Raw genomic sequence first — 144,179 nt, 5'->3', positions numbered from 1 at the left:
AGCTCAAAGATCAGCCATGATCTTATTGAATGGTGGAGCAGGCTCGAAGGGCCGTATGGCCTACTCTTGCGCCTAATTCTTGAGTTCTTGCATTTTACTACATTAAAGGTGCTAAATGCATGCAAGTTGTTGTTGTTGTTTAATACCTGCTTCGCAAACAATACTTTTGACTTTTTTATTTTAAGGTAATTGTCTGTGTCTGAGCTACTTGAAGACAGACTGGAGTTTTTTTTTTAAATTCTGGAGACAATAGCTACCCTCTTCAATTCTGGTTCATAACATCTTACGATAGCCAGAAATACCAGGTGAGCACACATACTATGCAGCCAGTTCAGACCAGAGCCATCATTAAGCGGGATGCCTATAATATGAAGAAGTGCTTCCAATCCCTGGGCAGAGCAGGAGGCGCATTACAGTGCAGTCTCAACAAGATCATCATTATCTGCTGCATGCTACATAACCTTCCCATCCCAGAGGCTTAACTATTCAGCAAATGGAGGATCCAAGGCACAGAGGATACTGAATGACCCTTGAAATTTCAAACACCATTGCAGACAGCAATTCATACATCAAGCTATCATAGACAGGAAAATAAAAGTAAAATATTGCGGATGCTGAAAATCTGAATTAAAAACAGAAAATGCTGGAAACACTCAGCAAGCCGGGCAGTATCCATGGAAAGAGGAACAGAGTTAATGTTTCAGGTCAATGACCTTTCATCAGAACGTTTTATGATAGACAGGACTTGCTAAGTGCTTAAGGCACCCACTGGCACTAGAAGTTGTGTGCAATGCAATGGGACAATATAACTTCACCAATATTGTTATCTGCACAAACTCAATTACCATCGTTGATCTGCTTCTGCCTTATTCTGCAGCATCAGAAAATAAAATTCTGGATAGAGTAGAAATAAAGTGCAATCAAGTTTAATACTGTAAAAGTTGCACATATATATTCAAACTTAGTGCTGTGCTCTGTGTGTGGTGTGTATCTTACGGAATTTATCCCAGTGCTCTTTATAGGTGCAGCTCCTGTTGCAGAAATAGGTGAGGTGGCTGGCGGCTGGAAATGAGACGACTGTGTACTTCCTTGTGCTGGATGATGAGATGATCTTGCAAATGGTACCACCGCAAATGCTGAAGTGGACTGCTATTCCTGACTGTTTCCTGGAAGATCTTTGGTCAGTTCAAGGAAGGCGGGGCGGAGGGGCAGAGAAAAAAATGAAGGCTGGATGCGACATTGTTTGAAGAGGCAGCTGCCTTATCTGCTATTTGCTCCAGCCTAAACCACCCCAATTTCAGCTATGCTCCTCAACACTCGCTCACCATGTCCATTGCACAGCAGCACACCTCTAGCAGCAATGAGATTTGTGAAGCCCTCCATATTGAAGCTGGTCACGAGAGCCTGTTGTATATTTGAGCCCAAGACCTCCATACCAGTACTGTAAGCATTCCACTATGAAAAGCACCTTGATCCTGATGGCATTCGCTGCAGATGCTCTTGGGAGTTGTGCAGTTGCAACAAGCTGTTTTGTGGAACTATGTAGATGTTGGTAGCTGACTGTTTCACAGGATGCCATTAAGCTTTGTAGAATGCGTTGGATGAACCCATATGACTGCAGATAACATTTGCGCTCAGATAGCAATCTTTTATGTGCAGGCTATGAGGGCTGAATCCCAGAGTTCTTCAGCTGAGGAAGGACAAGAGCTGTTCCTCCAATCAACAGGGAATTATAGACCGGTCAGCCTGACATCGGTAGTGGGTAAAATGATGGAATCAATTATTAAGGATGTCATAGCAGTGCATTTGCAAAGAGGTAATATGATAGGTCCAAGTCAGCATGGATTTGTGAAAGGGAAATCATGCTTGACAAATCTTCTGGAATTTTTTGAGGATGTTTCCAGTAGAGTGGACAAGGGAGAACCAGTTGATGTGGTATATTTGGACTTTCAGAAGGCTTTCAACAAGGTCCCACACAAGAGATTAATGTGCAAAGTTAAAGCATATGGGATTGGGGGTAGTGTGCTGACATGGATTGAGAACTGGTTGTCAGACAGGAAGCAAAGAGTAGGAGTAAATGGGGACTTTCCAGAATGACTAGTGGGATACCGCAAGGTTCTGTGCTGGGGCCCCAGCTGTTTACACTGTACATTAATGATTTAGATGAGGGGATTAAATGTAGTATCTCCAAATTTGCGGATGACACTAAGTTGGGTGGCAGTGTGAGCTGCGAGGAGGATGCTATGAGGCTGCAGAGCGACTTGGATAGGTTAGGTGAGTGGGCAAATGCATGGCAGATGAAGTATAATGTGGATAAATGTGAGGTTATCCACTTTGGTGGTAAAAACAGAGAGACAGACTATTATCTGAATGGTGACAGATTAGGAAAAGGGGAGGTGCAAAGAGACCTGGGTGTCATGGTACATCAGTCATTGAAGGTTGGCATGCAGGTACAGCAGGCGGTTAAGAAAGCAAATGGCATGTTGGCCTTCATAGCGAGGGGATTTGAGTACAGGGGCAGGGAGGTGTTGCTACAATTGTACAGGGCCTTGGTGAGGCCACACCTGGAGTATTGTGTACAGTTTTGGTCTCCTAACCTGAGGAAGGACATTCTTGCTATTGAGGGAGTGCAGCGAAGGTTCACCAGACTGATTCCCAGGATGGCGGGACTGACCTATCAAGAAAGACTGGATCAGCTGGGCTTATATTCACTGGAGTTCAGAAAAATGAGAGGGGACCTCATAGAAACGTTTAAAATTCTGACGGGGTTAGACAGGTTAGATGCAGGAAGAATGTTCCCAATGTTGGGGAAGTCCAGAACCATGGGACACAGTCTAAGGATAAGGGGGAAGCCATTTAGGACCGAGATGAGGAGGAATTTCTTCACCCAGAGAGTGGTGAACCTGTGGAATTCTCTACCACAGAAAGTTGTTGAGGCCAATTCACTAAATATATTCAAAAAGGAGTTAGATGAAGTCCTTACTACTAGGGGAATCAAGGGGTATGGTGAGAAAGCAGGAATGGGGTACTGAAGTTGCATGTTCAGCCATGAACTCATTGAATGGCGGTGCAGGCTAGAAGGGCCGAATGGCCTACTCCTGCACCTATTTTCTATGTTTCTATGTTTCTACTCCTCCACTGCCACAAAGACATGCTGCTGTTCACTCGTGCTCTCTGTTTCCTCCTCAAACTGGCTATTTAAATGCCCTGGGGTGGATATAACTGTGCCAGTGCTTGCAACAGGTGAAATGAGTGACAGTGAGTTCTGTGAGTGTTGCCTTCCTCTGATCACTGGGAGCCCAGCCAGAATCTTGGGGACTCCTATAAAAATGGAAGAGGAACATATGTCAGAAAACTGGCTGCAAAATACTGTTAACAAGGTTTTATACAGTATGCGGTTTTATACAGTACATGGCGATAGAACAGGTGGACATGACATTAGATTGCATCCATGCATTTTAAAAGAATCTAGGGAAGAGATAGCAGAGGCATTACTACACATATTTAATAATTCATTAGAAAAAGATGTCGTGCCAGATGACTGACAGATAGCTAACGAAACGGGCCGAAAATTCCGGCCTTACCGGATCCTTACGAAGTGTGCACGGACCCAGTGAGGCCTTGCAAAAGCAGGTTTTCGGGGCGCGATTCACATGTGGCGAGAATCAGCTTTTCTGATCTGTCAAAATTTCTCTAGACAGATCCTCCATATCCCCGGGAGGATATCCGTGTGGGAGAGACTGGGCTATTTGCCCAAATCATGCCCAGCAAATGTCCTACAAACTTTTACATCGGGTAAAAGCAGGCACATAGCTTACTTTTACCAGCGTAACATTTGTAAAACATATAAAAATTAAATTTAAACACTCATTTTTATAATAAAAACCCTTTCCATTAAGTTTATTTTTAACCCTATTAAAATATATTTTAAAAAATTCCCCCCAATTTTTTTTTCTAACACATTTAATTACATTTAATTTCAATAAATTTTAAATATGTGAGGTGTTTTATTTATTTATTATGCTGTGTTTCAGTGTTTTAGGTGGTTATTCTCATTGATAGTAATGGGAACTCATACAAATAGAGTTCCCATTACTATCAATGAGAATATTGCATAGTGATTGGTGGTCCAGGCCCACGTGACTCCAGCATGTACATGAAAGACATCTCCCCGTGCGCTGCGCGGTAAATCTAGGCCTCCGATCGGAATCCTACCTTCCTCCGGGACCACCACGTACTTTCGTAGATTTTTTTCGGGTTGGATGTATACGTATGAAGGAAGCCTCTGACTGTAATTTTCCCCCCAATACATATATTTAAGAAAGGGATAGAACATGTCCAGGGAATTATAGACCAGTCAGCTTAACACTACTGGTTGGAATAATAATGGAATCCCTACTAAAGGAGAAAATAGAAGAACATCTAGAAACCAAAAATATAGTAATGAATAGTCAGCATGGATTTCAAAAGAGAAGGTCTTGCTTGAGCAACCTCATTGAATTCTTTGGAGAGATAAAAGAGAGAGTCTACAAAGGTAATGCAGTTGATGTAATTATCTAGATTTTGGAAAGGCCTTCGATAAGGTACTCCATAATAGATTGATGAACAAGGTCAGAGAATGCAGGGTCAGGGGACAAGTAGCAGAATGGATAGCTAGCTGGCTTCAAGACAGAAAGCAGAGAGTAGGGGTAAAGGCTACCTATTCACAGTGGCCGAAGGTGGGTAGTGGTGTTCCACAAGAATCAGTGCTGGGACTACTGTTATTCACAATTTATATTAACCATTTAGAATTTGGAATCAAAAACACAATTTCTAAATTTGCGGATGACACCAAATTAGGGGGAGGGGATAGTGAATATTGAGGAGGACTGCAACAAATTACAGGAGGACATCAATAAACTTGCAGAATGGGCAAATGAAGTTCAACACTGATAAATGTGAGGTATTACATTTTGGGAGGAAGAATAGGGACGTCACTTATTACCTGGAGGGTGCAAGTCTAGGTGAGGTAGAGGAACAAAGGGAACTCAGAGTACAAATACACAAATCACTAAAAGTTGCGACACAGGTTAGCAAGGCCATAAAAAAACCAAACCAAGCACTAGGGTTTATTTCTAGAGGTATAGAATTGAAAACTAGGGAAGTTGTGCTACACCTGTATTAGACTTTGGTTAGACCACACTCGGAGCACTGCGTGCAGTTCTGGTCGCCATATTATAAAAAGGATATAGAGGCACTGGAGAGGGTACAGAGAAGATTTACAAGGATGATATCAGAAATGCGAGGGCATACATATCAGGAAAGGATGAACATACTGGGTCTCTTTTCTCTTAAAAAAAGGCGGCTGAGGAGTAACCCAATAGAAGTCATTAAAATTATGAAATGTTTTGATAGAGTGGATAGAGAGAGCAGGTTTCCACTTGTGGAGGAGAGCATTACTAGAGGCCATCAATATAATATAGTCACTAAGAAATCCGATAGGGAATTCAAAAGAAACTTCTTTACCCAAAGAGTGGTGAGAATGTGGAACTCGCTACCACAAGGAATGGTTGAAGTGAATAGTATAGATGCATTTAAGGGGAGGCTAGACAAGCATATGAGGGAGAAGGGAATAGAGGGTTATGCTGATAGATTTAGATGTGAAAAGACGAGAGGAGGCTCAAATGGAGCATAAACGCCGGCATGGACTGGTTGTGCCAAATAGCCTGTTTCTGTGCCGTATATCCTATGTAATCCTATGTACTGTGCTTTAGAGTATGTCTGCAAGATCGAGTGAGTGAGTGAGTGAGTGAGTGAATGAGTGAGTGAGTGAGTGAGTGAGTGAATAACAGGAAAAGGATGATACTAGCACTGAGCTTAAGGTGAGAGCTCCAACTTCATTCTGCACGATTCCCTCGATAACATGAAGCCACAGTGTGGCCTTGTCAATAGCAGTTTGCTCCCTCTTGTTGGGTGTTGCCTGACCCTGCCAGATTTAGAGATGCTGGAAGGTTGAAGAGCACATACCGTGACACTCAATGCCCATGTGAGTAAGTGAACATCTGTTGTGCGGCTACGCTTTGTTGGAAGCTAATTTTGTGGGCTCACTTTTACAGCTGCTATTTGCCGATAGTTCTCGTTTCAAGCTATAGCTAGAAAGTTTGCCCTGTGGCAGTATGGGCTTCATGAACTGTAAGGGTGGCTGAGTGCTTTTGCATGCAGCTAGTTGAGAGGAAATTGTGCTGAATGTGTACTTTGTACAGGGAAATACAGGGTAGCCTTGGCTGAGTTTTTGAGGCTGTCAAGTTTCTTCCCCATCTGCTGCCAGGTCCTCTGAATGTAGGACACTACAAAAGGCCCAGCGGCAGCGAGAGGCGGCGGCAGGCAGAGGCGGGACTTCGTGGCGTTGGTGAGGCCTATAAAGGCCCAGCGGCAGCGAGAGGCTCAGCTTGTGCAGCTCCAGCCGGGAGAAAAAGCAAAAAAGAAGTAGAAAGCAATCAAAAGGTGACGTCACAGCCAAGGCCACAGTCACAGTGATTGGCTGGTGATTGATGAGTAGCTTCTCTTTTTCTTTTTTATATCAGTAAGTAACCTGTTAACATTGTTGTCTTTTTCTTTTTTATATCAGTAAGTAACCTGTTAACATTATTGTCGCCAAACTAAGTGTATCTAAGGGTTAAGTCATGGCAGGAGAGCTCGGACACGTGATATGCTCCTCCTGTACCATGTGGGAACTCAGGGACACTTCCGGTGTCCCTGACGACTACGTGTGCGAGAAGTGTATCCGCCTCCAGCTCCTGACGGACCGCGTTGCGGAATTGGAGCTGAGGGTGGATTCACTCTGGAGCATCCACGATGCTGAGAATGACGTGATTAGCACATGTAGCGAGTTGGTCTTACCGCAGGTAAAGGGTCCACAGCCAGATAGGGAATGGAAGACCAACAGGAAGAGCAGTGCAAGGAAGGTAGTGCAGGGGTCCCCTGCGGTCATCCTCCTGCAAAACAGATACACCGCTTTGAGTACTGTTGAGGGGGATGACTCATCAGGGGAGGGCAGCAGCAGCCAAGTTCATGCACCGTGGATGGCTCTGCTGCACAGGAGGGCAGGAAAAAGAGTGGGAGAGCGATAGTGATAGGGGATTCGATTGTAAGGGGAATAGATAGGCATTTCTGCGGCCGCAACCGAGACTCCAGGATGGTATGTTGCCTCCCTGGTGCAAGGGTCAAGGATGTCTCGGAGCGGGTGCAGGATATTCTGAAAAGGGAGGGTAAACAGCCAGTTGTTGTGGTGCACATTGGTACCAACGATATAGGTAAAAAACGGGATGAGGTCCTAAGAGACGAATTTAAGGAGCTAGGAGCTAAATTAAAAAATAGGACTTCAAAAGTAGTAATCTCGGGATTGCTACCAGTGCCACGTGCTAGTCACAGTAGGAATCGCAGGATAGCTCAGATGAATATGTGGCTTGAGCAGTGGTGCAGCAGGGAGGGATTCAAATTCCTGGGGCATTGGAACAGGTTCTGGGGGATGTGGGACCAGTACAAACCGGACAGTCTGCACCTAGGCAGGACCGGAACCAATGTCCTAGGGGGAACGTTTGCTAATGCCGTTGGGGAGCAGTTGAACTAATATGGCAGGGGGATGGAAACCAATGCAGGGAGATAGAGGGAAGCAAAATGGACAGAAAGGAGATGAGTAAAAGTGGAGGGCAGAGAAACCCAAGACAAAAAATAAAAAGGGCCACTTTACATCAAAATTCTAAAGGGTCAAAGTGTAAAAAAGTCAAGCCTGAAGGCTCTGTGCCTGAATGCGAGGAGTATTCGGAATAAGGTGGACAAATTAACTGTGCAGATAGCAGTTAATGGATATGATGTAATTGGCATCACGGAGACATGTCTCCAGGGTGACCAAGGCTGGGAACTCAACATCCAAGGTATTCAACATTTAGGAAGGATAGACAGAAAGGAAAAGGAGGCGAGGTGGCGTTGCTGGTTAAGGAGGAAATTAATGCAATAGTAAGGAGAGACATTAGCTTGGATGATGTGGAATCTATATGGGTGGAGCTATGGAATACCAAAGGGCAGAAAACACTAGTGGGAGTTGTGTACAGACCTCCAAACAGTAGTAGTGATGTTGGGGAGGGCATCCACCAGGAAATTAGGGGTGCATGCAATAAAGGTGCAGCAGTTATCATGGGTGACTTTAATATGCATATAGATTTGGCTAACCAAACTGGAAACAATACGGTAGAGGAGGATTTCCTGGAGTGCATAAGGGATAGTTTTCTAGACCAATATGTTGAGGAACCAACTAAGGGGGAGGCCATCTTAGGCTGGGTGTTGTGTAATGAGAAAGGATTAATTAGCAATCTCGTTGTGTGAGGCTCTTGGGGAAGAGTGACCATAATATGTGGAATTCTACATTAGGATGGAGAAGGAAACAGTTAATTCAGAGACCATAAAGAAGGGTAACTTTGAAGGTATGAGGCGTGAATTGGCTAGGATAGATTGGCGAATGATACTTAAGGGATTGACAGTGGATGGGCAATGGCAGACATTTAGAGACCGCATGGATGAACATCCCTGTCTGGCGTAAATATAAAAAAGGGAAGGTGGCTCAACTGTGGCTATCAAGGGAAATCAGGGATAGTATTAAAGCCAAGGAAGTGGCATACAAATTTGCCAGATATAGCAGCGAACCTGGGGACTGGGAGAAATTTAGAACTCAGCAGAGGAGGACAAAGGGTTTGATTAGGGCAGGGAAAATAGAGTACGAGAGGAAGCTTGCAGGGAACATTAAAATGGACTGCAAAAGCTTTTATAGATATGTAAAGAGAAAAAGGTTAGTAAAGACAAACGTAGGTCCCCTGCAGTCAGAATCAGGGAAAGTCATAACTGGGAACAAAGAAATGGCAGACCAATTGAACAAGTACTTTGGTTCAGTATTCACTAAGGAGGACACAAACAACCGTCCGGATATAAAAGGGGTCAGAGGGTCTAGTAAGAAGGAGGAACTGAGGGAAATCCTTATTAGTCAGAAAATTGTGTTGGGGAAATTGATGGGATTGAAGGCCGATAAATCCCCAGGGCCTGATGGTCTGCATCCCAGAGTACTTAAGGAGCTGGCCTTGGAAATAGCAGATGCATTGACAGTCATTTTCCAACATTCCATAGACTCTGGATCAGTTCCTATGGAGTGGAGGGTAGCCAATATAACCCCACTTTTTAAAAAAGGAGGGAGCGAGAAAACAGGGAATTATAGACCGGTCAGCCTGACATCGGTAGTGGATAAAATAATGGAATCAATTATTAAGGATGTCATAGCATTTGGAAAGAGGTGACATGATAGGTCCAAGTCAACATGGATTTGTGAAAGGGAAATCATGCTTGACAAATCTTCTGGAATTTTTTGAGGATGTTTCCAGTAGAGTAGACAAGGGAGAACCAGTTGATGTGGTGTATTTGGACTTTAGAAGGCTTTCGACAAGGTCCCACACAAGAGATTAATGTGCAAAGTTAAAGCACATGGGATCGGGGGTAGTATGCTGACATGGATTGAGAACTGGTTGTCAGACAGGAAGCAAAGAGTAGGAGTAAATGGGTACTTTTCAGAATGGCAGGCAGTGACTAGTGGGGTACCGCAAGGTTCTGTGCTGGGGTCCCAGCTGTTTACATTGTACATTAATGATTTAGATGAGAGGATTAAATGTAGTATCTCCAAATTTGCGGATGACACTAAGTTGGGTGGCAGTGTGAGCTGCGAAGAGGATGCTATGAGGCTGCAGAGTGACTTAGATAGGTTAGGTGAGTGGGCAAATGCATGGCAGATGAAGTATAATGTGGATAAATGTGAAGTTATCCACTTTGGTTGTAAAAACAGAGAGACAGACTATTATCTGAATGGTGACAGATTAGGAAAAGGGGAGGTGCAATGAGACCTGGGTGTCATGGTACATCAGTCATTGAAGGTTGGCATGCAGGTACAGCAGGCGGTTAAGAAGGCAAATGGCATGTTGGCCTTCATAGCGAGGGGATTTGAGTACAGGGGCAGGGAGGTGTTACTACAGTTGTACAGGGCCTTGGTGAGGCCACACTTGGAGTATTGTGTACAGTTTTGGTCTCCTAACTTGAGGAAGGACATTCTTGCTATTGAGGGAGTGCAGCGAAGGTTCACCCGACTGATTCCTGGGATGGCAGGACTGACATATCAAAAAAGACTGGATCAACTGGGCTTGTATTCACTGGAGTTCAGAAGAATGAGAAGGGATCTCATAGAAACGTTTAAAGTTCTGACAGGTTTAGACAGGTTAGGCAGGAAGAATGTTCCCAATGTTGGGGAAGTCCAGAACCAGGGATCACAGTCTAAGGATAAGGGGTAAGCCATTTAGGACCGAGATGAGGAGAAACTTCTTCACCCAGAGAGTGGTGAACCTGTGGAATTCTCTACCACAGAAAGTTGTTGAGGCCAATTCACTAAATATATTCAAAAAGGAGTTAGATGAAGTCCTTACTACTTGGGGATCAAGGGGTATGGCGAGAAAGCAGGAATGGGGTACTGAAGTTGCATGTTCAGCCATGAACTCATTGAATGGCGGTGCAGGCTCGAAGGGCCGAATGGCCTACTCCTGCACCTATTTTCTATGTTTCTATGACTCTTTGTGTCACCTTATCCCTTGAAGTAGGATGGATCTACTGTGGGGATGTTGCCATTTCATGACCACCAGTGTCCCAAAGTGCGTTCCAGCCAATGAAATACTTTTTGAAGTGTAGTCACTGTTTTAATGTGACAGCAACCAATTTTCACAATTGGTGATGTTGGTTGAGGGATAAATGTTTATCAGGACACTGGGGATAACTCCCCTGCTCTTGTTCGAATAGTGCCATGGGATATTTTACATCCACCTGAGAATACAGACGGGGCCTCGGGTCAACGTCTCATCCAAAATCAGCACCTCTGACAGTGCAGCACTCCCTCAGCACTGCACTGGAGTGTCAGCCTCGATTTTTGTGCTCGAGCCTCTGGAGTGGGACTTGAAGCCACAACCTTCTGTTGCAGAGGCGAGGGTGCTACCCACTGAGCCATGACTGAGGGGTTTGTAATGTACACTTCTGTAATCACTGTTCTATTTAAAAGGTAGATCTCTCCAAAATTCAGTTTAGAACGGAAAAAAAAAATGAAACTTACTGAGGGGAAATGAGGCCAACTCTGGCAAGAAAAAGTTCTTTGATTTATCTCGCGCCTTTCGTGACCTCACGCTGTCCCACAGCCAATGAAATACTTCAAAAAATATATCGTCACTGTTGTACTGCAGGATACACAGCAGTCAAATTTGAACACAGCAAGATCCCACAAAAGGCAACAAAACAAATGATCAAATCATCTGGTGTTAGCTGACAAGTAAATATTGGCGAGGACACCAGAACTCCCCGGCCATGAGATCTTTTACATCTGCCTGAGAAGACAGAAGGAGCATTAGTTTAATATCTCATCCAAAGGACGGCACCTCCAAAAGTTCATCACTCCTTCAGTACTGCACTGAAATGTTAGCCCAGATTATGTGCTGAAGACCCTGGAGTGAGATGAACCGACTACCTTGTGACTCAGAGGTGAAAATGATACCACTCAGCCAGTGGGAAAGATTCAGTGGGGATCAGCACTCCCAGCTTATGAAGTACAAAGCTTACAGTGCCAAAATCGCTTTTAAAAACTAATACAAACACTGAAGACCAACAGCATCTTCATTTGGTGTCCATGTAAGGGTTGACTACTTTTGTTTGAATGTGCACGCTGGTGGCATAATTAGGTGATGCCGAGCCCCATTATGGGAGGAAGAATAGGGAGGTCACTTATTACTTGGATGGTGCGAGTCTAAATGGGATAGAGGGACAAAGAGATCTCAGAATACTCAAATCACTAAAAGTTGCGACACACAATAGCGAGGCCATAAAAAAAGCAAACTAAGCACTCGGGTTTATTTCTAGAGATATAGAATTGAAAAGTAGGGACGTTATGCTACACCTGTATTAAACTTTGGTTCGATCACACTTAAGAGTACCGCATACATAACTCATGCAAGTGATAAAATATCAAAGAATTGACAAAAAATAGACATAGCAAAGATGTTGTAATGTTCATCACCATTCTTTGTGAATATTTGTTTGTTTAAAGAAGTCCTGGTGGCAGGAACTCCTCCTTTAAACTCCCTACAGAATCAGAAGGAGGCCATTTGGTCCATCGTGCCTGTGCCAGAGCGATCCAATTAGTTTCACCCTCCTGCTCTTCCCCCCCCCTCCTGAAATGTTCTCCCTTCAAGTATTTATCGAATTCCCTTTTGAAAGTTACTATTGAATGTGCTTCCACCGCCCTTTCGGGCAATGCATTTAGATCATAATAACTTGTAATTATTTCTCCATACTTTTCTATTTCTCCCTACTTTGTGCTTTTCCTCTGTTTTCTCTCTCTCTCTCTCTCTCTCTCTCCAACCTCGCAGTGTGCTCCGATACACAGAGCTGTCCTCAAGCAGCTTATTGATGGCTTCATCAAGCTGCCTTCTCCAGAGGGGCAGCGGCCAGGCAGCCAGTGAGTGCCGAGCCATGTCGAAGCCACACGTCGCTGCCCTTCCAGTTGACTGCACAGGTTGCACTTTCTGCTCTCGGACCACATCTGGCGAACTTGGTGCTGGAGTGAAGTGACAGCATAGGGCGTTTCGGATGTTATTGTTGTGCTGAACGGCGGAGGTAACGGTGCTCATCAGCCCAAGGAAGAAACTTGTGACTGTTCGCTCACTTGTGTGTGCCCCGTGTATCGAAAGAAGGTAAGGGGACAGAATCGTACAGCAATTCTTAGTAGCGAAACCGTACTTTTAATCCTCAACTGCGGGGTGAGTTTTTAAGGAACCGTTCCCAGAATTAACACCGATTGTACCGGATTAATAAACCAACATTAACTGCACGCTGCTGTTTTCATTTTAACAATAATCTAATGATGTGATAAACTGCATTGTCCTCATTTGCTGTCTTGTACAAACATCAGCAATCGAATTTTCAAGATCGAGTCTTTTCCGGAGTCGATGAAATGGGTAAATGTGAGTGCATGCTTTCCATCACTACCCGTGCCAACAGGTTGTTCAACAAAGACTGGTTGACCAAGTGAGGAAGCAAACGGATTCAAATGGAGTCTGAGGATTGAATTTGGGTTTAGTATTTAACATTGTACCCGATACGCTGCTCATGCAGCCGACAAGTACCCCCTGATTATTGTATACATCAATCCATCCAATTTATGTCCATTTCACCTATATGTTGATGATTTGTGCCAAGTAATTCCACAGCCTTCAGCCTTGGCAGCCTTGAACATCCAGTGTTAGCCTATAAAACCTTATGAAGAGAACGGGACCGATTTTGCTGGAGTGGGGCATCTGGTGGCGTGTCCTGTTAGTTAGACTTGTTCATGCACTTTGGATTTTTTTAATAGCTCACAAAGTTTTCTGAAGTACAAGCTAATAACAACACAGGGAGGGCAACGGGGCATCTAGGACCTTGGTGAGTAATGGGACCAATAGTGGATAAACAATCGGATTTAAGAATTGAGAAATAAACAGAGGAAGGACTGAGAAGGAGGGTGAATTAGAGTGGGTGAATTCAATGTCAAATCAGATACAGAAAGAGAAATAGAGAGGGAAAAAAATGACTGGATTAAGAGAAAAAAGAAAGAAAAAGTCTGAAAACAAATTTTAAATTTTAAATTTGACATTTTTTAAATCTCCAAAAACAATTCACAATCTGAATGAATGAGACTCCACACTTATAATTGTTCATTTTCTGGGCAAGCGAGGTTGATCGGCAGGCATTAACAATTATCATGTTGTTAAAAGGATTCTTATGCTATTACTTACTGGATTTGCCTTATGTGACGAGGTTAATAGGCAATTAATGTGCAAAAGCAGCAACTTCATGAAACTCACAGGGAGGTTAAGAGCGAGATGCCGTTTTCGTGAAGCTAACAGCGGAGCAGCGCAGATCAGCCCGCAACTTCTGGTGATTCGCAATTCATGGGGTAGCTCTCCTTTGCCACAACTTCTGGCTGATTTGTACGGTAATAACGGCCTGTGTCGTTCGGACACCGTTATTTTTTTCAGCAAAATTTGGCCCATTATGTTTGACACTTTTTGTACTTGATATTATTGAGAAAGCAAAGTAAATAGGGACCAAGTAATTTGCTCTCCCCCACCCCCCCACCGGAAAGTAGTGGAGAATGTAGAAGGGTGAGCTTAGAGACTGTGGCAAGTGTTAACGTTAATCTTGATGAAGTGCAGCAGAGCAGAAGTAACACTGATATGTCAAATGCGTTCCCACTCGAAGCAGAAAAGCAAAAAGCTTAAGAGAGAATTACTAACGAGAAAAGAACAGGCTAAGAGAGTGTGCCAGAAGTTTCATGATGTCTGCAATGAGACAGATGAGAAACTGGCAGCAAATGAAAGACCACGTTAAATAGTTTAAGTCGTGCAGTTACATATCATTATTCATGAGCCTCTCAAGACTTTGAATCAGGCCCCTTCTTCACTCCACTGAGAACAGATTGTGTGTAGTCTCTCCTCCAAATTTATACCCTGTTTCTGCTGTAAATTGTAGATTGGAATGGTCCAAATTGCCTGCACAATCTGGTTTGCAAATGATCGTAAATATGCTATCAAATTACAGAAAGCAAAATGAGTATTCTTCCAGGCTTCTATCGTGAAGTGTTCTACAGCCGTATTATGAAGAAACTGGATTCAGTGAAATTGCTGGTCACTTTCTGCACATTGGGTTGTGACCCATAATTCTTTACATGTTAAAGCAGGTTTTCTCTCTTTCTCCCCCTCCAAACATTGTTGGATGTTCACATTAAATATCAATTGATTAGGCACTGCATTGCTCAGAGTTTTGTTTTGGAGCACTGCAATGTCAAAGCTGTGATGTGTTTATGAAATCACAGCATGTAGTCTAGGTTTGTACCAGCAAAACCAACTCTATGTGGAACCATAAAAGTTTACAGCCAAAAAGCCCATCCTGTCCGTGACGTGCCTTTGCAAGTTAATCTAAAACCAATCCTGCTGTCCTGCTTTCTTCCCGTAGCCCTGTGCCTTCTTCTGTTTAAAATATTTCTCCAATTTTCCCTTACAAGATGCAATGGTCTCTGTGTCAAACCCCATCATCATAGGCAGTGCCTTGAAATGAGGATGACTTGCTTCCATGCCAAAAAAGGATAAGTTCACAGGTGTTCCAATGAAGGACCTAATATTCCAGGTCCTGAACTACATCCTGAACGGTGGAAGATGCCAGTGCGTGGATTTTTTTAACGTGTGGTGGCTGTTGCACACCAGCCACCACACGGGCTTGACAAAGCTTAGTCTTGGTCCAGTGACAAGGATTACCCAGGGCGACTGGAGACCTGCTGTGCTGCACGGACCTAGTGCGCACACATATCACAGTGTGGGCTGGCCCGTGCTGCCCCTGGGCCCCTGGCCCCGAACTCACGCCTCCCTTGGACCCCGATCACGTCCCTCCACAATCTCAAACCACTGCCTGTAGCAAAGCACCTCCATGCTGCAGCACTTCCTGTGCAGAGATTACTCCCAACAACTCTCCTCACTATCACTGATCATTTAATAACCAATAAAACAGAAAATGCTGGAAATACTCAGCAGGTTAGGCAGCATCAGGAGAGAAAAGCAGAGATAATGTTTCAGGTCGATGACCTTTCATTAGAACAGGAAAAAGCTAGAGATGTGACAGGTTTTAAGCAAGTATAGAGGTGGGGAAAGAGGGGAGGGGAGGAAAGAACAAAAGGGAAGGTCTGTGATAGGGTGGAAGGCAGGAGAGATTAGAGAGACAAAAGGGATGATGATGTGATGCAAAAGGAGATGGTAATGGGACATATAAGGAAACAAAAGATGGGTCTCGAGGAGGTGTAAATGGGAATAGCAGAATCATTAACAGCTGCCATGTGAAAAAATGAGGTGGGGGGGGGGGGGGAGGCACGGGTTATGATCTGAAATTGTTGAACTCAGTGTTGAGTCCAGAAGGCTGTAAAGTGCCTACTTGAAAGATGAGGTGCTGTTCCTCGAACTTATGTAATGCTTCATTAGAACAGTGTAGGAGACCGAGGACAGAGAGGTCAGAGTGGGAGTAGGGCAGAGAATTATAGTGACAGGCGACCGGAAACTCGGGGTCATGCTTAAGAACATAAGTACATAAGAAATAGGAGCAGGAGTAGGCCCAATGGCCCCTTGAGCCTGCTCCGCCATTCAATGAGATCATGGCCATCAAACTCCACTCCACTTTCCCACCCAACTTCCATATCCATATCTAGGGGAACAAAGATTCCCCATGACTCCAAAATCTATCTGTCTCAACCTTGAATATATTCAGAGACTCAGCATCCACAGCCCTCTGGGGCAGGGAATTCCAAAGATTCAGAACCCTCTAAGTGAAGAAATTCCTCCTCATCTCTGTCTTAAATGGCCTACCCCTTATCCTGAGACTTTGGCCCCTAGTTCTAGACACTCCAGCCAGAGGAAACAACCTCTCGGCATCTACCCTGTCAATCCCCTTCAGAATCTTTTATGTTTCAATGAGATCACCTCTCATTTTTCTAAACTCCAGAGAGTATAGTCCCATTCTACACAATCGCTCATCATAAGACAGTCCTCTCGTCCCAGGAATCAATCTTGTGAACCTCCATTGCATCACCTCCAAGGCAAGTATATCCTTCCTTAGATAAGGAGACCAAAACTGTGCACAGTATTCCAAGAGTGGTCTCACCAGGGCCCTGTACAATTGTAGCAAGACTTCCTTTTTCTTATACTCCAACTCCTCTGCAATAAAGGACAACATGCCATTTGCCTTCCTTATTGCTTGCTGTACCTGCATGCTAGCTTTCTGTGTTTCTTGCACAAGGACACCTAAATCTCACTGAACACCAACATTTAAAAGTTTCTCACCATTTAAAAAAATATTATGTTTTCCTATTCTTCCTACCAAAGTGAATAACCTCACATTTCCCCACATTATGATCCATCTGCCTCCTCACTGCCCACTCATTTAGTCTATCTATATCCCTTTGCAGACACTTTGTGTTCTCCTCACAGCTTACTGTCCCACCTAACTTTGTATCATCAGCAAATTTATAGATTGTAAATAGCTGATGCCCCAGCACTGACCTGCGGCACCCCACTAGTTACAGCCTGCCAACCTGAAAAAGATTTGTTTTCCTTCTGTTAACCAATCCTCTATCCATGCTAATACATTACCTCCAATCCCATGAGCCCTTATCTTGTGTAATAATCTTTTATGTCATCATCATCATCATCATAGGCAGTCCCTCGAACCGAGGATGACTTGCTCCCACGTCAAAAAGTTCACAGGTGTTTCAATGATGGACCTAAAATTCCAGGTCCGAACTAAATCTTGAAGGGTGGAAGATGCCTGTGCTTGGAATTTTTAACGTATGGCGACCGTTGCACACCAGCCACCACACGGGCTTGACAGAGATAGGTCCTGGTCCAGTGACAAGGATTAACAAAGATGACTGGTGACCTGCTCTGCTGCATGGACCTGGTGTGCAAACATATCGCAGTGTGGGCTGGCTCGTGCTGCCCCTGGGCCCTTGCCTCTTCTGGGCCCCGAACTCGCGCCTCTCCTGGACCCCAATCACATACCTCTACAATCTCTCGCCGCTCCTTCGCCCCAATCTCGCCGCTCCTGATGTACCTGCCCATGCTCCAATCACCGATCTGGACCTTGGTGACGTCCCTTTTCACTGCCATTGTTCTCCTGCTCCAGCACGTGCTGCTCCCTGGAGTGGTATGCCGCCAGGCTGCTCCTTCCGCTCCCTGGCCTGCACCAATGGTGCTCACAAGCTGGAAGCTGCACAGTGTTGTAGCTCTTCCTCTCCTCCTCTCTCTCAAGTTGTTGAGTCAGCAGGCCTGTTCCTCCTCTCCTGGAGACTCACATCCTCTCTGGTTGCAGCACCTTATCGAATGCCTTTTGGAAATCCAAGTATACTACATCCACTGTTTGCCCTTTATCTACCCTGCTAGTTACATCCTCAAAAAACTCTAATAAATTTATCAAACACAATATCGCTTTCATGAAACCATGTTGACAATGCCTAATCATGTTGTAATTATCTGAGTGCTCTGATAACACTTCCTTAACAATGGATTCCAGCATTTGTCCGACGACTGATGTCAGGCTAACTGGCCTGTAGTTCCCTGTTTTCTCGCTCCCTCCTTTCTTGAATAGGGCCTGTTTGTATCAACTGTAAGTGATTAGATAGAGACAGTTACTCATTCTATTAGCTCTGGAATGTGATGTAATGAATGTTAAAATTGTCCAAAACACCTCCATTGATTAATGGACAGATTTTTCAGATCTTTGTTTGGGCTCTGTTGTATTTATGTTTGTATTACCTGTCCATGTATTTTTTTATATTAAATTTCACAGAGCTTCATTGATTTATCAAAACTCTAATTTCTAAGTTAAATTTAAGAATTAATTCCCAAATAATTTTGTAGGTGGGTCTGTTTGTGTCTGTGAGAGAGAGAAAGAGAGAAGGTCATTTTGGAACTATTTATTCTTCTAGTCTTTATAATTATTCTGAAAATAAATCGGGTGAAATGCAATATAAAGAACGTTACCAGTATTGGAGGTAGACACTTTCCCTTTGATGTACTGATTGGAGCACGAGACCAACGTGATCCCATGTACACTTCCGCACACGCTGCGTCCCTGGGATCCGTGGGCCATTACGCTGCCCTCCAGTACACATTGTCAGAGAGCTAGTTCACAAAGGAGGATCCCCCATCAGGTAGGTTCGTATTCTTTTCGCAGGTCGGCGACATATTCTTTCTGGGCCAGAATTTCCAAACCCTGGCACCATCCTGGTGAATATAATGCTGTATACTCTCTATGGCTTTAATGTCCTTTTTAATAATAGAGTGCCCCACTCTAAATGTGGTCCAATCAATGTTTGTTGGAATTTCTTCTCTCAGAGGGTCGTGAATCTTTTGAATTCTCTACCCCAGAGAGCTCTAGAGGCTGGGTCATTGAATATATTTAAGGTGGAGATAGACATATTTTTGAACGATAAGGGAGTCAAGGGTTATGGGGAGGAGGCAGGGAAGTGGAGTTGAGGCCAAGATCAGGTCAGCCATGAATACATGAATGCGCCTCCTGACCCCACAAAAATCTTCTCACCCACTGCCACCCCGAATTCAATATGGGGAAGTGTGAGTTCATCCACTTTGGATCTGAGAAACATAAATCGGAATATTTTCTTAATGGTGGGAAACTAGGAGCAAAGAGATTTACGTGTTCATGTACACAAATCACTAAAAGCTAGTGCACAGGTACAAAAAGTAATCCAAAGAGTTGTTGGAATTTTGGCCTTATCTCAAGGGGGTTGGGATTCTAAAGTGAGGAAGTGATGCTTCAGTTGTACAGAGCCTTGGTCAGACCCCCATCTGGAGTATTGCGTTCTGTTTTGGACACCGTGCCTCAGGAAGGATATATTGATCTTGGAGGGGGTGCAGCGCAGATACACCAGAGTAATACCAGAGCTAATAAAGGTTAAATTAAAGGGATTTGATAGGCTATATACAGATAACCAATTTCCTCTGGTGGAATTATCCAGAACAAGAGGACATAATCTTACAATTAGACTTAGGCCATTTAGGAGTGAAATGAGAAAACACTTTTCACACAAAGGGTAGTGGAAATCTGGAACTCGCTCCACCCAAAGCTGTGAAATGTGCATTGACTGAGCTTGACAGATTTCTGTTGGGTAAGGTATCAAGGGATATGGAACAAAGGCAGGTAAATGGAGTTGAGGTACAGATCCACCCTGATCCAATTGTACAGTGGGCCAACTCCTGTTCCTATGTTCCAACTCCCCAATTTTGTTTCAATGCTTTGTGAATTCACATACAGACCACCAAATCCTAACTCCAAATATTTGGAGCATTATTGCTTATATTCTTCCCAGTTTTCTCATTCAGTGTTTTGATACCCCTTACCTCTTCTACAGCAGCTCTTTCATTACCTCATAACCTCTTCTCTGATAATATTTTCTCATTACTTATTTCACCTTAGCCTTCTACTTCTATTCTATCAGCTTTATTACTCCTGCTGTTCCTCACTAATCTCAAACTTAAACTCACCCCATCATATTAATTTATATTCTCCCTTGCTGCTCTCCGCAAGGGCACTGGTGCAGTTTTTCATGAGATGGCTACCCCTTCGGAATAGCTTTCCCTCAATCCTTCGAGTTTCTTCAATGCCCGAAGATTGCAAATCCTTTCCTCCTGCACTAGCCCTGCAGCCGTGCCTGACATTCCTAGTCTTCCTCCTCTTAAATTGTCTAGCACATGACACAAGTTGTAATCCAGATATTACCATCCTTGGGATCTTATTTTTCAATCTGCTGCCTAAGCACTTAATCTTCCTCTCTAAGATCACAAACATACTTCCATCAATGCCATTGATTCCAATGTGGACCACAAATTTGGCTGCGCTCCCCAACCTTCCCAGAAGGTTTTCGATCTGTTCTGTCACGTCCGACACCCTGGCACCAATGAGGCAACAAACCATTAGGGACTCTTGGCTAAGACTGCAAAAAGACTGTGTATTCCCCTTAATATAGACCTCTCTCCTCATCATGTCATTTACCTACCTCCCACACCCCCGGATAGTCACTTGCAAGATAACTTATAAGATAATGAGGGGGCTCGACAAGGTAGATGCAGAGAGGATATTTCCACTCAGAGGAAACTATAACTAGGGGGCATAGTCTTAGAATAAGTGGCCGCCCATTTAAAACTGAGATGAGGAGAAATTTCTTCTCTCAGAGGGTTGTAAATCTATGACATTCTCTGCCCCAGAGAGCTGTGGAGGCTGGGCCATTGAATATATCTAAGGTGGAGATAGACAGATTTTTGAGCGATAAGGGAGTAAAGGGTTATGAGGAGCGGGCAGGGAAGTGGAGCTGAGTCCATGATCAGATCAGCCATGATCTTATTGAATGGGGGAGCAGGCTCGACGGGCCAAATGGCCTACTCCTGCTCCTATTTCTTATGTTTCTGAGTCAAAAGATTGTGGGTTCAAATCTGACTTCAGAGACTTCAGCACATAATCTAGGCTAACACTTCAGTGCATTATGGAGGGAGCACTGCACTGTCGGAGCTTTCAGATGAGATGTTAAACCGAGGCCCTAATTGCCATCACAACTGGATGTAAAAGATCCCACGGCACTACTCGAAGAAGAGCCAACATTACTAAACAGATTATCTGGTCATTTATTTCATTGCTGTTTGTGGGACCTTGCTGTGCGCAAATTGGCTGCCACACATACTGCATTACAACAACACTGGGGTGTCCTGAGGTCATAAGAACATAAGAATTAGAAACAGGAGTAGGCCATCTAGCCCCTCGAGCCTGCTCCGCCATTCAACAAGATCATGGCTGATCTGGCCGTGGACTCAGCTCCACTTACCCGCCCACTCCCCGTAACCCTTAATTCCCTTATTGGTTAAAAATCTATCTATCTGTGACTTGAATACATTCAATGAGCTAGCCTCAACTGCTTCCTTGGGCAGAGAATTCCACAGATTCACAACCCTCTGTGAGAAGAAATTCCTTCTCAACTCGGTTTTAAATTGTCTCCCCCATATTTTGAGGCTGTGCCCCCTAGTTCTAGTCTCCCCGACCAGTGGAAACAACCTCTCTGCCTCTATCTTGTCTATCCCTTTCATTATTTTAAATGTTTCGAAAAGATCACCCCTCATCCTTCTGAACTCCAACGAGTAAAGACCCAGTCTACTCAATCTATCATCATAAGGTAACCCCCTCATCTCCGGAATCAGTCTAGTGAATCATCTCTGTACCCCCTCCAAAGCCAGTATATCCTTCCTTAAGTAAGGTGAGCAAAACTGCACGCAGTACTCCAGGTGCGGCCTCACCAATACCCTATACAGTTGCAGCAGGACTTCCCTGCTTTTGTACTCCATCCCTCTCGCAATGAAGGCCAACATTCCATTCACCTTCCTGATTACCTGCTGCACCTGCAAACTAACTTTTTGGGATTCATGCACAAGGACCCCCAGGTCCCTCTGCACTGCAGCATGTTGTAATTTCTTCCCATTCAAATAATATTCTCTTTTACTGTTTTTTTTTCCAAGGTGGATGACCTCACATTTTCCGACATTGTATTCCATCTGCCAAACCTTAGCCCATTTGCTTAACCTATCTAAATCTCTTTGCAGCCTCTCTGTGTCCTCTACGCAACCCGCTTTCCCACTAATCTTTGTGTCATCTGCAAATTTTGTTACACTACACTCTGTCCCCTCTTCCAGGTCATCTATGTATATTGTAAACAGTTGTGGTCCCAGCACCGATCCCTGTGGCACACCACTAACCACCGATTTCCAACTCGAAAAGGACCCATTTATCCCGACTCTCTGCTTTCTGTTAGCCAGCCAATTCTCTATCCATGCTAATACATTTCCTTTGACTCCGCGTTATCTTTATCTTCTGCGGTAACCTTTTGTGTGGCACCTTATCGAATGCCTTTTGGAAATGTAAATACACCACATCCATCGGTACACCTCTATCCAACATGCTCGTTATATCCTCAAAGAATTTCAGGAAATTAGTTACACATGATTTCCCCTTCATGAATCCATGTTACGTCTGCTTGATTGCACTATTCCTATCTAGATGCCCTGCTATTTCTTCCTTAATGATAGCTTCAAACATTTTCCCCACTACAGATGTTAAACTAACCAGCCTATAGTTACCTGCCTTTTGTCTGCCCCCTTTTTTAAACAGAGGCGTTACATTAGCTGCTTTCCAATCCGATGGTATCTCCCCAGACTCCAGAGAATTTTGGTAGATTATAACGAATGCATCTGCTATAACTTCCGCCATCTCTTTTAATACCCTGAGATGCATTTCATCAGGACCAGGGGACTTGTCTACCTTGAGTCCCATTAGCCTGTCCAGCACTATCCCCCTAGTGATAGTGATTGTCTCAAGCTCCTCCCTTCCTACATTCCCGTGACCAGAAATTTTTGGCATGGTTTTTGTGTCTTCCACTGTGAAGACCGAAGCAAAATAATTGTTTAAGGTCTCAGCCATTTCCACATTTCCCAATATTAAATCTCCCTTCTTATCTTCTAAGGGACCAACATTTACTTTAGTCACTCTCTTCCGTTTTATATATCGGTAAAAGCTTTTACTATCTGTTTTTATATTTTGCGCAAGTTTACTTTCGTAATCTATCTTTCCTTTCTTTATTGCTTTCTTAGTCATTCTTTGCTGTCGTTTAAAATTTTCCCAATCTTCTAGTTTCCCACTAACCTTGGCCACCTTATACACATTGGTTTTTAATTTGATACTCTCCTTTATTTCCTTGGTTATCCATGGCTGGTTATCCCTTCTCTTACCGCCCTTCTTTTTCATTGGAATATATTTTTGTTGAGCACTATGAAAGAGCTCCTTAAAAGTCCTCCACTGTTCCTCAATTGTGCCACCATTTAGTCTGTGTTCCCAGTCTACTTTAGCCAATTCTGCCCTCATCCCACTGTAGTCCCCTTTGCTTAAGCATAGTATGCTCGTTTGAGACACTACTTCCTCACCCTCAATCTTTATTACAAATTCAACCATACTGTGATCACTAATTCCGAGAGGAACTTTTACTAGGAGATCGTTTATTATTCCTGTCTCATTACACAGGACCAAATCTAAGATAGCTTGTAGGTTCTGTAACATACTGTTCTAGGAAACAATCCCATATGCATTCTATGAATTCCTCCTCCAGGCTACCCCGTGTGATTTGATTTGACCAATCGATATGTAGGTTAAATTCCTCCATGATTACTGCCATTCCTTTTTCACATGCCTCCATTATTCCCTTGATTATTGTCCGCCCCACCTTGAAGTTATTATTTGGGGGCCTATAAACTACGCCCACCAGTGACTTTTTCTCCTTACTATCTCTAATCTCCACCCACAATGATTCAACATTTTGTTCATTAGAGCCAATATCGTCTCTCACAACTGCCCAGATATCATCCTTTATTAACAGAGCTACCCCACCTCCTTTCCCTTCTTGTCTATCTTTCAGAATTGTCAGATACCTCTGTATGTTTAATTCCCAGTCTTGGCCACCCTGCAACCACGTTTCAGTAATGGCCACCAAATCATACCCATTTGTAATGATTTGTGCCGTCAACTCATTTACTTTGTTTCGAATGCTGCGTGCGTTTAGGTAAAGTGTTTTAATACTCGTTTTTAAACCATGATTTTTAGTTTTGTGGTTTACACTTCATGAATGGTGCTTTTTAAATGCAAGTTTTTTTTAAATTACCTATTATCAGCTCAAAGTAGCCAACATTTATGACACCAATTAAAGAAGTTTAAAGAACTCCTACAATACAAATACTAAAATTAAGTAAATTAAGCTCAAAATTCAACAAAATAACTAAATAGAAATATATGTACTTGGGTGCCACATACTACTCTAACCTTCGCTGCTCAAGATTGATATACATCCACAGTAATAGACAACTTGCTGTGGGTATACCTGGATTCATTCCAGATCCAGAATTAGATGTAATGGGACTTCATAGTTGTTCTTGACACTTTGCCAATGCATCAATGTCCTATTGAAGTTACATGCATAAAACTGCTCACAATATCTGTACTGAAAATGTGTAATTTTATGAATGATTTTTCCAAGGTTAAATTAACCTCCTAAAACGTTTAAATCTGAATGTTCCTAGTACATGCTGGTGTCCCATGATTTTCCTATATATATTCTGGCAGTGGGTGGGATTGTTTATCATTGGTGCACATTTGGAAAATTTACCCCACGCTGCATGTATTCGATCAGCCTTATTGACAGCAGCAGACTTGTCAACGTATCACTCTTTTGGAGTGAGACTTAATCATTTTGATTTAAAAATGACAACTCCATATGTTTAATTAGGTTTGCAATCTGTTTCACTATCACAAATCTCAATCTTAATATTTTCCAAAGTTGGCAGTTCTGCAGCAGTCTCACTAGCATACTCTCATGATAATATGCGTAATATTTCCTGCCTATATCACTTCACATTCTTTGTCTAGATCTCTTTGAATGTAGTCCCTTACAGTGCTCAACTTGGCGACATAGCAGATACCCTAACAATTATGTTTAAAATTAAGCAACAATAATGCATGCAAATACTTGCTCCTATCGTCATTTACTCAGCAACAAGAAGTTGGGGGTAGAGTTTCTGCTAGCCCGAAATCAGCCAAAACAGCACAAAAGATCGGGGAATTTCAAGCGCAAGTTTCGTCCAGTGCAAATGGCATTTTTGCGATCTATTACGCTGTTCGAAAAGCACCGAGCTAGAGATCGGTCCGGCCCACAAAACTGGCCACACCCGCAGATCAAATTAATCAGCATGATGAGTTTCCGCTATTTGCCTCTGTTTCTGGCCCGTTGAGGAGGCTCTTAAAATTACGCTGGTTTTTGTAGGCGCAAGGACACTGACAGGATCCTTTTAAAAGTTTTTAGGTATTAGAAAATATCTAATTTACTACAAAACTGACTACTGTACATCAATGAAAGTAATAAATGGTTCTGCAGAGTTTTTAAAAAGTAATTTTCAGTGATTTAAAATCAGGTTACTCACAGGTGGTGGACTAGACACTCTGACTGACTAAAAATGCTTATTTTTGGGATAAACCCACTTTTAGCTGTATTAATAAAACTGCACCAGGTTACCACCCTTAAATATATCAAGGAATATTTTTAATGAAGGGGAAAAGGCAACTACGTTCTAAAACGCTGCCCGATTGTGCTGGTTCATGGAAGATTTTACATTTGTGATTATGCAAATGAGTATGAGCAGAAAATTGAAACATTAAATCAATTCAGAAAACCAGCACAATTTTGAGTGCAATTTGTGCCCGGATTGCCAATTGTGCCTAAATCAAAGACTCTACCCCATGGTGTTTTGGGGAAAACATCTGAAATATGCAGTCTGAAATACCCACCAGAATCCTACAATGCATGACAAGATTGTGGATTATGCAATATCCCAAAGTTACATTATGCCACAGCATATTAATAAATCTGTCTTACTATCTAGAGACCCTTCAAAATGCTTTGAAGGTTTTCCCAATTATGCTAAGAGGCATTATTGGATTTAAAAGTGGGTTAATCAGCCAAGGCTTTAGACCATGCCCATTTTCAACCATTTGAAAATTAGACTATCTCAAAACTCCTGTATGGGGAAGATTGATTTAGAATATGGGATATGGCAAGTATTAGCCCAATACATGTGATAATGTAATAGCATCACAAATATACCCACATGTTCATTGATTGGAACCTTTCTTACTGCAGGAAGTGAGTGATTTACCTCAAAACTACTAATGAATTCTGTTAACAACCCTCAGAACCATTTGAACATCAGTGTTGGCAAAGCAGATTCGGTCTGCTTGCTACATATCACAGGAAGTCTTGATTGTCCAGGGCTTCAGTTACCTTGGTAATGAAAGTATACATAACAGATTGATGCTTGCTACCAGTTCCACATAACCACCAACGATTGATTACTCATTTAGCAAGAAGTGTATCATTATTTCACACACAACCAAGAAATTGGAGACAATAATCTTGCAACAAAGGATATCTCCTCAATGCCCTTGTTCTCTGCTCAGCAGTCTATAATAGCAGCCCTCAGTTATTCTTCAGTATTTTGAGCCTATCAGATTTTATGCAGCAAGTGCAGACTTCTGCCCAAGTCAGAATGTGACCGACAGTTTTGTGGGGAAAATCACCTTTAGTATATACCAAGCATCGTTACTGATTTCCCATTAATGCGCTTCTGAGGCAAATGCAATTAAAATGAAGTGGAAAATAAAATGAAGTTGCAAACCCAGCATAAATGCAATTTATATTAAAATTGAAAATATATATTCATTGTAAACTTTGGCAATTTCTTATTTTGTTTTATTTTTGTGAAACCTTGCCACATTTCTCAAAGGACTACCAAATCACTTGCATATTATTGTGATGCTTTTTGATGAATAGATAACAAGGTACTTACCATAGCAACACAGCAGGATCGAGAACTGCGTGTACTCTGTGGTAATATATAATCAGGATAAACGTTATTAAACGCAAGGGATTTACTAGCTATGATGAACAGCTTTTCAAATATGTGCCTTCCAAGATCCATTGATCATAAACTGTATTTGATCTAAATATTTATTTCTTGTTTTAACTCTACAGTCATAAGTAAATGAAGAGGTTGGTTCAGAACCTACTTTCTGCTCTTATATGTTAATAGCTAATGTGCTACATACATATAAGGGCCTGTTGTATGAGCCCTGCATCACCAGCAGTGGGCATGCATCACAAAATTAGGTGTCGAACCTTGTGTCCCTGATTCTTGCCATGTCCAGTTGTTCTGATGTGCGATTTTGGGAGCACAGTTTGAAATGAGGCCATTTACCTGGCATGTGTGGCCTTCATTTAAAAGAGTAATATGTTCAAATTTGGTCCCATGCCAAATTTCATGAGTTTAGGTTATGTTCCGCCCTCAACATTGGTCTCACCCACAAAGAACTGGGTGCATGAGTGCTGAGTAGGCAACGCCTGCTTAGTTCTGCTTCTTAAAGGCAGCTTTCTGTTTGATAGGCTACATCTAAAAATAATGGGGTTGAATTTCATCAGCCATTCCACCAGACTCCCATCTTAAATACGGCGGAAGTCAGGAGCAACGGCTTCAAAAATGGCTAGGACCTGGGAACGCCGGGTCCTGATTTAAATTGGGATTTTCCTCTCCGCCCACCCTTTACAAGGCCAGTGCTGAGGAGGGCACAGGGCTTGGATGCTGACACCCTGCACTGGGAGTTCCTGCTTTACTGACCCATAAAGGGCCTAGCACAACAGTGTAAACCAATGCATCCAGTGAGATGAGACATACTGGTCTCCAGAATTGAGCCTGACCAAAAGGTTCAGGCCATGGAAATAGACTGGCCCTGTAAAGATTGAATTTTCAAAATCTGAATTGGCCCCCATGTGTAAGGGGACTGAGGGGGGATACTGTGTGGCATTTCCAGTGAGTGTCTGGGCACCCTCCACCCCATCCACTGGCTACCAGTTTCCAGCAGCATGGGCAGGTAGTCATCCTTGATCGGGGTGGGGGAGGGAGGGGGCGGCACCGCCAGACACACCCTCAAAGCCGACAGCGGATTCAACGGGCAAGTAAAAGACTTGTCTGCACCATGATGCAGCTCCTTAGAAAGTCTAGCTCAAAAGGAAGGATGACGTCAGGGACCACACCTCCAAATTAGCCCTGCAAATGCATTCAACAATTGCTTTGGAAACAGAGCAAGGATTATCTCATTGTGTGGAGTGATTGCAGGACCCCTGCTGGCGTGGTCCTCTGCCATCTGGAAGCAGGTGGTAAAGCATGTCAACGTGGGTCACTGGAGCTGGGAATAGAAGTACAAGAAGCTTCAAGGCATCTGCAGCAGTGCCAAAGTAAGCAGAATCACCTTTCCCATACTTGCTGCCTCTTTCTCCATGGAAGGTATAGCTGTTCTGCCTCCTAAGGGATACAGGATGAAGTGTACACCCTTCCCTTTCCACAGCCCATTTGTATGCAATACAAGGCACAAGACGCATTTCCAGTAGGGAAAAGTAACACCTTTCACTTAGTATTTGCAAGTTCTGCTTCAGTTGAACTCTAGCCCACCATAAAGAGCATGCTTACTCCTTTGCAAAATGTTGGCCCTGGGAGGGGGTTGTTATGGTCACACAGGTATTGTTTGAGATGCTCTAACAGTTCCTCTCATGATCCTCACCATATAATGCTTGCAGGCCAAGGCCAGATCTTGTGACTAGCAGCCAGATACTTTGCAGGTCTGACTCGCTGCACACATTTCATCGGCAAATAAAGTAGTGGACCTTACATTGCAAAATTCAACACTACCTGCCCCCCAATCTATTGGTGCAAGTGCACCTACACCAATCCCCAGTATATCCTGGATCACAAAGTCAGGCCAATCATGAAATTATCTTCAAAGTTTCCTGTGAAGGGCAACTGCTGAGAACTTTAATATCAAACCATTTTGTTCAATCTTGTCTCTCAGCAGGAAAATTACAATTTATAACCTCCCATTACACTAGACATATCATCATAGCACAATTTAAGCATTGTATCTTATTGGTCAGAAACTACTTTGCACAGCTGGAAAAAAATGCTCTGAAACATTTGGAGCACATAACTGTCAGCAGATACAGAGCAAAGCACAAACAATAATCATTCTGTTTCCTTAACAACAATCAATGGCAGAGAAGTGCTTCAAAGTTAAAATCATACAGACTTGTCATTTGATTTATTGGTTGGTAATGGGAGCAATTTTAACCGAATCTGCCTGTTGGGAAAATGACGGGATCGGGTACAACACTGCTTTTACACCCAGCCTGATTTTACTCTCTATTGAAGTCAGTGGAGACTAATATTGGGCGGGGTGTAAAACCGACGTTTTGCCCGATCCCGTGGGTTTCCCGCCCGGCGAGTCAGATTATAATTTCCCCCGGTGGCATCTCTCTTGATACAACAGCTATGTCTTTGTATGGCAGTTTATCTCAGGGCGTTGGTGCAGATTCCTTGTGTACATGCCCTTATGTTGTGAAGGCTCATTTTGTTTTTGTTATTATTCCTGTTGCTCTGTCCTTGCAGTTTGTAAAAGTACACATTTTATAGCTTTAGTTGTGTTGGGGAGAGCATATGGCCAATGGTGTTGGGTGGGGAGGGAGGAGCTGGGGGGGTTGAGCTCGGTCAGTAATATCTGTTGTGGGGAGGGAAGGGTGTGGGCTGCAGTGTTACAATCCTGAAGGGAGTGTGTAATCATTAGTGCTACAGTGTCGAGGAAAGTACAGTCAGTAGTATTACAGTGTTGGAGAATGCTCTAGTCTCTACCTCAATATCACTTGTGTTGAAGCACCCCATGATATAATAGCCCTCATTCAAAAACCTGCCTTCTCCCTTGGCTCTTCCAGTGAGAATCAGTCTTCCTCTCTCCCCACTCCCCCCCCCTCGACCCCAATCCCCCTGACCCCCGGTCTCCCTCTCTTCCCCCGACTCCCCAGCACCCCTACTGTCATCAGAAGTATTCATCCCATCAGTCTTGGCTTGATTTGAGAGCAGGTCCCACAATGCCATGCAGCTCCTAGCACTTTTTTTATCTAAAGGAAACAAATTTTTGAAAGTATCTATCCACTGCCGACCAGCCTATGGTTTCAATTCAATATAATGAATTCACTCGATGAGTTAGCAATATCCGCAACCTCCTTCACCCTATTCTCACATATGGTACACTGTCTTCTGACCAATTAATGCTGCACAGCAGGCTTAGTAAAGTTATGGGTTTCTTTCCGTGAGTTTCAGCCTACAATTATTTGAGTTATCTTAGGGGGCTTACCAGCAAATTCAAAATGTTCAGAAGTAGCCATTCTCTCATTAGTACCCTGTAGTGAGCATGCATAACAAGAAGTCCCTCTTCCTGGAACACACTGTCAACTTGTGCTCCTGACATCAATGTATCAGAATCCTACAGTTCTTACCTCAGGGACTGCTGCCTCGGACTATTCTTCAGTTGGAAGTAAGCGATGCACATAAAGTGTTAGATTGGAAATGTTCTTGAAAATACTAACTGTTTGAAGTGTATTTAGTTTTTAAACATGTTTTACAGCTCTTGCTTGCTGTTGCTAAAAGCTTTTAACCTTTGTTCTTGCTTAAAGTAAGCCACATTTTAGACACTATTATATCTGCTATACTCTGTGATTATGATTTGGGTTTAGTATAATTGGGTACAGTAGTGGGTCTAACACATTGGGCCCAAGTTTCCACATGATTTGCGCCTGATTTTTAGGAGCAACTGGTGGAGAACGGACTATCTTAGAAATCGCAATTCTCCACATTTTTTTTCTGCAGTTCTAGTCAGGTAGAACAGTTCTACTTTGGAACAGAATTTTTTCTTCAAAAGGGGGCGTGTCCGGCCACTGACACCTGATTTCAAAGTTTCCACAATGAAAACGTACTCCAAACTAAGTTAGAATGGAGCAAGTGAAGATTTTTGTAGAACTGAAAAAACCTGTTCTACACATTAAAAAATCAGGTGCAGGTTCCAGAACGAGGTGGGGGGAGGGGGGAGGGGGGGGAAGGGAAGTCATTAAATTCTACAATAAATCCTTATTTATACTTCTACAAATATTATACAAATAAATCCAACCTGAATAAACATTTATAAGCAAAGAAAAGATTAAATAAACCATCTTCCTACCTGTGTGAAGGCACGGAGAATGCTGCAGTCAGCCTGAGGCGCCCGTTCTTCCCGCGGGGGGGGGGGGTAGGAGGCGCCCGTTCTTTCCCGCGGGGGGGAGGAGGCGCCCATTCTTCCCGCGGGGGGGGAGGAGGCGCCTGTTCTTTCCCGCGGGGGGGAGGAGGCGCCCATTCTTCCCGCGGGGGGGGGGGAGGAGGCGCCTGTTCTTTCCCGCGGGGGGGGAGGAGGCGCTCGTTCTTCCCGCGGGGGGGGGGGGAGGAGACAGTGAGAAGGCTGCAAGTGTTGATGTGCTGATGGCAATGTGCTTTTATTAAAAAAATGTTCAAAAATTAAACAGCTACAAAGAACTACAAAAATGGCCGAGTGCCAATGTTTTCTTCACACTGAGCATGCGCGAACGCTCCAACACGCACGCGCAGCGTTGCCGGCAGGAAAAAAATTAATTTAAATAGTACCCGCCCCCTCCCACCTACAAAATTGGCGCGAGTGTAGGCTCCGCCCCCCCTGGGCGCCGCGTCAGGCAGACAAGGAGCTGCAGGGCGCTCCAGAATCGCGAGTTTTTTTTTAGGCGCCGTTTTAGGCGTGAAAAACGGGCGCCCAGCTCGGAGGGGCGTCCGTTTTTTATCGTGTGGAAACTTGGGCCCATTATGTGATTAACTCATACCTGCAGAGAACCAAATATAACCGCCAAGATTGCTTCAACTCCATTGAGAAAAAATTTAATATCAATGTATGATTTTAATAATCCCATCTACCATGCTAGGTAATGAAAAAGGCATTATGCCAGTCTATAAATTAAACCAATAATAAAGGATGAATGCTAGGTCTTTGCAATCTGTCCAAGAACACAGCGATGATATTATGTAAATGTAGACATTAAAGTCAACTGATGGATTGGATAAACTAATGTGAATGATTCACTTATCTATGCTGTTTATATGTATCGCCCAGTTTATTGAATAATTTTTGACTCTACGATGGCATCTAATCTCCAATTACTGTCTGATTCAAGTCATTCATGTCATAGGAAACAGAAATTCAAGCACTTAACTGAGCTCTAAATGAGGCTGCAAATATTCAATCAACTTCTGAAAGTATATCTTATGTTATCAGATATGCAGTGTAATGGCTGAATCAATAGATCTTGACCTCTTCAGTGTCCTTCAATAGGCAGTAAATGCTCTTAGTTCTTCCACTGGCAAACACTTTTTTCTTACCCAATGCCTTTTCTTGCCAATTTTCCAGTGATGGCGAAATGGAGCTGTGACCACAATGCTAATAGTGCACTTTTCAAAAATGGCAAATTCAACTCCACTCAGTTGTATGAGATCGGATTACTTATATAACATATGCGAGTGGTTTTTAGCTGCTTGTATAAGTTTGCCAAAGTAAGAGGGAGGATGTGGAAACTCATACAAACCTGCACACATTAAAGGACTGCTGGAAAATTAAAGAGTAGTTGACCTCATATAAAAGTAATAGTTTATGTAGCCATCATAGAATCATAGAAATTTACAGCACGGAAGGAGGCCATTTCAGCCCATCGTGTCCGCACCGGCTGACCAAGAGCTATCCAACCTGATTCCACTTTCTAGCCCTTGGTCCGTAGCCATGTAGGGTACGGCACTTTAAGTGCACATCCAAGTATTTTTTAAATGTGGTGAGGGTTTCTGCCTCTACCAACCTTTCAGACAGTGAGTTTCAGACCCCCATCGCCCTCTGGGTGAAGAAATTTCCCCTCATATCTCCTCTAAACCTCCCCCCAATTATTTTAAATCTATGCCCCCTGGAAGTTGACCCCTCTGCACAGAGAAACAGGTCCTTCCTATCCACTCTATCCAGGCAGTTCATAATTTTATATACCTCAATAAGGTCTCCCTTCAGCTTCCTCCATTCCAAGGAAAACAAACCCAGCATCTCCAAACTTTTCTCATAGCCAAAATTCTCCAGACCATGCAACATTTGTGTAAATCTCCTCTGCACCCTTTCCAGTGCAATCCTATCTTTCCTGTATTGTGAGGACCAGAACTGCACACAGTACTCCAGCTGCAGCCTAACCAGTGTTTTATACAGTTCATGCATAACCTCCTTGCTCTTGTATTCCATGCCTCGACTTATAAAGGCAAGTATTTCATGTGCCTTTTTTAACCACCTTATCTACCTGGCCTGCTACCTTCAGGGATCTGTGGACCTGCATTCTAAGGTCCCTTTGTTCCTCTACACCTTTCAGTGTCGTACCATTTAATGTGTATTCCCTTGCCTTGTTAGATTGATAACCCTTGCCACTGGACGGGACCCAGCTCTGTCAAGCTCGTGTGGTGGCTGGTGTGCAATGGCCACCACACATTAAAAAAATCCACGCATAGGCATCTTCCACCCTCAGGATGTAGTTCAGGACCTGGAATTTTAGGTCCTTCATTGAAACACCTGTGAACTTATCTTTTTCTGGCATGGAAGCAAGTCATCCTCATTTCGAGGGACTGCCTAGAATGATGATGAGACCTCCGCAAATCCATTACCTCACACTAATTCGGATTGAATTCCATTTGCCACTGTTCCGCCCACCTGACCAGTACATTAATATCTTCCTGCAGTCCACAGCTTTCTAATTCATAATCAACCACACAGCCTATTTTAGTGTCATCTGCAAACTTCTTAATCATACCCCCAACATTCAAGTCCAAGTCATTGATATATACCACAAAAAGCGAGGGACCCAGCATTGATCACTGTGGAACCCAACTGGATACAACCTTCCAGTCACAAAAACACCCATCAACCATTACCCTTTGCTTCCTGCCTGTGAGCCAATTTTGGATCCAACTTACCACTTAGCCCTAGATCCCATGGGCTTTTACTTTCATGACCAGTCTGCTATGTGCGACCTTATCTAAAGCTTTGCAAAAATCCATATACACTAGATGTTAAGTCCTGACTCTAATGTACTGACTTACACAAGACACATGCTGAAGTCAAGGTCACTCAGGACCTGCACCTTTAATTCCAGCTCTCCAGTGCTGCACTTGCCTGAGACCTCCCTTTATATACCACAGTGGGACAGGTATGGAGTGTCTCCTGCAAGTGCACCCCTGGTGGTAAGGTATGCTTATTGTTACAGGTCATATCCAGTTACAGTCATGTATAGCATGATAAGATACAGTTATATACAGTAATGTGAGATACATGACACTAGATCATATGCACTGCCCTCATCGACCCTCCTGGTTACCTCCTCGAAAAATTCAATCAAGTTAGTCAGACATGACCTTCCCTTAACATATCCATTCTGACTGTCCTTGATTAATCCATGTCTTTCCCAATGAAGATTTATCCTGACCCTCAGGATTTTTCCCAAAAATTTCCCACCACTGAGGTTAGGCTGACTGACCTGTAATTACTCGGTCTATCCCTTTCTCCCTTTTTAAACAAAGGTACAGCATTAGCAGCCCTGCAGTCCTGCAGGTACAACAGGCGGTTAAGAAAGCAAATGGCATGTTGGCCTTCATAGCGAGGGGATTTGAGTACAGGGGCAGGGAGGTGTTACTACAGTTGTACAGGGCCTTGGTGAGGCTATACCTGGAGTATTGTGTACAGTTTTGGTCTCCTAACTTGAGGAAGGACATTTTTGCTATTGAGGGAGTGCAGCGAAGGTTCACCAGACTGATTCCCGGGATGGCGGGACTGACATATCAAGAAAGGCTGGATCAACTGGGCTTGTATTTACTGGAGTTCAGAAGAATGAGAGGGGATCTCATAGAAACATTTAAAATTCTGACGGGTTTAGACAGATTAGATGCAGGAAGAATGTTCCCAATGTTGGGGAAGACCAGACCCAGGGGTCACAGTCTAAGGATAAGGGGTAAGCCATTTAGGACCGAGTTGAGGAGAAACTTCTTCACCCAGAGAGTGGTGAACCTGTAGAATTCTCTACCACAGAAAGTTGTTGAGGCCAATTCACTAATTATATTCAAAAAGAAGTTAGATGTAGTCCTTACTACTAGGGGGATCAAGGGGTATGGCGAGAAAGCAGGAATGGAGTACTGAAGTTGCATGTTCAGCCATGAACTCATTGAATGGCAGTGCAGGCTCGAAGGGCCGAATGGCCTACTCCTGCACCTACTTTCTATGTTTCTGTGTCCTCTGGCATCACACTGTTGCCAGAGAGTACTGGAAAATGTTGGTCAGAGCCTCTACTATTTCCTCTTTTGCTTCTCTTAAAAACCTGGTATACATTTCATCTGGGCCTGCCAAGTTCTCCTCCAAGTGACATACCATCCTAACTTGGACAAATATCTAAGTTCCCTCAATGATTCTGGATCTATATTCTCTACCTAATACCATTGTGAGAGCACCAGTACCACTAAGACTGTAGCAGTTCAAATGAAGACCCACCACCTTCTCAGGGCAACTAGGGGAATGGGTAATAAATGTGGATTCTCCAGGATTGCCCACAACCTAAGAATAAAACAGCATTTCTGAGGGTACTTAGCACAAAAATATTATTGGCAAAATTAATTTGTAGGCATACAACCAAGTCTGTGGGAAAATAATAGACGGTACAACAGCCAACCCTTTTTTGATGGCCAGCAAAATGGAAATTTACTGTATTAGGTAGGTACAAGGAGGGTTATTCCATTTGCACTGTGGGCACCATATCCAGAGTAGGCATTATAACATGCTTAGCAGACGGTCGCGGCTAGAGTTAATGTTGCATACAGTACCTGCAGAACGCAGAACAGATATAGGAGGAAATATCACACTTTTGTGAATCTGGCACGATATGGCCACCTGATAATTACATGCCACAAAGTATGACCTGTCAACCTGTTTCATATTTACTACTCACTCATGCTAAGCCCTAATACAACATTACAGCTGTTTCATAGCACTGCATGCATACCCATGCTCCAGCAAGACACACTTTCAAGCTACAACTTACAATGAATTCCTTGCCACAGTAACCTTTTACAAGGACTTTAAAATCCAGAGGTTTATTGAGACTTACACTCAGCTATTTTTTTCTTTCCCTATTTTATCGACCTTACCAAGATCACTGCTCCAAAGTTCTATTGTTCCTTCTAAGCTCAGTTTTACATGTTCTCTGCATCCTTACTGTGTTAAAACTCATCACACTGCCCCCCCATTTTATCTTATTCTTTCCTGTAGTCTCAGAGTTCCTTATGTCTCTCGATTGTTCTGTCTTCTTAAAATCTTCATGTTTACCTTATCTCTTTTCAAACCTAATGATGTCCTGCACTACGGGCCTTGAGCTGTGAAGAGCACATTGGTGATTCAAAGGCTGCTCATTATAAGTTGTAATATGATTATTCTTGAGGTTGATGTCATTAATGACTCTGGTACACTTAATCTTGCAACATATCTGCACAATACTCATTTTCCTGGTTCTGCCAGCAAAATTACCACACAAAAGGAAATACTGAAAAGCCATTAGAATCACAGAAGGTTAAAGCACAGAAGGAGGCCATTCGGCCCATCATGCCCATGCCGGCTCTTTTGAAAGAGCTATCCAATTAGTTCCATTCCCCTGCTCTTCCCCCATAGCTCTGCAAATTTAATCTTTTCAAGTACATATCCAGTTCCCTTTTGAAAGTGATTATTGAATCTGCTTCCTTTCAAGCAATGGATTCATAACAGTCATTAAAGTCCGCACAATGAAAATAAACCATAACATTAATAAACAACATATATCATATCATATAATATGTAGTACCAAGCACTGAAAAGTGAGTTCAGTTAGGTGATCAGATACTATTTATAAACTGCCCAAGATCTTCACTGCCTCACCACCCCTCAATAGAATTACTGCCTTATAGCTGATTCTTTGGTGTTTATTACTTTGTCTGTAACAATAGAATCATAGAATCATTAAAATTACCACACAGAAGGAGGCCATTCGGCCCATCATGTCTGTGCCAGTCGAAAAAGAGCTACCCAGCCTAATCCCACCTTCCAGCATTAGGTCCGTAGCCCTGTAGGTTACGGCTCTTTAAGTGCACATTCAAGTACTTTTTAAATGTGATGAGGGTTTCTGCCTCTATCACCCTTTCAGGCAGTGAGTTCCAGACTCCCACCACCCTCTAGGTGAAGAAATTCCTCCTCATCTCCCCTCTAATCCTTCTACCAACTCCTTTAAATCTATCCCCCTGGTTATTGACCCCTCTGCTAAGGGAAATAAGTCCTTCCTATCCATTCTATCTAGGCTCCTCATAATTTTATGAACCTCAATTAAATTTCCCCTCAACTTCCTCTGTTCCAAGCAAAACAACCCAAGTCTTTCCTCATAGCTAAAGTTTTCCAGTCCTGGCAACGTCCTCATAATTTTCCTGTGAACCCTTTCTAGTATAATCACATCTTTCCTGTAATGTGGTGACCAGAACTTCACACAGTACTCAAGCTGTGCCATAACTAGTGTTGTATACAGTTCTAGCATAACTTCCCCGCTCTTGTATTCTATGCCTCGGCTAATAAAGGAAAGCATTCCGTATGTCTTTTTACATTGATACATTCTGATTGTCATAACCTAATTTCTCTGAGATCACTCAGTCTTGTGTCTTGTTGAATACAGAATGCCTATATTTGTGCCAACTTATCAAACTAATTCATGAGCTGAAATGCAGAAGGAAAAGTGATTGCTCAAGCGTTCTCTTACAACTGCTCACACTCCCACAACGTGCTTTCCCAACCTACTTCATTTTCTGTGTGGGAGCTTCCTGGAGAAATATCAAAGGTAAAATAAATACCGCTACACAAATACAGGGATAATGTATGTATGTGTGCACCCATTGTGCCTCAAAAATTAAATAATTCTGGAACTTAAAAAAATTTTTTATCAGTAAAAGTGACCATGAAACTACCTGATTGTCGTAAAAAACAATCTGGTTCACTACTGTCCTTTAGGGAAGGAAATCTGCCCTCCTTACCCGGTCTGGCCTATATGTAACTCGAGACCCACAACAATGTGGTTGACTCTTAACTGCCCTCTGAAATAGCGGCTCACCACCACCTTCTCAAGGGCAATAACTGCTGGGCATTGCCAGCGATGCCCATATCCTGTGAATGAATAAAAAAAAGTTTTTTTAAAAATCAGCCATTTTACCTTTAGTTGTTTAATATTTCTACTATGGGTCGAGAGAAGTTGTTAGCAGTCAACCTCCTTCCTCCTACAGTGCACAACAACACGTTATGAGACACTTCGTAGTAGAGTATATGGAACAGGCTTTATTGATACACAGAACAGGTGATCAGCCTAACTGTCTACAGAGAGTGGCTTTTTAGTTTCTGTATCTTTGGAGCCCTCTGAATTATTATTGAAAACCATGTTCCTTTATACACCATATTTTGATTACATCAAAGGTATAGGTCATAGATAAGACCTCATTACATATCTATTCCCAAATCCGTTGAAAACAGACTATTCATGTAAACATTGTTTACTACAAAGCTACTTCCCCTAAACAAGACTTCCCAAACTAACTGTTCATAAACCCTTTGAAGAAAAAGCTTTACCAACTGTTATATTTCTATAATAGAGCTAATGGATACAACTCACCCATGTTTATTACCCTAGCTATGTTTAATACCTTAAAGCTAAACCTTAACCTTTCATAGGTGACATCACCATTGTCATGTATTTCCTCACACAAGCACGTTTCATATCAGAAGACAAGCCATGCTTTCTTCTCATGACACTTCAAAGTCATCGGGCCCGAAATTGATGAATTCACTGCCCAGCGCCTCCGACTGCCACCCGCTGCCACCGGCATTCCTCTGGAAGATCCGCCCAGTGCCACTTTCGATGTGGGCTGGAGTGTGCGGGAGGGGAGAACCACCAGGAAATGCCCGCTGACGTCAGCGGGCCGCCAAGTGGCACAACTGACCTCCCGCCCTCCAAGATGCCAGATTGGTGCAGGCAGGAGTCAGCAGCAGAATGGGGGTGGACTGCTGGCTGGAGGCTGGTCTGTCCCCAACAGTACGTATAAAGAACCTGAAAAAAAAGGTTAGTAAACTTTTTTTTTTCCACAGCGACTTACCTCATTGGGGTCCCTTGAAGGTCTTCCGATGTTTCTTTTTTCCTGATGATTTTTCTTTGCAGGTGGGCCTGTCTCCATCCTCGGCAGCACTTGGGCGGCAAGCGCTTTTGCCGCCAAGAATGAGGGCTCCTGCCGGCTGCCGCTCAGATTGGCGGCATAAGTCCCTCATTTGCTGCCCGCCGACCTTTAAAGGACCTTCACAATGAATATCCCGCCCAAAGTACCGTCAGGTACCTCGGCGGCCATCGGCGGTCCTTTGGGTGACACTTGGGCAAACGGGGTCCTTCACCAATTTTGGGCCTATCCTGTTTATATTGGAATGCCTGTTGCTCCACAACACAAAGAAGTTTGACTGTTAGCCCTTAACTCCCCAAGATGTCCAACAATTAGAACCAGCGACAGTCATTTTTGAAGCATACAGGTTCAAGTGTTGAGATTAAACACCTATTTTCTGCTCAGGAATCTGAATTGCTGCAGATCTCAAACCTCGGCAGAAATGGATAGGAGCCAACTGAGGCTTGGTCGTTCATAGAACCATAGGATAGAATTCTAGAATAGTATAGCACAGAAGGAGGTCACTTGGCCCATCAAGTCTGTGCCAGCTCTTTCAACGAGCAATCCAGTTAGTCCCACTGCCCCACTTTTTCCCCATGTCCCTGAATTTCTTTCTCCTTCAAGTATTTATCCAATTCCCTTTTGAAAGCTACTACGGAATCTGTTTCCACCATCCTATCAGGCAGTGCATTCCAAAGCCTAACCATTCATTACATAATTTTTTTCCCTGATGTCCGCCTCTGGTTCTTTTGCCAATTACCTTAAATCTGTGCCCTCTAGTTATCGACCCTTCAGCCATTGAAAACAGTTTCTCTTTATTTACTCTGTCTAAACTTTCATGATTTTGAACACCTCTATCAAATCTCCACTTAGCCTTCTCTGCTCCGAGGAAAACAACCCCAGCTTCTCCACTCTATCCACATAACTGAAGTCCCTCATCCCTGGATCCGTTCTAGTAAATCTCTTCTGTGCCCTCTACAAAGTCTTCATGTCCTTCCTGAAGTGCGGTGCCCAGAATTGGACACAATACTCCAGCTGGGGCCGAACAAATGTTTTATAGGTTTAGTATACTCCATGCCTCAATCTATAAAGCCCAGGATCCCATATGGTTTAGTAACTACTTTATTAACCTGTCCTGCTACCTTCAAAGATTTGTGTACGAACATCTCTCTGTTCTTGCACCCCCTTTAAAATTGTACCATTTAGCTTGTATTGTCACTCCGCATTCTTCCCACCAAAATGTATCACCTCACACATTTCAACATTGAATTTCATCTGCCATGTGCCGTCCATTACACAAGCCTGTCTATGTCCTCTTGAAGTCTATTACAATCTTCCTCACTGTTTACTACACTTCTAAGTTCCGTGTCATTTGCAAATTTTGAAATTGTGCCCTGTATCCCCAAGTCCAAGTCCTTAATGTATATCAAAAACAGCAGTGGTCCAAGTACTGACCCCTGGAGAACACCACTATATACCTTCCTCTAGTCCAAAAAACAGCCATTCACCACAACTCACTGTTTTCTATCCCTTAACCAATTTTGTATCCATGCTGCTGCTGCCCTTTTATCCCTTGGGCGTCAATTTTGCTAACAAGGTTATTATGTGGTACTTTATTTCACGTGCAGAGGCGGAATGTCAGTGTGGTAATCCATTGGCAAATTCAGTCTCAACAACAACTTGCATTTATATAGTACCTGTAGCATAATAAAAATTCCCACGGTGCTTCACAGGAGTGTTATCAAACCAAATTTGAAACCGAGCCATATAAGGAGATATTAGATCAGATGAACAAGAACTTGGTCAAAGAGGTAGCGTCTTAAAGTAGGAAAGAGAGGTAGAGAGGTAGAGAGGTTTAAGGAGGGAATTCCAGAGCTTAGGGCCTAGGCAACTGAAGGCACAGACACCAATGGTGAAGTGATTATCATTGCAGATGCACAAGAGGCCAAAATTAGAGGAGTGCAGAGATCTCGGAGGGTTTTAAGGCTGGAGGAGGTTACAGAGATAGGGAGGGGTGAGGCCACAGAGGGATTTGAAAACAAAGATGAGAATTTTAAAATTGACCCATTCCTGGATAGAAAGCTAATATAGGTCAGTGAGCACAGGGATGATGGGTGAACTTGGTACAAGTTAGTATACAGGCAGCAGAGTAGTGGATGAGCTCAAGTTTATGTAGGGTGGATGATGGGAGGCCAGCCAGGAGAGCATTGCAATAGTCACGTCTAGCGGTAATAAAGGAATGGATGGGGTTTTCAGCAGCAGATGCGCTGAGGCAGGGGTGCAGACCGGCGATGTTACGGAGATGGAAGTAGGCGTTTTCAGCGGTGGAGAGTATATGTGGTCGGAAACCCGAGGTTAAATACAACACTAAGGTAACAAATTATTTTGTTCAGTCTCAGACAGTTGCCATGAAGTGGGATAGAATCAGTGGCTAGGCAATGCAATTTATGGTGGGAAACGAAGACAATGGTGTCGGTCTTCCCAATCTTTAGAGGAAATTTCTGCTCATTCAGAACTGGATGTCGGTCAGGCAGCGTGATAAATCAGATAAAGTGGAGGGGTCACAAGGTGGTGAGGTAGAGCTGGATGTCATCAGCTTACATGTGGAACCTGATGTGTTTTCGGATGATATCGCCAAAGGGCAGCATGTAGATGAGAAATAGGAGGGGGCCAAGGATAGATCCTTGGGAGACACAAGAGGTAACGATGTGGGGGTGGGAAGAGAAGCCGTTGCAGGTGATTCTCTGGCTTTGACTGGATAAATAAGAATGGAACCAGGCGAGGGCAGTCCCACCCAGCTGGACAACAGATGAGAGGCGCTGGAGGAGGATGGTGTGGTCAACCGTGTCAAAGGCTGCAGACAGGTCAAGAACGACGAGGAGGGAGAGTTTACCAGTCACATAGGATGTCATTTATGGCTTTGATAAGGGCCGGTTCGATACTGTGGCAGGGACAGAACACTGATTGGAGGGATTCAAACATGGAGTTGTGGGACAGAATTGGGAGACGACAACAAGGACTTTGGAGAGGAAAGGGAGATTGGAGATGGGGCAGTAGTTTTCAAGGACAGAGGGGTTAAGGGTGGGTTTTTGGAGGAGGGGGTGATGATGACGGATTTGATGGGGAGGGAGCAGACCTGAGGAGAGAGAACTGCTAAGAATATCAGCTAACATGGGGCCAGGAAGGGACAATGGGTGGGTAGCAGTTTGGTGGAAATAGGGTCGAAGGAGCAGGAAGTGGGTCTCATGGACAAGGTGAGCTAGGAGGGGGTTTGATGGGAGATGAGCGAGAAACTAGAGAACGATGCGAGTTCAGGGCTCGGGCAAAGGAGAACCTTAGGGAATGTTTGGCCCAGTGGGCATGGAGAAGTGAGGGGAGCAGCAGAGGCAGCTGAACAGATGGTCTTAGTGACAAAGATGTCCATGAGCTCCTCACACTTGTTGTTGGAGGAGAGGTTGTCGGAGATAAGGTAGAGGGGTTTAGGAAGACAGTTTGTAGTGGAAAAGAAAAGCCGGGGTTTATTTTTTTATTCCAGGATATCCTGGAATATTGAGCAGTTTTGGAAGACGGGAGCAGGATCCGAGAATGCTTTTTGTGGTCCAGCCAGCTCTGGCATTGAATGGCTAAACCAGTTGACTGCCAGAAACGTTCACGTCTGCATCCCTTGGACGTAAGGGAGTGGAAATGAGGACCTTACCAGGGGGAATGACCAAGGTGAGTGAGAGCAATGGTTTTAATGGGGACAATTGCATCAAAGGTGGAGGTGAGGGTGTGGAGGTGAGGGTGTAATTGAGCAGATTGGTAACTGTAGAAATGTTGTGGTGAGTGGAGGGCCAAAAGCTGGACAATTGGGAATTTGAAAGTGCAGTTGTAAGTGACTTGGGGAGACAAACGATGCAGACAGAAGGATGAGGAGGGATTGTTTACCGTGGTCACAGTCACATAGATGTCATTTGTGACTTTAATAAGGGCTGTTTCAGTGTTGTTTTATTTTCAGGAGCAGCACAGAAAGAAGTGGGGTTGTACTGTTTCTGATTCTCCAGCTAGCTTCAACACTACACCAAGAAATAAGGCTAAAGGGCAGAGCTTCAGAATCCAAATCCTTTAATAAATGCAATGTAAAACTGTTGGCAAAGAATAAAGACAGATTTAGAGTTCTTGTCATACAACAGTAACAATCGAATAAAAACAGCAATTGAGAAGTTACTTATCTCTTACTGTACATCAAAGATAAAATACAATAATTCCAGAATGATTGGATAAGGAGAAGTTACTTTCATAACTGCACTTCTAGGAAGGTTCACAAATACAGAAGATCCGTTTCTGATTAACAAAAGTTAAAAATTGTTCTAGCTAAAATGGATGTTGTTTCCCTGCTTCACTTTCTCTTTCTGCCTGCCTATGTCCAATCAGAAAACGCCACCTAGTGGTGGGAAAACATTAAGACAGCATATGGTGACCACAAGCTGTCAAAAAGCTCCAACCATTACACTCCCCATCTAAAAATAACGAGGATTGAAATTTTTACTAGTTAGAGTTCAGTTCCTCTTAGTTCATGGGATGACTTCGAGGTGAGCATCGTCTGTATGAGCACGTGTTCAGTCTCGGGTAACTGCAATCCGTGCCATCACTGCAAACCATACCATTCACTTACGTACCCTTCTGGCATCGGTGGGGTAGGACTCGGAGGCACATGCAAGTAGACAGTCATTCCAGGGAAGTTCTTTCTGCTGGAGGAGAATGACATCCTCGACAGAGGTGTCCGGCTTTGTCTTGTTTGTCTTGCATTGAGACTGCCGGCTCTGCAGGTGTTTCTTCTGCCGTCAAATCCGGAGTTGATCTGCAGGTCGTTGGGACCGTTGCAGTTGTTATCGTCCATACAGATCCAGTTGCACCAAGTTGCCAGCCTAGGGGGGCTGAGTTTTCAGAACCACAAGCATGGCAGGAGGACAGTACAGTTGACGGAGGCATGGACTTTCTCATTTGCCCTACTTGGGCAAACCTGTCCAGAAATTGTCCAGCCTAGGTCCGTACATTGTGCCCATGCTGTTCCTCTTGGCCTGTTGCGAGACTTTCTGATCTTGAGGGGCTCAGGGCAGTTTCTTCCAATGAGGAGGATGATGGGTGCATCCTCTCTCGGCTCAGGTATCTTTTTCACCACTGACCTGAGGTGGGGGAACTTCTCGCAGAAATCGGGACGTGGGATCTCGCTTCTGTCTCCGGGGATGTGGGCATTTTCTATGATGGTAGACAGCTGTTCGGTCTTTCCATCTGCTGCTTCAACAACCAGACCACTTGCTTGTCTCCCTTCCACCGTGATTCAGTCTCCATCGCAGGTGGAAAGCTCATAGAGGAAAGCCGGGCCTGGGAGGTCTAGAGCGTCGAAGATTATGGGGTTTCCGAAACAGCCATTAGATTGGTCATCCAGCACCGTATAGCCAAGGATACGTTTCGAGGGATGATCCTGTGGTAAATTCAATATAGAATGATCTTACAACAAGATCGTGTGGCAGGGCACGCCAGGTATCTGGTGCACTTTGCGTTGGCCTGTATGACCTGAGGCTCGTCTGTTGGCCTCTCGCGGCGGATCTCCCCAACGTGGGTCTCCCCGCCATTTTGTCTCGGCTTGAGGATGATGTTCTTGAGCTCCTTGTCGAGTGTCCCAACTGTCTGCTGACACTTGACTTGACGCTTGACCGTGATTCCAGGGACTCGGTGTGGAGCCGTTCCGTCACGTGGGCGATGGCGCTGTTCGTGAGATGACAGTTCTCTAGGAAGATCGATTCAGTTTGTTGAGCATCTTCCTTGAATGCTTCCATTTTATTTTGTGTGTAGAGGTCACTGAGCGCAGATCATAGCTCCTCGTACAGCTGGAGGGCTGAGCGAGCCTCAGCCATGGCTGTTTGGCGTGGTCTCATTGTCTAGGGCACCTTGAAGTTCTTCAAGAATTGATTTGGTTCTCCTCCAGTGACGATGTAGTTTTGTTTTTCCTACTTCCATGTCATTGTTGAGGGCTTTTAGGGTAGGGTACCTCTCTCTCTGTGATCGACTCAGAGGGTCTGGCTCACGGGGAGAGATGTTCTCAAACTCTGGACGTAGAGTTGTCTCCTGGAGGGGATTTGTGCTATTGGAAATGCTTGACATGATGATCTTCTGCCTAGTGACCTGGGTGATTACTCGGGGTAATTCTTAAGTCGTCTTTCACAGTTATTTTTACTGTACTGTTTCTGACAGCTAGTGATAACTCTGATTCTCCAGCTAACTTCAACACTACACCAAGAAATATGGCTAAAGGTCAGAGCTTCAGAATCCAAATTCTTTAATAAATGCAATGTAAAACTGTTGGCAAAGAATAAAGACAGATCTCGAATTCTTGTCATACAACAGTAACAATCGAATAAAAACAGCAATAAAGAGAAGTTACTTATCTCTTTACTGTACATCAAAGACAATATACAATAATCCCAGAATGATTGGATAAGGAGAAGTTACTTACATAAGTGTACTTCTAGGAAGGTTCGCAAATACAGAAGATCCGTTTCTGATTAACAAAAGTTAAAAATTGTTCTAGCTAAAATGGATGTTGTTTCCCTGCTTATCTTTCTCTTTCTGCCTGTCTGTGTCCAATCGGAAAATGCCACCTTTTGGCGGGAAAATGGTAAGACAGCATACAGTGGCCACAAGCTGTCAAAAAGCTCCAACCATTGCAGGGGTTAACAGAATTTGTTCTTAAGACAATTGATTGCATAGAAAATTTATGGGCCCTACATTTCCTTGGGGGTTCTGCCAACGCCTGCCATAACTCCAGTAGAAGTCTGATGGAATTTAGCAGAAAAAGGCAGGTACCCAGATACACTGGCTTCTCGCCAACTCCAAGAGTTCCTGCTCGGCCTTGTAAGGGGCGGAACCACCACCTGCCGAGGGTACAGAGCGAGGGGTGGGGATTCCCTATGCTGATAGTTCCCATTTCCCAAGCCCAGAAGAGACTAAGCATAACAATGGAGGCCAGTATCCTGAGAGAGATTAGGGATACCAATATCCAGGAGAGCACAAATGAGTCCCAGTGGGTGAGGGGAGGGGAGCAGTCAGACCAAGGAAATGGCCTGGAACCCCAAAGAAAGGATTAAAAAAAAAAATTCTGCGTCTGCCTCCTTACTTAGGGACTCGAGGGAGAGCTGCATACGTTCTTGGTGGGGATGCTTGTCACCCCCAATAGTGGGCCGGCAGTGGATTTTCCAACAGCATGGGGCAAGTGAGAGCTGGAGATGTACCTGTAGCAGTGCAGACAGCCAATGGCCCTATGCCAGCTGTGGTTCATTAAGCAGCACTGTTGTCTCTGAGTCAGAAAGTTGCAGGTTCACATCCCATTCCAGGGATTTTGAACAAATATTCTCGGCTGACGCTTCAGTGCAGTACTGAGGGAAAGTTGCACTGCTGGAGGTGCAATCTTTTAAATGAGACGTTCTCAGATGGATGTAAAAGATCCTATGACACTATTTTAAAGAGCAGGGGAGTTCTCCCCGGTGTCCTGACCAACATTTATCCCGTAACCAAGATCACTACAACAACAACAACAACTTGTATTTATATAGCACCTTTAATGTAGTAAAATGTCCCAAGGCGTTCCACAGGAGTATTATAACACAAAACAATTTGACACCGAGCCACCTACAGAGAAATTAGGGCAGGTTCCCAAAAGCTTGGTCAAAGATGTAGGTTTTAAGGAGCGGCTTAAAGGAGGAAAGAGAGGTAAAGAGGTGGCGAGGTTTAGGTCGAAAATTCCAGAGTTTAGGGCCCAGGCAACTGAAGGCACGGCCACCGATGGTTGAGCGATTATAATCAGGGATGCTCCAGAGGGCAGAATTAGAAGAGTGCCATAGCTCTGGAGTTGTGGGGCTGGAGGAGATTACAGAGATAGGGAGGGGCGAGGCCATGTAGGGATTTGAAAACAGATTATCTGGTCATTATTACATTGCTGTTTAAGGCACCTTGCTGTGAACAATTTGACTGCCACATTTCCTACATTACAACAGTGACTGCACTTCAAAGTACTTTATTGGCTGTAACCACAACAAAAACTTGCATTTATATATTACCTTTAACATAGTAAAATGTTCAAAGTCACTTCATTGGAGCATTATCAATCAAAATTTGTCACCAAGCCACATAAGGATGTCTTAGGACAGATGACCAAAAGCTTGGTGAAAGAGGTAGGAGTGTTCTAAAAGAGGAGCAAGAAGTAGAGAGGTGGAGAGGTTTAGGGAGGGAATTCCAGAGCTTAAGGCCTAGGCATCGAAAGGCACGGCCACCAATGGTGGAGCGATTAACATCGGGGATGCGTTCGAGGCCAGAATTGGAGCACCTTCGTGTGTCATGAGGGCGTGAAAGGTACATATAAAAGCCAGTGCTTTTTAGAGTCCTCCCACTGAGCCTGCCAACTCCAGCAGAGTCAGCCCTGGAGGACATCCACAGATCCGAGCTCTGCACAACAGCCGGGATCACCGTCACGGTCTGTTGTGCTGTAACATGAACAGTTAAGTGAGAACACACTGTAGCTCCCATTCACAATATCCTCATTTGCTCCTTTTCTACCCAGTGGCTTCTTTATTTCTGCTTCACAAAGATGTGTCAGGATACTTATTTAAACATGTGTAGTGATCTCTTGAACCTTAGCAGCTACACAGGACATAATAATCCCAAGTGTTATAACTATTCTGACCTATGCATTGTTAGAATGTTCCTCACAGCATATATTTTGGTATTCAGACAGCTACGTTTCCACACTGTGGCTCCCGGGCATGCACAGTTATAGCCCCATTTACACAACTGCCCCACTTTGTGCAAAAGTCTATTGGGATCCCTGTATTTCTGATTTTTAGAAAATTCTGCTTAGAATTAACTGAGTTACTCTCTCATCACACACGCTTTGTGCTCAGATCCTTTGGCTACTTCTCGGCAGCAGATGTAAAATGGCAGACAGCTCCTCTGCGATATAAATTTAATGATAGCTGCCTGTTTGAGCTGTCAGAAAAAGGTCACATAAGAGACAGGTACCTATATCACTCATGGCCAAAGCAATCAACCACAAAACACAGGGAATGCAAACTAGCTTGGATAAAACTGATGACAAAACTCTATCAAAGACATTTCCAGGTTTAGTTATTAAAGTATAACAAACTCCTCAAGGTATAATTAGAATTATCTCAAGAGATATGTTGAATGCATGCAATATTCAGTTTGTAACAACACTAAGGTGACTATCATAATGCAGCCCCAGATTGCTTGGGCTGTGGATTATGAGCTCACATCACTAACTGAACATTGCTTATAATCTACTAGCTCCTGGGTATATACATTAAGCCTGAATCTAAACAAAATGATGATGTTTCTGTTTGTACCCAGATTCCTGGAATCTATGGTTCCTGATGGCATCCTTCGGGATAGTAGTTAGATTTGTCAACCTTACGGATCCTTTCCTCGGATGGCCTAATTCAACTGATCGTGATCATCCACACAACTACTATGCTCTGTTTTTTTCACTGCTGATCTTTGCCATTATTTTGGGGAATGTACTGGTGTGCCTTGCAGTGCTGAGAGAAAAAACTTTGCAAACGACTACTAACTATCTCGTTGTCAGTTTGGCAGTAGCAGACCTGCTAGTTGCAACCTTGGTGATGCCTTGGGTTGTGTACCTTGAGGTAAGGGCACTTTTTAAAGTTTACATTCAGATATCTATTTATTACTGTATAGTATTCGTGATTTTCCCCCACTGTCCGATGTCGGTATTTTGATTAATAGGCTGGGAGAGTTTGGTTTTGATAAGACTAATGTATACTCAAGTCAGGTATGTCAGTCTGTTGGACCTCAGCTCCATATTCAGTGCAGTTTAACCTCCAACTTCAAAACAGCTTTGTATTCTGAACCTGTAATATATTTATGCTTGGGGTCATCTGACACCAGAGGGCGCCACTGTCGGATGTCATGTAGGTAATACAGCAAGTCAACTCTAATACTTATCTGAAGTGGGAATGAAAGAGATTGGGTACACACCCGAGGCAGTTTACAATAACAGGACTCTTGTGTTATTACATTGGCGACGAGGTAAACTAAGAACTTTCCTATTTACAATGGGCACTATTGGAATTCTGCACGAATTCGTGGATGGCAAGGATTAGGTGGATTTTGTCAACCGCCTGGATCAATATTTTTTTGCCAACAAAATGGAGGGGGAGGCTGAATCAGTCCGCCGCAGGGCGGTTCTCCTCACCATCTGTGGTCAGAAGGTTTAAGGCATTATGAAGAGCCTTCTCTTGCCTTTACGTCCAACTGCCAAGTCTTACGAGGAATTGTGTGATTTGGTGCGTCACCATCTAAAACCAGAGGAAGGAATCATCATCTCACGCTATCGCTTCTACACACATGTCCATGCTGAGGGCCAGGACATGTCGGGATTCATCGCCGACCTACGACATCATGCTGAGTCGTGTAAGTTCGAGAACATGCTGGAAGACATGTTGAGAGACTTTTTCGTGATAGGCATCAATCATCATGTGATTCTTCGGAAGTTATTGGCCGAAGAGAAACTGGACTTGAAAAAGGCCATCGCGTTTGCCTAGGCATGCATGACAACTGATAAGAACTTGAGGAAAATATCATCCAAAGGTCAAAGCTCCACGGCAGGCTTGTCAGGCACTGTAAACAAGATTGTGTCATCTTCTGGCAAAGCTGCTCATGGCAGGGCCAAGTCAACTGCTTACATGAAACCTGCAGCTGCTCGGAACCCAACAACTGGTACGAAGCTGAGTTCACCCTGTTGGCGTTGTGGGGGCAATCATCGGCCTCATCAGTGTCGGTTTAAACAATACTCCTGTAATGGCTGTTCGAAAGTGGGACATCTCCAGAAAATGTGCCCACTACTGAGCAAGCCTGCTGCTGCTGCTGCTCATCGTATTGTTGATGATGACCAGTCCAGTGCTGACATTGATACACAACCAGAGGAGGAAGTGTATGGTTTGTATTCATTCTCGTCAAAGAGCCAGCCGATAACTGTTAATGTGAAGCTGAATGGCGTGCCTCTATCAATGGAGCTGGACACGGGTGCAAGTCAGTCGATCATGAGCCAAGTGACATTTGATAAGCTGTGGGACACTAAGGCTGTGAAGCCTATGCTGAGTCCAGTCAAGGCCAAATTGCGTACTTACATGAAGGAACTCATACCTGTGATTGGCAGTGCAGTAGTCAAGTTGTCGTATGATGGTGTGATCCAAGATCTACCATTATGGATCGTCTCAGGTAATGGTCCAATGCTGTTCGGTCGGAATTGGTTCGAGAACATCAAGCTGAACTGGAGTGATGTCAAAGTATTGTCCTCGGTGGACGGCACTTCTTGTGCTCAAGTGTTGAAGAAGTTTCCTTCTTTGTTTGAGCCTGGCATTCGAAATAAAGTAAATGAGTTGACGGCACAAATTATTACAAATGGGTATGATTTGGTGGCCATTGCAGAAACGTGGTTGCAGGGTGGCCAAGACTGGGAATTAAACATACAGGGATATCTGACAATTCGGAAAGATAGACAAGAAAGGAAAGGAGGTGGGGTAGCTCTGTTAATAAAGGATGATATCAGGGCAGTTGTGAGAGACGATATTGGCTCTAATGAACAAAATGTTGAATCATTGTGGGTGGAGATTAGAGATAGTAAGGGGAAAAAGTCACTGCTGGGTATAGTTTATAGGCCCCCAAATAATAACTTTATGGTGGGGTAGGCAATAATGAAGGGAATAATGGAGGCATATGAAAAAGGAATGGCAGTAATCATGGGGGAATTTAACCTACATATCGATTGGTCAAATCAAATCGCATGGGGTAGCCTGGAGGAGGAATTCATAGAATGTATACGGGATTGTTTCTTAGAACAGTATGTTACAGAACCTACAAGGGAGCAAGCTATCTTAGATCTGGTCCTGTGTAATGAGACAGGAATAATAAACTATCTCCTAGTAAAAGATCCTCTCGGAATGAGTGATCACAGTATGGTTGAATTTGTAATACAGATTGAGGGTGAGGAAGTAGTGTCTCAAACGAGCGTATTATGCTTAAACAAAGGGGACTACAGTGGGATGAGGGCAGAGTTGGCTAAAGTAGACTGGAAACACAGACTAAATGGTGGCACAATTGAGGAACAGTGGAGGACTTTTAAGGAGCTCTTTCATAGTGCTCAACAAAAATATATTCCAGTGAAAAAGAAGGGCGGTAAGAGAAGGGATAACCAGCCGTGGATAACCAAGGAAATAAAGGAGAGTATCAAATTAAAAACCAATGCGTATAAGGTGGCCAAGGAAAATAGAAGATTGGGAAAATTTTAAACGACAGCAAAGAATGAATAAGAAAGCAATAAAGAAGGGAAAGATAAATTACGAAGGTAAACTTGCGCAAAACATAAAAACGGATAGTAAAAGCTTTTACAGATATATAAAATGGAAAAGAGTGACAAAAGTAAATGTTGGTCCCTTAGAAGATGAGAAGGGGGATTTAATAATGGGAAATGTGGAAATGGCTGAGACCTTAAATAATTATTTTGCTTCGGTCTTCACAGTGGAAGACACAAAAACCATGCCAAAAATTGCTGGTCACGGGAATGTGGGAAGGGAGGACCTTGAGACAATCACTATCACTAGGGGGGTAGTGCTGGACAGGCTAATGGGACTCAAGGTAGACAAGTCCTCTGGTCCTGATTAAATGCATCCCAGGGTATTAAAAGAGATGGCGGAAGTTATAGCAGATGCATTCGTTATAATCTACCAAAATTCTCTGGACTCTGGGGAGGTACCGGCGGATTGGAAAGCAGCTAATATAACGCCTCTGTTTAAAAAAGGGGGCAGACAAAAGGCAGGTAACTATAGGCTGGTTAGTTTAACATCTGTAGTGGGGAAAATGCTTGAAACTATCATTAAGGAAGAAATAGCGGGACATCTAGATAGGAATAGTGCAATCAAGCAGACGCAGCATAAATTCATGAAGGGGAAATCATGTTTAACTAATTTACTGGAATTCTTTGAGGATATAACGAGCATGGTGGATAGAGGTGTACCGATGGATGTGGTGTCTTTAGATTTCTAAAAGGCATTCGATAAGGTGCCACACAAAAGGTTACTGCAGAAGATAAAGGTACGCGGAGTCAGAGGAAATGTATTAGCATGGATAGAGAATTGGCTGGCTAACAGAAAGCAGAGAGTCGGAATAAATGGGTCCTTTTTGGGTTGGAAATCGGTGGTTAGTGGTGTGCCACAGGGATCGGTGCTGGGACCACAACTGTTTACAATATACATAGATGACCTGGAAGAGGGGACCGAGTGTAGTGTAACAAAATTTGCAGATGACACAAAGATTAGTGGGAAAGCGGGTTGTGTAGAGGACACAGAGAGGCTGCAAAGAGATTTAGATTGGTTAAGTGAATGGGCTAAGGTTTGGCAGATGGAATACAATGTCGGAAAGTGTGAGATCATCCACCTTGGGGAAAAAAACAGTAAAAGGGAATATTATTTGAATGGGGAGAAATTACAACATGCTGCGGTGCAAAGGGACCTGGGGGTCCTTGTGCATGAATCCCAAAAAGTTAGTTTGCAGGTGCAGCAGGTAATCAGGAAGGTGAATGGAATGTTGGCCTTCATTGCGAGAGGGATGGAGTACAAAAGCAGGGAGGTCCTTCTGCAACTCTATAGGGTATTGGTGAGGCCGCACCTGGAGTACTGCATGCAGTTTTGGTCACCTTACTTAAGGAAGGATATACTAGCTTTGGAGGGGGTACAGAGACGATTCATTAGGCTGATTCCGGAGATGAGGGGGTTACCTTATGATGATAGATTGAGTTGACTGGATCTTTACTCGGAGTTCAGAAGGATGAGGGGTGATCTTATAGAAACATTTAAAATAATGAAAGGAATAGACAAGATAGAGGCAGAGAGGTTGTTTCCACTGGTCGGGGAGACTAGAACTAGGGGGCACAGCCTCAAAATACGGGGGAGCCAATTTAAAACCGAGTTGAGAAAGAATTTCTTCTCCCAGAGGGTTGTGGATCTGTGGAATTCTCTGCCCAAGGAAGCAGTTGAGACGAGCTTATTGATTGTATTCAAGTCACAAATAGATAGATTTTTAACCAATAAGGGAATTAAGGGTTACGGGGAGCGGGCGGGTAAGTGGAGCTGAGTCCACGGCCAGATCAGCCATGATCTTGTTGAATGGCGGAGCAGGCTCGAGGGGCTAGATGGCCTACTCCTGTTCCTAATTCTTATGTTCTTATGTTCTTTAATGGGGCCAAGGTGCAGATTCACCTGGATTTTGATGCAAAACCTATCTATCACAAAGCTCGGTCTGTCCCTTATATGATGAGGGAGAGATTGGGATTGAGATTGGCAGACTCCAACGTGAAGGGGTCATATCACCTTTTGAGTTCAATGTTCTATTGTTCCTGTGTTGAAGAGTGATGGCATTGTCAGGATTTGCGGAGACTACAAGGTTACAATTAACCGATACTCGAAACAGGTTCAGTACCCGTTACTGAAGGCTGATGACCTATTCGCCATGCTAGCTGGTGGAAAGTCGTTCACTAAGCTAGATCTGACGTCAGCCTACCTGACACAGGAGCTCATCAATAATTCAAAGAAACTGACCTGCATCAACGCCCATAAAGGACTGTTTATCTACGACAGGTGTCCTTTCGGAATTCATTTGGCTGTAGCCATATTCCAGAGGAATATGGAAAGTCTACTGAAGTCCGTTCCTAGAACCGTCGTGTTCCAAGATGACATTCTGGTCATAGGTCGCGACACTGCTGAACATCTGAACAATCTTGAAGAAGTCGTACATCGCCTGGACAAAGTGGGACTCGGGCTGAAACGTTAAAAGTGTGCCTTCATGGCACCTGAAGTTGAATTCCTTGGTAGGAAGATTTCTGCTGATGGCATCAGGCCTACTGATTCAAAAACCAAGGCCATCAAAAATGCACCCAAGTCGCCGAATGTGACAGAGCTGCATTCGTTCCTTGGGCTACTCAACTACTTTGGTAATTTCTCACCCAGATTGAGCACTTTATTAGAGCCACTGCATTTGCTCCTCAGAAAAAGTAACAATTGGGTCTGGGGTATGTCTCAAGATGGAGCGTTTGAGGAGGCTAAGAGTCTGCTCTGTTCAAACTAGTTGCTTATTCATTATGATCTGTGTAAGCGTCTTGTATTAGCCTGTGATGTTTCATCATATGGTGTTGGCTGTATACTCCAACAAGCCAATGAGTCGGGTAAGCTACAACCTGTTGCGTATGCTTCGAGAAGTTTATCAAAAGTGTTTCCCCTGCTGAACTACTGATGAAGAGGAATCTCAAGACCAAGCTTTCATTTGTTCATCCTGATTTGAATGATCGTATGGAAAACAGATGTCAAAGTCAGCAATTGTATCATGATCGTACTGCTGTGTCACGAGATAGCTCTGTCAATAATCCAGCGTTTGTACTGAACTATAGTCGAGGTCCAAAATGGATTGCTAGTACTGCTACAGCTAAGGAGGGTAACAGAGTGTTCATTGTTGTGCTCAAGAATGGCCAAACATGCAGAAAACATGTTGACCAGGTAGAACTGTGGCACACAGATGAACTGGAACCATTTAAGGAAGATCCAGTCAGTGACCCACCAACTATCGTTCATTCACCAGAGGCCTCTGTTTTTTTTTTTTCGTTGCCAATCTTTCCAATTCTTTGTCAGATCACAAACACCAGAGGTCACCCTGCACCTGTCAAGGATCACTCTGCGCTAATGCTCTTAACCAAAAGGCCTAGAGCCCAAGCACCGTTCCTGGAAGTACTGCAATACCGGGTTCGTGCCATGGAGGTGGATGGGTCAAGCCCCCCACCCACCTCCTATTTGTCATTCCTGAACCCGGACCTTCAGTCTCTGATGTTGTTATTACCACTCCCACCAGAACTGTTACTCAACCTACAGTCACAATTGACTTAGAACGTTCACGTAGAAGTAATATTGAACTGAGATGATCAACTCATGAGTGGAAAGCCCCAGATCATCTTGTATTGTAAAGTGACTGATACTAAGATCTTGAAAGGAGGATGTTGTAATATATTTATGCTTGGAGTCACCTGACACCAGAGGGTGCCACTGTCAGATGTCATGCAGGTAATACAGGAAGTCAACTCTTGGACTTATCCGAAGTGGGAATAAAAGAGATCGGGTACACACCCGAGGCAGTTTATAATAACAGGACTCTTGTGTTATTATAGAACCCAATTACATTTCACATTTCAGTTGGTTGCACTTTCAATTTGTGCCTATCCAAACTGTTACACACTTACAACCTTTATTTTGCTTTCTTTTCATTTATTAATTATTAGTGTTTTTAGTTCATTTGCTAGCATCCAGAGATTATAAACTGAAGGAGAAATGCTCAAGCTATTTTAATATTAATGTCAGATTACATCGTATTAAGGAAGGTCATGAACTCATACGCACAGTATAAATGTTAAAAACAGGAACCACTCCAATTTTATTCCAGTCTATATTAGAGGATTTAGTTGTCCAGGAATCATTGACAAATAACTTATTTGAAAAACTAAAACAGGATAGGCAAAATTACAGTCACCCCAGCACAACAGGAGGATAGATATTGTTCTCTGCAGCTGTGACAGGGAGTTCCGGAGGTTGTGTTGCCTACCCGTTGCCAGGGTTATAGATATCTCCTCGCGGCTGGAGAAGAACTTTGAGGGGGAGGATCCCATTGTCGTGGTCCTCGAAGGAACCCACGATATAGGTAGAACTAGGAATGAGGTTCGGCTGGGGGAGCTTGAGGGGCTAGGATCTTAATTAAAAAGCAGAACTCAAAGGTAATAAACTCTGGATTGTTACCTGAGCCACGTGCAAATTGGCATCGGAACAAACAAATTAGAGGTTTAAATGCATGGCTCAAAGAGTGGTGTGGGAGAAAGGGGTTTCAGTTCATGGGGCATTGGCCCAAGTGCTGGGGAAAGAGGAGGCTGTTCCATTGGGATGGGTTTCGTTTACGCTGGGCTGGGACCAGTGTCCTGGCAAACCGAATAACTAGGGCTGTAGACAGGACTTTAAACTAATGAAGGGGGGTGGGGTGGAGGGGGGAAGAAGATTCAGGAAAGAGTAAATTTAAAAGTAGCAAGAGAAATGTCAGGGCTCCAGAGCAGAGCAGAGTTTTGGGTAAAAATAAGCAGAGTGGGTCAGGAAGGGACAGAGAGAGTAACAAAGGTAATAAGACATCAGTGACTAAGGTGACATCAGGGAAGAATAAAAATAAGTCAAAGCTAAAGGTACTATATCTGAATGCGTGAAGCATTCGCAACAAAATAGATGAATTAATAGTGCAGATAGAAATGAAAAGGTTTGATTTAATAGCCATTACGAAGATGTGGTGCAACGTTGGGGACTAAATATTCCAATATATTTAAATTTTAGAAGAGATAGGCAAAATAGAAAAGGAGTGGTGGGGGGGTAGCCCTGATAATAAAGGATGGGATAAAAGCAGTAGAGAGAAAGGATCTTGGCTCTGAAAATCAAGAAGTAGAATCAGTCTGAGTGGAGCTAAGAAAGAGCAAGGGGCAGAAAACATTGGTGAAAGTTATTTATAGGCCCCCAAACAGTAGTTGTAATGTAGGGCAGAGTATAAATCAAGAAATTAGAAATGCATGTAATAAGGGTAATACAGTAATCATGGGGGACTTTAATCTATATATAGACTGGGCATACCAAATTGGCAGTAATAGTGTAGAGGACGAATTCATGGAATGTATACAAGATAGTGTTCTAGATCAATATGTTGATGAACCAACTAGGGAACAGGCTATTTTAGATCTACTCTTGTGCAATGAGAAAAGGTTAATTAATAAGCTTGTAGTAAAGGGACCTTTAGTAAAGAGTGACCATAATATGATAGAATTTTATATTGAGTTGGAAAATGATTTAGTTGAATCTGAAACTAGGATCTTAAATCTAAACAAAGCAAACTACGTAGGTATGAGGATGGGTTGACTAAGGTAAATTGGGAAACTGTATTAAAAGGTATGATGGTAGACAAGCAATGGCTAGCATTTAAAGAATTAATACATCATTTAAAACAAATATAAATTCCTTAGCGGCACAACCCCCCACAGGAAAAGTGCCAAATGAACTACTCCTTCTCCAATTTCTTATGTTCTTACGAGATGGTACCACCAACAATCTGGAAGTGGCACAGAGCAAGTAAGTTTCATTATCTTAGCAAAGTGAATCATTCTCAAAACTTGAAAAGGGAAAGTTGGAACTAGGAACCACGAGCCTGCTTTCTCAGGTTTGTTCTTTTAGCAAATGTACAACAGTAGATATTCAGATCTGTAGTTACTCATATCATGTAGAACCACCATGTAGTGGCCTTCTTAAGACAGCACCTGACATTGACCTGAAGTGATAATCAGCTCGCATAATCTGATGCTTCCAGTCATATCAGAAACTGCTTTAGGACATTGGCCCTGATATTGGTGGCCTTACCGCCCACTGCTGACTGCTGCTGAGTTTTGCTGCTGTTTTCCTCTCTTTGCCATTTTCCACTTGGGCTGGAGCGGGTGGGAGGGGAGTATCACCGGGAACCATCCGCTGGTGTCCTCTGACAGCCAAGTAGCGTAAGTGGCCTCCCGCCCGCCGAGCTGCCAGATTAGTGCGGGCGGGAGTCGGCGCTAGCAGGGGGAAGGACCACTACGTGGAGGCTATTCTAACCCCGACGGTAGGTACAAAGAAAGGAAAAAAAGATTCGTGAACAAATTTAAAATTTATTTTTTACAGCGACTTACCTGGATGGGGTCCCCTGAAATGTTCCGGTGTTTTTTTTTTGTTTGCTATGATTTTTCATTTCAGCTCTTCCACCCTCCCTGGGCCTGACTCCATCCTCGGTGGCACTTGGGTGGCAAGAGCCTTTGCCGCCGAGATTGAGAGTTCCCACCCATTGCCGCCAAGATTGATGGCATAAGCCGTTATTTGGCCGTCAGGCAGTACTGCCACCTCTTTTAGAGGAATCTTGCTGGCAAAGTACCGCCCAGTCTCTCGGCGGCCATTGGCGGTCCTTTGGGCTGCACTTGGGGCAGGCCTTGGCCTTCACCAATTTCGGCCCCATTGTCTTTGAACAATATCCTGAAAAATGGAAATGACGTTAAACCAAGAAAAGCCACAACTGAACAAGAAGCTACCTCTCTTCTCAACACCTTGGAGGAATAGACAAAACCAGGCCAGTGAAATGAAATAAGACTCTTCAAAAGCAATATCAGGGTTGCCAGCTACACAACATGGCCTGTGTCACAGACTGAAAAGACCTTGGAATCAGTATCAGATCAGAGAGTATAGCTATGGTTTTCATTTTCAGGGCTTCCAGCTTTTAAAGAATATGATAGCAAAGCATGCAACTATCAACTCAGCAAGTGAAAACAAATAGCATGAAACACAATATGGGTTTTTGACCTTCACTGATATTTTAATTTAATTCCCATGCTTTTTCTCCGTATTTTTGAATATATTTCCTCAAGTGTTTATTTAATTCACTCTTAAATGCTATGGGTTGGCTAAGCTTCAATGGCCATTTGAAATAATGCATTCCATACTCGAATAATTCGTTGCATGAAAAATCTCTTCTCACCTCTCCCTTTATATTTCTCATACTAACTTTAAATTTATGCTGCCTTAATACTGATTAGAAAGTTTTAAGCAAAGAAGGTTAAGGACAGATTTAATAGAGGGGCTTAAAGTGTGAAAGGGTTTAAAAGTTAAATAAGGAAAGCTTATTTCCATTGGTTGGTGAATGAGTAATAAAGCAATATAAATTGGGATTAATATTGGAAGCATAAAGAGGAGGCTAAAAGAGATGTTTGCATGCAGTGAGTATTAGTGTATGGAATGCATTACCACAAGTACCTATTGAAGCTGAGTCAACCATGGAAATTAAGAGGGAATTAGATCAACACTTCAAGAGGAAAAATATTCAAGGATTCGGTGTAAGAACAGGGAATAGGATTAAAATAACGCTGATAGGGAGTCAACAGTGGTACCATAAGAAACAGCCGAATACTGACATTCCCATGATTCTATATTACAGGAGTTCGATTCCACCCTACCCATGTTAAGCTGATTACAACTGAAACTGTGTCACTGTAGTTCTGAAAGTTGAATGTTAAGATGAATATAAGTTGGCAATCGAATTGTCATAATATGATGCAGGTATACTTAAATATGGTAGCTTGTTAGTACAGTGTGTTTTCTGAAGTCCTTATGTGAATAAAGTAAGCTTAAGGTTAATTGATAATTCTCTCTGCTGCAGTGTAATTTAAGAACCACTCCTGTAATCTCATTTGGGTATTTGAGTTGCTTTCGTTGAAGGATTTAAGAGCCAAGGTTACAATTTCACCAAATATAACTCAGTCGAGACACAATTTCTGTATCAATGTTTCCTATACAATCTATCACTGTCATCAATTTTTGTATTATTTATAAAATCCAGGCCCAACTGGTGCCACACAGTCTCAAACATCACAAGATTACAAGAAAAATATATATATGGGAGGTCCATTCATCCAGAGAAATAAGTTTACAGTCCTCCCATACCCATTTAACGGTATCTTAAATGTCTAAGGTTCTCGCCTCCACCCTACCCAAAGACCATTCCAGTATTGATCACTTGTGTGAAGAAGTTCTTTCACGTATCTTCCCTAAATTGTCCTTTTAACCACTTTACCCTATACTGTCTTGTTCGAGTGTCTTGGTTTACCTTGAAATCATGCACCAGATTTACCTTACCTGCAAAGTTTCAAATCTATTCCTTCTCAGTCCTTTCAAGGCTAAAGAACTCCACTTTCTCCAATCTTTCCTCACAATTTGCATTTGGGGGTCCTTGTAGATGAATCACAGAACATTAACATGTAGGTACAGCAAGCAATTAGGAAGGCAAATCGTATGTTGGCCTTCATTGCAAGGGTTTTGGTGTATAAGAGTAAGGAAGTCGCTGCAATTATATCGGCCTTTGGTGAGACCTGGAGTACTGTGTACAGTTTTGGTCTCCTTACCTAAGGAAAGATAAACTTGCCTTAGAGGGGGTGCAATGAAGGTTCACTAAATTGGTTCCAGGGAGGAGAGGGCTCATCCTAAGGAGATATTGAGTAGAATGGGCCTACATTCATTGGAGTTTAGAAGAATAAGAGATGACTTCATTTGAAACATATAAAATCCTTAGAGGGCTTGACAGGGTAGATGCTGAGAGTCTGTGTCCCTTGGCTGGAGAGTCTAGAACTAGGGGTCATAGTATCAGGATAAGGGGTTGGCCATTTAGGACTGAGATGAGGAGAAATGTCTTCACTTTGAGGGTTGTGAATCTTTGGAATTCTCGAGCCAAAGGGCTGTGGATGCTCAGTTAATAAGTATATTCAAGGCTGAGATTGATATTTTGGACACTATGGGAATCAAGGCATATGGGGATAGGGCAGGAAAGTGGAGTTGATATCGGATTTCAACCATGATATTATTGAATGGCGGAGCAGGATCGCTAGACTGTGTGGCCTACTCCTGCTCCTATTTCTTAAGTTCTTAAGTTCTTACAACTCAGTCCTTTGATACTAATAATCAGTCTCGCGACTCCTCTCCACCACCCCAAGGCTTAACTATCAACCTATGCTTAGGTGGCCAAAACTAAACACAAGACCCAAGGTGCAATCTGAATAGAACACTGATCTGTTCTATCATATGAATTCTCTACCACAGAAAGTTGTTGAGGCCAATTCAAAAGTTTAGACATCTGAATCAGATTTTTTAGATATTTTTATATTGAAAGATTGGCATCAATATCAGGCGTATAATAATTCTGCCATCAATGCACTTTTGAATATAAGGGAAGGGGCCTTCTAAATGGCATCAGATAACCCCATGTTTGTGAGTGCCATGAGCTGTCATCAGAGTCTATGCCTCCTGCAGCTCCAAGCTGAACGCACAGAGCCAGTTCTGTGGGCCCAACAGCCTCAGGACCAACTGATTCCCAGACCCCATCTAAGCATGGGTCAGCGTGAGACATATCGTCATTCTGCCATGGTGGTCTACAGTATGCATGTGCTTATTCAAGAAAATCACCTCACAAGAAATTGATTTAGAAGCCAGCCTATGTCTGGCAGCAGATTACAAGGTAAATTTGTTGGACTGGGATACAGAGCTCTTCCAAATAGTATCATGGGATCGAACAAGCAGAGGGTCCTGATTTTAAATTCTCATCCAAAAGGCAGCACATCTGACACTGCAGCACTCCCTCAGGACTATACTAAAATGTTAACTTGGAATCTAGGCTTCAAGTCCTGGAGTGGGCCATAAACCAACTAGAACCTATATTTGTTTCAGAGAATACTGGTGAGTGGAGAAGAGAGTTCTAGCCCTCTGAATACTGGGTTGACATCCAGCGGGATGCTTGCTTCTGATAGGAGTGGAGTGCCCCTCCCCCCACCTCACACCAGAGAGCATGAGATTAGAGATTCTTCGTCTTTGAATAATGGGTTGACATTCAGCAGAATACTTGCATCCAATGAGAGTGGAGTGGTGATCCTCCCCCCAATCGCAGTTAGCCAGTTCTCCTGGCAGGGAGTTAAGAGTCAAAGTAATGAGTTGTCCACGTAAAAAGGGGCTTTGTTATAGAAACAACCCAGAGCACAATCTGCTGGATATAAAAGCAGTGAAACATAGAAATATAGAAACATAGAAAATAGGTGCAGGAGTAGGCCATTCGGCCCTTCTAGCCTGCACCGCCATTCAATGAGTCCATGGCTGAACATGCAACTTCAGTACCCCATTCCTGCTTTCTCGCCATACCCCTTGATCCCCCTAGTAGTAAGGACTTCATCTAACTCCTTCTTGAATATATTTAGTGAATTGGCCTCAACAACTTTCTGTGGTAGAGAATTCCACAGGTTCACCACTCTCTGGGTGAAGAAGTTTGTCCTCATCTCGGTCCTAAATGGCTTACCCCTTATCCTTAGACTGTGTCCCCTGGTTCTGGATTTCCCCAAAATTGGGAACATTCTTCCTGCATCTAACCTGTCGAACCCCATCAGAATTTTAAATGTTTCTATGAGGTCCCCTCTCATTCTTCTGAACTCCAGTGAATACAAGCACAGTTGATCCAGTCTTTCTTGATAGGTCAGTCCCGCCATCCCGGGAATCAGTCTGGTGAACCTTCGCTGCACTCCCTCAATAGCAACAATGTCCTTCCTCAGGTTAGGAGACCAAAACTGTACACAATACTCCAGATGTGGCCTCACCAAGGCCGTATACAACTGTAGCAACACCTCCCTGCCCCTGTACTCAAATCCCTTCGCTATGAAGGGCAATTTGCCATTTGCTTTCTTAACCGCCTGCTGTACCTGCATGCCAACCTTCAATGACTGAGGTACTATGACACCCAGGTCTCTTTCCACCTCCCCTTTTCCTAATCTGTCACCATTCAGATAATAGTCTGTCTCTCTGTTTTTACCACCAAAGTGGATAACCTCACATTTATCCACATTATACTTCATCTGCCATGCATTTGCCCACTCACCTAACCTATCCAAGTCGCACTGCAGCCTCATAGCATCCTCCTCGCAGCTCACACTGCCACTCAACTTAGTGTCATCCGCAAATTTGGAGATACTACATTTAATCCTCTCATCTAAATCATTAATGTACAGTGTAAACAGCTGGGGCCCCAGCACAGAACCTTGCGGTACCCCAATAGTCACTGCCTGCCATTCTGAAAAGTCCCCATTTACTCCTACTCTTTGCTTCCTGTCTGACAACCAGTTCTCAATCCATGTCAGCATACTACCCCCAATCCCATGTGCTTTAACTTTGCACATTAATTTCTTGTGTGGGACCTTGTCGAAAGCCTTCTGAAAGTCCAAATATACCACATCAACTGGTTCTCCCTTGTCCACTCTACTGGAAACATCCTCAAAAAATTCCAGAAGATTTGTCAAGCATGATTTCCCTTTCACAAATCCACGCTGACTTGGACCTATCATGTCACCTCTTTCCAAATGTACTGCTATGACATCCCTAATGATTGATTCCATCATTTTACCCACTACCGATGTCAGGCTGACCGGTCTATAATTCCCTGTTATCTCTCTCCCTCCTTTTTTAAAAAGTGGGGTTACATTGGCTACCCTCCACTCCATAGGAACTGATCCAGAGTCAATGGAATGTTGGAAAATGACTGTCAATGCATCCGCTATTTCCAAGGCCACCTCCTTAAGTACTCTGGGATGCAGTCCATCAGGCCCTCGGGATTTATCGGCCTTCAATCCCATCAATTTCCCCAACACAATTTCCCGACTAATAAGGATTTCCCTCAGTTCCTCCTCCTTACTAGAATCTCTGACCCCTTTTATATCCGGAAGGTTGTTTGTGTCCTCCTTAGTGAATACCGAACCAAAGTACTTGTTCAATTGGTCCGCCATTTCTTTGTTCCCCGTTATTACTTCCCCTGATTCTGATTGCAGGGGACCTACGTTTGTCTTTACTAACCTTTTTCTCTTTACATATCTATAGAAACTTTTGCAATCCATCTTAATGTTCCATGCAAGCTTCTTCTCGTACTCCATTTTCCCTGCCCTAATCAAACCCTTTGTCCTCCTCTGCTGAGTTCTAAATTTCTCCCAGTCCCCGGGTTCGCTGCTATTTCTGGCCAATTTGTATGCCACTTCCTTGGCTTTAATACTATCCCTGATTTCCCTTGATAGCCACGGTTGAGCCACCTTCCCTTTTTTATTTTTACGCCAGACAGGAATGTACAATTGTTGTAGTTCATCCATGCGGTCTCTAAATGTCTGCCATTGCCCATCCACAGTCAACCCCTTAAGTATCATTCGCCAATCTATCCTAGCCAATTCACGCCTTATACCTTCAAAGTTAGCCTTCTTTAAGTTCTGGACCATGGTCTCTGAATTAACTGTTTCATTCTCCATCCTAATGCAGAATTCCACCATATTATGGTCACTCTTCCCCAAGGGGCCTCGCACAACGAGATTGCTAATTAATCCTCTCTCATTACACAACACCCAGTCTAAGATGGCCTCCCCCCTCGTTGGTTCCTCGACATATTGGTCTAAAAACCATCCCTTATGCACTCCAGGAAATCCTCCTCTACTGTATTGCTTCCAGTTTGGTTAGCCCAATTTATGTGCATATTAAAGTCACCCATTATAACTGCTGCACCTTTATTGCATGCACCCCTAATTTCCTGTTTGATGCCCTCCCCAACATCACTACTACTGTTTGGAGGTCTGTACACAACTCCCACTAACGTTTTTTGCCCTTTGGTGTTCTGCAGCTCTACCCATATAGATTCCACATCATCCAAGCGAATGTCTTTCCTAACTATTGCATTAATCTCCTCCTTAACCAGCAATGCTACCCCACCTCCTTTTCCTTTTATTCTATCCTTCCTGAATGTTGAATACCCCTGGATGTTGAGTTCCCAGCCCTGATCATCCTGGAGCCACGTCTCCGTAATCCCAATCACATCATATTTGTTAACATCTATTTGCACAGTTAATTCATCCACCTTATTGCGGATACTCCTTGCATTAAGACACAAAGCCTTCAGGCTTGTTTTTTTAACACCCTTTGTCCTTTTAGAATTTTGCTGTACAATGGCCCTTTTTGTTCTTTGCCTTGGGTTTCTCTGCCCTCCACTTTTCCTCATCTCCTTTTTGTCTTTTGCTTTTGTCTCCTTTTTGTTTCCCTCTGTCTCCCTGCATTGGTTCCCATCCCCCTGCCATATTAGTTTAACTCCTCCACAACAGCACTAGCAAACACTCCCCCTAGGACATTGGTTCCGGTCCTGCCCAGATGCAGACCGTCCGGTTTGTACTGGTCCCACCTCCCCCAGAACCGATTCCAATGCCCCAGGAATTTGAATCCCTCCCTGCTGCACCACTGCTCAAGCCACGTATTCATCTGCGCTATCCTGCGATTCCTACTCTGACTAGCATGTGGCACTGGTAGCAATCCCGAGATTACTACTTTTGAGGTCCTACTTTTTAATTTAGCTCCTAGCTTCTTAAATTCGTTTTGTGGGACCTCATCCCTTTTTTTTACCTATGTCGTTGGTACCAATATGCACCACGACAACTGGCTGATCTCCCTCACTTTTTAGAATGTCCTGCACCCACTCCGAGACATCCTTGACCCTTGCACCAGGGAGCCAACATACCATCCTGGAGTCTCGGTTGCAGCCGCAGAAACGCCTATCTATTCTCCTTACAATTGTATCCCCTATCACTATCGCTCTCCCACTCTTTTTCCTGCCCTCCTGTGCAACAGAGCCAGCCACGGTGCCATGAACTTGGCTGCTACTGTCCTCCCCTGATGAGTCATCCCCCTCAACAGTACCCAAAGCAGTGTCCCTGTTTTGCAGGGGGATGACCACAGAGGACCCCTGCACTACCTTCCTTGCACTGCTCTTCCTGTTGGTCTTCCATTCCCTATCTGGCTGTGGACCCTTTACCTGCGGTACGACCAACTCGCTACATGTGTTACTCACGTCATTCTCAGCATCGTGGATGCTCCAGAGTGAATCCACCCTCAGCTCCACCTCCGCAACGCGGTCCGTCAGGAGCTGGAGGAGGATACACTTCCCGCACACGTCGTCGTCAGGGATACTGGAGTCGTCCCTGAGTTCCCACATGGTATAGGAGGAGCATAACACGTGACTGAGCTGTCCTGCCATGTCTTAACCCTTAGATAGGCAACAACAATGCTAAAGTTTACTCACTGTTATCGAAGAGAAAAAAGAAAAATTACTCACCAATCACCAGCCAATCACTTACCCCCTTGGCTGTGACGTCACCTTTTGATTTCTTTCTACTTCTTTTTTGCCTTCTCTCCCCGCTGTAGCTGCACCGGTACGCCTCTCGCTGCCGCTGAGCCTTTATAGGCCTCACCAACACCAGGAACTCCCGCCTCTCGCTGCCGCTGAGCCTTTATAGGCCTCACCAACGCCAGGAACTCCCACCTCTCGGACTGCCGCCGCCTCTCGCTGCCGCTGAGCCTTTATAGGCCTCACCAACGCCAGGAACTCCCACCTCTCGGACTGCCGCCACCTCTCGCTGCCGCTGGGCCTTTATAGGCCTCACCAACGCCAGGAACTCCCGCCTCTCGAAAAGAAATGGGTTGCCTCATGTTCTAGGCACAGAAGAGAAGAAGAAGAAGATGACTATATCGATGGATTTCAATTATACAGCCCGGTCTTTTGAAGACCATGCTTTTACATATTATTCACAAATAACCAACTCCATTTGAGAAAGGCGGTACAGGAAATCTCTAACGCGGCAATTTTGTGGGGAAACATAGAAACATGGAAACATGGAAACATAGAAACATAGAAAATAGGTATTGGAGCAGGCCATTCGGCCCTTCGAGCCTGCACCACCATTCAATATGATCATGGCTGATCATTCAGTACCCCACTCCCGCCTTCTCTCCATACCCCCTGATCCCCTTAGTGTAAGGGCCACATCTAACTCCCTCTTGAATATAGCTAACTTTCTGTGGTAGAGAATTCCACAGGTTCACCAATCTCTGGATGAAAAAGTTTCTCCTCATCTCGGTCCTATATGGCTTACCCCTTATCCTTAGACTGTGACCTCTGGCTCTGGACTTCCCCAACATCGGGAACATTCTTCCTGCTTCTAGCCTGCCCAGTCCCGTCAGAATTTTATATGTTTCTATGAGATCCCCTCTCATTCTTCTAAATTCCAGTGAGTATAAGCCTAGCCGATCCAATCTTTCTTCATATGTCAGTCCTGTCATCCCGGGAATCAGTCTGGTGAACCTTCGCTGCACTCCCTCAATAGCAAGCACGTCCTTCCTCAGATTAGGAGACCAAAATTGCACACAATACTCAAGGTGTGGTCTCACCAAGGCCCTGTACAACTGCAGTAAGACCTCCCTGCTCCTATACTCAAATCCTCTCGTTATGAAGACCAACATGCCATTTGCTTTCTTTACTGCCTGCTGTACCTGCATGCCTACCTTCAGTGACTGATGTACCATGACACCCAGGTCTCATTGCACCTACACTTTTACTAATCTGTCACCATTCAGATAATAATCTGCCTTCCTGTTTTTGCCACCAAAGTGGATAACCTCACACTTATCCACGTTATACTGCATCTGCCATGCATTTGCCCACTCACCTAACCTGTCCAAGTCACCCTGCAGCCATTTAGCATCCTCCTCACAGCTCACACCGCCACCCAGCTTAGTGTCATCCGCAAACTTGGAGATATTACACTCAATTGGAGATGTTACATTCAAGCATATAAGCATGCCACGTACTTGTACCATTTTATTCACGTTTGTCATCCTTCCATTTCTCTTCAGATGCTTCTTCTCTAACTTTGTTATCTCACCAAAACTTGTGAAAAAATTACAAAATGAACGTTGTTTCCCACAGGTGGTTGGGGATTGGAGGTTCAGTCGAACAAGCTGCAACATTTTTGTGACACTGGATGTTATGATGTGCACCGCAAGTATTTTAAACCTTTGTGCTATCAGTATTGATAGGTAAGTCTGTTCCTAATACATTTTAATATATTTTAAATGTCAGGAATAGTACTAAGGGTGTTGTTCAACATTAAAAATGATAATCTATGTGTTAACTTTTTCTTCAGTCCTGAAGTAAAGTGCAAAATCTTGAGGTCCTGGACCAAACAGTTTTGAACATCATACGTAGATAACCATTGCTGAATATTTAAGAAGTGTACTTGCCAGCCATCTAAAACAAGCGCTCTTCACTGACCCCTGGGCCTCCCGCTCTTCACTGACCTCTGGGCCTCCCGCTCCTCACCGACCCCTGGGCCTCCCACTCCTCACTGACCCCTGGGCCTCCCGCTCCTCACCGACCTCTGGGCCTCCCGCTCCTCACCGAACCCTGGGCCTCCCGCTCCTCACCGACTTCTGGGCCTCCCGCTCCTCACCGACTTCTGGGCCTCCCGCTCCTCACCGAACCCTGGGCCTCCTGCTCCTCACTGACCTCTGGGCCTCCCGCTCCTCGCCGACCCCTGGGCCTCCCGCTCCTCACCAACCCCTGGGCCTCCCGCTCCTCACCGAACCCTGGGCCTCCCGCTCCTCACCGACCCCTGGGCCTCCCACTCCTCACCGAACCCTGGGCCTCCCACTCCTCACCGAACCCTGGGCCTCCCACTCCTCACCGACCCCTGGGCCTCCCACTCCTCACCGACCCCTGGGCCTCCCACTCCTCACCGAACCCTGGGCCTCCCACTCCTCACCGAACCCTGGGCCTCCCGCTCCTCACCGACCCCTGGGCCTCCCGCTCCTCACCGAACCCTGGGCCTCCCGCTCCTCACCGACCCCTGGGCCTCCCGCTCCTCACCGAACCCTGGGCCTCCCGCTCCTCACCGAACCCTGGGCCTCCCGCTCCTCACCGACCCCTGGGCCTCCCGCTCCTCACCGAACCCTGGGCCTCCCGCTCCTCACCGACCCCTGGGCCTCCCGCTCCTCGCCGACCTCTGGGCCTCCCGCTCCTCACCGACCCCTGGGCCTCCCGCTCCTCGCCGACCTCTGGGCCTCCCGCTCCTCACCGAACCCTGGGCCTCCCACTCCTCACCGAACCCTGGGCCTCCCACTCCTCACCGACCCCTGGGCCTCCCGCTCCTCACCGACTTCTGGGCCTCCCGCTCCTCACCGACCCCTGGGCCTCCCGCTCCTCACCGAACCCTGGGCCTCCCGCTCCTCACCGAACCCTGGGCCTCCCGCTCCTCACCGAACCCTGGGCCTCCCGCTCCTCACCGAACCCTGGGCCTCCCACTCCTCACCGAACCCTGGGCCTCCCACTCCTCACCGACCTCTGGGCCTCCCGCTCCTCACCGACCTCTGGGCCTCCCGCTCCTCACCGAACCCTGGGCCTCCCACTCCTCACCGAACCCTGGGCCTCCCACCCCTCACCGAACCCTGGGCCTCCCGCTCCTCACCGACCCCTGGGCCTCCCGCTCCTCACCGAACCCTGGGCCTCCCGCTCCTCACCGACCCCTGGGCCTCCCGCTCCTCACCGACCCCTGGGCCTCCCGCTCCTCACCGACCTCTGGGCCTCCTGCTCCTCACCGAACCCTGGGCCTCCCGCTCCTCACCGACCTCTGGGCCTCCCGCTCCTCACCGAACCCTGGGCCTCCCGCTCCTCACCGACCTCTGGGCCTCCCGCTCCTCACCGAACCCTGGGCCTCCCACCCCTCACCGAACCCTGGGCCTCCCGCTCCTCACCGACCTCTGGGCCTCCCGCTCCTCACCGAACCCTGGGCCTCCCACTCCTCACCGAACCCTGGGCCTCCCACCCCTCACCGAACCCTGGGCCTCCCGCTCCTCACCGACCTCTGGGCCTCCCACCCCTCACTGAACCCTGGGCCTCCCACTCCTTGCCGCCCTCTGGGCCTTCCGCCCCTTGCCAATCTCCGGGCCTCCTGCTCCTTGCCAATCTCCGGGCCTCCACTCCTTGCCGCCCTCTGGGCCTCCCATCCCTTGCCAATCTCCGGGCCTCCTGCTCCTTGCCGACCACTGGGCCTCCTGCTCCTTGCCAATCTCCGGGCCTCCTGCTCCTTGCCAATCTCCGGGCCTCCTGCTCCTTGCCAATCTCCGGGCCTCCTGCTCCTTGCCGACCACTGGGCCTCCTGCTCCTTGCCAATCTCCGGGCCTCCTGCTCCTTGCCAATCTCCGGGCCTCCTGCTCCTTGCCAATCTCCGGGCCTCCTGCTCCTTGCCGACCTCTGGGCGTCCTGCTGCCGAGTGCATTACTCGCCTGCGCGCGCTGATTTTGGATTTGGCTCCAAACTGCACTTTCGACCTCTGCCCGCTCACAGCCCTCATCTGGGCAGGTAAGTGATTGGCTGGTTAATTGATATGTATCTCCCTTTCTCTTTTATAACAGATGCGCCTAATTAGAGGGATGGCAGGGCAGCTCAGTCCCATGGAGTGCATGTCCTGTGGCATTTGGGAAGTCCTGGATGCTTCGCGCAGCCTAGACAACCATGTGTGCAGGAGATGTCTCCAGCTTCAACTACTCGAGCTTTTCGGAGCTTGAGCAGCGGCTGGAGTCAATACGGTGCATCCGTGAGGCTGGGAGCTACGTGGAGCACATGTTTCAGGAGGTGGTCGCCCCGCAGCTTAAAAGCGTTCAGGCAGAAGGGAAGTGGGTGACCACCAAACTGAGGAAAAATGCTAGGCAGGTAGTGCAGAAGTACCCCCCTGAGTCCATCTCGCTTTCCAACCGATATTCTCTTCTGAGCACCGGTAAGTGTGATGGTGTCTCTGGGGAGTGCAGCCAGAGCCAAGTCCAAGGCACCACAGGTGGCTCAGCTGCACAGAGGGGAGGGACAGAGAATAAAAGAGCTTTAATCTTAGGGGATTCAATAGTTAGGGTAATAGAAAGACGTTTCTGCGGCCATAGACTTGACCCCAGGACGGTATGGTGCCTATGTCATTGGTCCCAATATGGACCACGACCTCTGGATGTTCACCCTCTCCCCCCAGAATGCCCTGCATCTACCCTGTGACACCCTTGACCCTGGCACCAGGGAGGCATGGTATGGTCCATATTGGGATCAATGACATAGGTAGAAAGAGGGATGAGGTCCTACAGGCAGAATTTAGGGAGCTAGGAGAAAAATGAAAGGGTAGGACCTCAAAGGTAGCAATCTCCGGGTTACTACCGGTGCCACATGCTAATGAGTACAAGAGTAGAAGGATAGAGAGGATGAACACATGGCTGGAGAGTTGGTGTAGGAGGGAGGGCTTTAAATTCCTGAAGCATTGTGACCACTTCTGGGGGAGATGGGACCTGTACAAACTGGACGGGTTGCACCTCAACAGCGCCGGGACCAATATCCTCGTGGGGAGTTTTGCTAGTGCTGTTGGGGAGAGTTTAAGCTAGCTTGGCAGGGGAATGGGAACCTGAGAACAAATTCAATAGGGAAGGAAGTAAAGCTGAAATTGGAAAGCAAGAATGTAGAAAGTGAATCTGTAAGACAGAGGAAACAAGGGTTAGTAAGTAGTAATCAAGGAGGTCTGCCTGTGCTAAATGGTACATATACTTCAATGCAAGGAGTATAGCGAATAAGGCGGACGGGCTGAGAGCACAAGTAGACACTTGGGAGCAATTATAGCCATTACAGAGACATGGTTGACAGAGGGGCAGGATTGGCAGCTCATTATTCCTGGTTACAGGATTTTTAGACAGGACAGAGAGGGGGTTAAAAAGGATAGGTCACGGTATTGATTAAAGAAACTATTACAGCTGTGAGGAGGGATGATATGTTCGAGGGATCATCAAATGAGGCCATACGGGTTGAACTGAAAAAGAAAAAAAATCACACTGCTGGGCGTGTATTATAGACCCCCAAACAGTGGGTGGGAGATAGAAGAGCAAATATATAGGCAAATTTCTGTGAAGTACAAAAATCATAGGGCAGTAATAGTAGGGGATTTTAACTATCTTAATAGTGATTGGGACAAATATATTGTGAAGGGTGCAGAGGGTGCGGAATTCCTAAAATGCATTCAAGAGAACTTTTTTAGTCAGTATATAGCAAGCCCAACATGGGAGGGGGTGGTTCTGGATTTAGTTTTGGGGAATGAAGCTAGGCAGGTTGAAGGGGTATTAGTGGGAGAGCACTTCGGTGCCAGTGACCATAATTCAGTCAGATTCAAGGTAGTTATGGATAAGGACAAGGATAGACCAGGAATAAAAGTCCCAAATTGTGGAAAAGCTAACTTTGCTAAGTTGAGAAGTAATTTGGCCACAGTGGACTGGAAACAGCTACTTATCGGTAAATCAGTGTCGGAATAGTGGGAGGCATTCAAGGAGGAGATCTGGAGAGCTCAGGCCAAATATGTGCCCTTAAAGAAAAAGGGTGGGAATAACAATTCTAGAGCTCCCTGGATGTTTTACAGAGGAGGATAAAGAAAAAAAGGAAGCTTATGTCATATACTGACAGCTAAATACTGTAGAATCTCTAGAGGAATGTAGAAAGTTCAGAGTTGAAATTAAGAAGGATATTAGGAATGCTACGAGAGAGCATGAAAAGTTTTTGGCAAATAAAATCAAGGAAAACCCAAAGATATTCTATAAATATATTCAGAGCAAGAGGATAACTAAAGCAAGGTTAGGTCCTATTAAACCATGAGGGTAATCTCTGTGTGGAGGTGGAAGATGTGGGTATGGTTCTTAATGAATAGTTTGCGTCTGTTTTCACAAAGGAAAGGGGCAATGCAGATACTGCTATCGAGGAGGAGTGTGAAATTCTGGATGAAATAAACATAGTGAGAGAGGAGGTATTAAAGGGTTTAGCTGCTTTGAAAGTAGATAAGTCCCCAGGCCCGGATGAAATGCATCCCAGGCTGTTGAGCAAAGCAAAAGAGGAAATAGCAGAGGCCTTGACCATCATTTTCCAGTCCTCTTTGGATTTAGGCGTGGTGCCGGAGGACTGGAAAATGATGGTCAAGGCCTCTGTTTGTTTAAGAAGGGAGAAAGGAATAGGCCTAGTAATTACAGGCCTGAGAGCCTAACCTCAGTGGTGGGAAAATTATTGGAAAAAATCCTGAAGGACAGGATAAATCTACATTTAGAAAAGCAAGAATTAATCAGGGACAGTCAGCATGGATTGTTAAGGGAAGATCATGTTTGACTAACCTGATTGAATTTTTCAAGGCGGTAACCAGGAGGGTCGGTGAGGATAGTGCGTATGATGTAGTGTACATGGACTTTAGAAAAGCTTTTGATAAGATCCCACATGGCAGACTGGTCACAAAGGTAAAAGCTTACGGGATCCAGGGCTAAGTGGCAAGTTGGATCCAATATTGGCTTAGAGGTAGGAAGCAAAGGGTAATGGTTGGTGGATGTTTTTGTGACTGGAATGATGTTTCCAGTGGGGTTCTGCAGGTCTCAGTACTGGGTCCCTTGCTTTTTGTGGTATATATCAATGATCTAGATTTGAATATAGGGGGTATGATTAAGAAGTTTGCAGCCAATACTAAAATTGGCTGTGTGAAACATAGAAACATAGAAAATAGGTGCAGGAGTAGGCCATTCAGCCCTTCAAGCCTGCACCACCATTCAATAGATCATGGCTGATCATTCCCTCAGTACCCCTGTCCTGCTTGCTCTCCATACCCCTTGATCCCTTTAGCCGTAAGGGCCATATCTAACTCCCTCTTGAATATATCCAATGAACTGGCATCAACAACTCTCTGTGGCAGGAAATTCCATAGGTTAACAACTCTCTGAGTGAAGAAGTTTCTCCTCATCTCAGTCCTAAATGGCCTGCCCCTTATCCTAAGACTGTGTCCCCTGGTTCTGGACTTCCCCAACATCGGGAACATTCTTCCCGCCTCTAACCTGTCCAGTCCCGTCAGAATCTTATATGTTTCTATGAGATCCCCTCTCATCCTTCTAAACTCCAGTGAATAAAGGCTTAGTCGATCCAGTCTCTCCTCATATGTCAGTCCTGCCATCTCGGGAATCAGTCCGGTAAACCTTCGCTGCACTCCCTCAATAGCAAGAACATCCTTCCTCAGATTAGGAGACCAAAACTGAACACAATATTCCAAATGAGGCCTCCCCAAGGTCCTGTACAACTGCAGTAAGACCTCCCTGCTCCTATACTCAAATCCCCTAGCTATGAAGGCCAACATACCATTTGCCTTCTTCACCGCTGTACCTGTATGCCAACTTTCAATGACTGATGAACCATGACACCCAGGTATCGTTGCACCTCCCCTTTTCCTAATCTGCCGCCATTCAGATAATATTCTGCCTTCGTGTTTTTGCCCCCAATGTGGATAACCTCACATTATCCACATTATACTGCATCTGCCATGTATTTGCCCACTCACCTAACCTGTCCAAGTCACCCTGCAGCCTCTTAGCATCCTCCTCACAGCTCACACCGCCACCCAGCTTAGTGACATCTGCAAACTTGGAGATATTACACTCAATTCCTTCATCTAAATCATTAATATATATTGTAAAGAACTGGGGTCCCAGCACTGAGCCCTGCGGCAACCCACTAGTCACTGCCTGCCATTCTGAAAAAGACCCGTTTATCCCGACTCTCTGCTTCCTGTCTGCCAACCAGTTCTCTGGCCACGTCAGTAGATTACCCCCAATACCATGTGCTTTGATTGATAATGAAGAGGAAAGTCATGGACTGCAGGAGGATATCAATCTACTGGTCAGGTGGGCAGAACAGTGGCAAATAGAATTTAATTTGGAGAAGTGTGAGGGCTTTGGGAGGGCTGATAAAGAAAGGGTATACACATTAACTGGTAGGCCGCTTAGAAGTGTAGATGAACAAAGGGACCTTGAAGTGTTTGTTCACAGAACCCTGAAAGTAGCAGGCCAGGTGGATAAGGTGGTTAAGAAGGCATATGGAATGCTTGCCTTTATTGGCCGAGGCATAGAATACAAGAGCAGAGAGGTTATGCTTAAATTGTATAATACTTTGGTTAGGCCACAGCTGGAATACTGCATGCAGTTCTGGTCACCGTATTACAGGAAGGACGCAATTGCACTGGAGAGGGTGCAGAGGAGGTTTACGAGGATGCTGCCTGGAATGCAGAATCTTAGCTATGAGGACAGATTGGATAGGCTGGGTGTGTTCTCCTTGGAACAGAGGATGGCTGAGGGGAGACCTCATTGAGGTGTATAATATTTTGAGGGCCCTGGATATAGTGTATAGTAAGGGCCTATTTCCCTTGGTGGAGAGGTCAATTACAAGGGGGCATAGGTTTAAGGTGGTTGGTGGAAGGTTTAGAGGGGATTTGAGGGGAAGCTTCTTCACGCAGAGGGTTGTGGGGGTTTAGAACTCACTGCCTGGAAGAGTGGTGGAGGCAGAAACCCTCACCATATTTCAAGGGTGCTTGGATGGGCACTTCAAGAGCCGTAACCCTGCAGGGTTATGGATTTAAAGCTGGTGTGGGATTAGACTGGATAACCTCTTGTTGGCTGGCGCAGACACGATGGTAAGTACATCCTGGAATCTAATATGGCCAGAGTTATCTCCTGGACTAGCTTCGATTGCCTGGATGGGTCGTAGAGGAATTTTCCCAGATTTCTTTTTCCCAATTGGCCTGGGTTTTTATCTCTTTTTGCCTCTCCCAGGAGATCGCATGGCTCCGGGTGGGGTGGAGTGTAAACATAGAAACATAGAAACATAGAAAATAGGTGCAGGAGTCGGCCATTCGGCCCTTCTAGCCTGCACCGCCATTCAATGAGTTCATGGCTGAACATGCAACTTCAGTACCCCATTCCTGCTTTCTCAGCATATCCCTTGATCCCCCTAGTAGTAAGGACTTCATCTAACTCCTTTTTGAATATATTTAGATATATAAATGTTGTGATACATGGGGTATCGCAGTTGTAGGGGGGGAGCTGGTTGGGCCGGATGCTCTTTACCTGTCCACCATTGATCATTGTTCATAGGTTTATATGTAACCTTCAGGGCTCCTGACCGAGGGCCGTGTGGCTCTCTGTCAGCCGGCGCAGACATTGATACGTATGCTTATCACTATAATAAATCACACCTGGCCCATGCTGGAGCTGATCACCTTGTGACCTTTAGATTTAATATAAACTCCAAAAGTGAGCACTGCAGGGAGAGCCTGCTTTATATAGGGAGGCAGCATGAGGTGCAGTAATGTGTGCCTCCCGGGCTTTCCCCATCTGTTGGCTATTACATGTAATTACATGGTACAATGCATGGTACAGAGCATGGCTGCAAATACATCACAACACTTCCCCCCTAAGCCTTAGATGCGGTTTACAGATCAAGCCTGACCGGGGGTCTGCGCTCTCTGGTTGAGCGTCTGAGTTGGACGCTGGATATGGGCGGCCTGACCGGAGTGTCGCTGCCTTGCGGTGCTGGGGCTCTGGTCAGAATGTCCGGTGCGACGGGTTCTGTCTCTTGGCTGGTTCTGTTGCTTGTGGTTGGAAGTCGATGTCACTGTAGTCATCCAGTGGTTCTGGACATCGGTGAATCTCAGTTTGGTTTAAGCGATGTGCTTCTTGCAGGTTTGGCCATTAGTGAGTCTTACCACGAATATCCTACTCCCCTCTTTAGCCTGCGAGCCACTTGGGGCCAGTACCAAAGTTCAGCATGAAAACAGGGTCATCGACATTGATACAACGCGTTACAGAGTTGCGGTCATGATATGTACATTGCTTCAGACGCGGTTTTCGACAATCGCACTTAAAACCGGGTGCACGAGGGACAACCTTGTTTTGAGGGTCCTCTTCATGAGGAGTTCGGCGGGTGGAACCCCTGAGAGTGAGTGGGGTCGCGTCCGATATGCAAACAACACGCGAGACAGACGGGTCTGCAAGGGGCCTTCCGTCACTCGCTGCATGTCCTGCTTTATGATCTGTATGGCCCGTTCAGCTTGGCCATTGGAGGCTGGTTTGAACGGGGCCGACCTGACATACTTTATACCGTTACAGCACATAAATTCGCGAAATTCGGAACTCTTAAAGCATGGTCCATTGTCACTAACAAGGACATTGGGCAGGCCATGGGTCTCTATTGTGGTGGTGGATGTGCAGGACGACATTATAACACATTCGATCCATTTCGAATAAGCATCAATTAGAACCAGGAACATTTTTCCTAGAAAGGGACCCGTGTTGTCTACGTGGATGTGGGACCAGGATTTGGAGGGCCAGGACCACAGGCTCAGGGGGGCTTCCCTGGGTGCGTTGCTGAGTTGTGTGCATGTGTTGCACCAGCGTACGCACGACTCTAAGTCTGCGTCGATGCCGGGCCACCACACGTGCGATCTCGCAAAGGCGTTCATCATTACGATGCCGGGGTGTGTGCTATGGAGGTCCTTGACAAATAAATCTCTGCCCTTCTTGGGCAGGACTACGCGATTTCCCCACAAAATGCAGTCAGCCTGGACGGATAGCTCATCCTTGCGCCGGTGAAACGGCTTAAAATCGTCATGCATCTCGCCATACGTGGTTGCCCAGTTTCTGCTTAATATACAGTTTTTCACCTGGGACAGCAGTGGATCTTGGCTGGTCCAGATTTTTATCTGGCGCGCCGTGACAGGTGACCCTTCGCCCTCAAAGGCTTCCATGGCCATGACCAGTTCTGTGGGCTGCTCCGCTTCACCCTCGGTGATGGTGAGCGGGAGCCGGCTGAGCGCATCTGCGCAGTTATCAGTGCCTGGTCTGTGGCGGATCGTGTAGTCGTAAGCAGACAGCATTAATGCCCACCTCTGAATGCGAGCTGAGGCATTGGTATTAATGCCTTTACTCTCAGAGAATAACGACGTGAGCGGCTTGTGGTCAGTTTCTAGTTCGAACCGCCGGTCAAATAGGTATTGGTGCATCTGTTTTACCGCATACACACAAGCTAAGGCCTCCATTTTGACCATGCTGTACCCCTTTCAGCCTTGGAAAGGCTGCTGATCGCATACACTGCAGGTTGGAGCTTACCCAACACGTTCGCTTGCTGAAGCACACACCCGATCCCGTAGGATGACGCATCACACGCTAAAACAAGATGCCTACAGGGATCATACAGCGCCAGTAGTTTGTTTGAACACAATAAGTTTCTGGCCTTCTCGAAAGCAGTTTCTTGATTTTTATCCCAGACCCAGTCATCACCCTTACGGAGCACTACATGTAATGGTTCAAGCAAAGTGCTCAGCCCAGGCAGAAAATTACCAAAGTAGTTCAGTAGTCCTAGGAACGAGCGCAGCTCCGTCGTGTTGCGTGGTCTCGGGGCCTTCTGGATCGCCTCCACCTTAGAGTCTGAGGATCTAATGCCATCTGCTGCGATTCTCCTTCCCAGGAATTTCACCTCTGGTGCCAAGAAGACGCATTTGGTTCGTTTCAACCTTAGACCTACTCGATTTAGTCGGCGTAGCACTTCTTCCAGGTTATGGAGATGTTCATCGGTGTCCTGTCCGGTGATCAAGATGTTGTCTTGGAAGACGACCGTTCCCGGGACAGATTTCAGCAGGCTCTCCATGTTTCGTTGGAAGATCGCAGCTGCTGAACGGATCCCGAAGGGGCACCGGTTGTATACGAACAGCCCCGTGTGTGTGTTTATGCACGTCAGCTTCTTGGATGATTCCGCCAGCTCCTGGGTCATGTACGCCGAGGTGAGGTCCAATTTCGAAAACAGCTTTCCGCCCGACAGGGTCGCGAACAGATCCTCCACCTTGGGTAGCAGGTACTTGTCCTGTAACGATACTCGGTTTATGGTTACTTTATAGTCTCCACAGATTCTAATTGTCCCATCACTTTTAAGAACGGGGACAATGGGACTGGACCAGGCATTAAATTCCACTGGCGATATGATGCCTTCGCGCTGAAGCCGATCTAGCTCGACTTCTACTTTCTCTCGCATCATGTAAGGGACCGCTTGGCCTTGTGGTGAACGGGTCTCGCGTCTGGGCTGAGGTGAATTGTCGCACACACGGCTTTCCCCACCGACGATAATGCTTTTACATCGTCCCATTTCCAATTAAAATTCCGTAGCCAGCTTCTGCCAAGCAGCATGGGCCCGTTACCAGGAACAATCCACAGTGGCAACTTTTGCACAGAACCATCTTACAGCACTTGAACCATTGCACTTCTGAGGACCGGGATAATCTCTTTGGTGTAGGTGCGCAGCGTCGCATCGATCGGGCTCAGCTTCGGCCTGTGTGCCTTGTTTCTCCATAATTTCTCGAAGGCCTTCTGGCTCATGATCGATTGGCTCGCACCCGTGTCCAGTTCCATCGATACCAGTATGCCATTTAGTTTAACGTTCATCATAATCGGGGGACTCTTGTTGGTAAAGCTGTGCACTCCATGTACCTCTTCCTCCTCGGTCATCTCTGCGCAATCCTCAGGATCTACGCTTGACCTCCCATCCTCCGCTACATATCAAGTTGTAGCACGTTTACACATTCGTTGGAGGTGCCCCATCATTGAGCAATTCTTGCAGATATATTGTTTGAACCTGCACTGGTTTGCACGATGAGCCCCTCCACAGCGCCAACAGCTTGCTGATGGACTTGCATTCACAGGTACTGATCTCTTCGCATTAGTCCATTGTTGTGGTGAGTGAGTCATCTCAGGTCGAGCAGAGGTCGCATTAGCCCAGCTGGAGGCACTTCTCTTGTCTGCTGACGAATTTAGCTTATTCACGGTGTTTGGTCTCGGGTGATTCCGAAGTTGTGAGTAGAGTAGCTTTATTTCTTCCTCTCTGGCCATGTATGCCTGAGCAATTAGGGTAGCTTTGGCTAGGTCCAAGTCTTCCTCCGCTAGCAATTTGCGGAAAATCCCTTCGTGCCTGATTCTCAAAACAAAGAAGTCTCTTTACATTTCTTCAAGAACTGTCCCGAATTTGCATGGCCCAGCAAGACGCCTTAGCTCAGCGATGAACGCTGCCATGTCTTGGCCTACTCCACGCCGGTGGGTGTAGAAACGGTACCTCACCATGAGCGCACTGCATTTCAGCTTTAGATGATTTCGAACTAGCTCGCACAATTCTTCGTAACTTTTCTCAGCGTGTTTCGTCGGGGCCAGTAGGTCATTGATCAGTGTGTATGTCCGTGATCCACAGACCATGCGGAGGATGGCCCTGCATTTGCTGGCATTCGTGGCTCCCTCTAAGTCTTTCACGACAAAGCATTGATCCAGCCGGTCAATGAAGTCATCCCAGTCTTCCCCGACGCAATATCGTTCGATGTAGTCAACGGTGGCCATAGCTGCGTGTTAGTATCCTATTCTCGTCGCCAGTTGATACGTATGCTCATCACTATAATAAATCACATGTGGCCCATGCTGGAGCTGGTCACCTTGTGACCTTTAAGTTTAATGTAAACTCCAAAAGTGAGCACTGCAGGGGGGGCCTGCTTTATATAAGGAGGCAGCAGGAGGTGCAGTAATGTGTAATTACATGGTACAATGCATGGTACAGAGCATGGCTGCAAATACATCACAGACATGATGGGCCGAAATGGTCTCTTTCTGCGCTGTAAATTTCTCTGTTTCTATGATGGCCACTGAACTTACTGGGGGCCTTAGGCAATGAGCAACCTCCAGAGTTCTCCTGCTTGATTTGAACCCATCAGGTTATTACAATATTTGTAATAATAATATTGAGAAATGCATCTGAATAATATAAGAAATGCTGAGAAATCGATCAAAAGCTGGTAATTCTAAACAAGCCAATAAGCCATTGGGAACAGTGCCCCTAATCCAGAGCAAATTCCAGTGTTCAAACAATAACTAAGCTATCATTTATTTTTGAGTTTCATATTAGCTAGGAACATAGGAACAGGAGTAGGCCTTTCAGCTCCTCAAGCTGGTTTCACCATTCAGTTAGATCACGGCTGATCTGTATCTTAACTCCATCTACACGTGCTGATTCCGTAACCCTTAATGCCCTTGGCTAGCAAAAAACTATCAATCTCACTTTTAAAATTTGCAATTGATCGAGCTTCAACAGGCTCAAAATTGCATCTGTCACTCCACTATTTAAGAATGGCGAGAGAGGAAAACCAGGGAATTATAGACCAGTTAGCCTAACATCATTGTCGGGAAATTGCTAGAGTCTATAATTAATGACTGAACACCTGGAAAATTTTCAGTTGATCAGAGAGACCCAGCATGGATTTGTGAAAGGTCATGCCTGACGAACCTGATTTATTTTGTGAGGTGGCTAAAGTAGTGGTCAGGGGAATGTCTATGGACGTTATTTATATGGACATCCAAAACACATTTGATGAGCAACTGTTGACTATGGTAGAAGCCTACGGAATTGAGGGCAAATTATGTACTTGGCTAGGAAATTGGCTGAGCGGCAGGAGACAGAGAGTAGGTTAAGTGGGCAGGTACCCTAATTAGCAGGGTGTGAAAAGTGGTGTCCCACAGGAATCTGTGTTGGGGCTTGTTATGTATGTAACCCTTGGAAACCTGTATCATACCACCACCAGAGGGCCTATCTGTTGGGAGTCCCAAGGGATCGCAGCATCCCTTGGGAGCACTGTATATAAGCAGGCCTCCCATGCTGTGCCGGCACTCTGGAGTTTAATTAAAGGAGCTAGGTCACACTTACTCATTGTATACAGTACTCAATTGTATCACTTTATTATGAGCATAACAATTGGCGATGAGGTAACGAACAACCGCGCGAAAATGCAAAGAACTGTTGGTATCCTGGAGAAATTCTCAGAAGGGGACAATTGGGAGGCCTTCGTGGAGAGACTCGACCAATACTTTGTGGCCAACGAGCTGGAAGGGGATGAGAATGCTGCCAAACGAAGGCCGATCCTCCTTACCGTCTGTGGGGCAACAACCTATGGCCTCATGAAGATTTTTCTAGCTCCGGTGAAACCAACAACCAAATCCTATGAAGAATTGTGTACGCTGGTCCGGGAGCACCTAAATCCGAAGGAAGGCGTTTTGATGGCAAGGTATCAGTTCTATACATGTCAACGGTTGGAAGGCCAGGAAGTGGCGAGCTACGTCGCCGAACTAAGGCGCCTTGCAGGACATTGCGAATTCGATGGATTCCTTGAAGAAATGCTAAGAGACTTTTTTATCCTTGGCATTGGCCATGAGGTTATTATAGAAACATAGAAACATAGAAAATAGGTGCAGGAGTAGGCCATTCGGCCCTTCTAGCCTGCACCGCCATTCAATGAGTTCATGGCTGAACATTCAACTTCAGTACCCCATTCCTGCTTTCTCGCCATACCCCTTGATCCCCCTAGTAGTAAGGACCTCATCTAACTCCTTTTTGAATATATTTAGTGAATTGGCCTCAACAACTTTCTGTGGTAGAGAATTCCACAGGTTCACCACTCTCTGGGTGAAGAAGTTCCTCCGCATCTCGGTCCTAAATGGCTTACCCCTTATCCTTAGACTGTGACCTCTGGTTCTGGACTTCCCCAACATTGGGAACATTCTTCCTGCATCTAACCTGTCTAACCCCGTCAGAATTTTAAATGTTTCTATGAGGTCCCCTCTCATTCTTCTGAACTCCAGTGAATACAAGCCCAGTTGATCCAGTCTTTCTTGATAGGTCAGTCCCGTCATCCCGGGAATCAGTCTGGTGAACCTTCGCTGCACTCCCTCAATAGCAAGAATGTCCTTCCTCAGGTTAGGAGACCAAAACTGTACACAATACTCCAGGTGTGGCCTCACCAATGCCCTGTACAACTGTAGCAACACCTCCCTGCCCCTGTACTCAAATCCCCTTGCTATGAAGGCCAACATGCCATTTGCTTTCTTAACCGCCTGCTGCACCTGCATGCCAACCTTCAATGACTGATGTACCACGACACCCAGGTCTCTTTGCACCTCCCCTTTTCCTAATCTGTAACCATTCAGATAATAGTCTGTCTCTCTGTTTTTACCACCAAAGTGGATAACCTCACATTTATCCACATTATACTTCATCTGCCATGCATTTGCCCACTCACCTAACCTATCCAAGTCGCTCTGCAGCCTCACAGCATCCTCCTCGCAGCTCACACTGCCACCCAACTTAGTGTCATCCGCAAATTTGGAGATACTACATTTAATCCCCTCATCTAAATCATTAATGTACAGTGTAAACAGCTGGGGCCCCAGCACAGAACCTTGCGGCACCCCACTAGTCACTGCCTGCCATTCTGAAAAGTACCCATTTACTCCTACTCTTTGCTTCCTGTCTGACTATCCTTCGCAAACTATTGACTGTTGAAACACTGAACCTGAGCAAAGTCATAACGATAGCCCAGGCATTTATGTCCACCAGTGATAACACCAAACAAATTTCACAGCATAAAGAGGTTTCGGCTAGTAATCTCGTTTTCAAGCAGGAATGCATATGGCAGAACGTACACGCCGGCAGCTGCACGACCTCAGATGACCCAGAGTCTGCCATCAATCGTTAATGCGAGGCAGTTCACACCTTGTTGGTGCTGTGGAGGTGATCATTGAGCCCATCAATGCCGCTTCAAACGCTATGCTTGCAAAGACTGTGGAACAATGGGCCACCTCCAGCGAATGTGCAGACAAGCTGCAAACCCTGCAAACCACCACGTTGCAGAGGAAGATCGATCCATGGCGGATCAGGCTAAACTAGAGACTCGAACCGAGGAGGCAGAAATGTACGGAGTATACAGCTTCATCACAAAATATCCACCAATCATGTTAAAAGTTGAACTGAACGGAATTCCAATATCCATGGAACTGGACACGGGTGCGAGTCAGTCTATCATGAGCAAAAAGGCCTTCGACAGGCTGTGGTGCAACAAGGCCCAAGCTTAGCCCCATTCACACCAAGCTAAGAACTTACACCAAAGAGCTGATCCCTTTTATTGGCATCGCAGAAGTAAAAGTCTCCGATGATGGATCGAACTCCCACTATGGATTGGGCCAAGGGATGGCCCCACACAGTTTGGCAGAAGCTGGCTGGGAAAAATCTGCTGGAATTCGGATGACACCCGAGTGCTTTCGTCCATCGACGATGCCTCATGTGCCCAGGTTCTGAGCAGATTCCCGTTGTTGTTTGAGCCAGTATTGGAAGTTTCTCGGGGGCGAAGGTGCAGATCCACCTGGTTCCCAGTACGTAACCCATCCACCATAAGGCACGGTCGGTGCCATATATGATGCGAGAGAAAGTGGAAATTGAGCTGGACAGGCTGCAGCGAGAAGGCATCATTGTTCTGGTTCTCAAAGGTGACGGCACGGTCAAAATTTGTGGGGACTATAAAGTAACGATTAACCGTTTTTCACTATAGGACCAGTACCTGCTACCCAAGGCAGACGACCTATTTGCGAGTCTGGCGGGAGGGAAAACATTCACCAAGTTGGAACTGACCTCGGCCTACATGATGCAGGAGCTGGAGGAATCTTCGAAAGGCCTCACCTGCATCAACACGCACAAAGGTCTGTTTATCTACAACAGATGCCTGTTTGGGATTTGTTCAGCCACGGCAATTTTCCAATGGAACATGGAGAGCCTGCTAAAGTCGGTTCCGCGCACCATAGTCTTCCAGGACGACATACTGGTCACAGGTCGGGACACCATCGAACACTTGCAGAACCTGGAAGAGGTTCTAAGTCAGCTAGATCGCGTGGGACTCGGGTTGAAACGCTCAAAGTGTGTTTTCCTGGTGCCAGAGGTCGAGTTCTTGGGGAGAAGAATCACGGCAGACGGCATCAGACCCACCAACGCCAAGACGGAGGCCATCAAGAATGCAACGAGACCACAGGAAGTGACGGTGATGCGGTCGTTCCTGGAACTCCTCAACTATTTTGGTAATTTCCTACCCAGGTTAAGCACCTTGCTAGAACCCCTACATGTGCTACTGTGCAAGGGAGATGATTGGGTATGGGGGAAATCACAAGAGGCTACTTTTGAGAAAGCCAGAAATCTGTTATGTTCCAACAAACTGCTTGTTCTGTATAACCCGTGTAAATGTTTAGTGCTAGCTTGCGATGCATCGTCATATGGGGTCAGGTGTGTGTTACAACAGGCTAACGAATCGGGAACATTGCAACCGGTCGCCTATGCATTCAGCAGTTTGTCCAAGGCCGAAAGGGCTTGATTGAAAAAGGAGCTCTGGCATGAGTTTACGGGGTAAAAAAAATGCACCAGTATCTGTTTGGTCTCAAGTTTGAGCTAGAAACTGACCATAAGCCGCTCATATCACTATTCTCAGAGAGCAAAGGAATTAACACCAATGCCTCTGCCCGCATCCAAAGATGGGCGCTCATGCTGTAGGCATACAGCTATGTAATCCACCACAGACCAGGCACAGAGAACTGCGCTGATGCTCTCAGTCGGCTACCATTGCCCACCACCGGGGTGGAAATGGCACAGCCTGCAGACTTGCTCTTGGTGATGGATGCATTCGAAAACGAAAAGTCACCCGTTACGACCCGCCAGATCAGGACCTGGACCAGCCAGGATCCTTGTAAAAAACTGTGTCCTCCATGGGAGCTGGTCCAGCATCCCAGCAGAGATGCATGAAGAGATCAAGCTGTTCCAGCGGCGCAAAGACGAAATGTCCATACAGGCAGACTATCTTTTGTGGAGTAATCGCATGGTTTTGCCTAAGAAAGACAGGGAAACATTCATACGCGACCTACACAGTACCCATCCGGGCATAGTAATGATGAAAGTGATAGCCAGATCCCATGTGTGGTGGCCCGGCATTGACTCAGACTTAGTCATGCGTGCGCCAATGCAACACTTGCTCTCAACTGAGCAATGCACCCAGAGAGGCTAAGTTTGTGGTCATGGCCCTCCAAATCGTGGTCTAGGACCCACGTTGACTTTGCGGGCCCATTCCTAGGCAAAATGTTCTTGGTTTTTGTGGATGTTTATTCAAAATGGATTGAATGTGTAATAATGTCTGTAAGCACATCTACTGCCACTATCAAAAGCCTACGAGCCATGTTTGCCACACACAGCCTGCCTGATGCCCTTGTCAGCGACAATGGGCCATGTTTCACCAGTGCTGAATTCAAAGAATTCAAAGAATTCATGACCCGCATTGGGATCAAGCACATCACATCTGCCCCGTTCAAGCCCGCATCCAATGGCCAGGCAGAACGAGTAGTCCCAACCATCAAGCAACCCTGCAGACCCACCTGTCCCGAGTCCTGCTCAGCTAACGCACCAGACCCCACTCGCTCACCAGGGTTCCCCCAGCCGAGCTGATCATGAAAAGGGCGCTCAAAACAAGGCTCTTGCGTGTCCATGATCACATCCAGGGCAGACGGCATCAACAAAGCATGTACTATAATCACGCAAACGTGTCACTCGATATTGAAGTCAATGACGCTGTATTTGTACTCAACTATGGACATAGTCCCAAATGGCTTGCGCGGTCATAGCCAAAGAAGAGAGTAGGGTGTTTCAGATCAAATTGGCCAATGGACTAATGTGCAGAAAGCATTTGGACCAAACCAAATTGCGATTCACAAACAGCCATGAGCAACCCGAAGAGGACACCACCAACTTCGACCCTCCAACACACACACAAATGGCAACCAACAATCACAGTTGACCACGAAGCTGAACTCACCATCTCCAGCAGCCCGGCAAGACCAGCTGCCCAGCAGCCCAGCGAAGAACCAACCAACTCACCCACACCTGCATTTGTACCGAGACGATCGACAAGGGAGCGAAAAGCCCCAGATCATCTCACCTTGTAAATAAGTGTACTATTGACTTTGGGAGGGAGTGATGTTATGTATTTAACCCTAGGTAACCTGTATCATACCACCACCAGAGGGTCTACCTGTTGGAGTCCCAAGGAATCCCAGCATCCCTTGGGAGCACTGTATATAAGCAGGCTTCCCATGCTGTACCGGCACTCTGGAGTTTAATTAAAGGAGTTAAGGTCACACTTACTCATTGTATACAGTACTCAGTTACATTACTTTATTATGAGCATAACAGGGCTTACCTATTCACAGTGTTTATTAACGACTTAGATGATGGCATAGAAAGTCATATATCCAAATTTGGCAATGACGCAAAGAGAGGCGGCATTGTAGGCAGTGCAAAGTTACAAAAGGTTATCGTCAGATTAAGTGAATGGACAAAACTGCGACAAATGGATTTCAATGTAGGCAAATGAGAGGTCATTGCCTTTGGCCCTAAAAAGGATAGAACAGGGTACTTTCTAAATGGTGAAAAGCTAAAAACAATGGAGGTCCAAAGATACTTGGGGTTCAGATACATAGATCATTAAAATGTTATTAACAGATACAGAAAATTATTAAATAACAGTGTCAGCTGGAGCTCAGTGGGGTAGCACACTCACCTCCGAGTCAGAAGGGTTTTGGATTCAAGTCCCACTTCAGGGACTTGAGCACATAACTCTAGGCTGGAACTCGCTAAAACAGATCATCTGGTCATTATCACATTGCTGTTTGTGGGGTTTGCTGTGTGCAAATTGGCTGCTGCGTTTCCCACATTACAATAGTGACTACACTCCAAAAGTACTTCATTGGCTGCAAAGTGTCTTGAGACGTCCGGTGATCGTGAAAGGCGCTATATAAATGCAAGTCTTTCTTTAAACAGTCTAATGGAATGCTGGCCTTTATAGCTAGAGGACTAGAATACAAGGGGATAGAAGTTATGCTGCAGCTATACAAAACCCTGGTTAGACCACACCTGGAGTATTGTGAACCGTGCTGGACACCACACCTTAGGATATATTGGCCTTGGAGGGAGTGCAACGTACGTTTACCAGAATGACACCTGGACTTCAAGGGTTAAGTTACGGGGAAAGATTAAACAAATTAAGGTTGTATTCCCTATAATTTAGAAGGTTAAGGAGTGATCTGATTGAAGTTTTCAAGATATTAAAGGGAACAGATAGGGTAGATCGAGAGAAGCTATTTCTGCTGGTTGGGGATTCTAGGACTAGGGGGCTTAGTCTAAAAATTAGAGCCAGACCTTTCAGGAGTGAAATTAGGAAACACTTCTACACACCATGGGGCCAAGTTTCGGCCTGAGTTGCTCCTGTTTTTTTGGAGCAACTGGTTTAGAATGGAGTATCTTAGAAATTGCAATTCTCGGCATTTAGTTTGCTCCAGTTCTAATCAGTTAGAGCAGTTTCAGTTTGGAACAGATTTTTTTTTTCAAAACGGGGCGTGTCCGGCCACTTACGCCCGTTTTGAAAGTTTAGGCAGTGAAAACATACTCCAAACTAACTTAGAATGGAGTAAATGTAGATTTTTGTACGCTCAGAAAAACCTTGTCTATACTTTAGAAAATCAGGCGTAGGTTACAAATCAGGCGTAGGGAATGGGGGGGGGGGGGGGTTAAAGGGAAGTTTACAAACATTAAACACTTCAGTTTTACAAATAAAGAGCCATCATCAATAATAAATGATAAATACATCAATAAATCAACCAATAAATCAATCAAAAAAAATTAATGAAAAATTAAAAAAATTTAAAAATCAATAAATAAAACATTTTCTACTTACCGACTGCAGCACCAGGAGCCCTCCAACAGCGTATTGGGACAGGGCCCCCCCCCCCCCCCCGCAGTGTGTCTCTGTCAGTGTCTCTATCTCTCTGTCTGTCTGTGTGTGTCTCTCTCACTCTCTGTCTGTCAGTGTCTGTGTTTCTGACAGCGAGGGCAGGGGGAGGAGGTGGGGAGTGGGAGGGGGAGGAGAAGGGGAGGGAGAGGGAGAGGGGGAGGGAGAGAGGGAGAGGGAGGGAAGGGGAGGAGGAGGAGAGGAAGGGAGGAGGAGAGGGAGGGAGGGAGGAGGAGAGGGAGGGAGGAGAGGGAGGGAGGGAGGGGGTGAAGGGAGGGAGGGAGGGAGAGTGGGAGAGGGAGGGGGAGGGGGGGAGAAGGGAGGGGGGTAAAGGGGAGAGGAGGGAGGGGGAGAGGAGAGAGGGAGGGGGAGAGGGGAGGGGGATGGAGGGAGAGGAGAGAGGAGGGAGGGGGAGAGGAGGGAGGGGGAGAGGAGAGAGGGAGGGGAGAGGAGAGAGGAGAGAGGGAGGGGGAGAGGAGAGAGGAGAGGGAGGCTGAATGGGCCCGGCCCGGCCCGGCCCAGCCCAAGACTTCGGGCGAGGCCCGCCCCCAGCACCGAAGTTAAAGGTAGGTGGCCGGGGTTCGGGTCGGGTCAGGTCCTGGCGGGGGAGTGGATCGGGTCTGGGGGTGGTGTTGGGTCGGGTCAGGTCGGGGGGGGAGTCGAGTCAGGTCCGGCAGGGAGTCGGGTCGGGTCGGGTCCGGGGGGGGGGTAGCAGGAGTCGGGTCGGGGGAGGAGTCGGGTCGGGTCGGGTCCGGGGGGGGGGTAGCAGGAGTCGGGTCGGGGGTTGAGTCGTGTCGGGTCCGGGGGGGGCGGGGTAGCGAGAGTCGGGTCCGGGGGGGAGTCGGGTCGTGTCCGGGGGGGAGCGGGGTCGGGTCAGGTCAGGGGGGGGAGTCGAGTCGGGTCCGGGGGGGTGTCGGGTCGGGTCGGGTCCGGGGGGGGTGTAGCGGGAGTCGGGTCAGTGGGGGGAGTCGGGTCGGGTCGGGTCCGGGGGGGGTAGCGGGAGTCGGGTCGGGGGGGGGAGTCGAGTCGGGTCGGGGGGGGGGAGTCGGAGCAGGAGCTGGGAGCGGGGGGGTGGGGTTTGAGAGAGCCAGCTGAAGGGAAGAAGCAGGAGCTGGATGTGGGAGGTGCAGCCTGATCCACGCAGCCCCAGTGAGACCATTGGGCCAGGGCTAGGGGCGGCGTGCTTGGGCCCCTCCCACACAGTTTTGGGTGCCTGGAGCTACTGCCCAATGTAGCGCGCCTGTGCAGAGGTCCCGGCACTGTTTTCAGCGCAGGGACCTGGCTCCGCCCCCCACAGCTCGTGCTGCGCCGCGCCCAGCTCCAGAGGATCTGCAGGGAGCCGGAGAATCTGTAAGTAATTTTTAGGCGCACTTTCAGACGTGAAAAACGGACGTCCAGGTCGGGGCTGCGCCGTTCTAGGCGCGGCCCGAAACATGAGCCCAAAGGGTGGTAGAAGGGTGGGAACTATAATCCGCAAAGGCCAATTGATGCTGGATCAATTGTTAATTTTAAATTGGAAATAGATAGCTTTTCGTTAAGTAAAGATATTGGTCTAGAACCTCCACTTTGTTTGCATGCTTAATGCCCATTTACCGCTGAAATGACATATAACGTCCATATATCGCCCATTTTGGCACAAAATGGAAACTGACGGGCATTTTTAGGAAACTTATCGCCGTGCGTTACTTTCCCCATGTGCTTAACGCCGGGAAAAAATAATACCACCCACCCACTTTTTCTGGGCGGAATCAGCAGAATGGGCGAAATCAACGCCCATATCGCCCAGCGTTAATTTCCACACTGATTTAACGTGAGATTCAATAACACCGCCCGCCCACTTTTTTTGTCGTAAAGAGCATTTTTACTGATACTAGCAGCCATGAGATTGCCCTGTGTCAATTTCACCACCTCGCACACACCTCGCACACACCTCGCACACACCTCGCACACACCTCGCACACAATATCACTCACCTAAAAAACGCCCAGCAAATGTGGAACTAACCGGAACGAATCACAGTGTTATGGGCACCATGTTCTAGATCACATGTTGCGTCCTTTAAAAGGTTGCTGTACTTCAACCTCGGCGGAGTTCGGATGTACTCTGCAGGTCGTTGGAGTTGATGTTAACATCTCTTCAAACATCTTGACCATACAGTGATTGATTGGAATTGCATAGGTGTCTTCGTCGGGACATTCCTTGTTTGTGACCAATCAGTGGAAAACAGAGAGCTACTGCAATGGGGCCTGTCCTTTCTCATCCTCGCTTGGTGACCAATTACATGCAGCAGACTCAAGATCGCCGAAGGTACGCTCCACTGCATTATGTGCCCAATGTAAGACGTGACAGACTGATGAGGAGGACCAGACATTACACCCCCTGCAAGTACAAGGAGAAGCATTCTTACCTCGACTTGCCTGACACCTCCTGCCTTCGGGGACTGCGCTTCCACAAAGAGGTTGTCACTGAGGTATGCCAGCTCATAAGGGGAGATCTGCAGCCTGCCAGCATCATCATCATCATCATCATCGGAATCGAGGAAGGCTTGCTTCCACTCCCAAAGTGAGTTCTTTGATGGCTGAACAGTCCGATACGAGAGCCACAGACCCTGTCACAGGTGGGACAGACATTCGTCAAGGGAAGGGGTCAGTGGGGCTGGTTTGCCGTGCGCTCCTTCCGCTGCCTGCGCTTGGCCTCTTCATGTTCTTTGCGTTGAGACTCGAAGAACTCAACGCTCTCCCAGATGTACTTTCTCCACCTCGGGAGGTCTTCGGCCAGGGTCTCCCAGGTGTCAGTGGTGATGTCGCACTTTACCAGGGAGGCTTCCTTATAATGTTTCCGCTGTCCTCCTTTGGCTCATTTACCATGAAGGAGCTCCGCATAAAGCATTTGCTTCGGGAGTCTCGTATCTGGCATGCGGACTATGTGGCCTGCCCAGCGAAGCTGAGCGAGTGTGGTCAGTGCTTCAATACTGGGGATGTTAACCTGGTCGAGGACACTGATGTTGGTGCGCCTGTCCTCCCAGAGGATTTGCAGGATCTCGCGGAGACATCGTTGGTGATATATCTCCAGCGACTTGGGGTGCCTTCTGTACATCGTCCATGCATCAGAGCCATACAGGAGGGGCGGGTATTACTACAGCCTTGTAGACCATGAGCTTTGTGGTAGTTTGAGGGCCTGGTCTTGAAACACTCTTTTCCTCAGACAGCCGAAGGCTGCACTGGCGCACTGGAAGCGATGTTGAATCTCCGCAATGTCTGCCTTTGTTGATAAGAGGCTTCCGAGATATGGGAAATGGTCCACGTTGTCCAGGGCCGTGCCATGGATCTTGATTATTGGAGAGCAGTGCTGTGCGGTGGTGACAGGCTGGTGGAGGACCTTTGTCTTCCAGATGTTAAGCGTAAGGCCCATGCTTTCATATGCCTCAGTGAATACATTGACTATATCCTGGAGTGCAGCCTCAGAATGTGCGCAGATGCAGGCATCGTCCGCATACTGCAGCTCAACGACAGAGGTTGGGGTGATCGTGGACCTGGCCTGGAGGCGGCGTAGGTTAAATAGCTTCCCACTGGTTCTGTAGTTTCGTTCCACTCCAGTGGGGAGCTTGTTGACTGTGAGGCGGAGCATGGCGACGGGGAAGATTGAGAAGAGGGTTAGAGTGATGATGCATTCCTGTTTGACCCCGGTCCGGATATGAATTGGGTCTGTAAGGATTACGGCCTGCATGTCATCGTGCAGGGCAGATCGGAGGCGGGAGCTCGAGGTGACAGGAGGCCTATAAAGGCCCAGTGGCTGCGAAAGGTGGCGGCAGATCGGAGGCGGGAGCTCGAGGTGATGGGAGGCCTATTAAGGCTCAGCTTGTCCAGCTCCAACCGGGAGAAAAAGCAAAAAAGAAATAGAAAGAAATCAAAAGGTGACGTCACAGCCAAAGGGGTAAGTGATTGGCTGGTGATTGGTGAGTAGCTTTTCTTTTTCTTTTTTATATCAGTAAGTAACCGGTTAACATTGTTGTTGCCAAATTAAGTGTATCTAAGGGTTAAGTCATGGTAGGAGAGTGCGGTCACGTGAAATGCTCCTCCTGTACCATGTGGGAATTCAGGGACACTTCCGGTGTCCCTGACGACTACGTGTGCAGGAAGTGTATCCGCCTCCAGCTTCTGACGGACCGCGTTGCAGCCCTGGAACTGAGGGTGGATTCACTCTGGAGCATCCACGATGCTGAGAATGACGTGAGTAGCACGTGTAGCGAGTTGGTCTTACCGCAGGTGAAGGGTCCACAGCCAGATAGGGAATGGAAGACCAGCAGGAAGAGCAGTGCAAGGAATGTAGTGCAGGGGTCCCCTGCAGTCATCCCCCTGCAAAACAGATATACCGCTTTGAGTACTGTTGAGGGGGATGACTCATCAGGGGAGGGCAGCAGCAGCCAAGTTCATGGCACCGTGGCTAGCTCTGTTGCACAGGAGGGTAGGAAAAAGAGTGGGAGAGCGATAGGGATAGGGGATTCAATTGTAAGGGGAATAGATAGGCGTTTCTGCGGCCGCAACCGAGACTCCAGAATGGTATGTTGCCTCCCTGGTGCAAGGGTCAAGGATGTCTCCGAGCGGGTGCAGGACATTCTGAAAAGGGAGGGAGAACAGCCAGTTGTCGTGGTGCACATTGATACCAACGACATAGGTAAAAAAAGGGATGAGGTCCTACAAGATGAATTTAAGGAGCTCGGAGCTAAATTAAAAAGTAGGACCTCAAAAGTAGTAATCTCGGGATTGCTACCAGTGCCACGTGCTAGTCAGAGTAGGAATCGCAGGATAGCGCAGATGAATACGTGGCTTGAGCAGTGGTGCAGCAGGGAGGGATTCAAATTCCTGGGGCATTGGAACCAGTTCTGGGGGAGGTGGGACCAGTACAAACCGGACGGTCTGCACCTGGGCAGGACCGGAACCAATGTCCTAGGGGGAGTGTTTGTTAGTGCTGTTGGGGAGGAGTTAAACTAATATGGCAGGGGGATGGGAACCAATGCAGGAAGACAGAGGGAAACAAAATGGAGACAGAAGCAAAAGACAGAAAGGAGATGAGTAAAAGTGGAGGGCAGAGAAACCCAAGGCAAAAAACAAAAAGGTCCAATGTACAGCAAAATTCTAAAGGGTCAAATTGTAATAATAAGGCAAGCCTGAAAGCTCGGTGCCTCAATGCGAGGAGTATTCGGAACCCAGGAGAGGGCTCTGAGCTAGTTAGAGTGGGTGAGAGCACAGATTAACAGGACCCCAAGGAAGAATGCAAAAGGCAGGAGGCAACAGAGCAGAGTAGCACTGGGGTAAGTGTAAACCACAAGGTGATAGGAAGGGACAATATGTATGAATATAAAGGGGCTGCAGGAGGAGTCAAAACTAAAAATCATTGTTTAAAAACTAGTATTAAAACACTCTACCTAAACGCACGCAGCATTCGAAATAAAGTAAATGAGTTGACGGCACAAATCATTACAAATGGGTATGATTTGGTGGCCATTACAGAAACACGTGGTTGCAGGGTGGCCAAGAGTGGGAATTAAACATACAGGAGTATCTGACAATTCGGAAGGATAGACAAGAAGGGAAATGAGGTGGGGTAGCTCTGTTAATAAAGGATGATATCAGGGCAGTTGTGAGAGATGATATTGGCTCGAATGAACAAAATGTTGAATCATTGTGGGTGGAGATTAGAGATAGTAAGGGGGAAAAGTCACTGGTGGGCATAGTTTATAGGCCCCCAAATAATAACTTCACGGTGGGGCGGACAATAATCAAGGGAATAATGGAGGCATGTGAAAAAGGAACGGCAGTAATCATGCGGGATTTTAACCTACATATCGATTGGTCAAATCAAATCGCACGGGGTAGCCTTGAGGAGGAATTCATAGAATGCATACGGGATTGTTTCTTAGAACAGTATGTTACAGAACCTACAAGGGAGCAAGCTATCTTAGATCTGGTCCTGTATAATGAGACAGGAATAATAAACGATCTCTTAGTAAAAGATCCTCTCGGAATGAGTGATCACAGTATGGTTGAATTTGTAATACAGATTGAGGGTGAGGAAGTAGTGTCTCACACGAGCGTACTATGTTTAAACAAAGGGGACTACAGTGGGATGAGGGCAGAGTTAGCTAAAGTAGACTGGGAACACAGACTAAACGGTGGCACAATTGAGGAACAGTGGAGGACTTTTAAGGAGCTCTTTCATAGTGCTCAACAAAAATATATTCCAGTGAAAAAGAAGGGCGGTAAGAGAAGGGATAACCTGCCGTGGATAACCAAGGAAATAATGGAGAGTATCAAATTAAAAACCAATGCGTATAAGGTGGCCAAAGTTAGTGGGAAACTAGAAGATTGGGAAAATTTTAAATGACAGCAAAGAATGACTAAGAAAGCAATAAAGAAAGGGAAGATAGATTACGAAAGTAAACTTGTGCAAAACATAAAAACGGATAGTAAAAGCTTTTACCGATATATAAAACGGAAGAGAGTGACTAAAGTAAATGTTGGTCCCTTAGAAGATGAGAAGGGGGATTTAATAATGGGAAATGTGGAAATGGCTGAGACCTTAAACAATTATTTTGCTTCGGAAGACACAAAAACCATGCCAAAAATTGCTGGTCATGGGAATGTGGGAAGGGAGGACCTTGAGTCAATCACTATCACTAGGGAGGTAGTGCTGGACAGACTAATGGGACTCAAGGTGGACAAGTCCCCTGGTCCTGATGAAATGCACCCCAGGGTATTAAAAGAGATGGCGGAAGTTATAGCAGATGCATTCGTTATAATCTACCAAAATTCTCTGGACTCTGGGGAGGTACAGTGGATTGGAAAGCAGCTAATATAACGCCTCTGTTTAAAAAAGGGGGCAGACAAAAGGCAGGTAACTATAGGCTGGTTAGTTTAACATCTGTAGTGGGGAAAATGCTTGAAGCTATCATTAAGGAAGAAATAGTGGGACATCTAAATAGAAATAGTGCAATCAAGCAGACGCAACATGAATTCATGAAAGGGAAATCATGTTTAACTAATTTACTGGAATTCTTTGAGGATATAATGAGCATAGTGGATGGAGGTGTACCGATGGATGTGGTGTATTTAGATTTCCAAAAGGCATCCGATAAGGTGCCACACAAAAGGTTACTGCAGAAGATAAAGGTACGCGGAGTCACAGGAAATGTATTAGCATGGATAGAGAATTGGCTGGCGAACAGAAAGCAGAGAGTCGGGATAAATGGGTCCTTTTCGGGATGGAAATCGGTGGTTAGTGGTGTGCCACAGGGATTGGTGCTGGGACTACAACTGTTTACAATATACATAGATGACCTGGAAGAGGGGACAGAGTGTAGTGTAACAAAATTTGCAGATGACACAAAGATTAGTGGGAAAGCGGGTTGTGTAGAGGTCACAGAGAGGCTGCAAAGAGATTTAGATAGGTTAAGCGAATGGGCTAAGATTTGGCAGATGGAATACAATGTCGGAAAATGTGAGGTCATCCACCTTGGGAAAAAAAACAGTAAAAAGGAATATTATTTGAATGGGGAGAAATTACAACATGCTGCAGTGCAGAGGGACCTGGGGGTCCTTGTGCATGAATCCCAAAAAGTTAGTTTGCAGGTGCAGCAGGTAATCAGGAAGGCGAATGGAATGTTGGCCTTCATTGCGAGAGGGATGGAGTACAAAAGCAGGGAGGTCCTGCTGCAACTGTACAGGGTATTGGTGAGGCCACACCTGGAGTACTGCGTGCAGTTTTGGTCACCTTACTTAAAGAAGGATATACTAGCCTTGGAGAGGGTACAGAGACGATTCACTAGGCTGATTCCAGGGTTGAGGGGGTTACCTTATGATGATAGATTGAGTAGACTGGGTCTTTACTTGTTGGAGTTCAGAAGGATGAGGGGTGATCTTATAGAAACATTTAAAATCATGAAAGGGATAGACAAGATAGAGGCAGAGAGGTTGTTTCCACTGGTCGGGGAGACTAGAACTAGGGGGCACAGCCTCAAAATACGGGGGAGACAATTTAAAACCGAGTTGAAAAGGAATTTCTTCTCCCAGAGGGTTGTGAATCTGTGGAATTCTCTGCCCAAGGAAGCAGTTGAGGCTAGCTCATTGAATGTATTCAAGTCACAGATAGATAGTTTTTTAACCATTAAGGGAATTAAGGGTTACGGGGAGCGGGCGGGTAAGTGGAGCTGAGTCCACGGCCAGATCAGCCATGATCTTGTTGAATGGCGGATCAGGCTCGAGGGGCTAGATGGCCTACTCCTGTTCCTAATTTTTATGTTCTTATGTTCTTATGTGAAGCAGGCGAAGGATGTTGACAAACTTTTGGGGGCATCAGAAACGGAGGCGGACGCTCCATAGACCCTCATGGTTGACAGTGCCAAAGGCCTTTGTTAGATCGAAAAAGGCCATATACACGGGCTAGCGCTACTCCCTGCATTTTTCCTGCAACTGTCGCGCTGCAAAGATCATGTCTGTTGTGCCCTGTAGGGGATGAAATCGACATTGTGATGGACAGTGTAGCACTGCACTGTACGTCGAGATCAAAGTCACCGCGGCACTGTCGTTCTACGCCTCGGGTTCTTTTCAGGCCACAGCTAGCGACATTTGCGGTATATCTCAGCATGCCACACATCGCTACATTAGACAGGTCACTGAAGCCCTGTATGCACGCAGGAGGGACTTGATCAGCTTCCCTATGACCAGGGAGGCACAAAGTGAGAGGACTCTAGGATTCTCCAGAATTGCAAACTTCCCCAAAGTGCAGGGAGCAATAGACTGTATGCACATCGCGATGTGGGCACCTTTTCAGGATGCAGAGGTTTTCAGGATCCGCAAGGGATTCCACTCCCTTAATGTCCAAATTATACTGGCAGTGGCTGCTCAATTTCCAGGCAGCATCCATGATGCTCACATCCTGTGTGAGAGCACTGTATCTGACTTGTTTAACAATCAGCCACAAGGTCAATGCTGGATGCTTGGTGACAAAGGATATGGCCTTGCCACCTGGCTGATGACCCCCCTGCATGACCCACACTGAAGCCGAGAGGCGATACAACGAGAGCCACAGAGCAACTCACAATGTCGTGGAGAAAACCATTAGAGTGCTGAAGCAGCGCTTCAGATGCCTGGACCACTCAGGAGGCGAGCTCCAATACCACCCTGAGCAGGTAGCTCAGTTCGTGGTGGTGTGCTCCATGCTGCACAACTTGGCTATCAGGAGGGGACAAGAATTGCCTGATCAGTCCACCTCACCAGAGAGAGGAAGAGGAGGAAGAGGAGGCGGACGCTGACATCGGCCCAGACAATCAGGCTGACGCTGAAGCCATGCCCCCTGTAGATCGCATGAAAGGGCCTGTAGTGGCAAGATAGCTGCACAAGCCTTACGTCAGGAGCTCATCAATGATCGCTTTGCTTGAAAGAACGTTGGTGGTATTTACAAGGCTGACACACTGCTGGGTGTGCAGGTCATACATCAATGGTGGGCATCACCTTGGTGACAGTTAAAGTTTAAGTTGATTGAAGTTAAATGTAATTGTACCCTTTGACATTAAGGAATCACCAGCGTGTAACGGTGCAGCTATCTGAGCCAATGTGCTTCAAGGTTTTGTTAAATAAAAAACATTTAAACCGAACATTATTCTGAAATCATCAGTATTTCTGTACAAACTAACTTCCCCCCCCCCCCCGCCTCCCCATTTCTCCTTCCCGTCTCTACCCATTCCCCTTCCCCTCCTGACTCCAAGTCACCTGGCCGAGGAGCTCCTCAGACGATGCTTCATTGGGGGTGGGGGGGGATGACGGCCAACCCGTTGCTTGGACGGATACGGAAGAGGACGGTCCCGCGGTGGGAACGTGCTCCGAGCCAGAAGCAAGATGTTGATGTGGCTCTCATGTGTGGTTGGCAATGGGGGTGCGGCACCTTGGGGTGCAGTGCCGCGCTCCGGGACCACTGGGAGCCCTCTGCCACCAGTGTTCCTGGCTACCAGCTCCAGGGCCTCCTCCATCCCTTCCATGTTATATCTTATTTGTTGGACAAAAACTCGGTGCCATCTATGTTCTTGGTGCTTAGTAGGCTTTTTGCTGCTGGTGAATCTCCCTCGAGCCTGCCACAACAGCCAAACAAGTACACACCACAGCCACACACGCTTTCAGTGCCTCTGAGCTCCCTCCCTCTCTGTCTCCTCGTCTGTGCATGTCATGATGACCCTTGACATCCTGAATCACAGGAATTGAGTGTTGCCATGCCGTTGCTAAGGACGGCGACACTTTATGGCAGAAGGTCAAAAATATTTAACATTCCCGCCCATTTCAGGTCGCTCGCAGTAACACCCATTTTCAAAAATGGAGACTAGGTGCTTTGAGAATGGGCGAGAAGCCGGCGATCTGAAAACCCTTTTTTACAACCCACACCGGAAATAACGCCCATTTTTGGCCGATAAGCACAAAAGTGGAGATTCTAGCCCATTAAGGGATATGGGCCAAAGACGGGTGGGTATCTGGAGTTAGATATTGACTGGCGAAACAGGCTTAATCTTCTACTCCTGTTCCCATGTTCCTGTGGAGGAGCTTTTTGGGGGAAGAGAGCTTCAGATTCCCACTACACTTTGTGTGAGGAATGGTTTCCTGACATCATCTCTGAATAGCCCAGCTCTAATTTTAAATTCAAACACTTTAACTGAATGTCAAGTTTTAATCAAAAAAATGTTGGAATTGGGTTAGTTACTGTGAGACAGTTTTTCAAATCTTATCATTCAAGTGTTAGCAACTAAACAATCTGCAGCATTAATCTGGGCATATCGTCCTGAATTTTACACTGCACTGCAAATCTTCTGCACTTTGAGGGGTTTTTTTTGTTAAATGGGATTAGCTCTTACCGGGTAAAACAGTTTTCTGCTGATTTGCTGTTGAAAGGGTAAAGTCGGGTAATTGGAAGAGAGTGAGTGGAGTTACAAAAGGGAAAAGTCTGACTCTCTCAGATATGGTGGGAGCCCTATCCCCAGCAGCACAGGATTCTGTGGCCTGGAAACTCTTCTGCTTTACCAGCTGTTTTGGGACAGATTAAATTGCATGGTAAAGGTTACTGCTTAAATCCATCGCAAAAAAAAACTGCATGTGCATTCTCATTGCCAACAAAACACCAGTTCCCTTTAAGGCCCGTCAGATGTCCCCTCTGCCAAATTTAAATAGGGTCAAGAGGGTGTGGTTAACTTCTCCACACCATTCCCCTCCAATTCTGCCCCAAGCCGCAGGAATTGCCGTGTTGCCACATTATCGATGGCATTAAGAGCTGGGGTGAATACAACATTGAGAAGGCCATTTTGTGTGCTGCAACTGAAGATTTGTGTGTCTTTGCCTGCAGAGCAATCATTTTACTACTTTGGCAGTAAAATCTTGTTTCCACTTGGTTTAAGGTACACTGCTGTTTTGATGCCAATCCAATATAACACAAATTACAGCTCCAGGAGACGGGTGACTATAATGATCACTGCCGTGTGGATATTGTCATTTGCGGTGTCTTCTCCTCTCCTGTTTGGTTTCAATACAACAGGTACAAGAAAAATCTTATGTAATAATCTTTTCACATTTAGAAAACGTTCATATGATTAAAGAACCCTCTGTTCAGATATTTGGTTCAGTTTGATCAATAACTCAGACACTAACCAAGCCACAGGGTGACATTTAGCAAGGCCTAGATCATAATAATAATGAAGTGCCCACTGGTAGAGTGATTAGATTGTACACACTGGGCACATGACTGTCCACATAACAGTACTGAAGCAAAAGTCTATCATGATTTTAATGAATTAATGGAAACATTTAAGCCTGGAAATTAGTGTTGTCGATGGTAACTGATGAATGCTTAATGTACATTCCTTTATCTGCTATTTCAGTGGTGGTGTTAACCAATTTTAAATAAACATGTTTAATCCTGTATTATAACAGACAAAGAGATTTCATAGGAACATCGGCAACAGTTATTTCTAAAGTTTGTTCTCTTCCAGTTTAATAGATACAAAAGATCTGCAGCGCCAAATTGCACCAGGGACAGAAGGCCCACCCTGCAACATAAATCAGGCTTACCGCCCCCAGGAGGAAGTGGAGCACAAACTTTTGCATGCCACTTCCTCGCGGGTCGGTCCAACGAGAATTTTCCAGCGCTACACATAGATGCACATAGCACTTGGCGGGATCACACTAAAGCAGGAGGGCCACACTGCCGACTCTGCAGGAGGGAGAAGGGGCCACCGCTAGACTATCTGGGAGCGGGGTGCTGTGGCAGCATCCAGGCACAGAAATGGAACGCCGGGCTGCAACATCACGGCACGGACCCCGCGATCTGAAGTTGAGAAGGCCCCAACTGGTCACTCGGCTATTTTTAAATTTTCCGCGCCGCACCTCCCATTTAATTTTTATCCCCCGAGCGGCCTACAGTCCAGTTCGCCCCTCACGAACTTGTCATGGGCATTGCCCGTGGCTGCCTCATGGGGTACTATCGAATTTTCACTCCGGGCGAAAACAGGATCGCCGGAGCGCTACTGGTTCACGCTGCCACAAACGTCGGTGAAATTCTGCTGCGTCCCGGCGGAAACTCATTTGCGCCCCCTTAGCTGATGGGGGGCGCCAACAACCCGAATTTTTGCCCCCTGTAGTTTAATGTTAAAAGTAAAATTTGCTATGATGTTCACATTGCAGAAACAAATCTTTCAACCTCCTGTATTCCCTGCAATAGGAAGGTAAATAGTTCCACTCTTTACAGGTATGCAGGTTGAGTCTGGGGTTGCTCTCCTTAGACCAGAGAAGATCGAGAGGAGATTTGATCGAGGTGTTCAAAATCATGAGGGGCTTTGACAGAGTAGATCGAGAGAAACTGTTCCCATTGGCAGAAGGGTTGAGAACCAGAGGACACAGATTTAAGTTGATTGGCAAAAGAAGCAAAGGAGCGGTAAGAAAAAACTTTTTCACGGAGCGAGTGGTTAGGATCTGGAATGCACTGCCTGAAAGGGTAGTGGAGGCAGACTCAATCACGCCTCTCATGAAGGAGTTAGATAGGTGTTTAAAAGAAAAAAATTTGCAGGGTTACGGTGAAAGGGCGGGGGAGTGGGACTAGCTGAGGTGCTCTTGCAGAGAGCCTGCACAGGCATGCTGGGCCAAATGACCTTCTTCTGTGCTGTAACCAAAGGGCTGGATTTTTGGCTTTTATGATTTCGGGGCATTACTGACAGCGGGGCGGTCCTGATACTGCCTGGAAAAAGTTTGCGCCCCAGTCAGCAAAATTAGGCAGCTGGGCCCTGAGTGTGGGGCAGAACGGTGAGGGAGGCATTGCACACCTCCCTTCGGGCGCTAGGCCAGCTGAGCATGTGGAAATCCTGTGCTGAGCAGCCGGCCTGGGAGCGCTCTGAGAGGAGAAAAGAAAAAAGCTGATTAAAAACCCACCAAAACATGCTTCTCTTCCGGCACCCCAAGCAAACCTGTTTCTCGCTGCACACATTCAAACCACACCCTGTGATCAACCACCCCCGCTCCCGGGGATGTTGGTGACCCCCACGATCACCAACGTCCCCAGGGTCATCGACCACTCCCCCCACCCCGGTGATCATCGACTCCCCCCCCCACCCCTCCTCCTGCCGCAGTCACCGACATACCCCACAATCACCGACACCCCTCGTGATCACTGACGTCCCCATCTATCTCCAACCCCCCGTGATGGTACCCTAACCACCCAAGCCACGCTGCACCCACATCTCCTTTCCCTGCAATCTCTATCCCGAGCAGCAGGGGTCCTAGGCTGCAGTCTCTACTGGAGCGTTCCACGGCCGATGGAGCCAAGCCTGGGAATCAGTCTGGCTTCCGGGGAACCGAAACCATTTGCTCCCACAATAGATGGGAAGGTGGCTTTACATCAGCATGTATAGCACTGACAGAAATGAGGCAAATCAAGATCACAGTCTCCCACTTGCCCCACGAATATGCCCACCTCGAAAGTAGATGGTCTTGTGAAGTTCATTGAAGAATGTTCCTTTAGAGAATGAAAAGTGCAAAAGTAACGGTGATTCAATTGCTATATGGTATAACGAAATATTCAATGGGAAGAACATTAGATATTTAACACAGATTATAATCATTCATCATTTTGAAAATGAACCAACCAAAAATTAAATAAGTAAATTATTGAACATTTTTGAGGGGTATAGTAAGGTTAAACTGAGGTCTCATCTGGCCATCCCAGACTCTCAGGTGGGTGCTAGTGATCCCGTGCACTGTTGGTGCTCTAGCCAATATGTATCCCTTGGAACAATATCACCAAAAGGACATGTTAACTGGTCATTTATATCATGGCTATTTGTGAGTCATGGCTGGTGTAAAACGGCTTCCGTATGTGGCTATATGGCTCCAGTTATTGTTCTTAAAAAGGAATTCATTGTATAAAGGGCTTGAGACATGTTGACATAGATGCTATATGAATACAAGTATTATTATTTAACTATAAGTGATTGGGTTGCTAAATTTCTATTGTGCATAGGTCTGCTTAAAACCATGAAATAACAAACACTTTCATGTACTTTTTGGCTACGACACTGATTTAACATATCTATAATGTGGTCAGATCAATGTTAGCATCGAATTAAATAGAATTTTACAGCATAGGAGCAGACCTTTCGGCCCGACAGGTACATGCCATTTTTTTATGCTCCACACGAATCAATATATACATTCTTGGCTTTTAGCATTTACTGTGGTTACAACATGGATTGGCACTTTGAATCTGTGTCAGGAAATATCTGCACCACATGAAATATCAGTAGCAACATAACGAATGGTTTGCCTGGCTCTGAATACCAATTAAAGCAAAAATTGTCCAGTTTGTGGTAATAGCTTTATTATTGCAGTGTCATTAATTGTATGTCAGTAACTTCAGTAGATAATCCGTGCTACATTAGAAAATAACTTATTGAATTAATAAAATGCCTGACTTTCTGCCATTATTATTTTGCAGATGACCCCGGGTTATGTTCTATATCCAATCCAGAATTTGTTGTGTATTCATCCATCGTGTCCTTCTACTTGCCATTCTTGATCACTCTGCTGGTTTATGTACGTATTTACATTGTACTCAAGAAGAGAAGGAAACGCATCACCTCGAGACAAAACAGCATGAACCTGACAACAGAGAATGTCATGCAGACCCAGGTAATTGAGGCGAAAGGAGCTTTGAATTAAATGGTGGAATTTGTTCTTTGTGTTCTTTAACATCTGAGGCTATACATGGGCACTCAGCATTTTCTGAATGATCATGGAGTGGCACAGTTGCCCACTGGAATTGTTCTTCATTCCCAGCTGAAAAAGCTGGATAGTGAGGAGTGTAAAATTGGAGGCCATTGTTGCAGCTACCTGACAACGACTATGGGCAACAGTCTTCACAGGATCTGGATCAGCAGAGCTGTACCATCCACTGTAAGGACCCTGCTGCTACCATGCACCGTAGGGCTGGCACAGCCAGTGACATTATCGGCCAGCTGTGCCCTCAAGCCTCCTCCACCTCCAGGGTGGTTGACTTATGAAGATAGGTTGAGTAGGTTGGGCCTATACACACCGGAGTTCAGAAGAATGAGAGGTGATCTTATCGAAACATAAGATAATGAGGGGACTCAACAAGATGAATGCAGAGAGGATATTTCCACTCATAAGGGAAACTAAAACTAGGGGACATAGTCTCAGAATGAGGTGTCGCCCATTTAAAACTGAGATGAGGAAGAATTTCTTCTCTCAGAGGGTTGCAAATCTATGGAATTCTCTGCCCCAGAGAGCTGTGGAGGCTGGGTCATTGAATATATTTAAGGCGGAGATAGACAGATTTTTGAGCGATAAGGCAGTAAAGGGTTATGGGGGGCGGGCAGGGAAGTGGAGCTGAGTCCATGATCAGATCAGCCATGATATTAAATGGCGGAACAGACTCGAGGGGCCGACTGGCCTACTCCTGCTCCTATTTCTTATGTTCTTATGTAGGCAAATTTATGGGGATGCTGCATGCTGCAATGATGTGGCAAACAGGATCACCTCATGTGAGCACCACCTTGACATCACCAGCCATCAATCAGGGCAGTCAGGTCTGGGTGGGACCATCACTTACACATAGGGCTTCCTTTCCCTTCAAGTTTGCCTGTAACTTCTTAAACTCCTGCCCCTTTGCAATGGCTGCTAACAGGTTGAGCTGCCTTTTGAACCTTTCTGAAGTCTTTTAGAATTGTTTGTCAACCTATTGTGGCATTCCCCTTAATTGTCGCCATCCCTTCAAATTTCGCTTACACACATATTTATACTCCCATAACTAGTATGCTTTCTACACCTTCCCAAACGGGATCTGGAGCTGTAAATAATTATGCAAATGTACTGACCCAGGGTCACAGGACTCAAAAGAAAGTTGCTGCAGTCCAGAGAATTGATGTTGAGAATGAACTACAACCATTGGTATAGTGGACATTTCAGAAATGACTCAAAGTGGATCATATGTAATTCATCACAAACAGCAATGAGAAGAATGACCAGTTCATCAGTTTTTGGTGCAGGTTCAGGGAGGGATGTTTCCCAAGACATGACGAGAACTCCCAGATCTTCTTTGAATAGTGTCACAGAATTATAATGTCAAGCTGATGCATCAGAAGCTCCACTTCCCTGCTCGCTCCCCATAACCTTTTACTCCCTTATCGCTTAAAAATCTGACTATCTCTGCCTTAAATATATTCAATGACCCAGCCTCCACAGCTCTCTGGGGCAGAGAATTCCATAGATTTACAACCCTCTAAGAGAAGAAATTTCTCCTCATCTCAGTTTTAAATGGGCGACACCTTATTCTGAGACTATGTCCCCTAGTTTTAGTTTCCCTTATGAGTGGAAATATCTTCTCTGCATTCACCTTGTCGAGTCCCCTCATTACCTTATGTTTCAATCAGATCACCTCTCATTCTTCTGAACTCCAATGTGTATAGGTCCAGATTGAGCATCTGATCTGAAGAACCTTGCCTCCAACAATGCAGCACTACCACATACTGCACTGAAGTATCAGCCTAGTTTCTGTGCTCAAGTCCTGAAGTAGAATTTAAACCCATAATCTTTTGACTCCGAGCTGAGAGTGCTACTAATTGAGTCAAACTGACACAGTAGTAGATATAGGCAAAGAAGAACATGGGTAAATGATATGATTGAATGGGCAGGTGTAAGTTTGGGAACTGGTAAAAATCCAGTTGTGCAAGGATAGAAAATTATGGAGTGCACAAAATATCAACTCTCAAAGTATGTAAAGAGAGAAGGCGAGGGAGAGAGGCAGACAGGGAAAAAGAAGAGAGAAACAACATATATTTAAGCAACAAGATGCACCAGACAAATATACAAAGGGCAACTAAATTGATTGAGGAGGACTATAATCTATTTGGATTTTCAGAGGGCATTTGAGAAGATCCCATGTTTGAGGATTACAACAAACATTATGGCTCACATAATTCATGGCAAATAGAACCCTTTACAAGACATTCAATTAAATTGAATTGTCCAGGAAATTAGCCTCCTCTAACCTTAGTTCCATAACAATGGTTAATCCAAAGTATTAAGGACATTGTAAAGCAGGAGTTAGTAAAGCTCATGTGAAAACTAAGAACTAAAGATTTGAATTGTTCTGTAAAGGCCAGGGAATGTTATACGAGGCCTTGCAATATAACCTCTGAATCAACAATTTCACACGCAGTAACCTCTTTGTTTATCCAAGGTTACAAAATGCTATATTGGTCCAAATGCTCAGAGGGGGAAGTGCCACCTCAGTAAATGGTCTTGTTAGACATGTTGCAGTGTTTAAGCACAAAGAAATATACAAAATCTCCATCGGGAACAATGATGTCATTGTATTTGATTCTACAAACTTACTACTTTTATTGTTTTTAGATCAGCTTCATTCAGGAATAGGGTTCTTCCTGAAGGGCCAGCAAAATGTCAATGCCGCCCCCTTGAAGCACAATATGATACTTTTATATTTATTGTACAGTGCCCAGAGGGGAAGTATTGTCAAGCTAGGGCTGCTGTTGTACTTGTAATGAGTGCACATGCATCAAGGGGAAGAGGAACTGAATAAGTCAACTAAAGCTACTTTGAACCAAAAAACAGAAAATGCTGGAAACCCTCACTGTTCAGGCAGCATCTGTGGAGAGAACAGACAAGTTAACGTTTCAGGTGCAAAATATTAAAGAAGGATCTTCACCCAAAACACTAGCCTGTTTGCCCTCTCAAGTGGACGCAAAAGATCCCATGGAACTATTTCGAAGAAGAGCAGGGATGTTCTCCCTGGTGTCCTGGCCAATATTTATCCCTCAACCAACATCACTAAAACAGATTAACATAGAAAGTAGGTGCAGGAGTAGGCCATTCAGCCCTTTGAGCCTGCACCACCATTCAATAAGATCATGGCTGATCATTCATTTCAGTACCCCTTTCCTACTTTCTCTCCATATCCCTTGGTCCCTTTAGCCATAAGGGCCATATCTAACTCCCTTTTAAATATATCTAACGAACTGGCCTCAACAACTTTCTGTGGTAGAGAATTCCACAGGTTCACAATTCTCTGAGTGAAGAAGTTTCTCCTCATCTCGGTCCTAAATGGCTTACACCTTATCCTTAGACTGTGTCCCGTGGTTCTGGATTTCCCCAACATTGGGAACATTCTTCCTACATCTAACCTGTCCAATCCCGTCAGAATTTTATATGTTTCTATGAGATCCCCTCTCATTCTTCTAAATTCCAGTGAATATAAGCCTAGTCGATCCAGTCTTTCTTCATATGTCAGTCCTGTCATCCCGGGAATCAGTCTGGTGAACCTTCGCTGCACTCCCTCAATAGTAAGAATGTTCTTTTTCTGATTAGGAGAACAAAACTGCAGACAATACTCAAGGCCCTGTACAACTGCAGTAAGACCTCCCTGCTCCTATATTCAAATCCCCTCGCGATGAAGGTCAGCATGCCATTTGCTTTCTTTACTGCCTGCTGCACCTGCAAACCTACTGTTGTGTATGAATAAAGAGTCTGACTGGATACTGTGAGCTCAAAGTGAAGTGTCACCGTAGTCTTTTATTGCAGATCTCCAGAGTGCCTCTCCAACCTGTGAGGCCTCCTTAAGTACCTGTGCTCTCAAGGGATTATGGGATCCCTTCGGACTCCAGGGGATGAGTCTTCTGGTGGCTGTACAACGTATATACAAGTTTACATATATAACACCTACCTTCAGTGACGATGTACCATGACATCCAGGTCTCATTGCATCTCCTCTTTTAATAATCTGTCATTATTCAGATAATATTCTGCCTTCCTGTTCTTGCCACCAAAGCGGATAACCTCACACTTATCCACATTATACTGCATCTGCCATGCATTTGCCCACTCACTTAACCTATCCAAGTCCCCCTGCAGCCTCCTAGCATCCTCCTCGCAGCTCGCACTTCCACCCAGCTTAGTGTCATCTGCAAACTTGGAGATATTACATTCAATTCCTTCGCCTAAATCATTAATGTATATTGTAAATAGCTGGGGTCCCAGCACTGAGCCCTGTGGCAACCCACTAGTCACTGCCTGCCATTCTGAAAAGGACCTGTTTATTCCCACTCTTTGCTGCCAACCAGTTCTCTATCCACATCGATACATTACCCCCAATACCATGTGCCTTAATTTTGCACATAAATCTCTTGTGTGGAACCTTGTCAAAAACCTTTTGAAAGTCCAAATACACCATCTCCCTTATCCACTCTCCTAGTTACATCCTCAAAAAACTCAAAGATTTGTCAAGCATGATTTCCCTTTCATAAATCCATGCTGACTTGGACCAATCATGTCACTGCTTTCCAAATGCGATGCTATTACATCTTTATCTGTTATCTGGTCATTATCCCATTGCTGTTTGTGGGAGTTTGCTGTGCGAAAATTGGCTGCCGTGTTTCCTACATTACAACAGTGACTACACTCCAAAATAAATTCATTGGCTGTAAAGTGCTTTGGTACTGAGGTCGTGAAAGGTGCTATATAAATGCAAGTCTTTTTTTTTGTCAAATGTTTTGAAAACATTAACTGTATTTTCTCTCCACAGATTCTGCCTGACCTGCTGATTGTTTCCAGTATTTTCTGCATTTGTTTCAGTTTCCAGCAACTGCAGTTTTCTTTTGCTTTTAGTTGACAATTATTTTGATTTATTGTTGCAATAATTTAAAAAATATATAATTACATTTTTTTATTACTAGGAAAAGAAAGAAAATGTTCCCAGAAGTTTACATTCGTTCACTTGTTTAAAATTTAACAAGCAGACGGGTCTTTCTCCAAATAACAAGCTGCTTGCCCCAGTTGAAATAGCAAATTATTGCAGCATGAGCCAGGCTTCATTCGCGAAAACAGAGAATGAGATTGAGGAATCAGAGAGAAAGAGCACTTGTACAACAAAGCATGCTTCTGAAGTGAAAAAACTGTCCAGCGGCAAAACCACAACTTCCCTGAGACCCATATTAAAACGCAGGAACCTGCAAATGAGAGAAAGGAAAGCAACCCGGATGTTGGTCATTGTTCTGGGTAAGTATCAAGTCATTTACTTCCTAGCTTAGAAACTTCAATAAATCTTATGAATGTGAAGACATAATGGCCTGAAGGACCTTCGGAGGAACCAGTGCCTCTGATTATCCGAGATTTCAAGCTCAGACTAGGTTTCACTTTTCTCCCTTCTTCCCCTACCGAATAGGGTTGCCCACCCTCTACGAATATCCTGCAGTCTCCAGGAATAAATGATTAATCTCCTGGGCACTGCTGCAGAACCTAGAAGAAAAATCTAAAAAAGTATTAAAAAAAAATGTTTTTTAAAATTTTCTTAGAACACGTTTGTTTGTAAGTTATTGAAATGTTGGAGATGGGGGGAAAAAGGTTGTTTGGCTGGGCGGGGAGGTGGGAGGTCATGTGATGAAATCTCCAGGAATATGTCGAACCAGCGTTGACAACCCTACTCCTGAAGGCATTGAGTACAGTTGAGGTATGGTTGCTCAGTTGTTCCACTTCATTTGAGTGACCATGTTTCATGTTTCAACTTGGACATTAAGGGGCCGAACTGGTTCCTTTTTTTGCCGGTAGGCGGTAACGGGGTGCAATTGACCTTTCGCCCAGGCGCAGGCGGCGGAGGTACCTGCGGTGAAATTAGCCCCGAGATATTGGGGGCGATTTGGAGTTTGCATCCGCCCCACAATTTGCGCCCTGGTCCAGCACACACCGGGAATGATGTCATCACCGGTGCGCGCCGTCCCCTTTGCGCCGTGCTGGGGAAATTGCCCCATGGGACATGAGGCTGGTGCGGGCCAATGTCAGTGGCCGCTTCGTGGAGCGCTGACATCCACCTGGGGCACCCCTTAAAGGCGATGCCGTGAGCGCCCCGTGTTGACATTTTGTTTTGCCGGACGACTTTTCCATCGACCAAACAATGGCAGCCCTCGTCTCAACCGAGCCCCATCATGCAGCCCAGCGCTCCTATTTGCATGCTAGGCCACTGGCCCAGTCGAGATTGTCCCTGGTGATCACCAAGGGCCATGCAGAGTCATAAGATCATAAGAACATAGGAATTAGGGACAGGAGTGGGCCATCTAGCCCCTCGGGCCTGCTCCGCCATTCAACAAGATCATGGCTGATCTGGCCGTGGACTCAGCTCCACTTACCCGCCCGCTCCCCGTAACCCTTAATTCCCTTATTGGTTAAAAATCTATCTATCTGTGACTTGAATATATTCAATGAGCTAGCTTCAACTGCTTCCTTGGGCAGAGAATTTCACAGATTCACAACCCTCTGGGAGAAGAAATTCCTTCTCAACTCAGTTTTAAATTGGCTCCCCCATATTTTGAGGCTCTGCCCCCTAGTTCTAGTCTCCCCGACCAGTGGAAACAACCTCTCTGCCTCTATCTTGTCTATCCCTTTCATTATTTTAAATGTTTCTATAAGATCACCCCTCATCTTTCTGAACTCCAACGAGTAAAGACCCAGTCTACTCAATCTATCATCATAAGGTAACCCCCTCATCTCCGGAATCAGCCTAGTGAATCGTCTCTGTACCCCCTCCAAAGCTAGTATATCCTTCCTTAAGTAAGGTGACCAAAACTGCACGCAGTACTCCAGGTGCGGCCTCACCAATACCCTGTACAGTTGCAGCAGGACCTCCCTGCTTTTGTACTCCATCCCTCTCGCAATGAAGGCCAACATTCCATTCGCCTTCCTGATTACCTGCAGTACCTGCAGTGGCCGTGGGGCACGTTCGCCCCTAATTGTTTGCATGCTATTTTTCATGGCCGGCTCCAAGAACAGTGGCAGGTGGGGAGTTTGACTGGGGTGGTACACCTGTCACACTGTCACGCAGGCGTCCTAAGTCGAGCTCAGGGGGGAGCAGAAGGCAACACAGCCTAGCCTAGTCCTGCCCAAAATGTCATATATTTTCCTGCAGGGTACACGGGATAGCAGTCGAGACTGGGAACCGTAGGTGATTTTATCCACTGCAGCTCAGGAATACTGAAGCCAATTATAATGCCCTACTTCCACCCCTGCAGAGATCAGCTAAGGCAGCACAGACTGAGTATCAAACCTGGGGCTTACTCACGTGTTTAGCTCAATTACATGTTGCCTTCACCAAATGAGCCATCAGGATTGAGACTGAAACCTGAGATGTCACCGGGGACTGAGAACAGAGAATCTGAATTAGATTTTCTTTTAGTCATTCATGGAATGTGGGCGTCGCTGACAAGGCCAGAATTTATTGCCCTTGGGACGATGATGGTGAGCTGCCTTCTTGAACCGCTGCAGTCCATATGGTGAAGACACTCCCACAGTGCTGTTAAGAAGGGAGTTGCAGAATTTTGACCCATTAACGATGAAGGAACTATAATACATTTCCAAGTCAGGATGGTGTGTGACTTGGAGGGGAACGTGGAGGTGGTGGTGTTCCCATGCGCCTGTTGACCTTGTCCTTCTAGGTGGTAATGGTCATGGATTTGGGAGGTGCTGTCGAAGAAGCCTTGTCAGTTGCTGAAATGCATCCTTTAGATGGTACACACTGCAGCCACGATACGCTGGTGGTGGAGGGAGTGAATGTTAAAGATGGTGCATGGGGTGTCAATCAAGAGGGCTGCTTCGTCCTGGATGGTATCGAGCTTCTTGAGTGTTGTTGGAGCTGCACTCATCCAGGCGAGTGGAGAATATTCCATCACACTCCTGACTTGTGCCTTGTAGATGATGGTCAGGCTTTGGGGAGTCAGGAGGTGAGTCACTCACCGCAGAATGCCTAGGGAGAGAAATTCGCTATCTTAGCGCCACCTGTTAGCGCGGCATTAAGTCAAGAAGGTGCTCTACTTCCAGCTGGTGGCGGGTCGTGCAGCGTCCTCTATTTTGGATGACCCGGTAGCACTTGCATTCTTAGGTGGCGCCCTGTAAAAAAAGTTGGGGGCGTGGTGACGTTAGTCGGCATGCAATGCTGACGTCACAGCACCACTGCGATCTTCAACCCTACCTCTGAGTTCAGCGCTGGGTCCTAAGCATGCCAGGTAAACAAGCAGACTGACAGAAGTGCTGTCAGCACCTCTTAAAGGGATGCACACATCTTTATGGTAATTTTGCATTTGAACTTTTGGACTGTTTTTTTAAAATTTTATTGAAGTAGTGGCTTACTGTTCAAAATTTTTAAGTGTGTAGCTAGTGCTGCTGTGTGCTTGCAGGGCCGTGGATGGTAAATACAGGCCTCTGAGAAGGTAGAAAATACCTGAAAATACTCAGCAGGTCAGGCAACATCTGTGGAGAGAGAAACAGAGTTCAACGTCTCAGGTCGAGATACTGCCTGACCTGCTGAGTATTTCCAGCATTTTATGCTGTCATTTCAGATTTACAACATCCACTCGCAGAGGGAAGAGGAAGACACAGAATAGGTGCAAGCAGAAGAGGAGGAAGCAGGAGAGGAGGAAGCAGGAGAGGAGGAAGCAGGAAAGGGGGAAGCAGGAGAGGAGGAAGCAGGAGAGGAGGAAGCAGGAGAGGAGGAAGCAGGAAAGGGGGAAGCAGGAGAGGAGGAAGCAGGAGAGGAGGAAGCAGGAGAGGAGGAAGTAGGAGAGGAGGAAGCAGGAGAGGAGGAAGCAGGAGAGGAGGAAGCAGGAAAGGGGGAAGCAGGAGAGGAGGAAGCAGGAAAGGGGGAAGCAGGAGAGGAGGAAGCAGGAAAGGGGGAAGCAGGAGAGGAGGAAGCAGGAGAGGAGGAAGCAGGAAAGGGGGAAGCAGGAGAGGAGGAAGCAGGAAAGGGGGAAGCAGGAGAGGAGGAAGCAGGAGAGGAGGAAGCAGGAGAGGAGGAAGCAGGAGAGGAGGAAGCAGGAGAGGAGGAAGCAGGAGAGGAGGAAGCAGGAGAGGGGGAAGCAGGAGAGGAGGAAGCAGGAGAGGAGGAAGCAGGAGAGGAGGAAGCAGGAGAGGGGGAAGCAGGAGAGGGGGAAGCAGGAGAGGAGGAAGCAGGAAAGGGGGAAGCCACCCAGGCAGCCCCTTTCTGGATGGAATATTCAGGATGGAATCATCCGCCTGCGGTCCCAGTGACCACAACCCCAATCCCCTTTCAACATTAGTCCCACACCTTACCTTCCCTCTGTTACTGACCACCACATACTGGCCATGATGCTGAAATAAAAGCCATCACAAGCATACCTTCCAATCCAGCTTTATACATCTATCCATTTAATATGACACCAAGAAATAAAGTCATTACCGTATGCATTTCCTTAGTGACTGCCTTTTGTGTGCCTTTGCCTATCCTACTGATCGCACACAGTGGCTTCAGCATGGCTGGTGGAAGGCTGATAACTTTCAGTGGAGGCTTACTACAGATGGCCTTGCTGGTCGACCTTGAGGAGCTGGTGGTTGAGAATGTTAAGTCAATCTTATTCTTCTTCACTCTCCTCTCCCTATTCTTGGCCAACCACTGGGTGGGCAGGCTGCGTTTCTTGGGTGTGTGAAATGAGGAAGGCACAAGGATAGAGTTGTGGTGAGAGGAGGGCAGGAAAGCAAGAGGTGCATGCCAGAAGGAGGATAACGTATGAGGATACCTACATCTTGTATCCTTTCTGCCCCACTGTTGGTCAAGGACTCAGCCATGCCTCTGCCAAGAATGGCCTGCATCGTCTCCTCCAAGGGTGTGAGGTGTGCCTCGTGATTGTTACAGATTGCTGGTAGGTGAGTGATTGGCGGGGGGGGCGGGAAGAGAGTCGTGCATTGAGAAGTGTGTGAGGCTAGTGGTACAGTTGGTAGGAGACGGCTTTTGAAGGTGCACTAATTGAACTTGACCAGTGGTCTGAGGGGGCGGGGGGGAGTGGGGCGACACTGGTGGCAGTGATGTGATCCCACATCATTCTTTCTGGAGATCTTCCTGGGGGTCAAAGACCTCTCTTGCAGTGCTAACCCTCTGTACAAAGCTGGATTGTTGCATGCGAGACCCTAGATGCCCCTTCCCTGGCTTGCTGAACCATTTGTGTTAGTGCTGAAGCACTTTTACAATTTTTATAGGTTCAGACGACAATTCAGCTTTAAAAGCTGAAGACTGCCATTTGGGATTTAATTTTAATGTTTATGTTTGTTTTTGAAAGGCAGTAACCACTGAAAAATTCAGTTTTTCACTTGATTTTAATTTTTATTAGTTTTGAACGCATTGCCCCCTTTAATTCATCGCCCTTTTGATTGCCCACAATTCATTGCAAACTCAACGGCCTCGCTCCCAGAGGCTGTAAGAAGTTGCAACGCCGACTGTGGATGGGAACAATAGGTCGGAGGTCTCCACTAACATCGCCAGGAGGGTATTACACTGTAAGTTAGTGCTGCACGACAATTCTCCAGCCCCCAGCGTGAGTTTTTGTCCGGTTGCGCTGTGGCCATTTTCAGCAGCCATAGACCCAAGGCCACGGTGACATCGGCAGGTTACTGTCGATGTCCAATTCCCCCCGCCCCAACATCCCACACCACCCCCGTGCCCAGTCTCTGACCTGCTCTTGTAGCCACAGTATTCATGTTGCTGGTCCAGTTAAGTTTTCTGGCCAGTGGTGAGCCCCAGGATGTTGATGGTGGGGGATTCGGTGATGGTAATCCTGTTGAATGTCATGGGGAGGTGGCTAGACTCTCTCTTGTTGAAGATGGTAAGATTGAGCAATTGGATGCAATTACACGGTTACTGTTGTATCAATATGAAATTGGTTTAGTGTGTACATTGAAAGGAAAGTGCTAATGTTCTTTGAAGTTGGACTGGTGTTCTGACTCCTGAGTGCATTAAAGTGAGAGATGTGAGACCACCTCAAATTAGTAGTAGTATTTCTACTTATATTACATATAGTTCTAATAGTTACACATAATTTGATATGATTACGTTTCGTGGTCGGTATGACAGCGTACTCTGAGTACTGCCTTTGAAATTGACCGTAAGTTTGGACTTTTCACATATGCCTGCGCATCCGCTAAATCCCGAACTTGCGATCTGTCAAATCTAACTCCGCATCGGCTTTGCATATCGTTTCACTGACCATTCAAATCGATGTGCTGGCAAAAGGTTGGGCTACTTGCCCTCCTACGGCGCATTAGTTACACAGAAAATGTTTACGTGTGGTGCAAACAGGCGCGGGAGCCTGTTGCACAGCATAAGGAGTGGGAGGATGAGAATATTGTATTAGTTAGTGGCTGCTGACTGACCTGTTGAGTGTTTCCAGCATTTTTTGATTAAAAATGAACTCTTTTCATGTAATTTTTCCCAATGAGTTTTTGAAGCTAGAAATTAAGCACAGTAAACACCAGCAATAGATACCCTATTGAGGGCAAAGTTTTTGTGTGCCGATTATTTCTCAAATTATCATAATTTTTAAAAATCTACTGATTTATAAAAACATTTTGTACTGGGGTTTGCTACTTTATGGACACAATTCAAATAATGGGGCCTCTAATTTAATAATGAGTCGGTAAGAACCGTATATTACACATAGTTATGAAAGATGGATCAGCCATGATCGTATTAAATAGCGGAGCAGGCTCGAGGGGCCGTATGGCCTACTCCTGCTCCTATTTCTTATGTTCTTATGTTTGACCAAGTGTATATCTGTCAGAGAGTGACTCTTAAATGCTCTGCAGATTGTAAATATATGCCAGTAGAAGACTTCTGTTTTGTATTGACATATATTTATAACAGCAATCTCCTCGGTTTCCTGATTGGCTAAGAGTCAGGAAGTGAAAGGAGCACCGCCCTACATGATCCCACATTCGCATACGCCCTGGGCTCCGTGGGCTACTACACTGCACACAACTCTGCAACATCTGAAAACAACTTCTCAAAAAGGGTTCGCAGCAGGTAAGTGCGAATTTGTTCATAGGAACAGGAGGAGGCCATTCAGCCCCTCGAACCTGTTCCACCATTCAATGAGATCGTGGCTGATCTGCGACTTAACTCCATATACACACCTTTGGCCCATATCCCTTAATATCTTTAGTTAACAAAAAGCTATCAATCTCCAATTTAATATTAACAATTGATCTAGCATCAATTGCCCTTTGCAGAAGAGAGTTCCAAACTTCTATCACCCTTTGTGCGTAGATGTGTTTCCTAATTTCACTCCTGAAAGGTCTGGCTCTAATTTTTAGTCCTAGAATCCACAACCAGCGGACACACTTTCTCTCTATCTACCCTATCTGTTCCCTTTAATATCTTGAAAACTTCGATCAGATCACCCCTTAACCTTCTAAATTCTAGGGAATACAACCCTAATTTGTGTAATCTCTCCTCGTAACTTAACCCTTGGAGTCCAGGTATCATTCTGGTAAACCTACACTGTACTCCCTGCAAATCCAATATATCCTTCCTTAACTGCCCAGAACTGCTCAGAATGCTCCAGGTGTGGTCTAACCAGGGCTTTGTATAGCTGCAGCATAACGTCTACCCCTTGTATTCTAGTCCTCTAGCTATAAAGGCCAGCATTCCACTAGCCTTTTTGATTATTTTCTGCACCTGTTCAGAGGTCGGCAGCATAATCCTTAGCTTCGCCTCCGACTGCAAATATATTTTGGATGTTTCTATTTCCAATTTTAATATATAAGAAATGGTAGGAAGGGTCTGTGACAGATTTATTGTAACTGGTGTGGGTGATAACAACGCTGTATTTGTGTAAGGAGTGCACCCCACGGACACAGGTGCATTTATTTATGTATGCAGTTCATTATTCCTTTTATAAAATTTGTTCTTGAACAACATTATGAGAAATGTGCTTGTAATTATAGAAACAGTTCAAATGTTTGAGGTGCTCAGTTCAGTTTGGCTCACGCAGCGTGTGAGTTCATCAAACCACTCAGTGAAGTTGCTGTCAGGAAATCCCTCACAGGAATCTTTTATTCTCGATTTAACCAGAAATTCCACAAGATGAGAGAGGTTATTCTCACTTTGTTAGCTAGTCCTTCCAGAACGATACTATAGTCCCCCATTACAAGATTGGATTCTTAATTCATTCCGGATTGTTTGCCTCCACTGCTCTCTGCAGAAGTCCATTTGATCTGTACGGTACTTGCATATTGTGTTAACTGAAGACCAGGTGGCTCTATAATGGGAGTAAACACATCGCAACAATTACACTTCCCTTGTATTGCTTTTGTTATTCTTTAATGGGAATATTCTGGAGGGTCTCGAAATAAAAGTAGTTAGTTATTACCACGCCAATACAAGTGGTTATTGGAGCATAACAGAATGAATCATCTTTTTGTGTAAGACTATGAGATATTAGTCCAAAATTTACATTTTATTAATTTGACTCTGTCATGATCTAGTTTGAAGTAGTGCTCTGGATCTTTGACAATACCATTTACCACCTTATATTTCTATAAGGTCATTATGCAGTTATTCCCAATCAATGACGTAAAGCTCAAGTTTTCATTTCACTCTATCCTCACAATTGAGATGCTAAGGATCAGTCTTGTGAGTTTCTCTGAACTGCCTCTAGCCTTTGAATGTCTGCTTTGGGTCTTGGTGACCAGAAATGGACACACTACTCAAGGTGTGGTCTGACTAGAGCACCGTACAGCTCAAGTATGACTTCCCCCGACTGGTACTGCTCTGTTTTGGCCACATAGTATCAGCTGTGGCTTAGATAGCACCCTCGCCTCTAAGTCAGAAAGTTGTGGGTTTAAGTCCCACTCCAGGGACTTGAGCACAAAAATCTAGGCCAGCACTCCAGTGCAGTACTGATGGTATGCTGCAGTGTCTTTTGGATGATGTTAAACCGAAGCCCCAGCTGCTCTCTCAGGTGGATGTAAAAGATCCCAAGGCACTATTTTGAAGAAGAGCAGGGGAAATGTTGTGTGCAAATTCGTTGCCACATTTCCTACATTACAACAGTGACTACACTTCAAAAAACGTACTTTGTAAAGGTCTTTGGGACATCCGGTGGTCATGAAAGGCGCTATATAAATGCAAGTCTTTATTTTTGCATAGTATAGCATTCCATTTGCTGCTTCATGGTGACTAGACACGCTGAGCTCCCAATACTAATGGTAATTCTTTCTAATTGCTTTATTTAGAAGGGTTACTAATGGTGACACTCTAACCATTTACAGATTTGTAAATGTGATGGTTTTGTGTGTAACAGGATACGTATAATAACTTTACATAGAAGAACCTGTTAATAAAGCTATTTTCACTGCATTGAAGGTGTTAATGATAATTCTGTAGTTGGATCAACCCTATAATAATCTTTGGGTCGATTTTAACTCGGTCTGCTCTGCATAATAGGGACAATGGTGGGGTTTCCCATTCCCATTCCACTGCCATATTTATTGGGGTCTTCCACTCGGAGCCCAGGCAACTATGCCAAACGTACCTATCTGCCAGCTTGGTATTGAACCAGCCCGGAGCCAGCAAGGTGCTGCAAGTGCCCGTTTGGGACACACAGCTCACCGGCGACATGTAATGAGGTGCGGCCCTTGATACGGACCGGGCCTCCCACCAGCAGGATGGGGCAGCCGGCCATCTGTGAGTTAAAACCCATCCTCTTGTATCTATCATCTTACAACTGGAGCTCCAGATTGCCATGGTAGCAATCTCACTCAGACCATAAAGATGGCTAATGGTGGCAAGTGGAAAAGTTCATGTGTTTGAGGTTAAGGGTAACAGCACATTAATGGGGCATTCTTTACAGTTACAGAGTATGTGGGGTATGTTAAGTGTAAAATGCATCTTACATTATTGATATACATGACCTACAGAACAGCTGCAACACATTTGGGAGTAGTCCTCAGATGAAGTAAAGGGAGTTTTATTGTGCACTTGACCATGTTGACTTGATGAAGATGTCTAAGAAAGTTTTGTAGGATGTTTGTTACTGTGTTATTGTCTTTCCCCCTCACAGGTGTATTCCTGGTATGCTGGCTGCCATTTTTTATCACACACATCCTGAATACCCACTGCAAGCAATGCCACGTGTCACCAGAAGTCTACAGTGCAACTACCTGGCTTGGATATGTCAACAGTGCAATAAATCCCATCATATACACTACCTTCAACACTGAGTTCAGGAGAGCATTCCTCAGGATTTTAACTTGCAAAATGAAGTCTTAAAGATGTTAATATTTGGGATTTAAATGCTTATTCCCCCTTACTCCCAAACCATCAAAATAAAATTGTTGCTATAAAGGAACATTCACACAGTCCACTAAGAATTGTTCCATTAACATTTTAGATATACTTTATTAGTATAAATGAAGTTGTTACATTAATTGATATCTTTCCATAAATTTCCCATTTATGTGCAGTTGTAATGTTTTCAATGAACTCTCTTCCAACATTCCAATGACTCTTTTATTGTAATAGTGAATACTGAAATGCTCCCATACAATCTTCAGAGTTGTCGTTCATGGTTTTTATGTTGTTGGGAAACCAGGGGTGAAGGGCCAAGGCCCAGAACATAGCACACAAACCAGGATATAAAGAGGTGAGGTAAATCAGGATGTAATGATTAGGTGATATCAAAATTAAATATAAGGAAATTAATGTGGGATATTCAGTTGTTGTCAAAACAGGGGTTAAGCATTTCAAAGATCTAATTGGCTGTCGTAAACAGTTCATCCTAACACAGTCCATCCATCTTCAGAATTAGAGGAGGGAGAGATACTCCAGAAATCCAGGGTCTTTGGGAGGACAAAAAAGGGGAGGCTGGGTAGGATGCCCGAGCAGATAAAGGGAATCTTTAGGTTCTGATCCAGAATATCATTTAGAGACTTGTGATAATGTTATCTCAGTTTCTATGCCTATGTTAAAAGAGCTGCAACAAAAAATTCATCTTGGACAAGGAGAGGGTAATTATCAGGATAGAAAGATAAGCTAGATTACTCATCATTGACCTCTGCTGGAAAGTGTACTTCTGTGAATGTTGGATGAAGAAAGCACATGAATGCTTAGTGTGTAGGGTCACGCATGGAGAACGCTCACTTGGGGGAGTACAGTTCAGACACTGGAACCATATCCCAATCTGAGTTACCATTTCAAGAGAAAAATATTTGGGTTTGATATTCCAATCATATGGGGGTTCAGTTTAACTGCATACCACTGCATAAGGGGGAGATTTTACCCTCTATATTTGCCTGAGTGATGAACATGGGTGAACTGCCTCCTCCGAAAGACGGTGGGACTGTCACGGAAAAAAGGGGATGCCGAAAATACAGCAGTATGGAGCCAGTTATCGGGGCACTCGGGACAGCTACCGATTTCCCACATAGCCAGTCCGACCCCGGTGATGAAAAACAACAACAACAACAGACATTTCTATAACGCACCTCACATAACAAAAATATTTTGCAACTACTGACAAAGTGAGAAAGGGGGGGGGAAATGTTTAACAAAGAGATTGAAGGTGTGGTGGGAAGATAAGGGTTTCTGAAGACATGGAGTAACGTACTGAAACAAGAGAGATTTTGGAAAACAATTCTTGAGGACGGGCATGAATGGTACCAATGGTAGAGCAGGAATCCAGTAGCAGGGGAGTGGTCTGCAGAAGAGACATAAGGCTGGATAGAATCACTGAAAGGGGGTGGAGGAAGATGGTGGAGGGATTTGAAAATGAGGACCATGATGTGAATTCTCTGGGGCAGAGGAAACCAGTGGAGCTTGGCAAGGATGGTGGTTGTGAGGGATTTTATGATGGAGAGGCTGTAGGATTGTGAATAAGTTGCAATTTACGGAGGGTTGAAACAAAGTGCTCAGTTAGGAGAGCTTTGCAGAAGTTTATGCATGACATTTATACCTGATACCCATTTAATATTGGGAAATACGAGCTTTATTTCCCAATTTACTGTGTGTTTTCATCTGTGTGAAGTACAGTTTGATATTTTTCATCCACACTGACTGTGTAAAGCAATCTTTGGTTTGTATTAATCTGAAATATATGTAAAGCTTCTCCTTCCCAGCCTGAATGAATGTGTTTGGCTTGTTACAAGAGCTATGATATTTTTTCTGTGTGTTCCTTGAATGTTTTGATGTTTAAAATGTTCCCTCTACAAATGTAAATGCACAAATATTTAATTTAAAAAGTTAAAGCTGTACTGGTGAATAAATACTGTATGGCATCAAAACTAGTTTGTATTCTCAGTTTGTTTTTATAAATGATTCTATTTTATGTATCATCCATAAAACAAGTTTTATTTTTAAATGTATGTACTTTGGTGCTAATCATGGTGAAGGCAGTCAATCTTGGGATTCAGCATTGTTTGAATGGCCTGTGTCAGTTCCATAGAGATCAGATAGGTTTGATTTCATGAGTTAATTAGCAGTACTGTTCCTTTGAGCAAAAGTCAGTTATGAAGACTTGCCTGTTCAGTGCAGATGTGTGTAGATCAGTGTAGATCTACCTGGATATGCACCAGTGTACTTGTAGCATCTGTTTTGCTATTGTCAATCGGGTATAATTTGAAACAGTATAGCATTCTTTACAAAGCTGATGTTTTATCAGAAAGAACAGCAGTGTATTGCTTCCTGCTTGATCAACAAACAAGAAGGGTTTATGAGAGGACAACAATGGCTGAACATGCAATGCAAAAACAAAATCATCAAATTTACAGAAACTAATTCAATCAGGAGCCAGCTGTTATGCAAGGCAATTGAATTATTCAAGAACCTCTATTAAACAACGAACAAAGTTTAGTTAATCTTTAGTAAATTAGTTTTTTTTTATCTTCAATTGGCATATACCTCAATCATTTGCCCAAGACTTCTTGTTTCGCTGACTGCTACTTCAAAAAGATCGCCCATACAGTTTCAAACTCCTAGCTATTAACCACAAAACTTGGGGGTGATTTTAATCACAAAACAACGGGGGCAGAAACTGGACGGATGTGCAGTTAAAATTACTCACCCACTGAAAACCTGCCCAGATACCGTTGCCCATGATTTTCACTCGGGCTTCTGGATGGACAGCTATTCTGCCCGCCCAAACCCTGCAGGGTCCTTCTTTAAATGTGCAGATTGGGATCTGCCTGCAATTTTAACTCGGCGGCCTGAGGAGGGAGTGAGGCGGATCGGGGCCAGAGGAAGTGTACCTCCAGGCCCCACAAAGTTAGCTTAGACTTCTTGCCATGGAATTGCAACACTTCCTGACACTCCTGTAGGATGGCCTGGCAGCCAATCCTGTCACCTGGGCCCAGCGGTCCAGTTGCTACAGAATATGAATACACAGCACAAAACTGACCAGAAGTTGGCAATATCACTCAGAAAGGCCACAAGGATGGCAAAAACCGTCGCACTGATGCAGCAGGTTGGGGTGAAGGCATATTTTGGGAACTTAAAACAGATTAACTCCACGCTATACCTAAACTGGGAGAGCTAAGTACTCACTGATTGATGAATTTACCATGGGATGTGGGCATCGCTGGCAAGGCCAACATTTATTGCCCTTGAGAAGGTGGTGGTGAGCTGTTCTTTGTAGCGGTTTGGTACAACTGAGTGGCTTGCTTTGCCATTTCAGAAGACAGTTAAAAGTCAACCACATTGCTGTGGGTCTGGAGTTACATGTAGGCCAGACCAGGTAAGGACAGCAAATTTCCTTCCCTGAAGGACATTGGTGAACTAGATAGGTTTATTACAATAATTCCCCAGCTGTCATGGTGGGATTTGAACTCATGCCTCTGGTTTATTAGTCCAGGCCTCTGGATCATTAGTCTAGTAACATAACCACTATGCTACCCACTATGCTACTATCCCTGACATGAAAAACTTGCCCTATTCTCCAAAGCATTAATTACTTTGCTTTGCAAACAAAAAAAGAGAATCTTAAAATAATGTAATGAGATCTATTTCTAACCAACTCAAAACAACGTAAATAAATTATCCAACATCTTCATTAGTTAAAATTTTTTCCAGTTTTTAACAAACATTAATTCTCTATTAAAATCTCTCAATAAAAATGTTTAAATGCAGTCTTATAAAATTGTGCTTGAATTGACTTAAAAGTGGTATATTGAGTAATGTAAAGAAAGAACTTGCATTCATATAGCGTCTTTCATGACCTCAGGACATCCCAAAGTGCTTCACAGACAATTAAGTACTTTTAAAGTGTTGGCACTGTTGTAATGTAAGAAACATAGTAGCCAATTTGTGCACAGTAAGGTCCCACAAAAATCAATCGAATAAATGACTAGATCTTTTTTTTCAGTATTGTAGTGGATGGATAACAGTGCTATAAGCATACGCCTGTGATTTTCCACAGAGTGATTTCTCATTTCTGTCTGTCTTTACTTCTTTCCTCCCCTGCATTTTTACTCATCCCCCCGCCCCCCTCTGCACCCCCCGAATCCTTGTTGCCTAGCACAGAGATAATTAAAATTTAGTCGGTTTTTATTTGTAATGTCTACCTGCAGCCTCACTCCTTCTTTACACACCTCTGATAGATGACAACCCAGATCTCCCAATACCCCTAGTCACTTCCTTGTTCTGCTTTTATCTCCCTCCTGTCCTCCTGACCAGTTTGCCTCCATAAATATTTGGTTTCCTTCCATTTCCCTTGCTGTGATTATTGTGTCTGTAAGCATTCTAGTAATGATTCCATGAGGTAAGGTATTGTACTTGAACTGTTGTGACCTTAGTCCATTTATTGCAGCTCCTGAGTGAGGGTACAGCATGGTAAGCTCCCTTTTATACCTAGTTACCTGTCGTGTACAGGTGACCCCTAGGTCTCTACCAGTTGCACCCTCTGGTGGTACAGGCATAGTGTACACGGTGTGAAGATACATCCAGTAGTCTTATGTAACTGGACATTGAGTATACAGGGTATATACTTATGTTATACATACACAACATCACTCTCCCCTAAGTCTTGTGCCACTGGCCTTTGCATTGTGTGCTCTGGCCCTAGACTTGAGTGCCCAAAGCCCTTGCACCTTGTCTATGCATTGGCTTGACTCTCTCTCTGTTATCCACCAAGTCCTTATTGCCACAACATTGTGAAATGGTCAGCAGTGGACGGTTAGAGGTTGCAGTGGGGGTTGAGTGGGTGCTGGGTGTGATCCATGTGTGTCCATGGCTACATACATCCATTTCCCCCCCGCCCCCCCCCATACATGGACCATGTGTGTGGCTCAACACCTGCATGTGCATACAGACGGAAAGAACCAAAAAAAAAGGAACATAGGATTAATTACATCACTGTTTGGGTTCTGCAGTAGTGGAACAAGTACATTTTTCAGGTAAGGTACATACGTAGTATCACAGTCTTGCCCCTGGGGTATAGGTGCAGGTGGGTGAGGACGCTAGTTCCAGAGTAACCGGACTTGTCCAGGTTGTCTGATGGCGACATTACGCCCCCTGCCAGTTGGTGGGCTCGGATCACTCACCTGGCTGAGTCTCAGGGCCTTTGCTGTTGCCTAGTGGTGGGCAGAGCCACAGGAGTGTGTCGCCTCCCTGCCCTCCTTTGAGAGCTGCGGTATCTCCCTGCTGCCCATCAGTGATAGTGGGAGCCTGGTCATCCCAGGTCCCATTGGGAGGGCTGGAGGGTGCTAGCCTCTTGCTCCCGGTACTGGCCCTGGTGGCCAGAGAGGTGGAGCCGATCTGGGGCAGGGTGCCAGTAGTGGTGCCTTTGCCGTCTACTGATTGCTGGCCCTGCAGTGTGTATGCTTCCTCTGTGTGTGTCCACGCTCCCTGTGGCATCACATTGGTCCCGGAGGCGCAGGCAACATGATCGGGTAGCCCACTGGACCTGGGTGCTTCCGACGGGAGGTTGCCCTTGGTTTTGTCGGTGTACACGTAGAACCCGGCATCACACATCATTTCTTCATTTACAGACATGATACATTGGCTCCGACCGCAATTGCCTGATTTGGCACTGTTAGTTACCTTTATATACTTGCATTTGTCAATTACATCTTTTACATGTGTATTACCGGCATCGCTGTACAAAGAGTGGAACTGTCCCTTTAATTGTGATGGGTTGCCGGTGTCCTTTAAGAGGGCCTTGCAATCTTTACCCCAATCCGGTTCGCTGCTCGGCATCACGTGTTGCTCCCTCAACGCTGCCCCTCCTGGTCTGGCCACTGCCATCTTTACTTCAGGCGCTTCACCTCGTGGTTCAGGCGCCATCTTCTTTCTCTCCATGAGGTAGGCTGTGGTGACCCTTTTCTCCCCAGGTTCTGCCACGGAAACAGGGAAGTTGCCTTCTGCGCCGATTTTCTTCCTCCGGAGTCCTGCCACTGGAGCCTGGAAGGTGAGGTCGGGACGTTTGGGCTGGATCATCTCGCGGTTAGGTTGAACGGTCTGTGTCGTCTCCACACAGTCGAGTTGGGTGGTTGGTGTTGTGCAGGATCCAAATTTGGGGCTGCGTAGGATGTCGATCGCCGGGGCCTGGAGGCTTTCCCAGCTCCAACAGATTTGTATTTGTTTCATCCATCTTCTTCCCAGCAGCGTTGGACCATCACCAGCAATGATCCACCTGGATATCCACGCTGCCAACCACTGGGATGGTGTCGTTTGTGTAGGTGAGCAGCTTCGCCTGGATCAGGATCATTTTAGTCGTTCGATTGGATTGTCCCAGAGTTTGTCAAAGGCCGCCTGATTCATCAGCGATTGGCTCGCCCCTGTGTCCACCTCCATCGTGACTGGAACATCGTTGATTTCAACTTCCATTTTCAACGGAGAGCTCTCGGTGGAGCAGGTAAACACTCCGTACACCTCTTCCTGGGGCTGTGCTGCCTCATGGACTCTCTCTTCCTCTTCATCAGCGCTGGAGCCCGGGTGATCGGCCAACTCTTCAGCGACTCGGTGAATAAAATTTCTCTTGCACATTCGCTGGAGGTGGCCCTTAGTGTTACAGTCTTTGCAAGTATAGTCCTTGTAGCAGAACTGGTGGGCCCTGTGATTCCCCCCACAGAGCCAGCATGGGGTTAGTTGGTTGGCCCCATGTGGCGGACTCAGGGTTGCGGGACTCGGGGTTCTGTTCTCTCTACCCTGAGAGAGACCGTTTGCAGCAGCCCTACCTCTAAAAGGCCCCAGTCGGTTCACAGTACTTGTCGGGTTAGAGTCCTGGGGGTGAGACATCCGCTTGGAATCGCAGGCCGAGACCATGAACGCCTGGCTCACGTTAATTGCCTTCTGCAGGGTGACCGTGGTGTCCGCAGAGAGCAGCCTGTGGAGAAGGCCCTCGTGACCGATTCCAATAACGAAGATGTCCCACAGTGCTTCCGTGAGGTGGTCGCCAAAATCACACTGTGCAGCCAATCGTCTGAGGTCTGCAGCATATTTTGCGATTTCTTGGCCTTCGGGCCGCTGGTGGGTGTAGAACCGATGTCTGGCTGTGAGGATGCTCTCTTTAGGTTTGAGCTGTTCGTGTATCATCGTTAAGAGCTCCACATACGTTTTGGTTGTTGTCTTCTCTGGGGCTAGCAAGTTCCTGACAAGGCCATAGATGGTGGGTCCACAACTGCTGAGCACGCTAGCTCTGCACTTATCAACCAGCGAGGTTGGTGTGTCGTTTGCAATAAAGAAGTGTTCGAGCCTCCCAATCTGCCCCATCGGCGATTGTTGAAAGTTGCCAAGGTTAGCCATTTTTCGCGTGGTAATTTGTAATCTCGTCACCAGTTATTATGTCTGTAAGCACTCTAGTAATGACTCCACAAGGTAAGGTATTATACTTGAACTGTGGTGACCTTAGTCCATTTATTGCAGCTCCTGAGTGAGGGTACAGCATGGTGAGCTCCCTTTTATACCTGGTTGCCTGTCGTGTACAGGTGACCCCTAGGTCTCCACCAGTTGTACCCTCTGGTGGTACAGGCAAAGTATATACAGTGTAAAGATACATCCAGTAGTCTTATGTAACTGTACATTGAGTGTACTGGGTATATACTTATGTTATACATACACAACAGTGAGAGTGAAGGAATATTCTAGGGGAGAATGGATATTCCTGTCTTAACAGTATTAAGTGGGTCTATTCTCATTTTAGGAATAATATTAATTTCACATGGGAGGGGAGCCCATCCTCCGAGAGACCACCAGGAAGCAACAGACATTTACAGTATTGTAACAGATCAGGCAGGAAAGGGACAAGAATGGACTTTGGGCTAAGATCCCTTATTTTCCCTTTAATTCCATTTGTCTTCCTGCACCACATATTAAGAGTCAAGACCCTATAAGATACAGGAAGGGTCCAAAAGTTGATTTTTATTTATGTCCAGGGGTTTTTGGGCCACTCCATGCTAAAAGGCAGCAATGGGGGAGGGGGGGGTCGTTAAATCGCCCTTGTGGGTCCACCCTGTTCATGCAAGTGGCCACATCGCCACAATTACTGCAAGGGCAGACGGGGCCCCACTCTGCCACTCTTTCTCCAGCGGAGTGGCCCCCACGGATTTACTGAAGCAAGTTACTGATGGGCTGCCACCGGCTGTGAATGTGGTGCCAATGTGAAGGAGCATCAGGGGAAAGGTGAGGAACACGGAACGACGCTTTCAACAGCAAAACTGTTCTAATCGTGCACAGTCTAACCGTGACTCACAGATACATGATCTTGAACACCTGCTTTCTCCTGACAGTCTTGAATTCCAAAATTAAACACTTGGAGGGATGATGCTGCAATGACATACTTCAAACACAGGATGTACCGGTTTTAGAGCAGGTGGTGACACTGATTATATCACTCTCCAAATGTGGTGAGGAGAAACACTGTGACACAGGCCAGGAGTGAGTAATATGGGGGTAATCAGCTTGTTTATAATGTTAACATGTTCAATACCAGAACCTGACAGCTTACTTTAACCAATTCCTGGTTCTCCCAGGTCTAACATTACAATTTTCTGACATAGCATCGTCCCTTTTTGTTGTTTTGTTTTATAAGAAAATAAGATATATTCAAGCACTACACACTTTGAAATTCAGATGGTTCACCATTTTGATTTTAAAGACACAGGTTTATGCAGTCCAATTACATTCTTATGTTATTCGATAAAGAAAAAATGTGACAGATTTATTACAATTTCTTAAGTAGATCCACATAACATTTTTACAAAACATACAGTTGCCCCGAAGCACCTGGGTTCCTTAAGTTGTAGACCCTAAGATTTAACACAATAAGTTGTCTGAAGTTACTTACCTCCAGATATGCAACTTTTTATTGGATTTTAATCCCATTTAAATGACAGTAGGAACGAGCTGGGAAGCAGTTGACAAATCAATAAAATTGGGGATTCGGTTACAGAACGTTGTCAAAAAGCAGCCATGAGTATTAGGATTTCCTACTAGACTGCAAACAGGAAGCCATTAGTGCTCAGCTCATGTGCCTATTAACCACGTGTTATAGTAAAGCTTCCCACTTTATATCTCGAGAGCCATTTTTTCTCCGAGGCCCATTTCACACAATTTGCTCCGTCTATTCGTGAGTTATTAAATATTAATGAGTTACACCTGAACGACAAAATGTAGACAGTAAATTAATAAGACACATGGGGGCTGATTTTCATCAAGGCCTCCGCTTGCCCAAGTGCCGTCAATGGCCGCCGAGGTACCGGACTGTACTTTCGGCGGGATATTCATCGCCAAGGTCCCTCGAAGGTCGGTGGGCGGCAAATGGGCGACAGCGGGTGGGAGGTCCCATTCTCGGCGGCAGAGGCGCTTGCCGCCCGAGTGCCGCCGAGGATGGAGGCAGGCCCACGGAGGGTCGAAGAGCTTAAAAGAAAAATACAGCAGTAAAACATAAAAAAAACAATTGGAGGACCTCCAGCGGAGCCCATGCAGGTAAGTCGCTGTGGAATTTTTTTTTTTTTAAATGTTCACTTACCTTTTTTTTCAGGTTTTTCACACCTACCATCCGGGATAGACCAGCCTCCTCGCAGCGATCCACCCCCGTTCTGCCGCCAAGTCCTGCCGGACCCTCGCCAGCAGGAATATGGGAGCTCGGCGGGCGGGCACTCAGTTGCTCCGCTCGGCCGTCTGCTGACATCAGTGGGTGGCTCCCGGCGCTCTCCCCTCCCGCCCGCTCCTGGCCACCTCGAAAGTGGCACTGGGCGGATCAAGAAGAGCAATGTCAGCGGCAGTAGCCGGCAGTTAGTGGCAACGGATGGTGAGTGATGAATTTCAGCCCCATGATGCTCTGACCCACCAGGTTAAAGGAGCAAAGGGATCTAGGAGTAAAAAAATACAAAAATCACTAAAAGTATCGACACAGGTTAGCAAGGCCATAAAAATCGCAAGCCAAGCACTAGGGTTTATTTCTAGAGGGATAGAATTGAAAAGTAGAGAAGTTATGCTAAACTTGTATCAAACCTTGGTTACATCACACTTGGAGTACTGCCTGCAATTCTGCTTGCCATATTATAAAAAGGATACAGAGGCACTGGAGAAGGTGCAGAGAAGATTTACAAGGATAATACCTGTTATGTATGCAATCCAAGGTAACCTGTATCATATCGCCACCAGAGGGCGTACCTGTTGGAGTCCCAAGAGAGCCCAGCATCCCTTGGGAGCACTGTACAGAAGCAGGCCTCCCATGCTGTACCAGCACTCTGGAGTTTGAATAAAGGAGCTAAAGTCACACTTACTCATGTCTACAGTACTCAGTTACATAACTTTATTGTGAGCATAACAACTGGCGACGAGATAATGAACAATCACGCGAAAATGCAGAGAACTGTTGGTATCCTGGAGAAATTCTCAGAAGGGGATGATTGGGAGGCCTTCGTGGAGAGACTCGACCAATACTTTATGGCCAATGAGCTGGAAGGGGATGAGAGTGCTGCCAAACGAAGGGTGATCCTCCTCACCGTCCGTGGGGCAACAACCTATAGCCTCATGAAGAATTTTCTAGCTCCGGTGAAACCAACAACCAAACCATATGAGGAACTGTGTATGCTGGTCGGGAGCACCTAAATCCGAAGGAAAGCGTTCTGATGGCAAGGTATCGATTTTACACATGTCAACGGTCTGAAGGCCAGGAAGTGGTGAGTTACGTCGCCGAACTAAGGCGCTTTGCAGGACATTGCAAATTTGATGGATTCCTTGAGCAAATGCTAAGAGACTTATTTGTGCTTGGCATTGGCCATGAGGTTATCCTTCGCAAACTATTGACTGTTGAAACACCGAACCTGAGCAAAGCCATAACGATAGCCCAGGCATTTATGTCCACCAGCGATAACACCAAACAAATTTTGCAGCATAAAGAGGTTTCGGCAAATACTGTACACAAAGTAACGTCGCTTTCAGGCAGGAATGCATATGGCAGAATGTACACGCCTGCAGCTGCACGACCTCAGATAACCCAGAGTCTGCCATCAAACATTAATGCGAGGCAGTTAACACCTTGTTGGCGCTGTGGAGATGATCATCGAGCCCATCAATGCTGCTTCAGACACTATGTGTGCAAAGGCTGTGGAAAATGGGACACCGCCAGCGAATGTGCAGACGAGCTGCAAACCCTGCAAATCACCACATTGCAGAGGATCAGGCTGAACCAGAGACTCGAACTGAGGAGGCAGAAGTGTACGGGGTACACACCTTCACCATGAAATGTCCACCGATCATGCTAAAAGTCAAACTGGATGGAATTCCAGTATCCCTGGAACTGGACACGGCTGCGAGTCAGTCTATCATGAGCAAAAAGGCCTTCGACAGGCTGTGGTGCAACAAGGCACACAGGCCCAAGCTTAGCCCCATTCATACCAAGCTAAGAACTTACACCAAAGAGCTGATCCCTGTTATTGGCAGTGCAGCAGTAAACGTCTCCTATGATGGAGCAGTGCACAAACTCCTGCTATGGATTGTACCAGGAGATGGCCCCACACTGTTCGGCAGAAGCTGGCTGGGAAAAATCCGCTGGAACGGGGATGATATCCGAGCGCTTTCGTCCGTCGATGATGCCTCATTTGCCCAAGTTCTGAGCAAGTTCCCGTCGGTGTTTGAGCCAGGCATCGGAAGTTTCTCGGGAGCGACGGTGCAGATCCATTTGGTTCCCGGTATATGAACCAACCACCACAAGGCAGGTGCGGTGTCATATATGATGCGAAAGAAAGTGGAAATTAAGCTCGAGTTCAGCAAGAGGTGGGAGTTCCGGGGATCGGAGAGGCCTACAAAAGGCCAGTGAGACCAGGAGCAGCTCGAGTTCGGCGAGAGGCGGGAGTTCCGGGGATCGGAGAGACCTAGAAAAGGCCAGTGAGACCAGGAGCAGCGCAAGTTCGGCGAGAGGCGGGAGTTCCGGGGAGCGGAGAGGCCTACAAAAGGCCAGTGAGACCGGGAGCAGCGCGAGTTCAGCGAGAGGCCTATAAAGGCTCAGCTTGTGCAGCTACAGGGAGAAGGCAAAAAAGAAGTAGAAAGAAACAGAAAGGTGACGTCACAGCCAAGGGGGTAAGTAATTGGCTGGTGATTGGTGAGTAGTTTTTCTTTTTTCTCTTCTATAACAGTGAGTAAACTTTAGCATTGTTGTTGCCAATTTAAGTTTATCTAAGGGTTAAGTCATGGCAGGAGAGCTCGGTCACGTGTTATGCTCCTCCTGTACCATGTGGGAACTCAGGGACACTTCCGGTGTCCCTGACGACTTCGTGTGCGGGAAGTGTATCCGCCTCCAGCTCCTGACGGACCGCGTTGCAGAATTGGAGCTGAGGGTGGATTTACTCTGGAGCATCCACGATGCTGAGAATGACGTGAGTAGCATGTGTAGCGAGTTGGTCTTACCGCAGGTGAAGCGTCCACAGCCAGCTAGGGAATGGAAGACCAGCAGGAAGAGCAGTGCAAGGAAGGTAGTGTAGGGGTCCCCTGCGGTCATCCCCCTGCAAAACAGATACACCGCTTTGAGTACTGTTGAGGGGGATGACTCATCAGGAGAGGGCAGCAGCAGCCAAGTTCATGGCACCATGACTGGCTCTGCTGCACAGGAGGGCAGGAAAAAGAGTGGGAGAGCGATAGTGATCGGGGATTCGATTGTAAGGGGAATAGATAGGCGTTTCTGCGGCCGCAACCGAGACTCCAGGATGTTATGTTGCCTCCCTGGTGTAAGGGTCAAGGATGTCTCGGAGCAGGTGCAGGACATTCTGAAAAGGGAGGGTGAACAGCCAGTTGTCGTGGTGCACATAGATACCAACGATATAGGTAAAAAAAGGGATGAGGTCCTACAAGATGAATTTAAGGAGCTCGGAGCTAAATTAAAAAGTAGGACCTCAAAAGTAGTAATCTTGGGATTGCTACCTGTGCCACGTGCTAGTCAGAGCAGGAATCGCAGGATAGCTCAGATGAATATGTGGCTGAGCAGTGGTGTAGCAGGGAGGGATTCAAATTCCTGGGGCATTGGAACCGGTTCTGGGGGAGGTGGGACCAGTACAAACCGGACGGTCTGCACCGAGGCAGGACCGGAACCAATGTCCTAGGGGGAGTGTTTGCTAGTGCTGTTGGGGAGGAGTTAAACTAATATGGCAGGGGGATGGGAACCAATGCAGGGAGACAGAGGGAAACAAAAAGGAGACAAAAGCAAAAGACAGAAAGGAGATGAGTAAAAGTGGAGGGCAGAGAAACCCAAGGCAAAAAACAAAAAGGGCCACTGAATATAAAGGGGCTGCAGGAGGGGTCAAAACTAAAAATCATGGTTTAAAAACTAGTATTAAAACACTCTACCAAAACGCACGCAGCATTCGAATTAAAGTAAATGAGTTGACGGCACAAATCATTACAAATGGGTATGATTTGGTGGCCATTACTGAAACGTGGTTGCAGGATGGCCAAGACTGGGAATTAAACATACAGGGGTATCTGATGATTCGGAAAGATAGATAAGAAGGGAAAGGAGGTGAGGTAGCTCTGTTAATAAAGGATGATATCAGGGCAGTTGTGAGAGACGATATTGGCTCTAATGAACAAAACGTTGAATCATTGTGGGTGGAGAGTAGAGATAGTAAGGGGAAAAAGTGGATGTAGTTTATAGGCCCCCAAATAATAACTTCAAGGTGGGGCGGGTAATAATCAAGGGATTAATGAAGGTATGTGAAAAAGGAACGGCAGTAATCATGAATAATTTTAACCTACATATCGATTGGTCAAATCAAGTCGCACGGGGTAGCCTGGAGGAGGAATTCATAGAATGCATACGGGATTGTTTCTTAGAACAGTATGTTACAGAACCTACTGGTCCTGTGTAATGAGACAGGAATAATTAACGATCTCCTCGTAAAAGATCCTCTCAAAATGAGTGATCACAGTATGGTTGAATTTGTAATACAGATTGAGGGTGAGGAAGCAGTGTCTCAAATGAGCGTACTATGCTTAAACAAAGGGGACTACAGGGGGATGAGGGCAGAGTTGGCTAAAGTAAACACAGACTAAACGGTGACACAATTGAGGAACAGTGGAGGACTTTTAAGGAGCTCTTTCATAGTGCGCAACAAAAATATATTCCAGTGAAAAAGAAGGGCGGTAAGAGAATGGATAACCAGCCGTGGATAACCAAGGAAATAAAGGAGAGTATCAAATTAAAAACCAATGCGTATAAGGTGGCCAAGCTTAGTGGGAAACTTGAAGATTGGGAAAATTTTAAACGACAGCAAAGAATGACTAAGAAAGCAATAAAGAAAGGAAAGATAGATTACGAAGGTAAACTTGCGCAAAACATAAAAACAGATAGTAAAAGCTTTTACCGACATATAAAACGGAAAAGAGTGATCAAAGTAAATGTTGGTCCCTTAGAAGATGAGAAGGGGGATTCAATAATGGGAAATGTGGAAATGGCTGAGACCTTAAACAATTATTTTGCTTCGGTCTTCATAGTGGAACACACAAAAACCATGCCAAAAATTGCTGGTCACAGGAATGTGGGAAGGGAGGACCTTGAGACAATCACTATCACGAGGGGGGTAGTGCTGGACAGGCTAATGGGACTCAAGCTAGAAAAGTCCCCTAGTCCTGATGAAATGCATCCCAGGGTATTAAAAGAGATGGCGGAAGTTATAGCAGATGCATTCGTTATAATCTACCAAAATTCTCTGGACTCTGGGGAGGTACCAGCGGATTGGAAAGCAGCTAATGTAATGCCTCTGTTTAAAAAAGGGGGCAGACAAAAGGCAGGTAACTATAGGCCGGTTAGTTTAACATCTGTAGTGGGGAAAATGCTTGAAACTATCATTAAGGAAGAAATAGCGGGACATCTAGATAGGAATAGTGCAATCAAGCAGATGCAGCATGGATTCATGAAGGGGAAATCATGTTTAACTAATTTACTGGAATTCTTTGAGGATATAACGAGCATGGTGGATAGAGGTGTACCGATGGATGTGGTGTATTTAGATTTCCAAAAGGCATTCGATAAGGTGCCACACAAAAGGTTACTGCAGAAGATAAAGTACGTGGAGTCAGAGGAAATGTATTCGCATGGATAGAGAATTGGCTGGCTAACAAAAAACAGAGAGTCGGGATAAATGGGTCCTTTTCGGGATGGAAATCGGTGATTAGTGGTGTGCCACAGGGATCGGTGCTAGGACCACAACTTTTTACAATATACATAGATGACCTGGAAGAGGGGACAGAGTGTCGTGTAACAAAATTTGCAGATGACATAAAGATTAGTGGGAAAGCGGGTTGTGTAGAGGACACAGAGAGGCTGCAAAGAGATTTAGATAGGTTAAGCGAATGGGCTAAGGTTTGGCAGATGGAATACAATGTCGGAAAGTGTGAGGTCATCCACCTTGGGGAAAAAAACAGTAAAAGGGAATATTATTTGAATGGGGAGAAATTACAACATGCTGCGGTGCAGAGGGACCTGGGGGTCCTTGTGCATGAATCCCAAAAAGTTAGTTTGCAGGTGCAGCAGGTAATCAGGAAGGCGAATGGAATGTTGGCCTTCATTGCAAGAGGGATGGAGTACAAAAGCAGGGAGGTCCTGCTGCAACTGTACAGGGTATTGGTGAGGCCGCACCTGGAGTACTGAGTGCAGTTTTGGTCACCTTACTTAAGGAAGGATATACTAGCTTTGGAGGGGGTACAGAGACGATTCACTAGGCTGATTCCGGAGATGAGGAGGTTACCTTATAATGATAGATTGAGTAGACTGGGTCTTTACTCGTTGGAGTTCAGAAGGATGAGGGGTGATCTTATTGAAACATTTAAAATAATGAAAGGGATAGACAAGATAGAGGCAGAGAGATTGTTTCCACTGGTCGGGGAGACTAGAACTAGGGGGCACAGCCTCAAAATACGGGGGAGACAATTTAAAACCGAGTTGAGAAGGAATTTCTTCTCCCAGAGGGTTGTGAATCTGTGAAATTCTCTGCCCAAGGAAGCAGTTGAGGCTAGCTCATTGAATGTATTCAAGTCACAGATAGATAGATTTTTAACCATTAAGGGAATTAAGGGTTATGGGGAGCGGGCGGGTAAGTGGAGCGGAGTCCACGGCCAGATCAGCCATGATCTTGTTGAATGGCGGAGCAGGCTCGATGGGCTAGATGGCCTACTCCTGCTCCTAATTCTTATGTTCTTATGTTCGACAGGCTGCAGTGAGAAGGCATCATTGTGCCGGTGGAGTTTAACAAGTGGGCCAAACCAGTTATTCCAGTTCTCAAAGGTGATGGCACGGTCACAATTTGTGGGGACTATAAAGTAACGATTAACCGTTTTTCGCTACAGGACCAGTACCCACTACCCAAGGCAGACGACGTATTTGCGACCCTGGCTGGAGGAAAGACGTTCACCAAGTTGGGCCTGACTTCGGCCTACATGACGCAGGAGCTGGCGGAATCTTCGAAAGGCCTCACCTGCATCAACACGCACAAAGGTCTGCTCATCTACAACAGATGCCCGTTTGGGATTCAATCGGCTGTGGCGATCTTCCAACGGAACATGGAGAGCCTGCTAAAGTCGGTTCTGCGCACCGTGGTTTTCCAGGACGACATATTGATCACAGGTCGGGACACCATCGAACACTTGCAGAATCTGGAAGAGGTTCTAAGTCGGCTAGATCGCGTGGGGCTCAGGTTCAAATGCTCAAAGTGTGTTTTCCTGGCGGCAGAGGTCGAGTTCTTAGGGAGAAGAATCGCGGCAGATGGCATCAGACCCACCAAGAAGGAGGACATCAAGAACGCGCCGAGACCACAGAACGTGATGGAGCTGCGGTCGTTCCTGGGACTCCTCAACTATTTTGGTAATTTCCTACCCGGGTTAAGCACCTTGCTAGAACCCCTACATGTGCTACTACGCAAGGGAGACGACTGGGTATGGGGGAAATCACAAGAGGCTGCTTTTGAGAAAGCCAGAAATCTGTTATGTTCCAACAAACTGCTTGTTCTGTATAACAAGCCCATTATCACAAGCCCATTGCTGAGGCCCTGACCAGTTTCGGGGCTCAATCCGTTGAAGATGACGGTGTCCTCAGACCTAATTCTCCTCACATCCCACTTCCCCATCATCCCACAATCTCTTCTAACTGACAAGCTTCAGATGGTGTAAGCATGCCTTTCTTACTTTCCCCTCTCCCCTCACTATAACCTTACCCTTATACCTTTTTCCTTTCAGATGCCCAAGAAGTGCAACCTGGCCAGGCAGTGGAGGAAGACCAAGAAGACAGTGAAGATGAAGACACACCATCACTTGCTTTCACAATCGCAGCCACCAGCTCAGATACTGACACTGAGCATATCTTAGAGGACAGCTTGGAGAAGGGATCTGCATGTGGTGAAACACTGGGCACAAGTGCTTAGGACTCAGGGAAGGGGCCAGGAAAGCGCAGGTGCCAGCTTGGTGGAGGGTGAGGTGGCACACTAGTTTTGCTGCAGAGGATTCAGTTGAGGACTTCGATGGGCCAGACTTTTGTACAGAAGAAGACTGATGGGTGTACACAAAAAAATGCTTGATGCATTAGGAAGTCTGCCAGAAAGCCAATGTCAAGGAGCATGGAGGGGTCTGGCACCAACTTGGCATGAATCATTGTGCAGAGCTTGGAGCCCATCCTTTCCAGCATGGAAGTGGTGGCCAACTCCATTCACACACTTGTGGACCCAACTGTGATGCAGCATCTGATGGCTGTTGCAGCACAAGCAACTTCCACCAAAAGTCTGAGTGCTGCAGTGCAAGCTCAGACTGATGTCATGCAAGCTCAGACTACCACGTTCTACCCTACGTAAACTTGCGGTCATCCAAAACTCGGCAGCCCCTGACCTAACTCGCACCAAATCCCATTCATCCATCACCCCTGTGCTCGCTAACCTGCATTGGTTCCCGGTTAAGCATCGCCTCTGTTGTGTATCTGTAAAGCATGTACTCCCATGTTCCGCCACCAGGGAGCGCATATACCCTGAAATGCCAAGGGATCCCAGCATCCCTAAGGCCTGTTCCTCACTCTGGAGTGTCTTAATAAAGACTGTGTTACTTTAACCTCCCTGTGTGCAGGCTCATCTGTGTTAGGAACACAACAACTGGCGACGAGTATACGAATCCAACGCAACACCGTTTCCTCCATGGGGTTAAGGACATGCTGTCCCCCACCAGTTAGTTCCTGCTGCCTCCGGTTGTGCGCCACATTCTTCAAGAGAGAGAGAGGGAACTATGTCAGTACAATATGTTTGGGAGATGTGGGTGCCATGGTTGAATAGCTGGCAGTGTGTGTAAGCAAGACAAAAAGACTTGCGTTTATATATTGCCTTTCATGACCACCGGATGTCTCAAAGCGCTTTACAGTCAATGAAGTACTTTTGGAGTGTAATCACTGTAGTAATGTAGGAAACGCAGCAGCCAATTTGTGCACAAGCAAGCTTCCACAAACAGCAATGTGATAATGACTAGATCATCTATTTTTGTTATGTTGATTGAGGGATAAATATTGGCCAAGCTACTGGGGATAACTCCCCTGCCCGTCTTCGAAATAGTGCCATGGGATCTTATACATCCACTTGAGAGAGCAGATGGGACCTTGGTTTAATGTCTCATCTGAAAGACGGGATGTGGATGTGAGGCTTGTATCAGTGCTAAGTGTGTGAGGGTGAGGTGAAGCATATGAATTTTAGGTATGATGCCTGATTGATAGAGATTGGTCGTCGGTGAGTGATGGGGATGTGGTGAATTGAGAAATTGCTGAGTCTAGTATTACAGTTATAGGATAAAGTATTTGAACATGCATTCACTGACTCGTGTGAGGTCATTAAATTTCTTGCCGTACTGCACGGGACTAAACTCCTGGCATTGACCTCTGCACCTATCTGTTCCCATTGCCTTCTCTGTGTATGTCTGGAGGGCCTCCTGCCCCCTTGTGGATATCTCTCCTCCTTTCCACCTCCTCCACCATGACCTCCAGTGCAGCATCGGAAAACCTTGATGCACGCTCCCTCCCATAGTTAGCCATTGTTCTTTCTTGCACAGTACTATTCCAAATGATCTCAGCACCTCCAGCAGCTACAACGCACCTTCCCTTTAAGAGGTGCAGGCTAGCTTTAAGGAGTGTAGGCTAGCTTTAAGCAGTGCTAGCAAGTAATGATACTGAGTCTCCTGCGCATGCGTGCAGCCAATGAACAACAAGGTTAGCGCTGGGTTGCACACAGCAGTCATTATAATGAGTTGGCAGCACAAAGGTGGCGTGCTACCTGCATTACATTGAATGGGTGCAACGTAATCGCACATCGCGATCCCTGCACTCGTTTTCGGGGGCTATCCAATTTAGCCCCCGCAATGTCAGATCATTGAGAGAGATGTATAATGGGTGGCTGATCTGATATCACCCATTTTACACTATCACACTAACTGAGTCACTGTAGTAATGTAGGAAACGCCATGATCTTATTGAATGGTAGTGCAGGCTCAAAGGGCCAAATGGCCTACTCCTGCACCTATTTTCTATGTTTCTATATTTCTAAGTCAAAATTACCCCCATGGAGAGACAGAAGCAAAATCAGAGGCAGATATGAAAAAATGTACAAGTGTGATATTTCCAATTTTCACATCTGTCTTCCTTCTTCCCTCTCTGAACAGTTTATTACTAAATACCAAGTAGTGTTGAACAAAGGGCAATTTTGTGCCATGAACTAGTTTCCAGTTGGGTTGAAGCTACGCAAACTAATTTCACTTAGAACATTTACCCCAGCAAAGACAAGTGAGTCATTATTATTCGTATCTATAACTAACTACTGTACTTTTTATTTCTGTCAGCATGAATGAGCCAATGAAAGTAAACTGAAGGCCAGATAGTTTATTACTGTACTTTGTGAAACTCATTCACACGTTTCTGATAAGAGCGCTAAGCTTGAGCGCTACCAAAAGTGTATTTATAGACAGCAAACAGTGTCAAAGGTCATCCTAGTAACAGCAGCAAGTCTGTACTGATTTCTGAAAGCAAAATGAACCAACAGATACTACAAAGACAGATAGTCGAGTCTGGTCTGTGTAAAATAATACATTATTGACATGTGAGGAGACTATATTGAGGAGATTTCGCCATACTAAATTAAATTGTATACCTCAGCAATTATCCAATTGTTGCCTGCATTTGATAATAGAAATATTTTTCTGGTTTCTATGTCAGAATTTCATTGAAGAGCGAGAGCTGTGACAGGAATATGAAACTTGATCAAAGATTCGATTTCACTACTTGCATTGCCTCAGGGAAACTGGCAGATTGCTAAACTGTGTGTTCCATTAATGCCATTGTCGACATACTCTAAAGTGAAAAGTGAGTGAAAAGGCGGGGGGTTTATATAATCAAAAGCAATGAATCTATATGCAGGCATATCTGCAATCAATACAAACAGCTTACTGATATGAGTAATATATTTACAAGTCCCACTTGTAACTGATTGAGGAACTAATGGAAATTATGCTGTTGGTTCCTGCAATATCTCAGTAAGGTCCCAGGTTCAATTCTACATCTGTTCTGAATTCATTGAACGCTCCTTAGACAATAATAAGGTTGCTACAATCGACCTCAGTGTCCCTGGGTTAACAAGAGGACAAGTACTATCAGTAATCAGTGATCCCTGCTAGAAAACAAAAACGGGGCAAGATTAGCTTTGCTCTGAAGACCCATACTCAGTCTGTTAATGTTCACTGTTCCGGGTCAGTCTTGAAGAGTGGCCACTTAAATAGGTATCAGTGGGCTGCTAGCACCCATTAACCTGTACCCCAACATAATTCACCACCTTGTAGAGTCTTCTTCTTCTCCTCTTCATTATCTAGTGGCACATAAGGTAACCCATTTCTTCCACTGCTTTTACATCCAGCTCTGGTTGTTTCTATAATAAACACTCTACCACATAATAGACTTATTAGCAAAATTAACACCTATGGGATTAAAGGGACAGTGTCAGCATGGATACAAAATTCACTAAGGCACAGAAAGTAGACAACGGTTGTTTTTCAGACTGGAGGGAAGTTTACAGTGGTGTTCCTCAGGGGTCAGTGTCAGGAATACTGCTCTATTTAGATACATATTAATGACCTGAACTTGGGTATACACAGCATAATTTCAAAGTTTTCAGATGAAACGAAACCCAGAAATGAGGAAAGTAACAGACTTCAGGAAGACATAGACAGACTGGTAAAATGGGCAGATACATGGCAGATGAAATTTAACACAGAAGTGTGAAGTGATACAATTTGGTAGGAAGAATGAGGAGAGGCAATATGAACTAAGTGCTACAATTTTAAAGGGGCTGCAGAAACAGAGAGACCTGGAGGTGTATGTACACAAATCTTTGAAGATGGCAGGACAAGTCGAGAAGGCTGTTAAAAAGTATATGGGATCCTTGGTTTTATTAATAGAGGAATAGAGTACAAAAGCAAGGGAGTTATGCTAAACCTCTATAACACTGGTTAGGCCTCAGCTGGAGTATTGTGTTCAATTCTGGGCATTACACTTTAGGAAGGAGAGGGTGCAGAAGAGATTTACTACAATGATACCAGGGATGAGGGACTTCAGTTAAGTGGAGTGACTGGAGAAGCTGGGGATGTTCTTCTTAGAGCAGAGAAGGTTAAAAGGAGATTTAATAGAGGCATACAAACTCATGAATTGTTTTGATAGAGTAAATAAGGAGAAATTGTTTCCAGTGGCAGAAGGGTCAGTAATCAGAGGATGCAGATTCAAGATGATTAGCAAAAGAACCAGGCCGCAGCGAGTTGTTGTGATCTGCCATGCACTGCCTGAAAGGGTGGTGGAATTAGATTCTATAGTAACATTCAGAAGAGAATTGGATGAATACTTGAAGGGAAAAAATTTACAGGCATATGGGGAAAGAGCACGGGAGTGGGATTAATTAGATAGCTCTACCAAAGAGCCGGCACAGGCACGATAGGCCGAATGACCTCCTTCTGTGCTGTATTATTCTATGATTCGAAGACTCTTTTTTAACAGATCATTAGGCTGACTAGGGCTGGGGGTGGGGTGGGGTGGGGTGGGGGTCACTGGCTTCATGCATTGGGGGGGATCGCCAGTCCACTCCCGCAGATGCAAGTACCCCCCTGGATGTCCACCCAATATTTAGAGGCTCATCAGGAACCTTGTAGAGTAGTTGAGTGGTAATACTAAGTTATCTCTAACAGACATGTTATGGTGTTTTACCCATGGAGAAGGGTTTCCAAGGACCCACATAAACTCAACAGGATCAAATAACTGTGTTGTGTTGTTAAGTTTTCTCTCCAGTTTTCAATTTACCAGTGGACAACTGCTCTAATCATCTATCACCAGATTTGGCTAGATCATATAAAGCACTACCAGGTCCTGCTCTCCATCACTAAAATTGTCCACTATTCTAAGATCACCCAGGACAGCAAGTATAACACCAGGCTTCTCTTCTCCACTGCTAACTGTCTTCTCAAACAACCATCCCCTGTCTCCTCCTCCCTCACCTCCAACAATAAATGTGAGGAGCTCATGGACTTCTCTGTTAATAAGATCGCCAACATCCATTCAACTGTTTCTGCTGCTTCCCTCCTCCCCCAGCACACTGGACCATACTTCTTCTCTGTTTAGTCCTGCTCTAACTCTAAATTTGAATATTTCTCTACTTTCTCTCATATATCCCCTCTTGCCCTTTCAAAGCTTACCTTGACATTGAGACCGACCTCCTGCTATCTCGATCCTATTCTGACAAATTGGCTGACCACCCAACTTTCTTTCATGTTAATTGATATTGTTAACTGTTCTTTATCTTCACGTGTTGCCCTCCTTCCTTCAAATCTGCTGTCATCACCCCTCCATCCTTGCAAACTATCACCCCATCCAGCCTTCCTTTCCTCTCCTTAGTTCTTGAATGTGTTGTCAACTCCCAAACCCATGCCCATCTTTCCCAGAACTCCTTACATAAGAACATAAAAAATAGGAGCAGGAGTAGGTCATACAACCCCTCGAGCGTGTTCTACTATTTAACATGATCATGGCTGATCCGATCATGGACTCAGGTCCACTTCCCTGCCCGCTCCCCATAACCCCTTATTCCCTGATCGGTTAAAAAACTGTCTATCTCTGTCTTAAATTTATTCAATGACCCAGCTTCCACAGCTCTCTGGAGCAATGAATTCCACAGATTTACAACCCTCTGAGAGAAGAAATTCCTCCTCATCTCTGTTTTAAATGGGTGGCCCCTTATTCTAAGATTATGCCCCCTAGTTCAAGTCTCCCCTATCAGTGGAAACATCCTCTCTGCATCCACCTTGTCAAGCCCCCTCATAATCTTTAACGTTTCAATAAGATCACCTCTCACTCTTCTCAATTCCAATGAGTAGAGACCCAACCTACTCAACTTTTCCTCATAAGTCAACCCCATCATCCCCGGAATCAACCGAGTGAACCTTCTCTGAACTACCTCCAGAGCAAATATATCCTTTCTTAAATATGGAAACCTAAACTGTGTGCAGTATTCCAGGTGTGGCTTCACCAATACCCTGTACAACTGTAGCAAGACTTCCCTGCTTTTATACTCCATCCCCTTTGCAATAAAGGCCAAGATTCCATTGGCCTTCCTGATCACTTGCTGTACTTGCATATTAACTTTTTGTGTTTCGTGCACCAGGAACCCTAGGTCCCTCTGTATTGCAGCATTTTGCAATTTTTCTCCATTTAAATAATAACTTGCTCTTTGATTTTTTTCTGCCAAAGTGCATAACCTCACACTTTCCAACATTATACTCCATCTGTCAAATTTTTGCCTACTCACTTAGCCTCTCTATGTCCTTTTGCAGGTTTTTTGTATCCTCCTCACACATTGCTTTTCCTCCCATCTTTGTATCGTCAGCAAACTTGGCTACGTTACACTCAGTCCCTTCATCCAAGTCGTTAATATAGATTGTAAATAATTGGGGTCCCAGCACTGATCCCTGCGGCATCCCACTAGTTATTGGTTGCCAACCCAAGAATGAACCATTTATCCTGACTCTCTGTTTTCTGTTAGTTAGCCAATCCTCTGGCCATGCTAATATATTACTCCAACCCAGTGAAATTTTATCTTGTGCAGTAACCTTTTATGTGGCACCTTGTCAAATGCCTTCTGGAAGTCCAAATACACCACATCCACTGGTTCCCCTTTATCCACCCTGTTCATTACATCTTCAAGAATTCTAGCAAATTTGTCAAATATGACTTCCCCTTCATAAATCCATGCTGACTCTGCCTGACCGAATTCTGCTAGTTTGAATCCCTCCAATCAGGATTCCGCTCCGCCACAGTGCTGAAACAGCTCTTACCAAGGTCACAAATGACATCCTAATTTATTGTGACAAAGGTAATCTATCCCTTCTCGTCCCTCTGACCCTGTCTGCAGCCTTTGACATGGTTGACCACAATCCCTCTCCACTGTCGTCCAGCTGGATGGGCCTGCACCTACCTGGTGTCATCCCCACCTTTCTAGCCGTAACCATAGAATCACCTGCAACGGCTTCTCTTCCCGGTGCCGCACTCTCACCTCTGGTGTCCCCCAAGGATCTATCCTTGGCCCCCTCCTATTTATCATCTACATACTGCCCCTCGGTGACATCATCTGGCAACACAACGTGAGTCTTCACGTATGTTGATGATAACCAGCTCTACCTCGCCTCCACCATCTCTATACTGTCAGACTGCTTGTGCAACATCCAGCACTGCTCGAGTA

The 144,179-nt window shown here is 45.5% G+C and overlaps 1 protein-coding gene across 1 annotated transcript; it reads left to right on the top strand.

Annotated features, from left to right (window-relative positions):
- Positions 1–48,898: 48,898 nt before the first annotated feature.
- On the top strand, positions 48,899–119,241 carry drd3 (dopamine receptor D3). Its single transcript, XM_070892691.1, has 6 exons — positions 48,899–49,171; positions 67,983–68,092; positions 100,019–100,155; positions 103,603–103,796; positions 108,875–109,196; positions 119,033–119,241. The coding sequence occupies exons 1-6, from the start codon at positions 48,899–48,901 to the stop codon at positions 119,239–119,241; spliced, it is 1,245 nt and encodes a 414-aa protein (XP_070748792.1).
- Positions 119,242–144,179: the final 24,938 nt, after the last annotated feature.

Source organism: Pristiophorus japonicus, chromosome 11 (assembly GCF_044704955.1).
Source record: "Pristiophorus japonicus isolate sPriJap1 chromosome 11, sPriJap1.hap1, whole genome shotgun sequence".
Taxonomy (NCBI): domain Eukaryota; kingdom Metazoa; phylum Chordata; class Chondrichthyes; family Pristiophoridae; genus Pristiophorus; species Pristiophorus japonicus.
This window is presented reverse-complemented; position numbering and strand designations above follow the sequence as displayed.

What these genes read in the sequence shown, in the direction of transcription:
- drd3 (XM_070892691.1), top strand. Translation starts at nt 48,899, where the DNA reads ATGGCATCCTTCGGGATAGTAGTTAGATTTGTCAACCTTACGGATCCT. An exon ending in TGTGCTATCAGTATTGATAG is followed by an intron (nt 68,093 to 100,018) that starts GTAAGTCTGTTC and finishes ACTTGGTTTAAG; the next exon opens with GTACACTGCTGTTTTGATGC. An exon ending in GATGTTGGTCATTGTTCTGG is followed by an intron (nt 109,197 to 119,032) that starts GTAAGTATCAAG and finishes TCCCCCTCACAG; the next exon opens with GTGTATTCCTGGTATGCTGG.